At 40.1% G+C, this 121,896-nt stretch overlaps 2 protein-coding genes across 3 annotated transcripts; both read left to right on the top strand.

The window, feature by feature from the left end:
* Positions 1 to 5,206: 5,206 nt before the first annotated feature.
* Positions 5,207 to 78,166, top strand: LOC128741599 (photoreceptor-specific nuclear receptor-like). 2 transcript variants are annotated; one of them, XM_053837531.1, is made up of 12 exons: positions 5,207 to 6,411; positions 18,085 to 18,228; positions 18,296 to 18,533; positions 43,164 to 43,267; positions 51,252 to 51,311; positions 54,088 to 54,202; positions 62,295 to 62,851; positions 76,139 to 76,239; positions 76,300 to 76,410; positions 76,478 to 76,627; positions 76,695 to 76,859; positions 76,926 to 78,166. In XM_053837531.1, exons 1-12 carry the CDS (start codon positions 6,357 to 6,359, stop codon positions 77,106 to 77,108), a joined length of 1,983 nt encoding a protein of 660 aa, XP_053693506.1. In that variant the 5' UTR covers positions 5,207 to 6,356; the 3' UTR covers positions 77,109 to 78,166. The 2 variants fall into 2 exon arrangements, with proteins under 2 accessions (XP_053693506.1, XP_053693507.1); XM_053837532.1 differs by lacking the exon at positions 51,252 to 51,311.
* Positions 78,167 to 111,877: 33,711 nt separating this feature from the next.
* LOC128742779 (flexible cuticle protein 12-like) lies at positions 111,878 to 112,265 on the top strand. The gene is made up of 2 exons (XM_053839232.1): positions 111,878 to 112,005; positions 112,076 to 112,265. Exons 1-2 carry the CDS (start codon positions 111,878 to 111,880, stop codon positions 112,263 to 112,265), a joined length of 318 nt encoding a protein of 105 aa, XP_053695207.1.
* The last annotated feature ends 9,631 nt before the right edge of the window (positions 112,266 to 121,896 follow it).

Genomic DNA, 121,896 nt, shown 5'->3' with positions numbered 1-121,896 from the left:
TCGTGGAAGCGCTTCCAATAAGCAGCACGAATCCATTTATCTAGCTTCACATTTGCTCTGCTGCTGCTACTTTGTTGCCATTTGCCATTTTGCTACTGCTGCATAGCAAACCACCACCCATAATCGTGAGTGGGTGGTGGGTTGGTGGCAGCAACATGCACATAACACCCACAGCTCTCCAGTCAAAGTCAGAAGCTTATGTACCAAATGTCTCTTTTCTCTCACATTTGCCTTCGTCCGAACGGGGATGTTTCACAAAAAGTTTATAAGCGGCTTCTAAAGCGTGCTGTCAGCCAACGCACTAAAGTCCAACTGATACCGGCCATGGAAACGAATGGCGTGTATGAAACACGTAAAGTAAACTAAGAGAAGTTTTTATTCTGTAATGAGTAAAGTACAGAAATTATTTCACTGACGGAGATTGGCGCGAGTGAGTTGTGACAGTGAGCACATATCAATTAAATGGTGGTTAAAATTGCTTCGAAAAATTAGAATTTAAAATCAATAATGAATCTCAGTGATTAGTTTTGTTATCTGGTTGACCTGAATTTTAAACATTGCATTGATGGATTAAAAAAATCCACAACCCTGGAGTATATTCTGGCGGCGTCACAGCAGTCAGTTTTCCAACCATTTTATTAAGACGAGTCACTGATTCCCTTCAAATTCAAACCAGTTTTTCAGGGAGAAGCAATATTGGTCCGACATTTGTTACCTCGACCTCGACCTTTATAGATCCATTGCTTGAAACTCGTGTTGTTTTGAAGAAAATTTTAACAAATCAGAGGGTTTGTGTGCAAAACACGACTGCAAGAGAAAAGGCATGCTAAATTCGAACCATCGATTGCTCAGATAAGACTAACTAAAACTGCAGCTGTTGCACCATTTTTTCACGTTTATGTACTGAGACATATTATTAAAAAATATTTCATTCATAGATTCTCAACAATAGGGCTTTTGCTACACACGCATGCAAGACGTCTGTTAGGCACACATTGCATCTTTTCCTATTCGATGCAGCAAAAACGCATTGGATAAAATGATCATTTTTTCTGAAACTATTTATCCATTCAAAACAATTAATGTTTAAATCAACCAAAAAATGTACCCCGATATCCATGTTTACATTTAGCAACTAATATTTCAGTAAATTAGCATTAAATCGGTGACCCAAAAATACGGCTTTCGGATGCAGCATGCCGCATAGCCCAAGTTCGAAATAACTAAATGTAGCATTGATTTTAGTCTAATTTATTGTTTTCTTGTCCGAAAGTAATCGCTGGCTATCGATATTTGTTCAGTTTTATCCCGCTAACATAGTTAATAGTTTACGCAAAAACCATCATAAACAAAAATCCTGCCTCCAAAACCCCTCATATGCCAAATTTGGTTCCATTTGCTTGATTAGTTCTCGGGTTATTAGGAAATTTGTAGTTCATTTGTATGGGAGCTTCCCCTCTTATAGAGGTCATAATTCTCCTCCTAAAGAGGAGAGGGACTCAATGCACCATAGAAAAAAAATTGCCTCCCAAAACACCCACATGCCAAATTTTGTTTCATTTGCTTGATTAGTTCTGGAGTTATGAGGAAATTTGTATTTCATTTGTATGGAAGCCCCCCCTCCTAAAATTAGGAGGGGTCGTAATTCATCATAAAAAAAATTGACCTCCAAAAACCCCCACATGCCAAATTTGGTTCCTTTTGCTTGATTAGTTCTCGAATTATGAGGAAATTTGTATTGCATTTGTATAGGAGCACCCCCTCCTAAAAAGGGGAGGGGTCCTAATTCACCATAGAAAAAATTCTTGCCTTCAAAACCTTCATATGCCAAATTTGGTTCCATTTGCTTGATTAGTTCTCGAGTTATGAGGAAATTTGTACTTCATTTGTATGGGAGCCTCCCCTTTTAGTGGGGGGAGGGGTCTCTAACCATCATAAGAACCTTCCTTGGCCCCAAAAACCCCTACATACAAACTTTCACGCCGATCGGTTTAGTCATTTTCGATTCTATAGGGAACATACAGGCAGACAGATAGAAATCCATTTTCATAAGTATAGATTTGTACGGGAGCCCCACCTCTTAGTAAGGGGAGGGGCTCTTACCATCATAAGGACCTTCCCTGGCCCCAAAAACCCCTACATGCAAATTTTCACGCCGTTCGGCTCAGTAGTTTTCAATTCTATAAGGAACATACGGACAGACAGACAGAAATCCATTTTTATAGATATAGATTGCAGGTTGCAGTGAAACGATTAAATGGACAACAACTGCAGGGAAACAGAATCGCCAAAGATCTTGCAATCAGTGTTGCTATCTTAATGGAACCGCAGTACTTCATAATAGAGAATACTCTCAGTCGTTTTTCTTCTTCAAACTATCAATCAAATTGTTTCTATGCTATTTTCTATTTTTAGAATATTTTTAACAAAAATTTTGTGATAAAATCCAAAAACTTCACATGTTATATTGGAAGCTTGTTTGTTACATTAATGCAATTTTTTATTCCAAAGTTTTTCGAAACTTTAGCAACACTGGATACGAGCGCAGCAGCCCTGATAGCTTTAGATAAACAAACATAGGTCACTTTGCACTATTATATTGAATTATTTGCAGCTGCTTATTTCGAAATAACCGTCAAACGATCCCGAAACGTTTCTATTATCTCACTTTTCTTCTGCATCTACTGTTTGGTAATCAGCAATTTTACGACTCGCAAAGATTTGACATGAATAAGTGACAGCTCGCTGCTGGGATTTTACTTGCATTCTGTCTGCAAGTTCCTTGTATTTCGCGTTTTGGATGCAATTTGCAATATTAGCATTAGTAAACTTGAGTATAATTTCAACATTTATTCCTTGAAGTACAACGTTCCTTCTTCGTTACTTCGTAATTAGTTTATCCAGGTTTAGAGAAATTACGTGATTTTTTGTTTATTTAATACTTTAAATGGAAGTCGCAGACTTTAAATTTGTTACATTGAATTATCTACAAATTACGCTAGACCATTACACGATTAGTAGAGCAAAGTAAATCTTTTAATTTTTATATAAGAGTGTTTAATTGTTTTATAAGTTTGATGAAAATATTAGGAATTCATGCTTTCTTTGGTAGCAGATCGACTTGAATGTTCGACAATACAACATCTTAAGCAATGATGTTTCCATTCAGAAGTTTGTTCAACTGCCTTTCGTTACGGATGTCCAGCTGCAAATGACATAATGTCTTCTTGATAACACACGAGTGAGCAGTTTCAAAATTTCAGCACCCAAATTTATCACAAAGTAGAAGGGCACTTGCACCAAAGCGTTCAGCGTAAATTTCCTCGCAATTTCGCATGACCTACCGAAAATTGCTGACCAGCACGACTTGCTGTAACGAGCCAACCGGGAAGCCTCAGCAGCTATGTGATCCAAAATATCATAGACAGAGCTGGTAATGACGCTCATGTCATGAGTCATGATGAAATACCGGTATCCGCACCGCGTAATTTTTCTATCGACGTACTTTCTTCTAGGAAAAATTTTACGAACGTTTTCAGTGGCCATTCCGACGGTTTGCGTCCGCTGTTGTTTGCTCCGCAGCAACTGGTAGCACTGCACTGGGGAGAATTAGCCATTGTTTTATTCCAACACATATCAGGTACAATTTTAGTCCGTCCCATTTTTCAAGTAGTGCCATTTCATTACTTTCATAGCCAAAACTTTATATCGATTGTTGCTCTGGTATATGGCGACATCCATTTAGTACGTCACGCAAATTTTGACCAAAATCAACCCCCCCTCCCCCCCTCGTCACACATTCGGTGACCCCCCTGAGAAAGTACGTCACGTCACGGCAACCCCCCCCCTTCACAACAAAAAAAATTAGATATTCATTTCAACCTTTTTATTTACAGCTATCAAATGAATTCCAGCAAATAAAAAAAAGGAAAATTTTCGAGCTTATAAGTCATCGATTCGCGGATTTTGAAGATGATCAGAAGTCGCTGATATGACGTCGATTAATGTTTCGCGCATATCCACGTCCTTTACATCCATCCACTCAAATTCGTCTGATCTAGTTGAAAGAATCAGAACTTCCTGCTGACGTCTTGCAGCAACACGCCTAGAACTTTTCTGACGGATTTTGTCATGTTGTGTATTAATTTAATCGTGCAATCATTCAACACTATCTTAGATGCGAAATTTAGTCCGCAAGGTGCATAAACTCTATTCTTCAGAGAGCTTTTGTGTGAGGGGCAGCATAAATTATACCGAAAAACCTTAAAAGCAGGCGTGGAACTTCGGTATGAGTTTATGTTAATCGTTTGAGTTCAGCACGAATATCAAGGGAAAACATTGCCATGGGTCTCTGGTAGCACCCCGTAGCCCCTCAGGAGTTTGTGCGACTGCTATTTGCGATTGCAAAAATCTTTCAGGCAGGACGGTACTCAAGCAGCTCTTCAGCGGTGTACTGCATATTCTGTAAAGCCGTAATGGAGAGTTCATACTACATAGAAGAATAAATGAGTCCTGTTCACACATATGTTGAAAAAAAGTTTTCATTCAAAAAATTTAACTATTTGTTTTAAAATCCATCAGAACTTTGATTTTATAGAAGCCTTCAATAAATAAATTTTCCATTTGTTTTTTTTTTGTCATGTGACGTCACATAACTTCATACCCCCCCCTCCCCCTATGTCACAAATCGTCACGATTAGGTCTACCCCCCTCCCCCTATAAGCGTGACGTACTTTATGGATGCCGCCTATAGCGGGAAGTAGATCGGTAGACGGCACGAGTTTGATGTTATTTCGATTAGCAATTCCTAATGACGATTCCATTTAAATTGCAACTTATTTAACTTGTCTGGACATGTAAACTTGGTATCTTATCAGTGCAGGAAATATGTTGCAAAGTAGAAAACCTTTTCATTTCATCTAATTTGTCATTTTTCTATCTAGTATTGTACAACTATTTTTGACCTTTTTTACAGGTTGTGCAAACGTACCTACTGTGCCTGCGTACATGTATCGCTCCGGATCTACACTCTCTAAAATTACTCTCTTGTATTCTCTGTGTTCATCGGTCGAATACGACGGTCGTATTTTCCAACCAAATGGGAAATGCAGACATGGATTGGGTGAAACTGCACGCTTCTTTCAACCTCCCGACTTTTCCACTCTCATCCCGGTACCAAGAAAACCCAACTACAACTCGCAGCAAATGTGTTTTTCGTTACGTTCTGACCATCCGGCTGTGACTTTGTTCTCTCCGGCGGAGCTCCGGATTGTGTGTGGTGTATGTCGTCGTGGTCGTCGTTGTCGGCGTCGTCGTTGGTGGCAGCAAAAATACGATATGGTGGAATTATAATGCCACTTGGTATATAGCATATACCAGAAGAGCGAACCTGCATGATAGCAAAGTGGGAACTCTGATGCCATACAGTCACTCGTGTCGGAACGGGACGGGTGTATCCGGTGAGATGAGACAGTATTACGCCTGCCAACGACAGGGAGGAGGAGTTTGTGCCGTGGCTTACGGCAAACGTAAAAAATGTGGAATTTCGAAATCAAGTAGGACGAATCATAAATTCTCCATTGCATGCACTTTCCGCGCGTGTTCTGATCTCCGGGAGATGATGATGGTGATGTAGCAACAGGAGCAGCAGCAGTAGCAGCAACAGAGTGGCAGACAGGATTCAAGGGCTACGGTCTTACCACGATGTCGACGTTGGCAGTGTGGTTGTTGTTATCGAATTAACGGAGTGATTTTTAGTCGCTGATCGGATCGCGACGGACGCGTATGGAATTCTTCTGCAGCTCTGGCAGGACAAGCACCGTACTATCGATTCACAGTTGGGTGCTTTGGTCAATTGTCTTCGGCCGGATCTAGGTTCGCTTTGCGTCGGAAGTCCAAATCTGCCGGAAAACTTGTATTGCAGAAAAAGTACGGTCGTTCGGTTAAGTTTTTCGGGAAAAAAATGCAACTGCATCGTTTCATGTAGATACTATCCTCAATCGGGACAGGCAACGTCAACGACGTCAGTTAATTGGATTCTTTCGGTGCATCGTTCAGTGAAACGCATTTCGCGTCAGTGTTTTTTGTGATTTAAACCGAGGCTTTGGTTGAAGCGCAGTGAAGCTAGACTCGAGCACCGAGGTTCGAAACTAATGAGCGGAATTGAAAAGGATTAACGTGTGACGGTTGCAACCAGTGAGTCAAGTGAGCTTTTAAAAAGCACATTTACGAGTGGCAGAATCTCGTCAATCGTGGCACAGTTAGAGATCAAATGGAATAATTTTGATCGTCGCAGGTGAAGTGAACTAGGGTGAAAATAAACAAGTCGTGCTGCATTTTGCGGTTGAAGCGAGTGAATGTTTTGCTTTCGTAATATGGAAAGCACGACGGTTTTGCAGGAAAACAAAACAGGTGGGCGAGAGTAATTTGAATGATGAGACTGAATGTAGCGTAAATTTGAAATTTTCAAACTTAACATGTCCAACAAAATTGATAAATAATGTCATGTGTTGACTTATTACGAATAAGTAAAGCCTTTGAAATATTTTCTATACACTTCATTCATATTGTAATAGGTTATCTGCTGGATACACTTTTTATACTATTCAATTTGTTACCATAAAATACTGTGGAGGATATTTCAATTTAGATGACCGAATGTCACTAAGGTCAGTTTACCCTGAAGTTGATGATTCTATAATTTATAAGGTATGAGAAATAAATCACCATACCATTAGTCCAAGGTAACTCTTCAAGATCAATTTCAGATGTAAAATTGATTTACGAAATCCACAATCTTGATAATTTCGGATTCTTCAAACATTCTTATAGTCATTTTCTACCGAATCTTAGACTTTAAGAAACATTGTACTTAGGATATAGAAATATGTACTTAACTCTTAAACGTCTAGTGATTTCCTTAAGCTTTATGTTCATTAAGGGCTGTTTATGTGGCTAACGAAGCTCTTTTCAAGTTAATCAATCAACAATTTCTATGATAGTTTCAATTCAATATTTAGAATGCAAAATAGTTTTGTGAAACTTTTAGAATCTCTTGATCAGAGTTTTACTGAGGTTCAAACATACAATGACTGGCCAGCGTCATACCACCAAGGCAACTGAGAGACTTTATTAAACTTCTACATTACTTAAATTAGTGGAGAAAGACGAAACTTGTTCTTTTAATTCTACTGTCTTTGAATATTTTGACATTTATTCTCAGATTTCAGTCGTCAACGTTTGTTTAGAGGAAATTTTATAAAATTTGAATGAAGCCTTACTTAAAGCTTTTCGACATGGAGACATAAATAGAGATTTGGTTTTGGAAAAACCATGTGTTTGTATTGCATTAAAAAAATGGAAAAGTATCGGATGGAGATGAAAAAAAAATTACAAAACAAATTTAATGAAACAAAATTTCCTTAAATCCTATGTTTATTAAGGATGTAAAGAAAAGATTTGATAGCGTTATCTGTTGATTTGGCAAGGCAAGGCGAAATACGTCAAGCGACTACGCTCGATGCTTTGTTCGTACTACCAACTCCACCTCGGAGCTTGGTGTGGGAGATATATTTGACGTCACCGCTTACTTCCTTTGCAGAGAACGTAAAGTACCTTATCCCCTCCCTCTGCCAGTTTTTTCGCGTTCGGCATCGAGTATGACTCGTCATCCATTATGACCACGACATCGCGCTTCGTCGGAAAAATACATATTTTGCACTAGCACTTTCAGTCGCTCCTTCTGGCTGATTGCCTGATGCTCAGACACACCCGGCCTCGACCGACGCTTCCGCATAAAAATGTCCATTTTGGTCCATTACACAGTACTTCATCATTGTTTGGCTGACTACTCCAATCTCCTGGGCCAAGACGCAGAACGAAGAGGTCATCTTACTCTTGATTTTCCTCTACAGCTTCTGTTGCACCTTATGGTCGCACAGCGCCGTCGGGCGGATGGAACTAGGCTTCCTTTCGACGTTTTCGCCTTTCTTCAGAAGAGAGAATGTTGTACGTGCTGCGTCGGCTATGCCCAGTGGGCGCAAAGTGCCTCACGATGTCCAACTTTTTTACTCCGTAGTGGAACTGGCAGTGCGAACAAAGCATCGAGCGTAGTTGTTTGATTGATTTCGTCAAAGCTGGTGCAAATCAATTGATAACATTGCTAACACAACAGTGTTGCCATGACTGGCGACGCGATGCTGGTGGATTCACCAGCAGGTGTTAGGCTAATCGCATGAAAATCGTTAAAATCAGACACTTTCATGTTTCATTTCATGAATGAATTCTAAATTTAAATCCAATTCAAATACCATTTTCAAATAAAATTTAAAGTTTTATTTTAAGCTCCACATGTCCGAGTCCCATAGTCATATTCCAAGTCGAATTTCAAGTCCATTTTCAAAACCTATTTCAAGTTTCTTTCAAAGTCCAAGTTTTAATCCGGTCTCAAGTCCAGTTTTCGGGCTCCCAGTTAAGTACGATGCTGATCTAACAAGCCAGTCATCGTAAGTTCGAACTTCGACTGGGCGGTGCTGCTAGAGAGTCAGTTGGATCGTTGTACTTGTCCCGTAAATGTCATGTACTCTAAATGCAGCGAGCGAAGTCTGCTTTTAGAGGTTTTGCTGCTTTTTCAACTTCAATTTCCAGTTTCAATTGAAGTAAAGCATCAAATTCAAATTAATCTAAATTCAAGCCTTCATCTTCATCTTCAGTCTAATTTTAAGTCCTGTTTCAATGCTGATTTGAAGCTAGTTTCTAGAAAAATTTCAAGTTTTATTTAAAAATCAATTTATTTGATCTTTACCTTTCAACTTTTGACAATTAAATGTAAATTGGTATTTTAACTTCCGGATTGGTGGTTGCTTTTAAATGATGTTTATTCCGCTTTTTGATTTTACACCTTCGATTTTGAACATTCAACGTTTGATTTTGGGTTTTTACTTCTAAGTAAAATTTTGACTTTTAGCTCATGATTTTTAAATTCTGACCTTCAAATTTTGGCTTATAAATATTGATATTTGACTTTGGAGTTATGAATCTTGACACATTACTTTAAATTCTGAGTTTTACTTTTAATTTTAGACTTTGTTCTTTCGGTTTGGCTTTGATTCTAAACTTTTACCTTTTGAGATGATTGTTGACTTTTTATTTTTTATTTCTGACTTTAGACGTTTAACTTTTAACTTTTGTCTTACGAGTTTTGACCTTTGATATTTGTTTTTAAGTTCTGATTTCTGAGTTTTAATTTCTGGTTTTTGAATTCTCAGTTTTGGTTGTAAGTCTTCAACTTTTGACTTTCATCTATGCTTTTTGAGGTTTGAGTAAAATATGGACTTGACTTTTGATTGTGGCTTTCGATCTTTACATTTTAACTTTTTTTACTTTTGCTTTTTGTCTTTTGAATTTTGCCTTTTAATTTTTGATATTTTTTCACTTTTATTTTTATGCTCATTAGGCTTTTGACGTTCGTTTTTTTCAATGTTGAGTTCCAAATTTAAACTTCTAACTTTGAAATGTCCCAATTTGAAATTTGAGTTCAAATTTATTATTTTTAACCTTTGGCTTTTGACGTTTTACTTGTGACTTTTGGCTTTTTACCTTTATTTTTTGACTTACTTTTATTTTTTGACTTTCACAACAAAAATTCTGACTTTTGTGATTTCGACTATCGATTTTTGATTTTGAAGTCCAGTTTTAACTTTGATTGTGTGGTAAGTTTTAATTCTAATTTCGATTCTATTTTATGTTCTTTTTCCTTATATGACCAATTCCTTTCCTAGTTTAAGTCCTATTTCATGTTTAATATAATTCTGGTGCCTAAGTTTTTACCTTTGTTATACTAAATAACAAAGGTTTAGAAATTGGTCGAAAAACACGAAATTGATCCGAGGCCCGTAGGGCCGAATCACATATACCAATCGATAGAGCTCAACGAACTGAGCAATGTCTGTGTGTGTGTATGTGTGTATGTGTGTATGTGCAGCTCATTTTCTATCGCCTGTTTGTCGAAGATGGCTGAACCTATTTGATCGCTTTTACTTTTGTTTGAAAGGTATTATTGTCTAGTATATCACTATTGAATTGCTTTGCGGTCCGACGTTTCGTTTAAAAGTTATAAGCAAAAATGTGAAAACTACGTGACACGCGTTTCTCCTTAACTACGTAACCAATTTTAACGATCTTAGTACCAAACGAAAGCTCTTGGTGTTACTAAACTTTTTACCAAGTTTTATTGAAAACGGACAAGCAGTTTAAAAGTTAGCCTTAAAAAACCATTTTTGATAAGGTTCAAATGATCGCCTGTTTCTCAGAGATGGCCAAGCCGATTTATGCGCTATTAGTTTTATTTGGCAGGTAATATAGCCGGGTAGATCACTATTGAATGGTTTTTGGATTGGACGTTTAATTTGAAAGTTATGAGCAATCGTATACACCACACCAAAATTAACAATAATTTACAATGATTTTAACCAAGATAATTTACCTAATTTCAATTATTTTAATATCAAACGAGAAGTTTTGACACTACGAATATATATGCAAAATTTCAGAAGAATTGGTTTTACCGGTCAAAAGATATCAATCCTCAAACGCTCGCGCCAACTTTTGCAACACAGTTACTCGCGCGCACAATAACCCAAAACCAAAGAAAACGTGCGCACTAGAGTTTTGACTAGGAAAACTTGTTTTTAAGTTTATCGAACCTTTGGAAGAGTTTCTTGAAATTGAATGCTCTATCATCTGGTGCAATTTAAATTTGGATTAATCCCCCTAAAAGTGAAAAAAAATTTTTTTCAGTTTCAATATAACACATTGATATGTTCTGCAAAGTTTTAGAGCCTATTATTACAAGAAATTTTGCTGAAGACTGTAACCTGAGATAGAAGCGAAGACAGAGAAAGATTCATTTATTGATTTATTGTTTCTGTATTTGTAAAATCAGTTTTTCTGTTTTAGCTCTTTTTGTAATTGTTGTATGACTTTTTCATGTGTTACAAAGTTATACAAATAGTAAAAATACACAACTTTGCTGAAAATAGTATACCTCTATGTTTGCTTGTTTAGGAACTGTAGAAGTTTGATTATACGACTACCAACTGACGGATACATTTTAAACATTTTACATTTGCTGATAGTTTTGCTACATACAGACATCATTTTTCCATATGAAGTAACGTGAAAAAATTCCAGTTTGGGGCCAATAGCGGTACACCCACGGTTGCCAGTATGCCAGATAAATCTGGATTTTGCCAGATTTTTGATTGCGCGCCAGACCAACAGACAAAGCTTAAAACCTTCCAGATATTTGGCACTGTGCCAGATTTTCGATTATCCGTCTTGCAAAAAGGTCATCACTTCTAATTTTGGACAAAATTTTGCATCTACGGGGAGCAAAACGAGCAAGATTTTTTCAGGAAAACGCCTCCCCGTCGGACTAATTTACCACCAGATTTTTGCCAGACACTTTTATTCGTGTTCGCCAGATTTTTGGGAAAACCAGGCAACCTTGGGTACACCTCACATGCTGCTTGCTTCGTTTCTGTGCTCTCGGTTTATGCTGATCTATTTTCCTAACAATTTAAAGTATTATTGCATTGAATAATTCAGACATTTTGCTGAACATTTTTTTGAAGAATATACGTTAGTTGAACTCCGATTGGTAAATATGGCATTCAAAAACCTACACATGTTATTCAGTATACAACAGCGTGAGTAACCGAAGGTTAATAAAAATTGATGAAATTTTTTCAAGAAAACCTTATTGATGCATAGTTATGCATAGTTCAAAAACCTATAAACTAGACCTTTACTACGCAATGTATATGTTAAAGAATAATATTTCTTCTTACAACTTACTTTTACTTGCACTTACCCACATTAGTAACAACTTACTCAGCAATTTCATAAGAAAAAGAACTATCAAAATTTGTAAGTGCTACTATTTTGTTCAAATTTTGTAAGCTTATTCAATTTCCAAAATTTTTATGTAAACCAACGCACAATGCAACGTTAACTAATAGATGAATTATGTTCCGAAGACGTGTCGATTTCTATCTCAAATAGTAAGTAAGACCGTATAACAAAGGTTCCTTTCACCAATAGGTGGATTAAATCAGGTTTTTCTTAATTTTCATGATTTTTCAACACGAAAAAATGCTTCAAATTAACGTAATATAACAAACTAAGTATTTAAATAGATAGATTAGACAATAATTAGAAGGTATGAGTAAATATTAATGCAGTAATACCTCGATTCAAAGCAACTTCGATATAACGTTACTCGATATAAGATAACTTTTACCTCGATATAATGTAATTTTTTAAAATAATAAAAACAACTGTATTAACTTTCATTGTGGTGTGATCTCGCATTGCTACTGTGCGAAAATTATTTCTATTTTTTAAATGTTGTAAGTTACCTATAATACATTGTCGTTATTTAGATTTTCAATTATCAAAATCCTTAGACACTCTTCGCTTCTTCGCATTTCTTAAAGAATCTTTCAAAATACAAGACCAAACATCGCCGGTTTGAAAGGCTTCCCTCTCATTTGCAATGAATTTCGTTCGAACAAGAATAAATTTCATTTTTGCTTCAATATAACGTAACGTAAATAAAAATGAAGTTGCTTTATATAGAGGTATTACTGTATACAAAAATGGACTATCAGGGATTTATAGAGATTAAATTAGAAATACCCCTAACCCATCAAAATGCGGCCGTGGGCACCAGAGGATTAATTTCCAGTTAAATTTTGTATTCATTTTCAAATAAAACGTCAAGTTTAAGTTCTAAGTTTAAATTTAAGTCCTCAAGTTTACAGGGTGATTAGTAATAACTGTCACAAAAATAACACGCTTGCATAATTTTTAATTTTGAGTGATTTCATGTTAAGTAGATTCATAACATTTGTCCTAAATTAGTCCAATTTAAATCTTTCTCTTTTGGCTATAATTACCTGTCGCAATCTTTGTTTAAAAACGCTTTACAGCTGGCACGCACAATATTCTGACGCATTTCATTCCAAATCTTCTACAAACGTTGCTTGAAAGCATCCACAGTCAATCCTTTGTTGTTCCCCAATTTGCCTAGCAAGTAACTCCATGCATGGCAGTTGAGAGGATTCAAATCAGATGAAGAGCAAAATTGTCCTCACATCAGCTTTTGCCTGGTGAGACGGTACAGAATTTTGTTGGAAGCAGCGCACAGTGGGCCCATTCTGGAAAAAGACGGTCAAAAGTCTTTTCTTGCTTTTCCTGACGTTTTAGAGCTTAGGTGTTTTCAGAGAAGTTCCTTGATAAAAATATTCTGCATCTGTTGACATTTTCATGCAATTAGATATTAAGGGGATAACACCTTTGGAAAAATTAACTTTTAATAGGAATTAGATAGCATGTTCATGTGTGTGGCAAAGTTTTAGATCTTTGAATTCCATTGAACTTTGCCGAAGATAATAAGTATCTGCATCATTTGGTTTGCGAGATATAATTGACTCTCTGTCGTGACCCCCTAAAATCAGTTTATTAAACTTTTTATACACAAAGCCTCATCTAACAGGTTTGACATATTCTACAAACTTTTTAATACTATCACAATATGTAACTTTCTAAAAGAATTAAATATGTTGCTTTATTTACTTTAAAAATTGATTTGAAGCATAAATTTTACCCTTTTTACAAGTATTTTTTCCGTTAAAAGTCACCTACTGGCAGCTGAAGTTAGCATCGCTTGAACCGCCATAGAATATAGTACAAGTGTGCCAAAAATCACGACCAATTCGATCATTTTGTTGGTTGTAGTGATCCCGTGGCAGGAACATTTTTTCGTCCGAAAACAGAATTTCACACTCATCGTGCTGCTTAAGCAGCTGCCGACATCTTCCGACTCTTGTAACCTTCTGCTTCTCAGTCAAACCGTGCACAACCTGTGTTTCTTGTATGGAATCAATCGAAGCTCACCTTTCAAAATATTCTTTGCGGTTGACTGCGAAATTCTCAGTTCCTTGGCCACGTCCGGACTGATCTGATTTCCGTTCTCTTCTCGTTTGATGGCTTCCGGTGTCCTCACAATGGGTTTATGGCCAGGTTTGGGGAGTTCCGTGAACTCCCGTTCGTTTGATCGTTTTTAATCTGAACACGTTTTAATTGGCTTTTTACACAGCGGGGTTGTTTTGCACGACCTACAAATTAAAAATGATTCAAATTCGGAGTAATTATTACACCAACAGCCTTAAAAAGACTGATAATATCCTTGGCAACTTCTGCTTTAATCGTTAGAATTCTTTAAAACAATTTTTAGTGATGGGCAATAGAGTTAAACACTTCAAAACAAAAGACATTTTGCAGTTTAGCCCCTTTCATTGTTATGAAGTAACAGGCTTATTTGCAAATCGTTTTGTAAATAGGCGATAGTAAAGAGCGAAACTGCGTTGTTTTCAAAACACAGGCACATTGTAAACAGGCGAAACTAAATAAAAAAAATCAAAACAAGGCGAAACAGGGCTGGCCGAATCTCATTGTCAAAATGCTTTGAGGCTCATTCCAAGGGGTTCAACTATAAAACTTAGATTTTGAGCTTGAATGCACAAACTTTATGCAGTATTGTTGTGAAATTATAAGATTGATTTTTTCTACACCAATTTATGTCTTTAAACTTGATTTTTGTAACATTTAATTAAATTATGACTTGAAAATGTACTTGCAAATTAACACAGTGATATTCCTCATTGTTTACAGTTTGCTAGTTGCGAATCACTCCGGAATTGTTTGAAAAAAGGTTTTTAGTGATGGGCGATGGAAGTGTTTAATCAAAACAAAACACAATTCGCAGTTGAGTCCTTTTCATTGTTATGAAGTACCAGGCTTATTTGCAAATCGTTTTGTAAACAGGTGATAGTAAAGAGAAACTACGTTGTTTTCAGAACACAGGCGCATGTAAACAGGCGAAACTGAAAAAAAAACAAGGCGAAGCAGCACTGGGCGAATCTCATTGTCAAAATGCTTTGAGGCTCATTTCAAGGGGCTCAACTAGAAAACATGGATTTTGAGCATGAATGCACAGATTTAATGCAGTATTGTTGGGAAACTATAAAATTGCTTTATTCTACACCAATTTATGAAATACTTTCAAACGAATGAAAATTCAAAACCTACTTGCAAGCTGTGTTGACATTTGTAACCACTCTAAACGAAAAATAAGCAGACATATCTGTGACTATTATTACTCACCCTCGCCCTCACAGTCCTACAACACATAACAAACAGGGTCTTTTTCTAATTCCCGTCGTAATAAGGAAAGCCATTCTAATTTTCATCACTTGCTGGATGGATTTAGTGAATACTCCAAAAGTTCTTGTGCTGATTTGACTGAAACACACTTACCTTCCGATCCGTGATCTTTGAAATCACTGAAAAGCGACTATTAAAGCATATTATTGAAATTACGCAACTGACTTTATTTCTAAAATTCGTCGTACCGTTTTAAAATCCGTCCAACAAAATTTTTCTTCGTCCGAACTAAAAATCACATCAATGTTTACGAAGCTAACGCGCATGTAGTATTTGTGCAGGACGGCATGACAAATGCTATTCTACAAAATTTCTGCAGGTCAGACAAGTTTTTCTGGCTGTAGAATAACGACAATGCCTTGCGTGAATTATTTTCATTTATGAATGACGGAAATTAAAACGATTAGTCGACATTGTCTTCTTCGTCGCACGAAAAAACGTAGGAAATTTGGCTGGTAGGACTTCTTTAATGATAAAAAGCATTTAAATAGATCTCAGCTCACTTTGATTGATTGCGTATGATAGACAACTAACGAAAATATTAGGAAATAACTAGTTTTGCATTGTGTGTCATAAAAATGCTGATATTTTTAATAATTTGTGTTGGATAGGACGGGAATAGGCAATTACGACGATGTAGCAACATACCCTACAAAGAAATCAGAGAATCTATGAAAAGGCGGAATTGTACAGAATTTTTAAAACGACGAGATAGTGTTGTCGTTACCGGACTTAGACTAGGAGACACAAATTTTACACATTCGTACCGTACCGTACCACATTCGTCACGTGATTCTCCTCCAGACTATGAAAATTGTTAGAAGCTATTAACAGTAAGTAGGATACTTGTGGATATTTTCGGCCTATTAAGCGGTAGACGGAACAATGTTCATGAATTACGTTGAAACTGTATTCGAGACAAGATTTTCGTACCAACTGGTTGGATAACATTTCTCGGGTGATTTTTCAAATGGACCTATGTGACAATGAGAGATTCTCTTCGCGTCTCCTCTCCTCCGCTTTTGACGGCTAGATAAATGCATAGAACAGGCAATTTTGAATTATTTACAAATTTAGTCCGTAAGGTTTTCTTAGTATAATGAAAATACCATGTAAATGTTTAATGTTACTATGTAGTTAATTTTATTAATCCACAACCCAATAGTCTTTCGCTGTGCTGTTGACCGACCAAATGAAACAAAAAAAAGTAAAAGTAGTTCATTTAGTCCACATTGCTTTGGACAAAATTTTTTATTGTTTATTGAGCTAAGAGGAATCAAAAACAGATAAAAGGAAAGCCGACCAGATCAAAGAAATGCAAAAACTGTATAATATATTGTGCGAATGATACAAAAGCCATCAAGGAAGGACCACATTTCTTACTTAGCTTCGGCTGTCGAAACGACGAGCCGAGCAATCGAGATGGCGTAAAGTTTACTTTGTAGAAAAATAAAACAACACTTTTCTTAGCTGCATGCTACATGTAGTGATGACTAAAAGCCCAGAAATGGTAGCAAGCTGCTATTGACTCAACTTGATCGAGATGCTTCTTGTTCGGTATAAGACATTAAATACTTCTACTGTTTGCCTTCCAAAGTGTTTGCTAAAGATAAACAACGTATGCCGTACTTTGTTGCAGGTTAATTGTGCTAGACGGGGGAAAGAACTAGCTCTTGTTTAGCATGTTAGATAGATTTTGAATAGAAAGTATACAGATACCTATACATACTGTCACCTGATTGTTTTCCCAAAAGTATAATTCCATCTATTTGACGTGGTTATCGACTGTATTCAATAATTCTTTAGACTTGGGTTTTATCGGCTCATCAGTCATCAGTGATGAGCCGATAAAACCCAAGTCTAAAGAGATATAATTCCATCTTAATTTTCGAGGATCATTCTCAATATTCTATAACAATTGGTAATGATCTAATGAGTTTAATTAGTTCGAGTTAATAATTTTGTTTTTCTCCTGCAAGTGGTTTTGGCTTGTATAAATGTACATATTTGATTAGTTTAAAGGTGCTCTACGACACCTACCATATCTCGACCAACATGTCAAAAGGTCCAATGTTCAAATGAGAGATTGGAATTTAGAACATGCCCAATTGGGCCAATTTCAGCGGATCTGGAATGTATGCTCAGACAACAAAATAATAAATTATAAATTCATAACTGATCATTAATTAGTTGTTTTTTCTTGTGTTTTTCATCCTACTCATATAATTGACGCATTTCTTATTTCTTAACAATCGCTTATTAGCAGATTAAATTTTTGCTTATCACTTACCCGTGCACCTCCAGGGGACAAATTTATTCAACTGAAGTGAGATTAAATTTACATCAACAACTTTGGAAGAACCTAAACCTACGGTAGCCCGCGCGGTAGACGTAGTAATAACTAAGTTGCAAGTAATATGCAAAGTCCAGGATCGTTGCGTTTTCAGCCATGTTTCAAACGGGGCCACCAGCATCAGTGGGACGTGATGTAAATATCGAATGAAGATTTATGCAAATTCGGCTTTTCGCAACACCATTAAAAGGCAGCTACTCTTTGCGAGAAACGTGCTGGGACAGTTTGTCATAAGCACATTAGCGCAGGCATGATTTAATGACTTCGAGGGTTGGAGGGTTCGGAACCGTCCGGGACCGAAGTTTAAGATGTTGTAACGCCTATAATGCTTTACCGTAGATCTAATTGAACAACTGTATAATCTAGTTGCTAGTTGTAACTTGCCAATATTCAACAATCCAATAACCATATTCTATTGATTTATGTTGATTTGCTTGTGTTAGGTTTCAACAAGGCCTCCATTGCAGACTTCTATGATAAGCTAGAGAAGGACGAAAACGGTATACAAGCTGGTCGAGGATTCAGCATTGATGATGCAACGCACGGAGCTCTGGCTAGGTCTGAGAATGGACTACCCGGAAAATCCGGTAAGCAAACTTAATAATATATTTAAAAGTTTAGTCTAAGTTTAGCTATTTATTTCCCAATTTTCAGAGCATCGCGGATCACCGATATCTTGCTATTCCCCGCAAAACCGACTTCTCTCATGGCCTTCCCAACACTTAACACCGGCTAGCGAGGGTGGCAGTCTTAGTGCCCGGAAAGCGCAAAACTTGGGGCTGATATGCGTGGTCTGTGGCGACACTAGCTCCGGTAAACACTACGGGATTCTGGCGTGCAACGGTTGTTCCGGTTTCTTCAAACGAAGTGTTCGACGAAAATTAATCTACAGGTATGTAGAAAATAAATCTATTGTGGTAAAAAAAAGACAAATCACCCTCCCTGACAGTCCAAACTATCTAACTCGATTGTTTACATATTTATGCTTCATTATCATAAGTTATATTTGATTTACAAACATACCATACACGCTCCCGAGCCTCATGTCGGATCACAACGGGAAAGTCATCGTACAGGATAACCTCTCAATGTTGTTACAAGTAAATCCGTCCACCCATCTGCTGCGCTCGATTGGACTGGTCGAGTCACATTTGGCCAAGTGTATCCTCGGCATAATTCCGATCGATCCCTTGGGATAAACAACGAGCCAGCCAACTCGTGGCGCACCGTTACTATCCCCTGTGTCGATCCCGTCTCGTCTAAACTGGGTTTTCGATTCGAAATATTTTTCTGTTCGTTCGTTTACTATGCACAAAGAGTGTTTTCGACGAAGGGAAAAGCCGCTGATTTCGAATTATGTGCAGCAATTGATGGTCAACTGTTTGCTGGCTGGAATGTCCGGGATGAGTTCACAATTAATGCACTTTTTGGATGATTAAGAGGGAAGTATATGTACGTTGAAGTGATGTCAGCCCTAAAATCTAACAAGAATTACTTTCGATGATAGATAAATTTATGCCTATTTTGTAGTTGACGTGCCCATAAACAATTTTTATTGAAAAATATATTGAACAATTTTTTATTTCAACCAACATCGTGTTGTAGGTTTACAAACTTCGCTATCCAGGAAAATATTTTGGATCTTGAGCGGCTTATGGCCAAGCTAGATGGTGTCCACGGTAAAATTGCAGCACACTCAAATTGCTCTAACTTTTGTCAGGGGTGAGAAATAAACGTCAAATCACATGTGTCTGCGGTGTAACCTTTTTTCGCCTGACGTTTTGGTCCGCCTGACATTACGGATCAACGAAACAAATCTGTTTGCTGCAAAAATATCCAGATTGCTCAGACAATTGTAAATGAAGCAACGCATTTTTGCAACCATTTACTATGTTACTACTGCACGTTTTCAGCCTTTTCAATGTCTTCAATTTTTCACGTTTGCAAACGAAATATTCGTGATGTTAATAAACAAATGACGCCATATATGCTTGTGATGTTGGTTACATTAATCTCCTTCTCTTTGATACTTGTGATTTTTGTACCGTTGCGTTGGGTAAAATTAAATGAAATTTTGCACGGAGAAATCTCGAAGTGCATCGTTTACACTGTATGAGTCTTTTCATTAGATGCACAAATATATGCAAAATGGCGTTGAAAGAAAAGCTCGTTTGCGAAAAAAGGCTGCGCAAGTACATCTAAAATAAGAATCTGTCACATCATATTATCGGTAAAAAGTTGAGAATGCCGAGTTCTACAGTTTCTTGTGTCATAAAACGGTTTTAAGAACATCTGACTTGTCGACATGACTGTCAATCGTAACCCAAGATGTGGAGGAAACAGTCGTCCGTATAGTGTTGATGATTTAAAGCGCGTAGTTGGGGTCTTCGAACGGAAACCAATCTCCTCCGTTCGAAATGTAGGAAAAACACAGAATCTGAGTAAGAGTTTCGTGCTAAAGGTCAAAATTCAAGCTAGATTACGCACGTTCAGGGCTCAGAAGGTCTCAAACCGTGACGAAAACCAGAATAGCCGTACCCGAAAGTTGAGGAAACGACATTGCTGCGTTTGGACGACAAGACCTACATGAAAGCGGACTTCAGTCAAATTCCGGGGAACAACTAATTAACTTCCAAGGATAATTTTGGTGTTCCAGAGTACCTCCGGAAACAGAAGGCACCGAAGATTTCCAAGAAATTCTTGATTTGACGAGCAATTTGTGCATGCGGAAAGTGGAATACACCCTTCGTGACCACAGATACTATGAATGGACAGGTGGATTTGAAAGAGTGTCTCGAAGAGCGACACATCTGGAGGAATCCAAATGGAGATTCTAGCTCTCAAATCAATCATGCCATACTTGACAGTCGACGCTCTTTTCTGGGACCAGATATCGCGTCGTGTGCAAAATTCGCGCAGGGTTGTCGAACGCGGCACTGGATAATTTCAAGGATTTGAAGGGAGGAGAAACTACCGGAGGAGTGGATGCAAGGTGAGATCTATCTCATTACCGCGTAATTACCGCGGTATCACGCTGGTCAACAACGCCTTGTAGTCGATTTTGTTACGTCGTCTATCCCCAATAGCAAGAGAATTCGTAGGGCAGTATAAAGCGGGCTTTATGGGGGCCCGCGCTACTACGGATCAAATTTTTACTCTCCGACAAAGCCTCCAGAAATGTCGGAAGTACAATGTGCCCGCGCATAATAGTTTTGTGGATTTCAGATCAACATACGATACAGTTGAACGCGAACATCTATGGTAGATAATGCACGAGTACGGTTTTCCGGACAAACTGACGCAGTTGATCAAAGTTACCCTGGATCGAGTGATGTGCTACGTGCGCGTTTCGAGGGCACTCTCAACTCCTTTCAAAATGCGCAGAGGGTTGCGGCAAGGAGATGCACTGTCCTGTATGTTATTCAGTATCAGGCATCGAAACGAGAGGAACGATCTTCACCAAACGTAGCCAACTCATAGCTTTTGCTGATGACCTCGACATCATTACTAGAAACCTTGGGTCGGCGGAGGTAATCTACTTTAGACTTAAAACGGAGGTCATGAGGATTGGGTTACAAATCAATGCGTCTATAACCAAATATATAGGAAGAGGCTCCAGAGAAAGCGATGTTTGCCTCCCACGGACAGTGACTATTGATGATGTTGAACTGGAAGTGGTTGATGAGTTCGAATATTTGGGATCTCTAGTCACCGCCGACAATAATACGAGTAAGGAGCCACAACGACGCATTCAACTGGACTGGACCCACCTTTCCCTCTGAAAAACGCTTCGATTAAGCAGCAATCGCCGCCGCACAAAGCTGACGATGTATAAAACGCTAATCAAATAGGTGGTTTCCCACGGACTAGATACAGTAACTTTGCTTACGGAAGACATACATGAATTTACCGTATTTGAACACAAGGGATACGAACTATTTTTAGCGGAGTACAAACGAACAGCGGAGAGTGGTGTAGGTCTATGAACCACGAATTGCAGGCACCTTAAGGAAAGATTCCCATCGGCGAAAATTGGGAGACTACGGTGGGCCGGCCACGTTGCAAGGATGTCGGACGATTGTGCAGTGAAATCTGTTCTCTTCAAAAACCCCACTGGCACCCGGAATAGAGTGGCCCAACGAGCTAGATGGGTCGACCAGGTTAAAGCCGAACTGCGTGTGTTGAGACGCGCAACTAATTGGCGATGATTAGCCCTGAACTGAGGACAGGGAAAGCATGTGCTCGCCGGCGCACAGGAGCGATTCGCCAGAAACGACGCACGGAGTTGTTACAAAACGATGAGGTGCAGGACATTTGCCAGGCTTGTGATGTGTAATGATAGTGCAAGCAAGTCTGCACAAGTTCATCGAAAATAGGAATCTATCACATCATGTTATCGGTAGAACCTACTTTTACCTCTGCAAGATGCTTCGATCAAGGAGCATACGCTGCTGCACAAAGCTGACGATGTACAAAACGATTATCAGACCGGTAGTTCTCTATGGACTTGAGACAGAAACTTTGCTTACGGAGGATATACGTGCACTTGAGTATTTGAATGAAAAGTGTTGCGGACTATTTTTGGAGGAGTAGAAACGGATAGCGAAAAGTGGCGTAGGTGTATGAACCATGAATTGCCGGCACTACTTGGAGAGATTCCCATCATACAGCTGACACAAGTATGCCGGACGACTGTGCAGTGAAATTCGTTCTCTTCAAGAACCCCACCGGGACTGGGAACCGGGCCCAACGTGCTAGGTGGCTCGACCAGGTTGAAACCGACTTGCGTGTGTCTAGATGCGCAACAAATTGGCGACGAGTAGCCCAGGAGAACAATGGAGAGGAATTTGTGATACGGCAAACCGGCAAGAGGCACCCGGCTCTCGGATGGTAGAACTGAACTGTCGAACGCGTCGAAGGCTCGCACTAAGACGTTGCGTTTCAACATCCAGCAGTTGACGGCAGATAGCACGGCAACACAATACGCCAGAAAGCTTGATCAACGAATCGCAACACAGCAGATAGAAAAGTAAGAAGATAAAAGTGGGCTATGGAGGAACCTTTGAACATTGAAACAACTGTGAGAGAGCTGGTAGGTACGACGCGTGAAGGACAGCGTAAGAGCTGGTTTGATGCTGAATGCCAGAGTGACACATGAGAAGAATCAGGCCAGGTGTCGTATTCTTACTGCGGCTGAACGTCAGAGCAGGGAAAGGTATAAAGAGACTAAAGCCGCGTGTACGAGGAGCATGTGCTCCCTCGCGCACAGGAGCGATTCGCCATCAACGACGCACCGAATTTTTACAAAATGGTGAGGTGCAGAAATTTTGCCAGGCCTGTGATGTGCAATGATAGTGCAAGCAATCTGCTTACTGAAAAAACAGCGGTAGCATCCAGGTGGTAGGAGCACTTCCTGTTGATGGAGAGATCAGCAGGAAAAGGTTATGAATAGGGAGCGGTCGTTAAATTGTGGAGCCACCAACACAGGACACACGAGGTTACGAAGGCAATCAGCGAGCTGAAAAACGATAAGCTGCTGGGAAGGACGGTATCCTGACAGAACTTCTAGAAGAGGGGAGCGGGCGGCTATACGAAGCAATCCACCGGACCATTGTTAGCATCTGGAATGACCATTGGCAGCATCTGAAATGGCGGAGGAGTGGTTGGATGGCCTCATTTGCCGTATTTTTAGACAAGGACATAGACTCGAGTAAAAAATCTATCGAGGCATGACATTGCTCAATTTTGCCTGTAATTCTGTTCTACATGGTTGTTCTGAAAACTGAGACCGTTAGCGTAGTCCTTCGTCGGCGAGTAGCAAGGTGGTTTCCGTGAGGGTCGCTCCACGACGGATCAGATGTTTACCCTCCATCAGTTACTAGACAAATTCCGGGAATACAACGTGCAGACGCATCATCTGTTTGTGGACTTTAGAGCAGCATATGATTCAGTCAAACGGAATTAGATGTGATAAATAACGCTCGAACATGATTTTCCGACGCTGGATGGATCAAAATTATGCGTCAGAATAGTCAGTCGTTTTCGTGACGTTAGATGGATTGAGCGAGGCGATGCACTCTCTAACCTGATATTCAACATTATCGTGGAAGATGCAATAGGAAGAGTAAACATGGAAAGGAACAGAACCATCATCAAGAAATCTCCCTTGCTTCTTGGTTTTGCCGATGACGCCGGCGATAACGGAAAACAACATCAGATTGAAAGGAACACTTTTAAAACTTTCAGACACTGTCAAATATCTTGGAGTATTTCTTGACAGAAAACTCAGTAGGAGCACACACCTAGAGCAAGCAGTAAACAAAGCAACAAATGCTCTATGATATGTAAACGAACTGTTGGTAAGCAATGAAGACTGAAACCGAAGATGATCCATTGGATTTATTTGGCTGTTGTGCGATCCAGGATTACCTGTGCTTCGAAGATCTGATGGCCAAAAATGAAAGAGAAAGCTACCCAAAAAAAGCCAAAAACATTTCAAAGGCTAGCCTCTCTGTACAACAGGTGCAATGAGAAGTACACCATCGAAGGCATTGCATGCTTTACTCTATATACTTCCATTGCATAAGTTTATACAATTAGAAGATGAAAAGAGTGCTCTGAGGATCAAAAGATCAATGAACCTCTTTGAAGGTGATCTAACAGGTCATCTCAGTATTCTAAAAACCCGAATTAATCCACCTAGCGGTGTGACCTAGCCTTTCTACTGCCGCAATAATTATTTTTTAATTTCCTAGGAACATCTATAATTAACTTGACTCTATTTTTAAATATCCGTTCCTCAGAGGTGGGCACCGCTAATCAGCTAACCGCTAACCTTTTAGCCAGCGAGTAGTGCGTTCGCTAGGTTTCAAATCTGTTAGCGCTTTCATTAGCTTCCAATAAGTTAAAGTGCCACTAAATAAACTACTAGCCGCTAATTTTTGAAAATAATAATAAAAATAAGTGTGCGGTTTCTTACAAATTGATAAAATTGCTCGTTGCTGTTCGCGACGCGAGCAAATATAGTTCATTCATGGCTAGTTGAACTATTTCCAAAAATTATTTTCAAAAATTAGTGGCTGGTAGTTTATTTAGTAGTACTTATGTTTATCGAAAGGTAATAGAAGCGCTAGCACATTTAAAACCTAGCGAACGTGCTACTCGCTAGCTAAAATGTTAGCAGTTAGCTGATTAGCGGTGCCCACCTCTGCCGTTCCTTATTATTCAAAATTCTTATATCTGAAAAAAGGTAATATCTGCATCTGAAAAAATAACTGAGTAGAGCATTAGATACGAAAAACGAAAAAGTGAAATTGGACTTTTTCTTAGTTGGCGCTCTTTCAATTAATTATTTTTGCATGAAAATCGAAACTAGAGCTTCTTTTGAATAAACTTTAATGAAAAAATAGTCATTAGTTTGAACGTATCGTTTATATGATACTAGCTGACCCGACAAACTTCGTATTGCCACAAATTAACCTGTGTTGTACATAAATCATGAATCTCGGATGATCTTTATCACTTCTCGAGTTTTGCAAGTCCCCCAGTGGGCGGCGCTTCCGACGGCGGGTCACCGGCAACACTCGCGACCGGCTCGTCCTGAATGATCTAGTGTTACTATAGATAGTTTTTGTGGTCTTGTTATTGATTAATGTTTTATGGAAGAGTCTCGAATTTTTCGAGTTGGATTAGTTTTTGAGTTTCGCCAAAATTTCTGTTTTATTTGTATGAGAGTCCATATCCCCCTACCACAGGGGTGAGAGGTCTCTAACTATCATAAAATAAATTCAAGACTCAAAAATCTCCTACATGCTAAATTTGGTTCCAGCCCACCCTCTTAAAAGGGAAAGGGGTCGTAATACACCACAGAAAAAAAATTCTGCCATTTAAAACTCTCACATGCCAAATTTGGTTCCATTTACTTGATTAGTTCTAAAGTTATGAGCAAATTTGTATTTCGTTTGAATGGGAGCCCCCCCCCTCCTAAAAAGGTAAGAAGTCCTAATTCATCATGGGAAAAATGGTTGCCTCCAAAAACACCCACATGCCAAATGTTGTTATATTTGCTTGATTAGTTCTCGAGTTAGGAGGAAATTTGTATTTCATTTGTACAGGAGCCCTCCCTCTTAGAGTGGGGAGGGGTCCTAATTCACCGTAGAAAATTTTCTTGCCCTCGAAAACCTTCACATGCCAAAGTTGGTTCCATTTGCTTGATTAGTTCTCGAGTTATGGGGAAATTTGTCTTTCATTTGTATGGGAGCCCCCCCTCCTAATGTGGGAAGAGGTCCTAATTCATCACAGAAAAAATTCTTGCCTCCAAAAAAACCTACATGCCAAATTTGGTTCCATTTGCTGGATTAGTTCTCGAGTTATGAGGAAATTTGTATCTCGTTTGTACAGGACCCCCCCTCCTAAAGTGGGGAGGGGTCCCAATTCATCATTGAAAAAAAAATTGTATCCAAAAACACACACATGCCAAATTTGGTTCAATTCGCTTGATTAGTTCTCGAGTTATGAGGAAATTGGTATTTCATTTGTACAGGAGCCCCTCCTCTTAAAGTGGGGAGGGGTCCTAATTCACCATAGAAAATTTTCTTGCTCTCGAAAACCTTCACATGCCAAATTTGGTTGCATTTGCTTGATTAGTTCTCGAGTTATGAGGAAATTTGTATGGAAGTCCCCCCTCTTAAAGGGGAGAGGAGTTATAATTCCTCTTATAAAGAGGGGAGGGGTCTCAATTCACCATAGAATAAATTCTTGTCACCAAAAAAAACACCCACATGCCAAATGTTGTTCTATTTGCTTGATTAGTTCTCGAGTTAGGAGGAAATTTGTATTTCATTTGTACAGGAGCCCCCCCTCTTAGAGTGGGGAGGGGTCCTAATTCACCGTAGAAAATTTTCTTGCCCTCGAAAACCTTCACATGCCAAAGTTGGTTCCATTTGCTTGATTAGTTCTCGAGTTATGAGGAAATTTGTATGGCAGCCCCCCCTCTTAAAGGAGAGAGGAGTTACAATTCCTCTTATAAAGAGGGAGGGGTCTCAATTTACCATAGAATAAATTCTTGTCACCGAAAACACCCACATGCCAAATTTGGTTCTATTTGCTTGATTAGTTCTCGAGTTATGAGGAAATTTGTATTTCATTTGTATAGGAGCCTCCCCTCCTAAAGTGGGGAGAGGTTCTTATTCATCATAGAAAACATTCTTGCCTCCAAAAACACCTACATGCCAAATTTGGTTCCATTTGCTGGATTAGCTCTCGAGTTATAAGGAAATTTGTATTTCGTTTGTATAGGAGCCCCCCCCCCCCTCTTAAAGTGGGGAGGGGTCCCAATTCATCATAGAAAAAAATTTTGTCTTCAAAAACACACACATGCCAAATTTGGTTCCATTTGCTTGATTAGTTCTCGAGTTATGAGGAAATTGGTATTTCATTTGTACAGGAGCCCCCCCTCTTAAAGTGAGGAGGGGTCCTAATTCAACATAGAAAATTTTCTTGCCCTCGAAAACCTTCACATGCCAAATTTGGTTCCATTTGCTTGATTAGTTCTCGAGTTATGAGGAAATTGGTATGGAAACCCCCCCTCTTAAAGGAGAGAGGAGTTATAATTCCCCTTATAAAGAGGGGAGGGGTCTCAAATTACCCTAGAATAAATTCTTGTCACCGAAAACACCCACATGCTAAATTTGGTTCTATTTGCTTAATTAGTTCTCGAATTATGCAGAAATTTGTGTTTCATTTGTATGGGAGCCCCCCCTCTTAGTGGGGAGAGGGGTCTCTAACCATCACTAAAACCTTTCCTGGCCCTAAAAACCTCTACATGCAAATTTTCACGCCGATTGGTTCAGTAGTTTTTGATTCTATAAGGAACACAAAACAGACAGACAGACAGACAGACAGACAGACAGACAGACAGACAGACAGAAATCCTTCTTTATAGGTATAGATTGCCCTTTAGATGTTTTAGGAAACGATGAGATCAAAGAAACAAAAGCAGCGCCATAAACATGCTTGAGGATGGCCATATGATCGACATAATTTTCGGCGCTTGTTATTTTTCCTGATATGAGTGGACCCATATTAATTTATGTATTAAAATATGACATACATGACATATGATATTGTCTTTTAAAGTGTCACTAGCGAAAACAAATTGTACAGAATTATTAGTATTTCTTCCTCTTTTTCATATAAAATTTCTAAGCTCTAGCATCTATTGATTGTAAAAGCATCTATTAATGCGCAAAATTTGTTTGAAATTGGTACAAATTTATTTGGGAAAATCAACTCATTAGTATTTTAAATACTATACACCACTATACCTATATGATTAAATCAAATACTTTTCTTCGCTTTTTGCTTTGCTCGTCCGATTGCGAGTAACAGCAAGTAAAAAAAATGACAATTGAAATGTTTCTCACTCTTCTTGTATTTCTATGCAAATTTTAAAATTGCAAATCGCATATACATACATACACACATACACGCATACATACATACATACATACATACACGCATACATACATACATACATACATACATACATACATACATACATACATACATACATACACGCATGCATACATACATACACATACATAACGCATACATTGAATACAATCGACCCTTGATTAATTTATTTCGATTTTATTCATTTTAACGGTTTAATATACGGCGTAGAAGTGTTAAAGTTTGAATAACTTTTGAATCAATCGTCCGATTTTCAGTAACTTGGTTTCGTTTTATAGATCTCAACAGTAACTTTCAAATGATAATAAATTGTAGGAAGTTTCCTATTGAATTAATGCTTATATGCAACAAAAAGCAGTTTTAAATACATTTTTTTCACATTTCTTTATGTAACTTTCAAACCACAAGCCCATTTGTCATGAAATCTTGAAGTTAAGGTTTTAAAAGACTCCCATTTCATATGCAATCAATTTTATTCAAATCGGTTAACGGACCTATGAGATAATGAAGTCCCATATTTTTCATATTTTTATACATAACTTTTGAACTAAAAGTCCGATCAGTATGAAATTAAATAGCGAACAATGGGACACCTAGACCTTTCATTTGACACTAAGATCATTAAAATCGGTCCAGCCATCTTCGAGAAATGTTGGCTCAATCAAAAGCGTTCCACACACACACACACACACACACACACACACACACACACACACACACACACACACACACACACACACACACACACACACACACACACACACACACACACACACACACACACACACACACACACACACACACACACACACACACACACACGCACACACACACACACACACACATACACACACAGAAAATGCTCAGTTTTCGAAACTGAGTCGAATGGTATATGACATTCATCCCACTAGGCTTTCTTTCAATTTTCGGTTTTTGGAGTGATTCCTATACCTTTATACTATATTTTCATATAGTAGAAAGGCAAAACTGTTAGTATTAATTCTCTTTTAATCAATAATGAATATTGGATGGAGAAAAAATACAACTTTAATCGGATATTTCGTGTATTTGAGTCTAGACGTGATTCTTGGGAAGATGGTGGTCCCGATCTTCGTCCAGGCTCGATAGTTTTCTATACAGATGGTTCTAAAATGGACAATCAAGTGGGAGCAGGAGTAACTGGCCCAGGAATTGACGTGTCAATTCCTATGGGCAGACGGCCAACTGTATTCCAAGTTGAAATACAAGCAATTCTAATATGTACGACTGTGTGCTTGCGCAGGAACTATAGACATTCAAATAGATGCATCATGTCCGACAGTCAAGCAGCTCTAAATGCTCTAATGTCGGCACATAAAAACTTGTCTGGGAATGTATTCAATCACTCTAAAAACTATCTTGTCGTAGCCAAGCCAACTTGAACTAGGTCCCAGGTCACTTTGGAATCGATGCAAAAGAAAGAACTGATGCGCTTGCAAGCCTCGGATCATCTCATGAATTTCTACGACCTGAGCCCTTCTGTGACTTATTTGTTTTCTTTTTAAAAATGGAGCTATAAGCATGGAAATGTACGAAAGTGGAATCAAATTAGAATATTATTCCAAGAATAACACTTTCAATGCTAGGCAGTCGAAACGGTTTATTTCTCCAAACGTCTCAATGACTCGCAAAATCCTGGAGCTTTCGATGAAAGATTTAAGTATTTACACTGGTTTTATAACAGGATATTGTCCGAGTCGCTATCATCTGAAGCTAATGGGAAAACTTCAAAATGATATATGTCGCTTCTGTGGCATAGAAAAAGAACACTCGGAACACCTGTTATGCCGATGCCCGTCAATTTTGAATAAAAGATTAAGGTTCTTCGTAAGAGGGCTGTTAGAACCCTCTGATATTTGGAGAACAACTCCCAGCGCAGTAGTGCACTTCATCCGAAGTGCATCACCCTGGACAAATGCTATTAGTCAAACAATGACAATCGCTTCTAATAGTGGTGTGTTATCCTGACAACATAGCTTTAATAAAACGGGGGATATATCTCAATAGATCAAATAAATGGTCACAGTGATAAAAATACTCAACATGAACATGAACATCAACAACAACATGAAATAGGCCTTTTAAATGGGAAACAGCGAGATTGGGATTTACCATTGACACACGCAAAACGAAGCCCATGGTCGGCCGCAGGTAACGTGGGAGTCCAAATGATGTTGGCGTCGAGCTGGAGCTGGATGGGGAACGATTTGAAGTAGTGGAGGAATGCATATACCTTGATACGCTTGTGACATATGATAACGATGTAAACCGCGAAGTAATACAACGAGTTGCAGCTGAGAATCGTGCTTTCTGCGGATTGTGTAGTTAGATGAAGTCCCATATTTTGCGAATTCGTACAAATCTGGCGCCCTGCGGAACATTAATCTTACTAACTCACTAATTTGTGATCTACACCTAGTGGTAAAATGGAAAATGGACACGCATGAACTACGTGCTAACGAATGAGTTGTCAAAACTATTTTCAGCAAAGAACCAGGAAGACCAGAACTTCGGGGTAGATCCCGCACCCGATGGATGTGCGCTGTCGAGAACGATGGTTCAGCTGGTGTTCGAGGGGATTAGAGAACGGAAACCCAGGACCGACAGTATTGGAGGACGTTCGTTCGGCGCAGGATCGATAACGAACCGTGCGTCGCCACTAAAGTAAGCAAAGTAAGAAATCAGAAATGCTCATTTCCTTGCAGTCAAAACAATGATTATCTCATGATACGTTGCTCAGTTCGTCAAACCCTATTGATTGGCATATAGGATTCAATGGATGGATTTATGCCGATGACATCAAACTACATACGGAAAATACAACTCAACAAGTATCATCATATGAATGGGTTTCCCCGAGAAATTCAAGCCGCAACTGATCTTTGTTCTTTTAAATATGTAATACATTACGTTCTGCAACATGCATTTTTCGAGAAGCTGGTTCAAAGCAAAAATCCATACTCATTAACCGACAGAATGCGCTCTGGCAAGGAATGTCACGCCGTCTACACGGAATAATTTTCCATGAACCGATATCACTTTCGCACACCGTTTTGCCATGGGGACTTTCAACGACGCGTAACAATTTACTTCCACGTGAAAGGTTCATTTGTACGCTCCACCTGCCAGTCGAGGAGGCATTTTATCCCTTTACACACACGGTCATACCCGTACGGTTCATCGGATTTATCTTTCATGTACCTTTCCATTCATTGATGGTAACCCCATTATGACGGTGGCAGTTGAGAAGAAAAATGAAAAATAAAATAACTTTGATATCCACCCTCGAAAGGCCCAGTATAGCTCGGAATCGTACTGAAGCGTCGCCCCTCTGTCCCGACCAGCTTTTCCGGACAGACTGGGTCGCGCCGGTCAAATATGGCTGAAGCTGAGTAATGGTACCCACGGGAGAACGATGGCAGGTCGGTGTATATCCTCCAGTCTACCATCGCCATTGTCTGCCGATGGAGCAGGAAACAGCTCAAACGACACAGTCGATACGCTGGACAAAAACGACGGTGCTCTGATGCTTGCTGATGGTGGCCATGGCCATACACGGCACATCAATTTGCACATCCAATTGGGTTCGAGTTGGAAACAGCCGACCAAGAGCGAGAGGTAGAGCGCAGAGTCGGCAGTAATCCATATAACTTTTCCACTTGGCCAAGCCCAAACAACAAGCGAAGCAATCCTCGAATCGTACATATTGATATAGGAACGCAGGACCACAGCACAAATATCAAAATATTGAATCAAAATTTATGTATACAGGCAGGATTAGGTGGGATTACATTCTTATGATTTATGGGATTTCTTGTTTCTGCCATTCTGCCACCGATTGTGCTCGTTGACGATGATGATGCGATCCAGCTGGCTACGGCTCGAAGCCCGCGTCGGATGTTGGAAGTTGTGTGGATTGTGTGACAGTGGCTGCAGCACCGCCTGCTCTCGGAATGGTACCGGGGCCAGTTCACTTGAGCTCTCTGGTACTGGGTACTGGGAGGAACGGCAGCGGATTATATATTTGATGGAAGTCTCGTTTCGGGCGGCTCTCAATATTTGCACTGGGGAATGACAAATTCAAGTTAGTTTTTATGGTTGGACATAAATCACTGTGTAGCTGTGATTTCGGGCGTTTGCAGAAGTGTCCCATCCGATGGCGAATGTCGAATGGTTTCTGGAAAGCATTTCCGTGAGACAGAGGCTCGCACGTGGCATGGGATATTTCTGCCCAAAAGCAGCAGGTGAGATTGCGGATATTATTTGCATTTAAGTGCCTATGTTATCATTTTGAAAATGAATTTTTATGAGATTTGTTTTTGTGTACTTTTATTGCTTCATAATGTCGATTTGTTCTATGAAGATTTTTGATAAATGATTTACACTGCATTTAAATTTTGATTTGGCAATAAATTTGGATAATAACAATTATTACTTGAAAACAGGACAGTTTGTTGGTATATAGGAAAAATAATATTGGACAAACAGTATAGCCTTGAGGTACTCCCGAAGAAACTAAAACTGAAACAAATGTTGACTGCAGTTGTGGTCAGGGATTCAGGGGGTGGAACTCTTAGAATAACAAAAATATACTAAAAATGTGAAGAAATCAAAAAGAATGATTTTATAATATCAAAAACCATAAATCATTAATAAAATCTTGAGGACTATCATCTTTTCCGAATATCAAAACAATATTTACAGAACGTTTACAAGTTAGTGTCAATATTTACCAATCATTACCCCAATATTTGGTATCAGCGTAAGGATCAAAATAAAAGCAATTTTTTGGCATCGGCCTAGCCGCCGCACGACGATGGCAATGGAAGGGAAAAGCGTACAAGTGGTACGAACAATATTTGGCTAAAGCTCACCCGGCACACAGTATCTACAACTTAATCCCCGGTATCAATTTAACGAAACACAATCGATAACACAACTGAAAGGAAATGTTTCCCTTCGCCGGTCGAAAAGATGCTACGGCCGACCGTGACTGCTGACTGTGATTCCCAGTACCGGCCGGCCGGTCCACATACTGTTTAGGAGGGGGAAAAGCACTGAGGCTGTCTGATCCGAGACGGGGTGACACGGACCGGTGCTAGCTAGAGTGCCACTCAATAAATTAAATTCTAATTAATCAGCGATTCCGGAATGGACTGATTCTTTTTGCTTTGCGTCCCTTCCTTCGGTGTGAATAACTGTCGTCGGGGGTGATGGCGTGCGGTGGGCATAAGGTGATAGATTAGGGTCAAAATTTATCAGATGTCGCTATTCAATTGTTCGTCGACCAGAGTTAATGCACTTTGCTGGGCTTACCTCCGCGCGGCCGACGTGAAATGTGAAGGGTAAATACTAAGGGATGGCAGTTGGTGTTTTTTATTCACCGGATTCAGGAAGCATGAATACAAATTTGATTCAGTTGTCTGTATGAATGAATATGTTGCCTTTTAGCAGAATGTTACATCCGATGTTTACTTGCAAGTGCCGTGTGATGAGTGTACAAGTGGAATTTGAGGGTTCCGCTTTGCATAGGCAACCGAAGGTCGGAGATGTGCAACACGGTTTAGCTGCAGAGATTACAGCGGTAGATGAATGGTGTTATGATAAATTGATATTTTATGGCGTGTAATTTTTCTATTTTGGTCCTGGTAATCCGGTGAAAAATTTGCCCATATGTTTAATTGCGTAGATTGAGGGAGTTGGTTAGCGCACAGTGCAGCGTGCATTTCACGGTTAGTCCTCCGACATGGTTGCATGTTTATAGGAGTGAACTGTAAGGTTTCCCAATATGCTATGAAAAGTGATTTTTAATAGTTATGTACTTGTTATATAGTTAACTTTGTCAATTTTGTAAAAATTAGCTTAGAATTAGAATCAAAATGAATTATAAATTAACAAAATAATTAATTGGAAATATCCCCAAAATGTTTTTGGCGCCCAAATATAAAACAAACCAGCCAGCATTTTCCTATTCCACTAAAACGCTCATAAAAACTATGGTAAGAAATGGTATGGTAAACTCTTTTTTTAATTAAATTTCCACAGGGTGCACTAAATAGTTCCACTTGCTCCGGAGTACCTTAAATGAATCATTTAAATTATTGCCCATCGCTGGCTACAACTTTTTCTATCTTTTTTTAATTCATGACGTTTTGAATACATCAGGTAACGCAGTTTCTTAGCAATATGGTAGGTTTGATAAGACTTCATATTTGAGTGTTGACAAGTAGGATTTAACAGGTTTGGTAACGTGAGACCGAGCGTTGTCCTGCTGTAAAATCACTTTTTCGTACTTCTGCTCTTAATGTGGCCGCTTTTTGTATAATGTTCAATTCAATCGCATTAGTAGAATCCGGATCTATTTCTCAATAATCGGTCTTAACAGTTCATAATAGATAACACTAAACTGATATATCCTACTAAATATACAGCATTACCATCAAAATTTAAATATTTGACCAACCCGACGACGTAGAAGCGTAACCGGTAATGGCGGTCCTCGTAACCTGGTTTTATTTGGGTTGCTGTAATGAATCAATTTGTCACGACAAGTTGTGATGCGATAAACAGAGCCCTTCCTTTTGGCCGCTGTAGCAGCTGTTCATGGACAAAAAACGAAAGACGAAGAAACCGAAGATCTTCGCTTTTGAATCTTCCTCAGTTCTACGATGGTTCGGAAATGGGCAGGGCTAGAAAGTTCTAATGTTGATGGTAAACTCGTCTTGTGTCTGACTCGGTTCCTCATCGAACAATGCTTCCTATTTAACGTCCTCGAAAGTTTTTGGCTTTTCTTCACGTGGCCACTTGCCTGGGGGTTCCCAAGAATACTGAACATATTCCAGGTCCAGATATGACCAATGTGACCCTAGGCAGTTGATCTGGTTTCCATTGATCTGGTTTTTAGATTCTGGTGGAGTTTTAGCTGCCGCATTCGCATGATCAGTTTGTGTTCATGCAATTTACCTCGGCAGCAACTTAATCCTGAACATTTCCGGACTATCCCAACAGAGCTCAAAACTTCTAAAATGGTTGCTAAATAGGCATGTGTTACAAAAAATTAATACCAGGTGCAGTTTATATTCATTTTGTCAGTGTCATTGTACATTTTCGTGTAATTTATATGAGTAATCTGCACTTTAAAACTTCAAAAATAACTTAAAAATTTGTTCTGCGATTGTTTAAAATTTTACTATGATGGCAATACAAACCAACTAGCACTTACCGTTTCGATGCAGGAGCAACGTACAGATCGTAACCATCTTTACAGAAGACATACGTGCACTTACCGTATTCTAATAAAAAGTTTCGCGGACTATTTTCGACAGAGTACAAACGAAAAGCGGAGAGTGGCCTAGGCCTATGAACCACGAGCGGCAGGCACTTCTTGGAGAGATGCCCTTCGTAGTTCTGGTGAAAGTCTTGAGGTTGCGGTAGGTTGGCCATGTCGCGAGGTTGCCGGACCAGAAATGGAGGGGTTAAACGATCAAAACGAAGCTGACTTGTGGGTGTCGAGATGCTCAAGGAATTAGAGGCAAGCAGTTTAGGAGCAAGTAGAGTAGAGACAAGTTCTTGACTCTACTTTTATTTAAGATTATTTTAGATTTTTGACCTTTCTTTCGTCTTTATTCGTCGTAGGAGTCACATTCGAACGCTTTAAAAGATCCAGTTCGTCATGATATAGTTCGCTAGAATTTATTCTCCTTGAGTGTCTTTTTGTCGAAAAATATTGGAATAAGTGACTAAAGTTTATGGAGTGTCTTAGTAGAATACCAAACCTAGAATTAAATATACAAGAAAACTTTTCCAATTAAATTCTACTGTTCATATTTATTCGCGACAGATACGTATTTCGATTTGCATTCGACTTGCAAGTCGTAGGCGAAATACCTATCTGTAACGAATAAATATAAATAGCAGAATTTAATTGGAAAGGTTTACTTTGTTATTTAATTTCAGATTAGAATAATGAAAAAAGCTACAAAAACGCGTTAAAAGACGACAACACTTGATGTGGACGACGAAAGACACCAAAAGAGATAAAAACAACAACTAATTTAACCAAAAAAAGACGACAAAAACGAAAGAAGACGCCAAAAGAGCGATAAACAAAATGATAGAAAAATTACGAAAGACGACAACAATGCGATAAAATACGAAGTCGAAATGACAACGCAAATACATAAAAAAGACGGCGATAGAACGACGAAAAAACAACAAAACGACGCCGAAAAGGTTCGAAAAGACTATGCAAATACGATAAAAAACGCTAAAATTGTAACGAAAAAGCCAATAGAGACAAGAAAAATAAAGCAGTAAATACGACAACTAAAAGCAACCAAAAACGTCTTTTTCGAAAAATTTTGTAAAAAAGCGATAAAAAATGCTTGAAAACAGGGATGGTTTGAACACTTTGACTCAATTGTGATTCATTTGACAGTACCATCTCAGCCGTGCAAAATTTGACAAAGTTACATATGGGAGCTAACCCTGCTTCAAAATACGATTAAAAAAAAGAAAGAAAACGAAAAATGAGAGAAAGAATTCAAAAAAACTTCGAAAGAATTTTACTAGGAGAGACGATAAAACATAACAACGATAATAATACAACAAAAAGACACCAAAATAGTGACGAAAAGGTCTAGAAAGATAATGAAGATAGCAAAGAAAACCAAAAAGACGCGAAAAAAAAGCATCAAAAACACCAAACAAGACGCTATAATCGGCCACCAAACAACCGGCGATGTAAAGACGTCAACCGACGTTGAAAAGAGGACAATAATAGGCAAAAAATACGGCAAAAGATGCCATTTAAAGTTACCAAAAATGCCATTTTATCGAAAAACGTATTAAAAATCTAAAAAAGCGACAGAAAGCGTTTCAAAAGACGATAAAAGTGACAAAAAGATGCTCGAAAGACATCTACATTATATCGAAAAACAATGACTAAATAACACTAAAATCTAAGGACAGAAAGGGAAAAAAGCTTAAAAAAATAATTAAACCGACAAAAAAATTAAAAAAACATCAAAAAGATGACGAAGGCTGTAAATACGTTCTTCTCTTCTGCTGGGTACTCTTACCACTGCGTCCATTATTTTGAACTATTGTGGTATGCCCCGTTTTATTATTTTACTATACGCTTCAAGCTTACCTATTACTTATGAAGGAAGTGACAGGCTGGTAGCTGGAACGAGGCATGTACCAATCAGAGATGACTAGGTTTATGAACCTAGTACCCTGATCGGCGACGCCAACCAGATCTTCCCTTTTTGGGATACTGCAGTCTGCTTACTATTTGCGCTCCATGATTGCAGAGCAAGTGTTCCGAGGTTAAATATCATCTTTTACGAAACTGACATTCCGAAGATGATATTTACTCGGACAATGTCCTGTCGCAAGACCGGTAAGCTTGCTGAGATCTCTCTTATTGAGACTCAGCAACTTTTGAGTAACCCAGGGGTGAATACTCGATGTTATATATTTTTAGATTTTTTGAGCGATTGTACAGCCATCCTACTGGCCATAACTGTTCGGCTTTCCTTTTGTTTCAGCCCACCCTCTAGCACACTGCCAGAGATCAGGCAGAGTGAATTTTGACCCGTGAGTAGAGAGTTGGAGCCACATCTTCGTTTGTCGACTCACAACGAGTCGGCGTGTAGAGGATAGACGAGGATCAGGACTGAACCTCAGCTAGCGCATCGTTCAAGTCCTGTTCCTCTCCTACTCTCCTCTCAACCTCATTCGTTTCTTTGTTTTTCGGCAGAGAGAGCTTGCACGGTAAGAAATCGTCCACTGCATCAGTGACCGGCTTGATGCAGCAAGGACAAATTGCTGTGGAGGGCGCCCTGGTACTCCACATTCATCCCTCGGCACGGGTCGCGTCATACCTTGGATTAGGGTAGGCTGACCAGACGTCCCGGATTCGGATGACTTGTCCCGGATTACTAAGCGTCCCGGAAAGTGTCCCGAATTGATTAATTTTTTAATCGAAACAGTATCTAAGGATGAAACATAGGAAATTATGTTACATTGCATGAAAACACCTACTGCTGACACCGCTTGTCAGTTGGTGCACACCCTCCCCAGTCAGGGACACGGCCAGCCGGCACCTTGAACTCCTCAACTGACCAATGTCACTGGCGACTGTTCTTTTCATCTTCAGTTTTCGCTTCATTATCCCCCCGTGTTTCAATACTGGACAAACTCGGGGACAATTTGATGCACTCAGTTCTTTTGAGATGAACTGAAGTCCATTGTCCATTGTAGCATGTATGCTGACTGTGGCAGGCTATCATGGGACTTAATGAAGAGCAAAATCCGCCTGGTGAGGCATCTACCCCTGTGTATCTCCAAATTCCTATCCGTCACAAAACACTGGTTTTCACACGCATGCCAAAGAAACAGATCCCTTGCCAAGTCATGACCTTTTATCATGAACCCACCCCCAAAACTAATCTCGAATCTGCTACAAACCCTACCGCGACTCAGAGCACCCCTGGATTTGGCTGAAATCGGCTTTCTCTGAAGCTTATTCACCATCGAGTCGGACGTATGCATCGCGTTTCGTCACAACTCGGCCACACAGCCCACGAGACCGCATTCTAGCCTTTGTTTATTGTTTGAGGCTTATGTTGGGCTCCCCATTTGCTCGTTGACGCTTGTAGCCATTCCGAGTCGGATTCGCCGTACAGTACAGCGGTCAGTATTCAGTTTTGTCGCCAAAGCGCTATGCCGTAATGCTGAGATCATCCTTGACTTTCCGAATGACCCTCGACCGCAGTTGATGATCAAGAGTTCAACTCCAACGTTTGCCCTGTACCTTGCGGACAGTCCTGAGAGTTTCCTTGCACCCCTCAATTACTCACATCACAGATCTTTTAGGATAATCCGTCAGTCTCGCCAGCTCCCGAGCAACGCTGATGGATTCTGCAGGTGACCGCACACAATTATTTTCATTTCTCCTCTTGCGCGATGAATATCTCCAAACCACATTACCTTTATACTGCGAAAAAATTATACTGAGCAGAACCGTTTACAAATAACACAAAGCTACCAAAAGCTAGCATCCATAACCACTGGGAGCGCCGCTATCGCCAAAATGAAGTGCCCAATTTCTAAATGACCCCATCTTTACTACTGAATTAATTTAGCAAATAAGCCATTCAATATGTCCCGCATTCATCCAAAAAAAAATCTGGTCACTTTAGATTAGGGGTTTATCCATTCAAGCTTTTACATAATAGCCATGGATAATAGGTTTTTAATAGCTGCTATGAAGTGTTTGATTTTAATGTGTCTCGTGAAAACAATAAGCTTTGTTTTAAAAGATGTTTGTGCTAGGTTAGTTCATATATGTTTTAAATAGATATTTGTCATTAGGATTATACTTTATCTGTTGACTATAATAAATGTAAATGTAAATGTAGAGGCTTTGGACCCTCTGATTTGGTTCCTGGGAGTCAAGAGAACCGTCCTGCAGGCGGAGAGTTTACACTTCAGCCTTCGCATGAGTGCCCCCTTCTCTATCCGCATACGACCCTAGCTTCCACCGGTTGTCCGATTTCCACTAAGGAATGTATCCCGGATGGTACCACGAGGAGGTAGAGATAGGAGTTGCTGAATAAGAGGCTGTGGAACCCCATGGTGATTCTGGAGCGCATTACTCAACCATTTACTATCCTGCCCTACTATACTATCCTGAGGTCAACCAAAAAAGACACAGAAAGCACAAAAAACATAGCCAAAATGGCATAAAAAGCGGAAAAAAATGCCGCAAGAGCAGCAAAAAAATGCCAAAAAGACGATAAAAACGGCAAATAGACAACGTAAAACACGTCAAAATATGATAAAAAGATGACAGAGACGATAAAAAGACGCCATTAAAGGTCAAAAAGACTTTATGTCGAAAAACATTAAAAAGTTTAAAAAAAGTTACAAAAACGCTTCAAAATACGATACAAAAGACAAAAACGAAAACGAAAAGTCGGCATAAAACTGCCAGAAGGATAAAAATTGACGAGTAAATAGCGCTAAAAAACCAAAATAAACGACGGAATGAGAAAAAGACGGCGAACAAACAAGAACAAAAAAGATGAAAAAAACGATAAGAAGACTTCGAAAACACCTAATCTTAGAAGAATATTACAAGGAGCAACAGAAGCGTTAAATTAGCGAGAAAAAATAACAAAAAGACAAAAAAATACCACAAAAGGATACTACAACAGCGACAAAAGACATAAAAGACAATAAAAATAGCAAAATAGGCTGAAAAGACGACGGAAAATGCCAAAAAGTAACAAAAAACCAAAACAAGATGTTGAAAAAGGCGAAAAGACGAAATGTAGACGTCAAAAGAGAATAAAAGAAAACAGTAAAACACCAAAAGGACGATAAAAAATGGCAGAAAAGACGTTGAAAAAAACAGGTGATATAAAGACATGAAAAGGTGTCGACGAAACAACGAAAAAATATGATGCAATGTGTAAAATACGTGGAAAACGCAATGAAAAGATGTAAAAAGAACGCTGAAAAGAGTTCAAAAGGATCATATTAAAAAAATTACCAAAAATACCAAATACCAAAAATATCTTTGTGCAAAAATTAAATAAGTGCAAAAAAGGGATAAAAACGTTGAACACAGACCAAAACAGATGAAAAAGACAGATTCCAAAAAGATGACTGAAAAGCAAAAAAGTCGTTGGAAAAACCTCCGAAACAGCATTAAAAACACTAAAAAAGTATGGAGGTCTGTACCTAAGGAAACGAACGAAGGGTTCATGTAGGACTACGAAGGCGGGTACAGTTTGACAATGCTTGACAATTTGAAACTGTTCAGAAGTTTGTTACGCAAATTTTCAATTTACTGTATTAACTGCCCATTTATATACATTTGTTAGAAACCGGTCGACTGTCTCTAACTTGATGAGATTCGTAACTAATATTTCAAAACGCATAGAGAAACGGCAACAAATATTTGCACAATACATAGATTTTTCCAAGGCTTTCGACAAGCAATCGAGAAAATGAAGCGCACTGATTGTGTGAATCTAATCGGAACCAAAGCGTACTGTTTTGACAAACTTTCTGGGGGCCCTCAAGGTAGCGTTTTAAGACCATTCCTTTTTGCACTTTCTGTAAACAACTCTGTGGTAGCTTGGAATCAGAAAAACTATTGTATGGAGATGACCTGAAAATCCTCCGCCCTATTACCGCTCCTACCGACTGCGATACTCTACAATGCGATGCGAATGAAATGAGCTGTGGCGGTTTATGCTTGAACATGGTTTTCCCGCAAAACTGACTAGGCTGATACGTGCTACCCTTGATGGTTCAAAATCAAACGTCAGAATTAGCGGGCGAGACATTGGACTCGTTTGTAACGTTAGATGGTTTGTAGCAGGTTTGAAGTTGGGTACCGTTTAACGGATTAAACTCGCAGAACAGGGACTATAAACTACAACAATAAAAATTATAAAACTATAAAAACTATTTAAAAAAATCATTCAGTTAGGATTTTAGTGAATGTGGTAATTGTCAAAGTCACGAAATCCAATTCTAGAAATATATACCAACTCAATCAACCAGGTTTGTAACCAGCAAGGATCCACCCCGAGTAGAAGAGACACCATTTGAGTGCTGTTTAATGTTCAATCGCAGTAAATAAGCGCAAGCATCCTATTGTTCAGAAAGCCGTCGCGTCGTCATGGTTGGCGATGTGATGCGATTTGATTTTATTCCTGTCGCTGAATCGATTTTGTCGATTGCCCATCCTATCACCTACCAACACCGGCGTTGGATTGGATCTTTTTGCGCATTCAAAGTAGTGCCACATTCTCTGTCTCTCTGTGGAATGTTTTATGCTTTATACAATTTGACTGAAAATGGTGTCGCTTTTGCTTTCGCCTGTGGAAACACGATGGCTGCCGATCATTTCCTCCCTTCCATTCATTGGTTCCCCTCAGCTTCGGCATGGCTACGGCAGCACAGGATAGGCGTTTGGTGGAGTCAATTCGATTCAATCCACACGATAAGGCTGTGACAGTGCTGATTGGGAGGTAGGTTGGAAGATGCTAGAAGGGTGGATTTGAACTTGTAGCATTTGGATGATGCTCTCTGTTTTCCCGTCCAAAGTTCAGTACGTGGCTTGGCACACCAGTCGAAAACCGTTCGATGTTCCGACGTTGCCAAATGCCATTCACTTCAATTCCAATTAAAGTAGTCCTGTCGAATGTTCGGCCCCGGTTCGGTTCTTGTGCGAGATGTCGGTATCCTTCTGCGCTTTTTATCGTTCACCTCGTTCTCGCTTTGATGGGATTTAGTTCTTGAAGGTTTACCGGTCCGGACCGCGGGGACCGGGTACCAAAGGGCAGATTCGGCGTACGTCACCCTATCTGCCAAAAACGACTGTCATCAGCGCAAAGTCATCAGAGGAAAAAGGCAAAAGTACAGAAACGAGACAGAGAAAATTAAGCCAGAATGCAGAAGGATGATCCGGTATTAAAAATCTATTCAATTGAGCACCCGGCGGTATTTGGTTCTGTTCGCTCGAATATCGTCCGTCGGTGCGCGGTGGTTCAAGTGCTTGAAGCACTTGTCCTGCCAGTGGTCCGTCGGGTGATGTCGATGTACTGTGCCGGCGGGTTCTATTGTGTAAATGAGAGATAATGCAGTTTACCGTCGGCCGTGGAAGGAAAATCCCATTTGTGTTGATTCACCGAGTGAATCCGTGGTGCTGAATGGTACATATGGCCAGATATTTTAACTTCTGTCACATTGATTACTTTGTGGTTGAGTATTAAAAGGTTTACCGAAAATACCATCTAATTTTGGCGATTTAGGCGTAAGCTTATGCAGTGTAGGCTGTATCCTTTGGGTTAGTATGTAGGTTAAATTAAACTTTCATACTGTTTATAGGTACAGACGTTACAGCATGAGTTAAAATTAGTCACAAAAAATAACTTGAGATTCATTACGCCTAAAATATCATCCGTTTGATCTAAAATCTTTACAGGTGTCAAGCAGGCACGGGAAACTGTACTGTGGATAAGGCGCATCGAAATCAGTGTCAGGCCTGTCGGTTGAAGAAATGTCTGAACATGGGAATGAATAAGGACGGTAAGTATTTAAACTCACATACATTCATAAAAGCAAGTGAAATAAAATTCATTTTATTTAGCAATAATAATTGAAACTATCATATCGATTAAAAGTACAAACATCGGTCTAAAAATGCCAAATAGAAATTATATAAAGTTGGAGTCAAATCGACGAATTGAGCAATATTCATGTACGTTCTCCCGTTGTCAACCTGATATCTATTATTTATTATTAGAAAAAGGCAGTAAAATGCATATGACTTTAGTTTTGGACCTCTATTTCCTCACACAGACAAATTTTAAGCGAAAAAAATCACTCAAAAACTATTATTTAAACTTTTACAGACTGGCATCCGACCCGGTTGTAAAACAGTTAAGTTATCCAGTAATGAAAAATCCAGAAAATCTATCATTCAATACTTTAATAATCACAAACAGTTGCAACACACTTTTCAGGTACATGAGAAAGAAATCCGCATATTTCAGATCTCGAACTTCCTGTTTTTACATGCATTGATTACAATTCAGCTTTGTATGATTAAATTAAGAAGTTGATAGATTACATTGCATTTAAGGTGTTTTCCGTTAATAAATGAATGTAGTATATTATTTTCATTTCATATTTCTTTATTTTTTTCTTTATTTTTATTATCTTTTATGGATTTTCCGAAGTTTTTTACAACCAGGACACTTTTTTTTGGTTAAAAAATACTGTATCACCCAATTTTGCTATAACTTTTTTGATTCAAACGAAAAATATAGGATGTCTTTAGCAAAAAGGTACGTAAGTTTTATATCTTTCAAATGCTTTGAAAGAATCGAAATTAAATAATCTGATCAAAAGCTATGACCAAAAAACAAAACCTGTTTCACAACCGGGGACATTCCCCTACACTAAACGAAGCGAAGGTGTGCGTACTATCGAGGTATGCCTGTATTAGCACGATAAAACTGATTGACTGCGACACATCACACATAAACTTACTGTAAGTGGAGCACAGCAATACAATATGGCGCACCAATCAAAGTTGATTCTATTACGGTTGCAGTAAAAATGTTAGTCTTATAGAGCTATTAAAACCAATCAGATTTATTGCTGCTGATATGTTGAAATTTAACACTAAAATCATTTTTTATGCTAGGCCATATTGCCATAATTGACTATTATTTTTAGCTCGCAAACAAAACTTTATCATAGCAAAGTGTGTAATAGAAAGAAAATTATTATCAATCGACTTTTGTGTCAAATATTACATATTTATATATTTATTTTATTAAAATAAGGCCATTGAAAATCATTTTAAAACTTTGTCACCCCCCCCCCCCCCCTTGGAAATTGGCTTGAAAAATCGGGGGGCAAAAAAATTTGTAAGATATGAGTTGAATTGTTTTATAAAATCAATTGTCTGTGGGCTCTACAGCCTGAAAAACTTTTAAAATGAGTGTACGAGTTGAGTTAACGCTTCTAGCATGAAATAGAAATGGAAATTCAAACAGCGGAATTTCCGAAAATCAGCCAAAAAAAATTTCTTTCGTTTTTGTATTTTTTCGTAGATTTTTGCATGGAAATTAACAACGTATATATTAAAAGCAAGAATAGATTTGGTTTTCACGTTTAAACTTAAAATAAAAATGCCTAAAATTCATTTTTTTTTGCTCGATAAAAAATTCTCTTTGTTTTTTTTCGCCCCCTTTTCAGTGGTCCAACACCGAAGGGACAAAAACTTTTTAAAATATTTGTAATGGCCTAACTAGTTACCAAAAAATGCAAAATTTCGTTGGCGTGTTGATTTTATCTACCTACCATAACAATATATACGATAAAATTTAATACGCATATGATGCACAACTACGAAAACTGCTGAAAATTTATTATTTAGTCTATTGGATATTCTATGATTCTATGATCACTATAAACTAAATCGATCAGGATGATCTAACTTTTAACTTTTCTACTTAACTTTACTACTCACGGATGTATTATAAAGTTAGCAAAGCTGACTGATTTAATTTTTTACCAGAGCAAGCTGTATGCTTTATAGCTTGGTATCGAAAAGCTTCATTAAATTATAGCGGTAGCTGTCAAGCATCGAAAAGCATGATCGGTTTTATTGCTAATTTCTGCAGAGCGTGACAAGACTACTTTGGCTTATAACTTATTCTTCAAGAGGTTATAAAATCCTTCCGAAGAGTGGACCCTTAGTCGGAAGTTTTGGTGGAGCTCATAGTTTAACTAGCAGTTTTATGAAATTGGTCAAGAAAACCACCAGACGAATGTAATAAAATTTAGAGTTCACTTGGGAAGCATGACTATGCTAAGCAGGAGGTAACGATAGCTGTTCGAGCTGTTCGCCATGGGACATCAAGATCGTCATCGCCCAAGTAACAATTCTAAAGCCGATTGGTTTTACTTGAATTTTATAAAGGTTTTATTGCGGTATTAAGCAATGCCAAGAGGATACGAGTCAAAACACACTCACAGCTTGCTAGAAAACCATGATAAAACTGTCAATAAAACAAATTTATTATGGTTGCTTATATTACCACGATAAAACTAGTTGGCTGCACCACGTGTGGTGTAGCAACACAAAATCTATTTATATAAGAGGCTTATGTCTGTACCGAAAACTAGGTCTCTGACAGGTCGCCATAAGCGGCTTATCGGTAACTAAAAACAGGTCCCTGACAGGACGTTATGCTTTCGTAGCGATGCACTATGGGCAAAAACGAGCAGAAGAACGGACGCAATTAAGATACGGCCTGCAGGCAGAAAAAAATTGGTAAATATTGTCATCGAAAAGTGCCCCACTTCTTGATGACAAACTCAAGACAAAAATCAAGAAGTGGGCACTTCTTGATGACAAACAGGAAAGGGGTCGGCACCACGCGATTCTTCGGAAAATTTTACATATCACCTATATTTAATCAACCTGTAGGCCGTATCTTAATTGCGTCCGTTTTTCTACTCGTTTTTGCCCATAGTGCGATGGGCTGCATTCTCAGTCACCTCACTGGCCGACTGCTGGACTGCTCGATTGCTCAACTGCTCAACTGCCTTGATTAGACAGCTCGACTTAACTACTCGATTCAACCGCTCGACTGGACTACTTGATTGAACTGCTCGACTTAACTGTTTGACTTGACTGCTCGGCTGAACCGCTTGACCCGACTGCTTGGCTAAATTGTTCGATTCGAGTGCTCGACGAGACTACTCGATTCAATTACTCGACTGGACTACTCGATTAAACTCCCTGACTGGACAGCTCGATTAAACTGCTCTACTCAACTGCTTGACTTCTGTTTGATTCGACAGCTCGACTCGACTGCTCGACTCAGCTGCTCAACTGGACTACTCAACTAAACTACTCGAATAAACTGTTCGACTGGACTACTCGACTCAACTGCTCGAATAAACTGTTCGACTGGACTATTCGACTTAACTACTCGACTCGACTACTCGAATGAACTGCTCAACTCAACTGTTCGACTTAACCGCTTAACCCGACTGCTTGACTAAACTATTCTATTCGACTGCTCGACTCAAGTGCTCCAATAGACTACTCGATTCAACTGCTCGACTGAACTACTCGACTTAACTGCTTGATTAAACTGCTCGACGGGACTTCTCGATTTAACTGCTCGACTAGACTACTCGATTCAACTGCTCGACTCGACTGCTAGATTCAACTGCTCGACCGGACTGCTTGACTGAACAGCTTGATGTAACTGCTCGATTTGACTGCTCGACTTGCCTGTTCGACTCGACTGCTCGACCCAACTGCTTGACTCGATTGCTTGATTCGACTGCTCGACTCGCCTGCTCAACTCGATTGCTTGTCGCGATATCATATGGTCGGTATTAAATCAGACTGGACCAAGTCGCAAAATTTTAAAAAATGAGTTAATGATAGCAAACGATCACGAATTTTTTGAGCAACATTTTACTCTAATCAGATTACATAAACGTTGCAAACACCCAGATGTTTTTATTCAGTCAAATAAATTCCAATACGACCATAAAAAAATTGTTTCAGTTTCCGGCTATGATTCTTTTATGCTGCAAACGTCCTAAGATTGCTAAAAGTTAATTATTTATTTTATGGGATTATGATCGTTATAAACCAAACCGATCAGAATGATCTGACAGTAAAGCTTTAACTTATCTGTTTACGGATGTATTTTCAAGTTGACAAAGCTGACGATTTAGCTTTTTACCAGAGTGAAGAGCTAACAGCTTTATTAAGTTATAGCGGTGGCTGTCAAGCAGCGAAAGCTTAATCAATTTTGTTTATTTGAGAAGGGAAAAGCCCGCTGTGCTGAAGGGGAACTGCTTTGACATTCCTTCTCCAGTAGGCACAAAGCCTCCTATCTTTTTGTACCAATAGTTTACACCAAATGATACATAGCAACAGTTAACACTTAAACTGGGAATATATTGCATTAATTTACTAATTGTATAAAAAGTTTGAGCTTAGGACTAACAATTTATTAATAACATGATGAACAATACCTACATTTATTTCAGAGAACGCCGATTTTTTTCTTTTAAAACGGCACGAGATAAATTAAAATCGAACACATTATAATATTGATTAAAAACACGGCATATGCTACTGAGAGGTTCGTTTATACCGCTAGTTGGTACGTGAGACAGGCAGATAGAGAAAAGCCTGGGATCGAAGAGTTCTACGGCGGTTTTTTATGTTCAGCAGTTGTAGAATGTCGAAGCAGTCAATATATGCTTTATTAGATGAAGAGGCCTTGAGTGCACGAAATGATTGCTTTCCGGGGTATGCCAACAAGCGATGGAGACGAAAAAAGATCTTCGAAAAGCTATCTAAGCATTGCCACGAGGGAGAATTCGTCCAAGCATCGATAGGCGCGGAACGAATTGACCCCGATTCTGTGGACGAAAAAGCGTCAGAAGGAGGATGGAGATCATGAAGAGCTAGAACAACTCTTCCGGGTTAATGAAACGCGCAAGTTATATAAGATAGTGAACCTATCTCGTAAGGATTGAAGCCTAATATGTTTAGGTATGTGTAGGGAAACATGGTCACAAACATACGCGAGATTCTCGACAGGTAGAAGCAGTTCTTAGATGAGCATCTCAATGGCGATATAACAGAAGGAGACGGAACGAAAGTTAATCTAGAAGCTGAAGAATAATAGAGCCGTCGGCAAGGACGGGCTCCCGGTCGAACTTTACAAAAGTGGCAAAGAACCACTAGCAACGGTACTTCACTGGATAAACTCCAAGTTTTGGGAGGAGGGAAAACTACCGAAGGAGTGATCGGCTTGAGTGCTGTAATCCCTGTTTTGTTACGTCGTCTATCCCCAATAGCAAGAGAATTTGTTGGGCATTATCAGGCGGGATTTACTAAGGATCAAATTTACACCGTCTGTCAAATCTTCTAGAAATGTCGGGAATACAACGTAGCCATGCATCATATTTTCGAGTGAAGTGCTTCGTGCTTGTTTCAGGGGCACTCTCAAGTCTCTTCGCATCACGTAGAAGGCTGCGTCAAGGGAATGGACTGTTTTGTATGTTGTTAAACGTCGCTAAATATCAAAGGTGTGAATCGGCGAACGGGCATCGAAACAAGAGGAACGATCTTCAGCCAGAATAGCTTACTCCTAATTCCTAACCTTCGTCGACGACCTCGACATCATTACTAGAAACCTCGGGACGGCGGAGGCGACCTAGTATATCAAAGCCTTGGACTTAGACGTCTTTCTAAGAGTTGGCCCTTCTTTATCGACAGACTTCGCAGCCTGTAAAAGTATATGACAATTAAGTCTCTATCTACTGTGTTACCTAACTCATAACGAACCCCTATTTCCGAAATTCTAAAATTTTTCATGGTTTTATTTTTGGAATAAACATGTAATTTCTTATGTTATGTAGTTGATATTTGTATGCTCTATTCGAATTTATGTTCAATTAAACGAAAAACCGCGAAGTTTGTGAGTTACGAGACCCTCCTCCGTATATAACGTATATTCGTTATGAGTCAGGTAACACAGTAGCAGTATTGCCCAGCCGAGATTCGAACACATGACAACTGGTTTGTTAAACTAGCATCTTACCTCATAGCTAACTGGGCGGAAGCGATCTAAGTCAAACTAAAATTGGAGACTTGGAGGGTCTGGTTACAATTACGCTGAAATCCAAATATATGATCGGAAGGGGCTCCAGACCAAACAACGTTCGCCACCCTTCAACAGTGATAATTGACTGCGATGAACTGGAAGTAGTTTATAAGTTGAAATTTTTGGGATCTCTGGTCACCGCCTACAATAATACGAGTAAAGTAACTCAACGATGCCTTCAAGTTGCCAGTTGAGCCTTCCTTTTGCTCCGCAAGATGCTTCGATCAAGTAGTATACGCCGCCTCACAAAGCTAATCAGACCGGTATTTTCCTATGTACTTAAGACAGTAACTTGACATATGAAAGACACACGTGTAATTGCCGTTTATGAACGCAAGGTGTTGCGGAAAATGGAGAGTGGCGTAAGGGTATGAACCACGAGTTGCAGGAAGAGATTCCCATGGCGACAATTGGGAGACTACGGTGGGCCGGCCACGTCGCAAGAATGTTGGACCACTATGCAGTGAAATCCGTTCTCTTCAAGAATTCCACCGGCTATTCCTGGTGCCGGTGGAATTCTTGAAGACCAAATGAGGCCAAAGGGGCCAAATGAGCTAGATGGCTCGACCAAGTTGAAGTCGAACTTGCATGTGTCGAGGCGCTCAACGATTTGGCGACGAGTAACCCAGGACCGAGTACAGCCGAGAGGAATTCTTGATACGGCAAGAATCACCCTCTCTCTCTCTCTCTCTCTCTCTCTCTCTCTCTCTCTCTCTCTCTGTTGGCTGTTACATTCTTTGACAAGCCGCCAGATTGTTTTCTTCTTTACTGGTTTGCTCTGCTCAAGATTAAGCGTCAGTTTTGCTTAGTGTTCTGAATTGAGAGACTGGCCATGGCAACTCAGTAGCTCGCGAGAACTTGTCATCATTAAACCAGCGACACACGTTTCACTTAATCAGTGAGTGTCGATGCGAGTTTTTGAGTGATATGGCCAGTCTCTCAATTCAGAACTCTAGTTTTGCTCCATCTTTCTTTTCTTACCGGAGCATTATTGAATGAATGCTCTTAACGGCGCGGAGCAAATCGTTTCAGCCCATATAACTCTCTGCCCGATGCCGATGTTCTCTTTGGCATGCGGTGCAAAATGTAGTGTCCAGTATCCAGTGTGTGAAAAAAGAGATTAGCTCTGTTTAGTTCTGCTCTTTCTGAGCAAAATAAGCGATTGTAACAGAAAACAATACCCATGCATCTTCCGAAGCAGCTCAAGTAACATTGCGGGTTTATTACACTCTTATTGCGGTTTTCACAATCAATTTTAGTCAGAAAGGCTATCATAAGAGTCTAATAAAACCCAAATTGTTATTTGGAAGGGAAAACGGGCCAACAGAAAACAAAAGCACTGAGGGAGACAGATGTCACGGTCTCTTTATAGTTAAGTTAAGCAAAAACAAGCCGGCTGTTCATATATTATCGAAATTATTTAAACAGTAAGCTTATAAAGCCATCTTTATTATTGGAATTCGAGTTTTATTTCGCTTTTCTAGCAGATTTTATAATCTGTTCGGGTCGCTAGAACCATGCCACGCCACACGTCTTTTAGAGTGACCATCTTTTATATTGATGGTGCAGTTAACTCTGCGCACAAAAGATAAATAAACATTAGCAAAAAATCAAAATCTTTTGTCATTTGTCTTACAATATAAACCTTTTTGTTTTTTTACAACATGACCCTCATAGCGTCGGAATTCTTGCCTTAGTCGTAGCACAGCCTTGTTACAATCTATGCAATTCATCTAAGCGATACCTACTCGATTATTTACTGTTCGATTTTTTCTTTACACATTTAAATTTAATATATCCAACTATCTTTTAACTAAATGCTGAAATAGACCTTTTTGGATCAATTTCAGCAATTTCACAACCAAAGGCTGGAACTGGCAAGGCAATGAATTCTTTTCTACACTATGCAGGTACTGTTCTATAAAGTTACTAGCAAGCTTATAAATTTGAATTTTGTGAAATGAATTTTTTGTTAATACTTAAAACAATAAAAACATAATTTTTGCCCATTGGAATTCGATGGTTGTAAATAGTTTGAAGTTTTTCATTCAATTGATGGTTTAGAAGAATAGTATTCATTAAACAAACTATCATAGGCACTTGTTAACATGAAAAGTTGATCAAGTTATTATTTCGCAAAACTAAATAAAACCATATTATTGCTAGTTGCTTGAATTTCCACTCCAGTGGGAGTACATATACTCGTATACACAATTTTTAAAAAAATTCAAGCTACATTAGTGCACCGAGGTGAAACAGGACAAAAAAAAGCTTGATTCGCTTTCGGCGATTCGGTTTTTGCGATGCCTTACTCGTTACGCCGCCGCCGGGCCACCCTTCCGGAGCTGTTCGGTGGTGTATGCAAAATTGTAACCAAGAACAATTTGCTACAGACCAGCAGATCCCGTTAGGGAAAAACAGTGAAACAAACAGACCGTTTCACACACTGCTGTCATCACTCCAGGTGGCATAGTGCACCCGTGTGACACTTTTTCCCGCAATTTTCCCCTTTCCTCGGGCGGGTGTCCTCACAGCGGAAACCCAGCCAACCGGCCTTCTTCTGTCTGTTTTAGCCACAAAATAGAAAATGTAATTTCCCGCGGCACGTGTTTTGTTTGTCTGTTTTATGCTCTGACCGGCTACGGGGTGGAGTTCCTTCCACTCAACCGGGTGGTTTTTTTCTGTACAACGTGACTCTGCCCGGCCCACTATTGTTCTGAGTTCGAAGCTGTTTACCATTTTTAGGTTAAACTTTGTTTTCGCGAACCGAACAGTGAGTTTATTTGATGAAGAAACACAGATTTGAATGCGTTACTGCTATTGTGGTATGTGAAAACAAATTCTGGCCTTTGTTTGCTATAGTTGATAGACGTATGAATTAAAACATTCATAATTTTCGCCGAACTTTATGTTGCTTTTCGCTCACTGTGAGAGAAAATTTTTTGTGGGCGAACGATTTAAATCAGCTCAAAATCGGAGCACTCATCATCAAACAAAATATGTTTTCGACTTTGCCTGCCGTGACGGGTCGTAAAGGCTCATGCTCTCATGCAGAGGCAGTTGGGTGGGAGGTCCAGAATGTGTGTTTGAAATAAAATGTTACTTGCCCAGAATGACGAAGCGTATGAGAAGGAGAAGTAGGAGGAGGATATGGCCAAACCCAACAGTGAAATGCGGAAGGATGAACCCTGGGAAATGAGGTGACAAGAACAAGAGCAGCGCGGCCGTTCGTTCGGACGATGATTTCGAGCTGGTTGTAGAATTACATTTTTCCATAGCAAGGTACCTCCGGTTTTTCGCAACCTTACATGCAATCGAATGGAGCCAGACAAGTTGCGACTCGTTAGCTGGGCTATGCTCGGGTGCCGCTACTGGCTGTGAAAATGCCTTCAGGTTAGGAAAACAAGCGCGCTCTCGTTGTTTCGCTTGATGGGTTCGACTGATCGTGATGTGGGAAATTTGAAGATAATGATGTTGCGACAAGCTGCTTTGTGCTGCTGCTTCTGATGCTTCTTCTGCCTGCGGGATCCGATTTTTATCATTATTCAAGTAAGCAGCCAGCAAGGGAGAAAGAATATCGTAATCAAATTTGAAGTACTTAAGTTCTTACTGTCGCCCACGGGCTTACGGGTGGAAGCGAACGAAAGACAATTGATTTAAAGAGTGCGATAATCGGTACTTTTCACTGATTTGAAAATTGTGCTGTAAATAGAATATCAGAAACATGATTACTGTTAACATGGTGGAACCGAAACTGAATTTGAATGCAGTCTAGATATTCGAAATGTACAAACCATCGATTCATATGTTGACCCAATTTTCCACCAAACGCGCCGGTTTTCTCTAGGTTAAAACAACATCGCCGAACGTACACACATAATATGCTTTCCAGATACTATCGAGCGTTAGAGCATCACTTTGTTGTTTATTCAAATGATCTCCTCGGCCAAACTGTACTGCTACCGAAGCGTCAATAACAACCGGAACGATGCGACGTGTTTGGTTCTTGGAGGCACTTTGTAGACACGCGTCAACCCCTGGCCAGACTACAAAGCCACTAATTATTCTACGGATAGCTTCGTCACAAGCAAATTGGCGCATGTGGTTTGGGAACATCATCGTCGCACTACCTTCTAACTCTGCATCGCCATGTAAAGGGTACTAATTGTTTGAATTCGACGATATATGGAGCAACCGGGAGCTTGCTCGGAATGTTTGATTAATCTGCTTTGAAGATTCATACAATTTCGACTTACATTTCATATTGTCGTTATAGTACGCCAGTTGATTTCATGAAAATGGTAATAACTTTACACCTAACATTTGCATGTAGCGCAAAAATAGGAGATTCTCTACTAATCGTGCTAATTGAGACATTTACCGTATGTCCCTGGTACATTTAGCGACTAACCCTTTTCGCGGCACGTGCCCGCTGTTGCATCGCTGTCAAAACCCTTGAAACGAGTGTGTTAATCTTTACCCAAACGCACGCGTACTTGGTACACGAGTCAGGGGGTAAATCACATCATCAGAGAAAATTAATTATGCATAAAAATGTCGCTCATCTCTCACACGCATGCAGCAGGCACTGATTCGCCACTGATTGAAGCACTTTTCCTTTTGTCTTTTTTTCTGTCTTTGCATGTCGCCGAAAACCGCACAAATAATGATGTTAACGACACAAAGCGGTCCAAAATGAGCGACAACCACGTAACACGGCAACAATCAGGCCGGAAGCACTGCGGGATATGGAGCAGGGACGTGCCCTGCGGGAGGCTGCGGTCGCGGTCGGCGTTTTCGGGTAAGTTTGTTTCTGTTTTTTTTTCGCTCGCACAGAACAGCATGATTTTCACACCTACCTAGATTTCCCTGCGGGAAAATATAAATACGATGGGAAATTTGTGTTCCGATCGACGGGGAAAAGACAGTTTGTCGATGGCGGAAGTTTTAGTAAAAATATAAATTTTCTCTGAGCTTTTGATTTGAATTTTACTCTTAAAAATATTGTTTAGACAGAAATAAGTAGAACAGTTGCGGAGACCAAAATACTTGTGAAAGATTATGGTGTTCAGTAAGTTCGAATACACTTTAAAAATGTGTTCAAAAAATGAAAATACAAGATATTCTTTTCTGAGTCAATTTTTATTGAAGCAGTGTTTATTGAGAACCTTTACGACATATTTAGTGGAAGCACCCTCACCCCCTTTGCGCTTTATGACGAGCTTGAGACGTTTCTCAAAAGAATCACACGCGGCACGCACCTGATCCATGGGTATCTCGTCCCAGATCTTGGAAATAAGTTGCTTTAATTGGTTCATTTTTTTTTCCTGTATGGACTCATCACTGCGACCAGTATGATTAGATCTATTGTGATATCGCCCGGGTGTTTGTTGTATAACCCGCACTGCATTTATTTTGGCTATAGTCGCTATTGAGTGAGCGATATGCTTATTGAATTTTTATGCGTGCTTGTGTGTAATTGGGGACCCTTCTTTCAATGCTTCACTCTACTTTACCCACCTCGTTCCATATGACAGCGCGCAGTGTTTTGTTTATGCTTGCCCAATTTTGCTAAAAATGGCGTCGAAACTAGAAGCATTTCGGGAGTGCGTTGTACACTTCTACGAACTGCAACAGAAATCTCGGCAAAAAGTATGCGGAACAACATTCAAAAAGCAGCTATGTTGTGGTTTCGACTGTTTACCATTATCCTTAGATGCCCAACAACTATTTGCAAGCAAGGTAGTAGAAGACCAGCCAAAATTATGGACGCAGAAGGACATCGTTCTCTTTCTCGTTTCTTCAACAAGTCCTCTAGTTTGGCTATCAATTAAGATGCACCAGACGAATGTTTGAAGAAAATTTTGATCCCGTTTCTACAAAAACATCATGCAGATGTACAATATATGTTTTGGCTGGATCTTTATCGCATTTTGCCAAAAAAAACACAATCGTTCCGTTTCGTTTTTTTTTCAACAATGGATAATGTATCTTTAATTTCGGTGAATCAGATCTTCTTTATGTATCTTTGTCTTTTTTGGCAGTTTGAAAAAAAAGTTCCAAAATTTTTGTTGCCACCCGTTATTTGGGAATGTTCGAGGTTGCTAAATCACTTCTTGATAGTAGAAAACCATTCACTACTGAATTCGTAGTAACTGTTTCGTCGTCCGTTTGTTAAAAACACTAAATAGTAGGCAAGCAGACATATCTTGCATCTCAACCGATCCGATCAGTATTTTGCTTGAAAATACATTTCTATAACTTTAGTACAGTTCACATCATATTATAGGTACAGGGTCTGACATTCTAGGGTTGTGCTTGATTTCGCGAAATTTCGTTTTTACTGAAATCTAACGACACTGGGTGAAATTTACCAAAGAGTTAATTGTAGTTTAATGGTGACGTGCCATAAAATCTAGCGTAAATGTCGTAAGATTTCGTTTAATGCCGGTAAACATGAAATTTTGTCTTATTGAATTCGATGTGTAACCTATTCAATAGGCCATACATTTGGTTTTGAAAATGACTTTATTTATTTCAAAGTATAAAATGTGTGAAAATAATCAAAAATTCAGAATCAATTCGCTTTAACTCGATATGACCATCTTTAGCCTTGATTATGGTACTGAGATGGTCAAAGCACGAATCGCAAGATGGCCGAATATAACTTGCATGCCTTTAGGATCGCAAACAATGGCTTTTTTTAGAGTCTTAAGACAGATGTATGTATCATTTAGCTTGAACTTTGCTCTCCAAAATAACCCACAGAGTGCTCTCCAAAATGGCACATGAATGCAACGGAACGTTGTTTTTCGCCATTGTTGGGTAACTTCCGCAGCTTGACGAAACCCACTCGCGAAAACCTTTTTCGTCGCTGGTTTTCCATGGTCTTCTGTAGTCAATGGTATCATATGCAACTTTAAAGTCATCATACAAGTGTTGCGCGGGAACTCTTTATTTACGACTGGATGATCTGCCGCAGCGTAAATATTTGATCCGTCTTTGACTGTCCTCGAAAAAATCCGGTTTAGTAAATTTCCACAAATATGTTTGCAGCTGGTGAAATTTGGCGAATTATCATTTGGGACAGCACTTTGGTGGTGGCATTGAAAACAGTGGTCGTATGATAGTCCAGCTTGTCGTATTTGTTGAAAATCAAAAATCCCAGAAGATTGGGTCATAACCTCCAGTTAACCTAGGAGTGACCGTGGAAAATTATAATATCCCAATACCTGATCTCCAAGAAATCAATCGAGAAATCGGGTTGCTGAAGACCAAAGTCGCTGGTGAGAACCACCTACCGGCAGTGACCAATTTTGGTCTTAAATGCCATCATAAGAGTGTAATAAAACCCAAATTGTTTCTTGGGTGCTTTATAAACATGGCCGGAAACGCTGAAAGGAATGGTTTGTCCCATCTACAAAAAGCGTGATCTGCAACTATCTCGCCATAACGGTGGTAAACTCCGCGTACAAGGTACTTTCCCAGATTCTTTTACGCCGGTTGTCATCGATAGTACAAGGTTTGGTAGGAAATTGCCAGGCTCGCGCAGCTGCAGACCAAAATTTTACTATCCGACAGATTTGGCAGAAATGTTGGGAGTACAATGTACCCACTCATCACATCATCATTGATTTCGAAGCAGCATATGATACAGTCGATCGAAACCAGCTATGACCGATAGTTCGTGAACACGGTTTTCCGGATAAACTGACGCGACTGATCAGAGCTTCATTGGATCGAATGATGTGGTGAGGGTCGAGACAAGGTGACGACTTATCATGCATGCTGTTCAATATCGCTCTTGAGAGAGTGATCCGATCAGCGGGCATCGAAACGAGAGGAACGATTTTCATCAAGGGTGGCCAACTTGCCAAACAGGCTTTGCAGATGACTTTGATAGCCAGAAGATCATGGCCAGGAGAATTGTGACGGCGGAGCCAGTCTACGCCAGAAGGAAAGCGGAGTCTAGGACAATTGGGCTAAAAATAAATGCATCCAAGACCAAATACATGAACGGAAAAGGTTCTAAGAAAGCAGACGTGTGCCTTCCACGGACCGTTGATGACGACGAAGTAGAAATGGTTCTTGTATTTCGGACTTCTGGTGACAGCGGACAATAATAGTAAGCAGATCCAGCGGCGCATTCAAGTGGGGATCAGGCCTACTTTGCACCTATGCTACGATCGCTACGATCAAGAAGAATACGCTGCCGGACGAAGGTGGCAATGCACAAAACATTCATTAGACCGGTAGTTCTTTATGGACCTGAGATCGTGACGCTACTAACGGAGGATATACGCGCTCTTTTCATGTTCGAGCGAAAGTTTCTGCGTCCGTGATATTTGACGGAGTACAAACTGAAAGCGGAGAGTGGCGAAGGCGTATGAATCACGAGCTACGGACACTGTTCGGAAAGATTCCCATCGTACAACTGGCGAAAGACGGTAGGCTATGGTGGGTCAAACACGACTTAAGAATGCTGATCGACAGTGCGACGAAAACATTTCTCTTTAATAACCCTATCGACACCAGAAACGTGCAAGATAGCTTGACCAGATCGAAAGTGATTTGCGACTCCTTTTTTAACTTCTCCGGTATCTGTTCTGTATCCTAAATTCTCACAGTCAAATCGAGAGAATGGGTTGGATTCCTGGTGAGCCCAGAGGCACATGTGGCCCTGAAAAAATGGGAATCGATAAACGATAAAAAAAATCGAAGCCAGATTTAGAACACGACATAGAAACCTCACTACAATCCAGTGTTATACGTCAATTGATCTTACCAACATGCAGGAAACAGGGATTCTGGACATCCAGTTGAACAGTGAAATTGTATAACAGTATAACAGTGTACTGTTAACATGGTCATTGGTGGATTGCTTTTTCGCCATAGATCGGCCCAAATACAAAAAGGTTACGTGGGTTTCCTGCGACGGTCGAATATAAAAACAAATTGACTACACCTACCACCTTGTTTTCGCTGAGAAACGCTTGCGTGTTGCACGTGGCCGTAGACGGGAGGAAAAAGATGGGTTTCGTTACGACGTGCGCCGATTGGTGAATCCAGAGGTAGAACGACTTTTGCTAAACAACTTGAACAGAGAGCGTCGGAGTTTCTACCTGGTGGAACTGTCGAAGAGCAATGGACCGACATCGAGAACGCCTCCAACACGATCAGTGAGGACATTTTCGGCAAAGTGCGCAGGGGACGGAGGGTGTGGATTTCGAATGAAACTTGGAGGACAATCAATCAGTGGACCCAAACTGGAGAGGGCTGTTAGGTAAGTTTGTTTAAGGCAGGGTATATTGGCCAAAGTCCCTAAGAATGAGACCTTACTACTATTTACTTCAGTAATACTTAACCGGATCCAGAAGAATATCGACGAAACTCTCCGGTGGCATCAAGGCCACATGTATAGGCCACATTCCAACGCTCGGCATTATATTGGAGCAGATTAACGAATTCCAGGACGACTGATGTTCGTTGATTTCGAAAAAGCGTTTGTCCGACTCAACCACGAAAACAGCTGGGACGCACTTAGGCATAGAGGAGTTCCAGATATGCTAGTCCATCTCGTCGAGGCTCTCTCGCGCAAGTTTTTGCACAACGACATCTTGTCCGACCCTATAAGGGTTATTGCTGGTATTAGACAGCGCTGCATTTTATCACCGCTGCTGTATGTCATCATTATGGATGAGATATTAGTTGGAGCGATTGACAGTAGACCACATCGAGGATTGTGTTTGAATCCTCGAAGATGGGTACGATGGAGCAGCTAAATGACCTGGACCTAGCTTATGTCATTGTCTTACTCGCACAATGCCCAAATGATATACAGAGCAAGTTAGATGACCTCTCCGAGAGCTCCTAGGCAGCAGTTCTCATAGTCAATGCAGCGAAAACTAAGTCTACGGTAGTGAACACTGGCAATCTCACCTGCTTCACTGTAGCGGGACAAGTTATAAGCTATGCAGGAACAGGAAGACGATGTGAGGATGTGCGTGCGAGAGTATGTAGGTAGCAGAATGTCTACACACAGCAACGGTGGCTATTTATTTTACGCTTGCGTGTGCGGCATAAGCGTTGAATGCTATGCTTCTCATACTGGCTCGCGTGAGAGTAAACAACGTTAGCTTCTCGCTCGATTTGCAACATTGGCCATGGGTGCCTTGGCAGGTCTGCGAAACAATTGGCGCTTAAACCAGATCATTCTACGTACATGAACCGGAATTTTCAACTCAACCGTAAAATCTGTACTGCGGTGTGTCTGCGAAACCTGGTGCGTCTCAGCAAAGAAAACGCGAAAGCTGCTGGTATTTATTAATCCCTTCTTGCAATATATCATTCGTGTCTGCTGGCCTGATAACTGGATGTCCATCGTCGATATCATCAACGACCTATAGCAAAACTTCATGAACGTAAGTGGAAGTGGATCGGACACACCTTGCCGAAAGCTGCGAACGAGATCTGAAGAGAAACACTCTCTCGAATCCGCAAGAACAATATAGAAGGGGCAGACCCAGAGGCTCATGGTGACGAAACTAAGCCAATGACACCTAGGTTGGTGACGAGAACTTTTTCTGGTGACAGGTGAAATACATAGCAGGTAGCCGCCGGCAGTGGAGACCTCTGATTTCATACCTTTGTTCTGCTGGACCGGCTCCGGCTGACACCGACCAATAAGTAATTAATTTATAACCCCCTAAATCGCTCCCCTCCCGTGTGCACACGGATAGTAATTCAATCTCCAAAATGCACAAAATGACTTTTGATTTCAGGAATTTAGTTTATGTTTTATGATAATACACTATGAGTAATAATCATGATATCACGAACTTTTTGCGATAGAACAAGATCATGTATTATAATTCAGTCACCTTATATGACAGTTTCGTCATGATTGCACAGCAATTCAAACTTTATGATTTCATGATTTTATTCATGGTATTGGAATCGGATTTCGTTCCGTGCATCAGTTTACTTGTTGAAGTGGATTGCATATATCACCTAATGTCCAAATTGCAAAGCTTGGGTTACAACTTTCTTGCTCAAATAAGTGAATGGTACTATGAAGAATAAAAAGTTGGAGGAACTGTAAAATATAGTGTATAGACTACGAAAAATATTGACTAGGTAGATAGAATGACTGAAACACATTCGTGATTGCCGGTCAAATGCATTTCCAATTACACCACCGTACAAGTAACTGGAAAAATAATAGAAATTAAATTTTCAGACTTGATTTTTCGGCTACGCAGTCTTAAGTTAGCAGCTAAAACGATGATTTGCTGATATATCTCACGTTTCGGTGGTTTTATTCGGTTCGATTTAGAAGAAAAACATCGTTTTAGCTGCTAAGAGTGCATAAAACGAATTTCATACCAACCCGACCAGAGGTTGGCATGACCCTCTCAAAATTCAATGAAACTTTGTTGTGTAAAGAGTTCGTGTAAAGAAGTAACTTTGTATACTTAGTTTTTCAAAATTGGTCTAGGCTAACTTTTGGAAAGGGTTCCTTTTTTCAAAAAAGTATAACTCGAAAACTATAGGACCTACGAAAATGAACGACTTTTAGAAAACATTCTGAATTCTCTTAAAAAATTAGAAAAAAAATGAATAAAAATTATTTTCTACACTGAAAAAAAAAGCATTTTAAAAACCAAACATCGATTTTCCAAAAAAGACCATCTTAGTAGTTAATGAATTTTTTTCTGAAGATAGATAATTATATGGCCTACAAGTCTTCCATACATTGAAGAATGGTTAAATTTAAGTAAAAAAAAGTTTTCTTTGAATTCTGAGAAACAGAGAGAGAGAGCTTTCTATCCCATCGACGAGTTGGCGTGAAATCCGTCATAATCACGGTCATAGCTGAAAAACCAATCATGAAAATTATAGAACCAAGCATTGAACGTATTACAGTTGAGAGGCATAAATTCTAGTAGAAATTAATTGTTTTACTAATTTTCCTTTCTTGAGTGTAGCATTATAGAAGATGAAATTTTTCTTGTTGATACTAATATTTAGTTATTCTGACAAACCCACTTACAACAAAAAATATTTACATCTACATTGTGTGACAGACTTGAGAAAGTATGCAGCAACTTCATGGAAAAGCACTACATAGAGAGTATAATGTTTTATTTTTGAGATATCAATTTTAATGAAATAAATGGATGGAAATGCATGATGTTTAACCTGTAAGAAAATGAATATTTCTGGTATAATAACGGATATTTCTGAAGCCGAAATAAACGGAATTTTCTACAGGAAAAAAACGTTACACCATTCATCTCAATTGCATTATCCCAACTTTATATTTCTAAAAACTAGCCTCAAAAAGAACAATCTTTGAGTTTTTGGCGTGTCATGTAAAAACTCTCAAAACAGAATAGAACAGTAAAATATATAAAAATTGGGATCTTTTTGGTTCTCAAAGCAAGAAAAAACAAAAAACAAAATCTCTGCTGGTATTGTAAGTTGAAAAAAAACTGAGCTTTTGAAAAAAGTTAGCTGAAATAATTTTTATTTTAATTCAAAAATGGTTTATAGTTTTAGTTTCAAAAGACATAAATTTTCCTCGAAAGATCTGCAAGCACAAAATTTGATTTAATGATGTTTTATCAGTTAGCCTTAACTCAGAAGGAGCGATCCTAAACGCCCAATGAAAGAGTACTTCCGTGTCTAAAATTTTCTGATAGGGAACACGTGAATAAGTTTTGACCAAAATCGGAGCTCTTTTCACATTTTGATACTACTCTTTTTCATGGAATTGCTTGAACTGTTGAATAACCGTACTGTGGAATAAATGTTATTCAATACGTGTTGAATACTGTTGAACTGTTGAATATTTTATGCAGAAATACTTTAACTTGCTATTTTATTTACAGACCTCCGGTTTCGTTGGCCCTACTTTCACCGTCCCGTTACGGACCCAGCATTCTACCAGGCCCGGGTCTACCAACAAGTCAATTTCTACACCACCACAGTCAAGTTTCCTCACTGGTGAACAGTCTTCCTCATCATCATCCTCATCACCCGCACCACGCAATGCATGGTCTTGCAAACGGCCTATCACTGGGCCTGAACGGAGTCAACGTAGCTAGTCACAATGCGTCGGCAGTTGCGGCCATGACGGCCGTCAACAGCATCGGTAGCAGTCTTAACAATAACAACAACAGTCCACTAGTAAGCAACAATAATCTCAGCTCGTCGGCGGAAAATCCAAACAACAACACGCAATCTTCGAATCATTCCAACAACAGCGAACAGCACTCTCCCGTCGGTGGAACGTCGCCGGTGCATCAGAACTCGAATGGTGCTGGCTCCGGTGGTCTCAATGCGACCGCTCAGGAAAGCTCCTCGATTAAGCAGCACGCCCACAGCAGTTCATCCTGTGGTTCGGCGAGTCCGATTCTGCAGGACGACACCGGCAACGACAACGACGGTAAGTGATTCAATCAAACTGATGGAAATTTTATTGCACTTTCCTAGCTAGCTCGGTTCGAAGTGAATCACAATCCGCAGTTTCTTTGCGATGCGGTACGAGAACAGTTACCATAAAATAATAATCATAATTTGATGTAGCCTCGACAACGCTCCGGGACGCTCGGAAAATCTCAGCGTCCGATGAAACGAAAGGGAAACCTAATTTGACTAATGAAGTTTGCTGAGTTGCAGCAAAGGGTGACTGTGGGATAAAGCCGGGGCTTTAACCCTGCACCGCCACCGAGCGAGCGGAGGAACATAAAATAACTATTTGTCACTTTTCGGTATGTTAATACCGCATAAATAATTGCCGGTTGAAGGGTAAAATGCTCTGGCAGTCGAGGGGAATGGATATGTCTATGATATAGTGGGATTTTATGATGATATGGATATTGGTAGCCCTTCCGGAAGGGTGGGTTGTTACATCAAGTCCAGAAAAAAGGCTATCCTGCAAGCTTGTTGTCTATAGACTATGTATTTGGAAATAACATGGACTTCGTGCTAAGTAAATGTTTTCATTCAAGTAAGCGATCATCATTCGTGATTCATGTGATGTATCTGGATGAGACATTATTCCAATATAATATTTCCCGATTAACAATGTCGAAATTAATAAATCATCAGACTATGCATTGTAGTAAACGTCTCTTTAACTCAATTTCATTTTCAGAATTTCTATTTATGAAATGCATTAATTTTCTGCTAATTTCCAAAAATTTGTTTATTGATGTTTTTACATAACACATTTAAAAATCAGGAAGCAAAAATATCCCCAGTAACATTTTAAGATTTATTGTACTCTTATGACTAATAATAGTTGCAAATATCATTATAAGGGTAAATAGTTGAGCTATACTTTTTCGCAAGCGGTTACGTTTTTCGAACAGGTGCATCTAGTTGCATAATAGTGCATGTATTCCGCCCCGTAGAAACTGTTTCAATGCAACATTTCCAATAACCGCTTCCAAGGTGGTACATTTTTTCCGACCAACCTTACCCTTTCCCCGTATCAACTAATTTGCATACAAATCCTTCTGCGTTGGTAGAGTCGTGCGTCTGCAGCAAACCCGTCGTAACTTTTCCACTCTTAAAATCATTTATTTTTTATATCCTTTCCACCCCCGAAGCTGAATCGATACCGTCCTCTAAATGTCACCCGGTTAAAAGTGCGACAGTTAAAAGGCGTCTTCTTTCCTATGGCCAGATGCCAGAACCCGGGTAGGTGTTTTCGGTTCGGCCATCGAGGCCAACGGGAAAGAGGCAAAAATAAAAATTCAATCAAACAAAAAGCCTTCGGAAAGGGATTTTGCATCAAACGATTGCTTTTTCGCTGTGACTGTATTTGCATCTTTGGTAGGAAATCTTCGCGGCTGCGATGCAGTCTCTCTGGGGACAGTTTGCGCGTGGCTTCCACGGTTGGTATGGTTTTTTTCGATTGCACAATTCCTTAGGGTGGCACACCGTAAGCTCACACCACGTGACTCCCGACCGTGAAAGAAACAAAAAAAAAAACGCCTCCGAGCTTAGCTGCACAATCGGAGTTTTCTCGGGAGCGTAGAAGATTTTCTGGCTTTACGTCACGTTTATCTTCATAGATTACGGCAATAATAATTGTTTCACTGCCGCACTTTTCCGATACCTGACGTCCCATCTGGTGCGTCGTCGTTTCAAACAGGTCACGGACATAGGGCGCCTTTCAACTTTCTACTCGAAACTTTTCCAATTGAACGTAAAGCACAACGATGGTGGAAACGAGTTTTTCATTGAAATTTTATAGCCATTTAACAGCCGTTTAGCCTCGGTTTCGTGACAAAACTAAACGGTTTTCTACCACGGACTAGGGGAGAGGGTCCGTCGCAGTAGAGTTCGTAAAGGAAGAGAGCAATCGAAAGACCAGACCTGGTCGTTCGTGTACAACACTGTTACATTTATGTTTTCGTTCACATTCAGTACCTGAATGTAACAAGTTAAACCGACAGCGTCACTGTTTGTGTTTGAAAACAATTATTGTTTGCAGATTGTGGTGATTTCCGGCGGGAGTATTTTGAATTACTTGAGGGGTGACGAATATGTTTAATTCGGCGGATGCAATTTGCTGTCACTAACTGCTGAATGATTCTATGTGATTAATTGCATATTAAGCCTGTCGAGGATTGCGATTGCACGTCGGGGACTTTAGCGAAAAATCAAACCTGCTATTATGTTTAGTCTCAATTCAAGTTTCTGTTGCATAAGTCCGTTGTGTCGATTTACTCACCATAAGGAAAAAAGTTATGGTAAGAAATACTCTATAGGACGGCAAAAATAAAGAGCATCTCCATTTGTGCTGACAAGTTATCTGATTGACTTAAACATTCTCCTGTTAAAATAATTATGCATTACTATGGGCTGCCGGATAATCAACAGGGCTCAATCCTGCCTGCTTTTGCGAACATGCATGAATTTGGTTATAAACAAAGACGCAGTCATCACATGGGTCATTCCTCATGAAGCGACTGATTAAAACGTGTAATCTACTTTTTCGGATTTGAAATTTTGGGAGGTTGTGATTTTAGATCAAAAAATAAAAATTGTAAGTTTGATGCCGATTGAACCATTTTTCGAGTGATACCTCGCCAATTAGGCGCCTCACCAGGCAGTAATGTAGGACCATTATGGTTTCTCATATTTTTAATGATGCCAGAAAATCTTTTCTGAAAAGTGGGAAACATCTATGTATATGCCGAAACAACTTTGTAATTTTTTGGCTTATTAACATTTCTACTGACTGTTGCTATAAAGAGTCATGAACAAGTTTCAGGATTGATGCAAACGTAATCTTATCGTGATTAACGTAGCGAATGCTCAGTAATTAAGGAAAGGCCGAAGGAAAACAATTTTTTTCCACTGATTAAAAACAAACGTTTGGAAAAGTTTCGATCTGACGCAGGCTGCAATACACCAGCGCAAAATATGAAAGGTGCAAATTGAGAATATTCCTTACCGAAACATACCGCAGATTGAAGATAATATGGTTTTGTTAGCTACTGCTGTGCTAATTTCATGGATTCGAGTTTCGCACTTTTGCCCCGCTAGTGGGGTAAAAGTGTGAATCGGCCCTTGATCAGAAGAATGAAGAATTTATTTTGCATAACACTATTATTCCAGATGATTTATAATTGAATGTGAAGACATTGGGTTACTGCATCGCTATAAAATATATTTTGTTGTTGTCCTTCTTTATATCTCACGAAAATTGATGACAACTTCAAACATCGCACAGAAAACAAACGTTGTACATAATCTTGGCGTTGGAGCTTAACATTGCACTTTTGGGAGCATTATAACCACTTGCATGTCCAAAAGTGGGGCACCACTATTTCAAACCATTCCTGGCATCAGAAAAATGAACATTTTTGTTAGTGTTATATTCAGTATGCGTTTTTTAGAAGAAACACGTATATTTGCATCTAAATATTTGAGGTTTTGTAAGGCCCAACAAGTTTTGTACAATGGGTGCCCCACCTCTGGCTACACCAGTGACTATAACTAGAAATACATATACCGTCATCCGGGGCGAGATTGTGCCAAAAAGCATATGTTTTTGTTCATTAGCTCAGTATACACACAATTTAGGAAGTTGAAAGTTTAGAAAGTTGATTACAAACCTGTCAATATATACTGAATTGTTCAATTAACAACTACCGTAGAGATGGTTTAGTTACAATGAAACCTAATTTTACTGGAAGTGCATAAACTTTGGTACAATCTCACCCCTTCTAGGGGGTGACATTGTGCCAAAAACTTAAAGTTAAGCTAAAAACCTAAACAGTGAGCATTAGCATGTTTATAAACAATACACATAAATATCAGTATAAAGTAGTTCATATGGGGCCGTCCATGAACTAAGTGGACTATTACGGGCAGGGGGTCGACTTAAAACAACGCATCATACAAAAAGTATGAACGAAAATAACCCGGGAAGGTCTGAAATAACTAAAAATGAGTTCGTAGTCAATGAACAGCCTTTATATAGCCTGTAGCGTTTCTAGGGTTAACAATGGGGAGATATATGAAGGGGTGTATCCTAAGGGGGCATACCTATTTGATCATTTAAAAAAGAACCCGCGGCTGCAGAACCTCCCCCCCCGCTCCCCCACTCCGCTCCCCCTCCTTAAAACTGGCAGTTTATACACGGTATAATATATTCGTCTCATTTTAGAGTGTTTATTCAAAGTATCTGAAATTTCTAGAGAAAAAGTAAAAATTAGTTTAAATTATTTAGCAGACCTACGATGCTGTTTGCTCCAAAATGGATGATGCAATCTAATCTGTCAAAATATTGTGCTCAATAGTAAAGAATGTGAGTGTACTGGTGTATATTGACGTATTTTTGTTGTGTATGTGAAATCCACAACTTGGATCGATCATTATGGCTTGGCACAATCTCACCCCCGTGAAGCTCGAAAAGTACAAAGTTTCGAAAAATATTATTTTCGTAATCAAAACTTATCCAACGCATAATAACCTTTCAATACATTGTAAATGATTAGTTTATATACCTTCAAAATAGCAAGTTGATGCGATTTCTTGTTTGGGTTGGTTTATGCGGGACATTTTTTACAAGCGCTATTTCCGAGTATTTTTGATCGCGAACTTTGAAACCCCGTTTAAGCTAAATAGTTTGTTAATATTATCTGTGTTCAATTCTAAGTTATAAATAAATATGTTATGTTCATCATCATTTTGAATTTGGGTCACAAGTTTCTATAGATATAATAAAATTTCACAAATAAACATTTTTGGTTTTTGGCACAATCTCACCCCCGTGGCACAATCTCACCCCGGATGGCGATACATTAAAAAAATGAACTAATTTCGAATGGCTTACTTACTTACTTACTTACTTACTTACTTACTTACTTATTGGTCCATATCCGTCACTCCGGCAGAAAAAAGGATGAAATCAGAGATCTTTATTGCGACGGTCATCCGCCATGGCTTTCACCTGTTGCCAGGACAGATTGTCGTCAATAGCCTGGATGTCTTTGGCTAAGCTGCGTCGCTATGAACTTTCGAATTTCTGTTGCTATCGATCTGATCCGCTGTTGCTACATTATAAAAGATTCGACGTCTTGCTGATGGGAGCTTTATAACAGTTTGGCGGATTCTTAACTTCATGAATCTTCTTAAGCTCTTTTGTGGCCTTAGTGATGAGATGTGAAGTAGCAGAGTAGATCCTCCATTTGATCCACTTGGCGTAATGGGTCAGGTCAGGCCAAAAGACTACATCCTCATTCACGTGATTCGTATTGTATATTTCCCCGTTCGCCTCAAGCACCGAAGGAAGGAATAGCGGCTGCTGTGGGGGACGTAACGTATCCGTCTGCTAGTCGTTGCCATCTAGGGTCAAGTAGGTCTTATCATCCATTATGATTACGATGTAACACATCTTCAACCGCTCCTTTTGGGGGATAGCGTGCTGCTTAGACACAGGAGGCTTCGACTGATGTTTCTGCATAAAACAACCCGTGATGCGGTCACCTTGTTCTAGATCTTGCTCTTCGGCTTGTTCACGGTCGCGCAGAAACGTCAGGCAGCCCGAACTAGCTTCCCTCAGGCGCTGTTGTCTGTCTCCAGCAGGGAGAGACTGTTGTAAATACTGGATTGGTCATATCCGGCGGACACGAAGTGTCTCACGATGACCAAGTTCTTCGCTTCGAAGTGGATCTAGTAGTACGAACAAAGCATCGAGCGTATTTAGATGCTAGACTATTTGGGACTACTGAAAATCAATTGATAACGCTGTCAATTTTTTCTCTACATAACAAGGTCGATACTATTGGCGATACACAGGTAGATTCACCGCCAGGTGACATGGTAATCACATGAAAAATCGCTTACGTCATTACCAAAGCTCGACGAAATCTTAGATTCTTTTTTTTATGTTTCAGTGGAACTCTGCGATTCATACTGCCTGTGCGCTTTGCACTTTAACTTTGTTGGGCCTAGTTTGGAATCAGCAGCTATTGTATTGAGCTCGTTTCGTAGCATTTGGACCATTAGCAATGAATAGGTTCAATCAAGGTTTACATAACATGCCTGAAGGTTTTTCACATTTGACATTTCCATTTCTGTCAACTCACGGTCGTTCGTCAAAATACAGTTTGGCTTGCGGCACAAAACTTTTGCAAGAAGCGTTCAATTTCTGGTAGAACTTTTGGATCCAGAGAAAGATAAAACTAATTTAACTCCGCATACACCTGCGCTTCCAGGTAGGGCTTCTTCTTTCTGAAGATTTGGATTCGCTGCATCTACACTGAAGTCGCTTTTTACGCGGTATGTTTTTTACGCGAATTTCGGAATTTACGCGGTTTTTTACGAGAATTTCGGAATTTGCGCGGGTTTTTTTACGCGATTTTCGGAATTTACGCGGATGTGCTCAAAACGTCTATTTTTTCGCGTAGTGTTGAAAGCCTCAAAGTTTTTTTACGCAAAATTTTGGTTTTTTTATGCGAATTTTGGAATTTACGCGGTTTTTTTTACGCAGTTTTGATTTACGCGGGACGTATTCTTCGCTTAAAAAGCGATTTGAGTGTACTTTTGTTGGAGTCTTTCCACATTCTGACGAGTGGCACCCTGGCATCGTTCTCCTCATCCGTCCATCACGTGATTTCGTTGAACGAAGTCGATGATGCTCACTGTTACACTTTTAATAACTGTTTTGATGGTGTTCCAATAGCCCTCGAGAGGGAATCCGTCAAGCTGATCCCCTTGGGGTGGTGCAGCTTCGAGTGAATGTGCATAGTTTTCGACGACGTCAAACTGCTTCAGCTGCACGAGATTTAAACGAGGCTGGTATCAGTACTGAATATCGTTGACAACGCAATTCTGCCCTTCCAGCGCTCCTCCTGCAGCAGAACAACGTAGAACCTGCCCTTGGAGTCCTTGCACTTCTTGGAATTTCAGAGAACGACAGTTCCGACAGTTTCCAACCCATAGTCTATTCCCATTGTTCCAGTTAGATTTTTCTTGTTCTTCGGGCATCGTGTATTGACTTTTCACCATTGCACATAAGAAGGACTCCATATAAAGTAGCGGCCAAAATTGCCGAATGTGAAATTTCACATTTTGGCACATGCTTAAACGCGGTTTTGTAGTAAATTGTCTATATTTTTATGATTCGCGAATAAAATTTTGATAGAAAAAAAATATCATGTAGAAATAAGCTGTCAAAGTTGCCCATTTCAAAAGTTTAAAAAATAGGTCATTTTAAAAAAGTCAAAAAATTAAATACTTATCGCGGGTGTAAATATTATTCTTATATATCATTTTAAAACTGATACCTTAGCCTATCAAAAAATGAAATGAAAACAAATTTAAACTCAATGAGGTGCGCGATAGGCTACTTATAATAAAAATGAAATTCTCATAAACTTTAATCAAAAAAACAACTCTTGTCGCCTCTTGTCGCCGCAGTTTCTAACAGTGCGTCTGAAAGCTCGAAGTATGTTGTATCAAAACATGAATTGAAAGTTTGCTATAATTTGACGTTTTCCGAAAAAAAATAATTTTAAAATTGTCACATTTTTAGCAAGTCTTTAAAATTTTAGTACTCTTTCAACAAATTTGATTATCTCTGTTACTAAATTTATTTAGTACCTGAAGAGAGTTTCAATGAGAAAATGGGAGAGTCCCTGCGAGAAAAAAAAATTTTTTGTCAAACAAATATTTGAATCGTTTGTTTGAGAAACCCCACAAGTCCACTCGACACTATTGTTGGAAAACAACAAAAAACTGATTTTCTCAAAATTTTGAACCAACCCCTATATTTTTTGGTATGAGGTTCTATGCTAATATCTAAAATACATTATGTAGACTTATCTTTTGATCAAAACAATGATTCTAACTAAAATTAGAAGGCTTTACATTTAATGGATATTTGGGGTTTCTCAAACAAACGAGAAATTGATGGTGCACTTACATAGTTTTAGGCCGTTTCTAGTCAGACTTATGATCTTTTCATGATCATAGTATGTAATTTGTTACCATATATCACTGTGGCTGTTAAAAAAGTACGTACCGCTAAGAAGAAGAAGAGGGGAGGGGCGCTAAATATTATTTATAAAAAAAATTGAAGTAGAATAATACAAGTTTTAGAAAAAGTTTTATATTTTTTTAATAGAAATTTTTATCATGGTTTTCATTTACCTATTAAAAAATAAAAGGTAAATGGAATAACAGCGGTTTTTGAATTGCATAAATGGACCAGAGTAACACGAATTCACATCGAATAGAATACCTAGATACTTTGCTAGTAGTAATTAAAGATATAACCAGAAAATAAAATAATCTCGGAGAACAACCGTACTATAATTATGGAACAAAATCTGAGAACAAGGGTCTGTTCTCAAATTACGTTATACCAAAAGGAAATGGAGATACGTGAACAGCACCTTAAATACTTCGAACGGATAAACTATTGATTTTACAGTTACTCGGGAGTGCTCGACGGTTTACTCACATTAGGAAAAGCAACGAGTTAACAAAAAAGATTAACTATTATTAACATTGTATAGTAAATGGAGGGTTACTGCTTTTGTGAGAAACGCATGGATAGTTTAGTCTGTCGATTTCTGGAACGCGATTGCAACAGTTTTTACTGTATCTAGATTACAAGAACGGTTTATTTACGTTTATCTTGTCGACCAACTAATCCAAGATTATCTGCATTTGCAATCAGCTCTAACTTTTACAGTTAAAACATCCTTTTCTTTTCGATTTTATACGCCGTTCTTATACGAAAGGCGAAAGTTATCGCCTTGTATTCTGTAGTCCGCCGAACACTATCTTTCTTCTTTTTGACAATCTCCAACTCGTAATTTGTCGATTCCGAAGACATTTTTATACTATTAAATTGTGTTGCGAATACTACTTACAACATTGCACGTAGATATTGAATGATAATTTTATACCTATCGCAGCGCCGCTCTAGGTGATTATCGGAAACATGGATATTTGGGGTTTCTCAAACAAACGGATATTCGCAACCCCAATTAAAAGGGGTTCGTGGAACTAACTTTGTCTGGAAATTTGAGGGAAGGTGTAGATATCCTCAAGGATTCGAAAACTGTTAAAAAGTCAATTTTCCTAAAAATGGCGTTTGTGGGGTTTCTCAAACAAACGATTCATTTATATCGGACACATTTGATAATTTTTCCCCAAATCACCCTAAATATGAGTTCTTATAAGTTTAAATCATTTCTTTTGTAACAAATATAACCTAGAATAAATTTGAAACTAAAAAATAATTTTGGCCAAAAATTGCAATTTTCCGACTATTGTGCATTGATTTCAACCGGTTGGTTACTCGATCTTCGCGGAGGTTGCTCGGTTCCCTGTTTGTACTACCAAGAGGTAGTCCATACAGGGTTTGCTGGATAAGAGTCTAAGAAACAATGAGGGGTCTATTTTATTCCTCTACCTGCCCAAAATTCACCCTAGTGTCAAAGTGGATGCAGTGACTGGTTTAGTTAAGGTGTGTCTACAGTGCAATAGACCGTTCAAGGTCATTCGCTTTACCTTGTCTGCAATAAACTTCATTTTGTTTGAAATCGGGATGGATATAAAATTACGAGACTCCGCACTGAATATGAAAACCTGATCACAAGGTCACATATTGGTCTATATTTCACCGAAAAAATCAAGAAACTCACATTATAAAGTGAACGGTGACTAAATCAAACAATATTGATCACAAGGTCTTCTCGTTAGAGAACTTGCGGTTGCCGTCTCAAAAAACTAGTGGGCTTCATCAAAAACTCTTTCACTTGACTCTTTCACTTGACTTTTTTGTGAGAATATTTCTCACCGAAAAAGTCATCAAGAGTAACAAATAGAATTTAACGGTGACAAACCCCAACAATACTCTTTCATTGTCTATCAGTCCAAGAATCCCACTAACTCCTACGACAACTTCGGATTCAGTAGTTCCAAGATCTTCGGGCATGTAGTGGTTTCTGACTCTCAAAGCACCATTACCACTCCACTATCGGCCATACGGATGCTGGGACCCGCAGTATTTCCAGCGAATAGCAGCCGTTTCGGACTTGTGTGCAGTTGTACGGAACGAAGCCTCCGAACCGTAAAACCTGACCCGCTTGATGTAACTTACTACTCTAGGCAGCTCGCCGCGTCTCTATTAACATTGGAGGCTGTACCGGGATACAATGATTTCGGTATTATAGTAGTCCTCGATCTCTCCACAGCAGTCGAGTTATTTCTGCTAGTAAACAACAGTCGTCGAGGGCCTGCGTGTGGTTGTATGGAACGGGATGCCCAAAATTTCACACCGGATAAGTGCAACAACTCCTATAACAATTCGTTCGATGAAGCAGTCCCCGTTTACAGCTCTGGGGCTGGGCAGAACACTTCCCATCCTCCAACACTGATTTACTACTAGAACGTGCGCTGACTTCGAACCAAAATCGTTGACTTTCTTATTGTTGTAGTTGAGTCGAACTTTGATATATTCCTTTCAACGGAAACACTCGCAACAGTTATTCGGGAGCGCATTCTCCGTCTTTAGATGCAAAAGTAACCAACAAAACAGCAGCAAATTTCGGTGCCGGTGGTATGTTGATCGCGATCTCTAATAAGCTTGGTTGCTCCATCGACTGGTCCCCAATTTACGAAACACGTGAGCGGCTATGGGTGAAGGTCCTAGTAGCCAATCCAGTTTAGTTTGGAATGTTCCTGTAAACGGTTGTCCTAGCATCCACTACCAACGCTCTCACGTTTCCGCAGCTTGAACCGCGCTTTTTGATGATTCCTGTTTCAGTCTGTCTGTAGACCTGTTTCTGGACGAGCGTAAAGCTAACGTAGCTCGTGATAAATGCAACCTCTTTGCTACACAGTTCAAGCAGACTTTTAATCGTTTTCCTGCTATCTTGGAATAAATTCCCTCTGCTGTAAGAAACACACCTAACGAAGTCATGAACCTCAACTTTTTTCGTTTAACAGAGGAGATTGTCGAAGCTTACAGATTCGTTTCAATATTCGTTAGTAGCCGGACGGTATTCCATCTTGCATCTTGATAAAGTGTTCAATTATTGTCGGTGCTTCAGCTCTAAAGTGCTCGAAATAATCGTGAACGACGATTTGTTCGCAAGCTGTCAACACAACATTTTTGACTGAAGTTTTTGGAGCGTCTTAGTAGAATACGAAACCTAAAATTAAAAAAGAAGAAAATTTATCCAATTTAATTCTACTATCTATGTATTTTTTTTTTAATTTTTTAATTTTAGACAACATTTTTTTCAAAAAGTTCAGCCTCCACGAATTTCGTCAATGTCGTCTCGCTCTATCTGCGCAACATGAATGAAGGAGTGCACATTGATGCTGTGTACGTGGACCTGAAGGCAGCGTTTGATCGGGTAGATTGTGGTATGCTTTTTACTAGGCTTGAGAAGTTGGGAACTTCCTCACAGTTCTGCAAGTGGCTAAGGCTTGTTCGCGACAAAATCTGGACACTTCAATTTTGCAATAAAACAAATTTGCTAGAAGTTTAATCCATGAAACAATTTTATATCATTTATGTGTGCATCGTTAATAATTATCAAATAAATTAACATTACTTATTTGGTCTGCATGAAAAATTGGCGAACTTTGGAGTTTACCCTTGCCATGAGGGTCAGTGCCTGGGTCAGTTGTTGGCAACCTATAGTTGTTGCTTGTTGTTTGTGCTGGGATAGCTCTCTCTTCACCAAAGCCCAATACCGCTCGATGGGGCGTAACTCTGGACAGTTAGGTGGATTCGCTTCTTTCGATACAATATGGACTCCATTAGCATCATACCATTCCAAAACATCTTTGGTGTAGTGACAGGATGCCAAATCAGGCCAAAACAGCGAGGGTACATCATGGCTGTGTAGGAACGGTAACAATCGTTTCTGTAGGCATTCTTCACGGTATATTTCCTTGTTAACTGTTTCCGTAGTGATGTAACTTTTGCTTGCTCGACCACAGCTGCATATAGCCTGCCATACTAAATATTTTTTGGGGAGGAAATCCAAGCTTTTTGGCAAGTTTTCTTAACGAGAGATCCGGATTTTTATTGCGACCGCACACAATTGCTCTTCGCACCTGCTCTTCGCACCTGCTCTTCTTTCGACGCCGTTTTTCGCTGAGCGCCTGTAATATAAGCAAGTGTTATATTTTCGGAAAGAACAGACATACGTCTACCACTCTATAAAATATTTCACTCATTGTTAATGTATTTCCGAAGGTGTGTGTGTTTAGGGGTGTCCAAATTTTGTAGCGAACAAGCCTTACACTCGTACCGAATACAACGTAGGCTGAGTGTGAAGAACGGACACGAGTTTTCCAACTCGTTCTGCGATGTTCTCTGGCGTACCATAGGGATGCATTTTTAGACCACTTTTCTTTTGTCTTTTTGTAAATGGACTGTCAGCTCTCCTGCCGCCTAGCTGTCAGTTTTTATACCGACGACGTAAAATTTTTTAAAGTACGTAAAGTGGATTCCGATTGAATGGGACTGTAACGCCCAGTGGCGCCCAGGTAACCATAATCTTTTATTCATGGAAACTTCACGTTCCACACTCCACATTCCACTCCATTATTTGTTGGGAATATAAAAAGTATGTTAAACGTACATTATGGCTATCGTACCTTATGGCTTTCGTCCATTATGGCAAACATACATTATCAATCCAATCGTCTATTGTCTGGTTACCAACAGTGACTGACAGTGTCAGATAAATTTGCAAGATATCGTAATATCGATTTTTTCTGTCGATAAACAAAACTACACAGTTTTAATACAAATCATTAAAATTAATATTTCAAGTTATACAGTCATGCATGACTCTCACTGTAGTTTGTCCCTTATACAGTCATTGTATCCTAGTGCCTTGCACCCTGGGCTAATAAGCTCATGTCCTTTTAGAATCTATCATTTATTTATATACAGTCCAATTAATTTGGACTAAAAATAATTGACAATGTCATAATAGCAGAAATCACTTAGAGTTCAAGATACACCTAATTTTAAAAGCAACTTCTCTAGCATACTATCCGCATCAAACATCTGTTTGAATATGGTGAAATTTTTATTATACGGATTTGAGGGTTTAACATCCATTCTATAGAAATTTCTAAAGCTACAAAATAAAATCCATTTAAATGATCTCAGTTATTATTTTTGGAAACATGCACCTAATATACAACTATATATGAAATTTTGCAGATGATTCCATTGATGTCACCAACGATGAAGATACGGAACCTGTTCAGAGCAATACCGTCATTCCGAGTCTGGTAAATCATCCACTGTACGGCCAAAGTCCGGTACGAAAGCATCCTTTAGTATTTGTTTAATAGATGTTACGTTTATTGTTACGTTTTCAGATGTTCAATTTCCAGGAAACAATATACGAAACCAGCGCTCGGCTTTTGTTCATGGCCGTGAAGTGGGCGAAGAATTTGCCCAGTTTTGCTAGTTTAACTTTCCGAGACCAGGTAATGCATTCATTATTCAATTTAGCATTTAAAGGAGAAATTCATATTGACTGTTCACCTAATTAAGGTCATTCTGTTGGAGGAATCGTGGGCGGAATTGTTCCTCCTGAACGCCATCCAGTGGTGCATGCCAATCGATACGTCGGCCTGCACTTTATTCTCGCTGAACGAACATTGTTCCAGTGTGAACAACTCCGGTGTCTTCAAGCCTGGTCAAGTAAGTTGGACATTTTGAAGCAATTGTGTTGAATTTATTTTCTAATCTTTATTATATCCGGTTGCAGCTGGCACAAGACCTACGAGTTCTAAACGATACTCTTTGTCGATTCAAATCGGTCATGGTGGATCCAGCGGAGTTTGCTTGCATGAAGGCGATTGTGCTCTTTCGGTCAGAGGCCCGTGGTCTCAAAGACCCCGTTCAGATTGAAAACCTACAGGATCAGGCGCAGGTAGTTTATTGAAAACTGTTCCACATGATAATCGGTATCACATATTTCATTGAATTTTGATTTTAGGTTATGTTGGCGCAACACTCGCGAACTCAGTTTCCCGGTCAAATCGCTCGCTTCGGAAGACTACTGCTGATGGTTCCGTTGCTAAGGATTATCAACTCGCACAAAATCGAATCTATCTACTTCCAGAAAACGATCGGTAACACCCCGATGGAGAAGGTTCTTTGTGATATGTACAAAAATTAGCGGCCATACATTGCTTCGCAGCTTCAACGCTACCCGAATATGTGAATATAGAATTAGACTAGTATAAAAATTTCCAATAGACACATGTCGGTTAAATTGCACATGCATAAATCCACTGAATCCGGCAGGCTTCAAATACTGGCTGGAACGAGCTGTTTGCCAATTTTCCGAACGCAGTGGACAGGTTCGACAGTTGCGGTGAAAAGAAACTTATTCAATTTTGAACCATTTGCGTAATTATTAGCATCGAATGTAGTTTTTTTTTGTGCAAAAATTTCTTTTCCTGTTTCAATTTGCTCGCCATGCTGACTAATCGAACAACACCGATATGCGATGATGGTGTGGCCGCCAGGAGGATAAACTACCGCGCCAACCATCTTCCGGTGCCACCTGCCAAGCTAAACACCAAACCAGGCAGATTTCACATTTGCGGATTCGTGCGTAAATTATTATGCGGTCACATTTCACGTCACGTGTTTGCAGCGGATATTGGCGAATAGCTGAATAGTCGTTGTTATTTTTTTTTGCTTCAGTCTGGTTCAGTGCTTATTGGGCAAATGCTTTCCTACCGAGCAATCACTGCATCGGACAGTTTATTTGATTGCACAGCCGTTTTGCTGCCATCTCGTGGCCCTGCATCCTGGCAACAACCTGGTGATAGTTTCACCGGTGATTATTTATTCATTTACAGCTGGGAGTTGTGGATGATTATTAGAGGATAAGAATGGGATGATCACATATAATCGGAATTTAGTTTTGAGGCACTATTTGTTACCATATACAGACAGAGAAGCAACATTAATACGGTGCACCATAGAATGTTATGCATAGGAAATAATGGTTCTAAGCTGGTACAATATGCAAACCAAGCCATTAAAAGCACCATGTATAATGACGCGAAAGATGTGCAATGAATGAATGTTAGTTCATAATTATATATATCGAATATTGTAAATAGTTTCAATGCAAACAAACGCTAATCGTACGGTAACTACAAGAGCTCTAAGTAAATTAACTGGCTCGTCAATGTATGACGCAATGACTATTTTGAAGTGTGATTGACTCTGATTGTAGAATTTGAGAAATATATGATATTTGAACTGTAGTTATTTGAATTCACTGTGTTTTTATGGGGGCATCTAGGTTTTCATACATCGAAAAGATTATTTGTCTTGATTGCATAGTTTTAAGCGGTCAGAAATCGAGCGAAACATATTAAATATCTGGATGCTAAATGAGAACAACAATTACACAATACGCGAAGAAGCATATGAAATGCACTTATTTGGCATTTCGCCAAACTAGGAGATCCGCGGTCTAGAACGGGATCATAACTTGAGCCGATTAACGGGAAATGAGCAATCATTAAATTTTCGACGGAAAGCCCAACTTCGGAAGCAGTTTTTGGGCCCAAAATAGGGCTATGTTTTTAGAAATGTATTTACTGCATTCTTTTTGCCAATCTCAACACAGAGAATACATTTTCATGAACAGAATTTTTGTTTCAAACAAAAAAATTGCTTTGGAAATTTACAGAATCAATGACGCCTCATTTCACCTTAATACCAAACAAGTCTTGCAGTTGACTACTAGGTATGATGCTGGTCTTACAAGTACGGTATGTGGCTCCTAGGCTCTGATTAGGCTCTCTTGATTATACTCTGGGAAAAAGAGATTAAGTCTTAGTGCTTTTTTTATTTCATGAAGTAATTAATATCTATTAACCAGCAATAGTAATAATTTTTCCTCTAGAATATAGAAAATAGAGGGAAGAAGTAAGAAACACTTTAATATTTACGAAACCCCACTGTTAGAAGACCAGATATTGCCAAGTTTTCCAAGAACTTCATAGTTTGACAAGCGATGTGCTCATGCGGAAAACGGAGCATCCCTTTCGTGATTACTGTAATTATCAACGATCAAGTGTACAAGCGGGCAAGTAATCAAAGACGGGTTTCTCCATTTCTAAGGCCACACAGTGTTTCAATGATTTTCTAACCGGATTTAGCTTCACGTTAATACTCGAAGGGCGTACTAAAAGATTTCAATCCTCCAAACACATCAGAACTGCGACCGATTGGGAAACTTTTATGAGATATGAACTTTGTAAACATACCTACATTGTCGGGTTCAATCTGGTCGAGCCATCTAGCATGTTGGGCCCTTCTATTCCTGGTGCCGGTGGGGTTCGTGAAGAGAACGGATTTCACTGCACAGTCGTCTGGCATCCTTGCGACGTGGCCGGCCCACCGTTATCTTCCAACTTTCACCAGGTGTACGATGGGAATTTCTCCAAGCAGTGCCTGTAGCTTCTCATTCATACAGCTTCGCAACTCTCCGCTTTCTGTTTGTACTCCGTCAAAAATAGTCCGCAACACCTTACATTCAAATACGACTAGTGCACGTATGTCTTCCGTAAGCAAAGTTACTGTCTCAAGTTCGTAGAGGACTACCGGTATGATTAGCGTTTTATTCATCGTCAGCTTTGTGCGGCAGCGTATGCTCCTAGATCGAAGCGCCTTGCGGAGGGAAAAGTAGGCTCGATTTTCAGTTTGAATGCGTCGTTGGATCTCCTTACTCGTATTATTGTCGGCAGAGATCCCAAATATACGAACTCATCAATCACTTCCAGTTCATCGCCGTCCATAGTCACTGTCCTTGGGAGGCAAACGTTGTTTTCTCTGGAGCCTCTTTCTACCCTATATTTGGTGTTCTACACATTGATTTGTAACCCTGTCCTCCATTTTGGTCTAGCGTAGTTTGCCTCCGCCGTCCCAGATTTCTAGTAATGATTTCGAGGTCGGCTGCGAAGGCTAGAAGTTGGCTACTCTTGCTGAGGATAATTCCTCTCGTTTCTATGCCCGCTCGCCGGATCTTCAATAGCGATATAGAATAACATACTGGACAGTTCATCCCCTTGCACGCGATTTGAAAGGACTCGAGAGTGTCCCCAAAAGGCGCACGTAGCATATCACTCGCTCTAGAGTAGCTTCGATCAACCACGTAAGTATGTCCGGAAAACCGTACTCGTGCATTATCTGCCATAACTGTTCTCGTTCAACTGTATCATATGCTGCCCTGAATTCCACGAAAATATGATGCGCGGGCACGTTGTGCTCTCGATATTTCTGGAGGATTTGTCGGAGAGTAAAAATTTGATCCGTAGTAGCACGGGCCCCCATAAAGCCCGCCTGCTACTGCCCTACGAATGCTCTTGCTATTGGGGATAGACAACGCAACAAAATCTGGGAAAGCACCTTGTAGGTGACGTTGACTAACGTGATGCCGCCCTAATTACAGCAATCTAGCCGGTAGCCCTTTTTGTAGATGAGACAGACTACACCTTCCATCCACTCCTCCGGTAGTTTTTCCTCCTCCCAAATCCTAGAAATTATCACATGAAGTGCCATTACTAACGGTTTTTGGCCATTTTTGTAGAGCTCTGCCGAGATTCAGTCTTTTTCGACAGTTCTATTACTCTTCAGCTGACGAATTTCTCGCCGGATCTCTTCAAGATCAGGAGCCGACACGTTGTTGTCGTTTGTAGGCACTCCGAGGTTAACTTTCATTGCGTTTCCTGCTGCTATATCGCCGTTGAGGTGCTCATAGAAATACAGCTTCCACCTGTCGACCACCTCGCGCTCGTTTGTGATTAGATCCCCTCCCTCGTCCCTACACATGTCAGGTTTAGGTGTGTAGCCCTTAGGAGTTTGGTTCACGAGCTCTGTCCTCCTTCTGGCCTTCCTCCTCAGGATCGCGATCAACTCGTTCCGCGCTCGTCGATACTTGGGCAAATTCTTTCTCGTGGATATGCTTAGATAGTTTTTCCAAGCTCTTTTTCCCTCTCTATCGCTTGTTGGCATTCCCTGTCAAATCAATCATTTCATGCTCTCGCGGTTTCCATTCCTAGCACCGCGGTTGCGATCTCGTTGACAGCCGAGTGTATTATACTGCATCCGTTTTCGAGGGTCGAAGCATCTAGTTCCACAGATGAAGGCAGAGCTTCATCCAGTACGCGCGTGAAGTTTTCAGCAACTGGCGGGTTCTTTACCTGCCGAAGCGTTTACAGTATCTTGCTTCTAAGATGACTAGCCACTTCGGTTCTCCATCGTTGTTTAGGTGGCCTAATGTCTATTCGGGCTCGTGTTCATTCGGCCTTGCGTCCATTCGGCCTCACGTCGATTATACCTTTTGGCATTGTACCTTACATCTATTATGTCTCACATCCATTATGCTTGATGTGTGTATGCGTTGTGTCTCGTCCCCCTATGAGAAGATGTACCAATTTTGTGTTGGTTAACTTCGAATCCTGTCATGTGTAGGGATATGTGAGGCGATTCACAGGCTAACAATGGGTACTAATTGTGTCCCGTAACGCTGGAATGTGTCATTTGTCATTTAAAATACAAATGTTTATAGCGATTCCTTGAAAAAGCTTTAAAAATAAATTTGTTACGATTTTGGTTTGACTACATACGCCATTTCCCAAAAAGTTACAAACAATAAATAGTCGACACCATACTTTGCGAACACTTTACAGTCTCCATTTGATTTGTTCAGTCACCCAGGGTACCTTAGTCAGAATCGCTAATTGCGCTTTCACCTAAAAAAATTAAGTAACGTGGCTGTGAGAATAGTGCCCCTGATCACAAATGAACGTTAGGTGGTCGACAAGTGGTAGCATTTCTTCAACGAACATCTCAATGGCGATGTTGATAAGATAAGACGGAGCGGAAGTTAATCTAGGAGTGCACACGGAATATAGTTGTATCCCATATATCCAAGAGGTTAAACCACAGAGAACAGACTACCAGGTAATCGACAAAAAGTGTGTAAAAGGTTTTCATGTAATCTACGAGTAATCCTTTAATAGAGCATCCCTCGAGCAGTAAGTGGCAAACTAAATGTTGATCTTGCGGCATCGAGAAAACGCTGCCTTCAAAGCATCAAGTGAAGCATAAGGCAGCTCAAACGCCACAGCGGACCAAATTTTCAGCATCCTGTAGATTCTACAGAATTGTCGGCATTACAACCAAATATCATATTGTGGGGCTCCATCGTCCTCAGCGGACGATTGAATGATTAAGAATTGAGAGAACGCTACTTAATTTACCACGACCAGTCTGCTGACGGTCGGAAATGAGAAGAGGACAAGGCTACTTTTCGAAGTTGTCTGACAGGCGGGATACCATAAGTATAAACTCAACCTCAAAGAAGAGATCTTGCCCATACCCCACAATATTGATCGATTTTAAAGCAGCATACGATACAATCGATCGAGACCAGCCATTCAGGTAATGTAAGAATTCCTAAAAAAACATGCCGATTAAACATTCTAGATTAGTACAAACCAGGGCTGGCGCTAGCCAATTTGTCACTCCACGCAAATTCTCAAAATGGCACCCCCAGAATAAACGAAAAACAGCCGGCATGCTGTGTGCACATTTTACTACCTACGCACTCAAAAACGCACAGGCTCGTAGCGTCTTTCTGCATAACCATTCACGAGGCAAACAACTCGTGAGCAGCCAGCTGCCAGTGAGGGTTAGTGGCACACTGCACAGTGGTCCAGGAGATAATTTTAGGCGGAAATTAAGGTTTCTAGCCTAAAATTGACCTTCCAGACAAAACTTGTGTCCAACAAAGTTGTTGCATGTAGAAAAGCGCTCATTTGTGTGCTATCAAATTCTAGGGTGGTTCTTATTTTCAAACAAATCGAAAATCTAACTTTTTTAGTTCGAAAAATAGAAGTAAACATTGTTCGACAAAGTCGTAGAGCTGTTAATTTTATGCAATTTAAAAAAAAATTTGTTGTATCTCTTAAATTGACTGATTCGAAGCCTTTTTTCTGAATCGATTTAGGGTGACTCTTAAAAAAACGGTTTTTTCGTTGTAACTTTTTAATAGCGAAATTCTCGCAAATGTTGTCTTCAGATGACTTTTAGAACTCTTTAAGACAAAAATTTTGCAGCATAGAGCGTGCTTATTCATTGAGCCAATCATGAGTAATTAGTATTTTTCTTTTTAAAATACGCCCTTTTCAAATGTTGATATCTTTAGTGGGGGCAAACCAAAAAAATATTTTTTGATGGCATTTTAAAGGGCATACTTTGCTCTTTACTATATATACGACTTAAAGATATGTTATTTTTTTATCTCGAATAAATTAAATTTGAAAACATCAAGTTTTACATATAATTCAACGCTTTTGAATCTATATTTGCACGCAAGCATGAACTAGCAAGTACTAAATCGCATAAAGATGGGTTTTTTGGTTCAAACATTATTCCAGTGTGACAAAAAATTACCTTTCTGCACTATTTCTTTTATTGAAAACATCTGCAATGCTTCGTTTTTTGGCAACTAGTCTAGGCATCTATGTTTCGTGACTTTTTTTAACAGCGTGATTTTTTACAGAAATACCCATAAAAAATTACAAAATTATCAGAATTATCAAACACTTTTATTGATTTATTTATCTGCTTTAATTGTGGCCTGATTATTATATGCGGTTGTTTATGCACTTATTTACTTGAAACGTGTTAAAGACGTCAAATACCGCGGAGAAACCATTCGTTCAGGCCTTACAGAGAAATTGGGGATCAAGTTTTGTCTGGAAGGTCAATTTTAGGCTAGAAACCTTAATTTCCGCCTAAAATTGTCTCCTGGACCACTGTGCACTGGGATACAGATTTTGCATTACTTTTTGCTTTCTTCTTCATCTTACGCCCTCGATTCTAGACGCGGGTGGGAGTGCGAGTCCTCGCGAATGATCAATATCAGTTGCTCAGGCTGCAATGACGTGCGAGAGCGACGACCTTAGCTGTTAGCTAAATACATACTCGCAAAAGTCGTTGCAGTGCAAGAATAAACAAGAGCGGGAGTCCGATAGAGATGCTTATGCCGGCGTGTTCATTAGTATGAGTACGCATGTGTGAGAAAATTAGCCCACACAAGTGCGGGCTTCGCAACACAGGTCACAGTCAACCGCCATTTCTTTTGAATAATTGTCGGTTTCTTGAAATCCATTATTAGAATCATGAACCTTCAAAAACGAAAAAGTTCCTGTTACTTCAGAAACTTCGTCCTCATACCGTGCTACTTCATCGAAGATGAACCTGATGATTGCGGATTCTGAACAAATTCGAAAATCTATCTCGAAAAATTTCTAAATAATTTAATATCATAAACTCCACCAGGCTTGCCATTTCCTCGCTCATTGTGCAAAAAGTGTAACTTTTTTCATTCAACACAATGAGCAGAACTGCTGGCACAAATGAAAAATACATCCACGCAATGAGAAACAGACCAAAAATAAAGAGAAATATAAACAAACTTCAGATTCTCATTCTGCGCTCGTACTGCAGCAAGCAACGGCACGGGAATTACATTGTTGCCATATCTATCATCTACCATCGTCATATGTAACATTTTTTGCACTGTTGCCGCTGTGAGAAGTCTAAACAGTTTTTTTTGTGCCATATCACGGGCAGCCAAAAAGTGTATTAACACTTTGTTGCTCAGTTTATTCCTCAATGAGAAGAACAATGAGCAGGTTGCTGAGCAATCGCGATCAGTAAAAAAGAGAAAAGTTCAAACAAAACGGAGCAACATAAATCGCGACTGAGTTAAGTGTGAATTTTTCTCTTCTCTTTTTTTATTCTGAGGAGGAATCATCCCTAAACGCCACTTTCGCACCACGTTTATCTGAGTGTTTTGATTGTTGTGTTTTGTTGCGAATAGATTTTCATCAGGAGGAGGTGGAGCGCAAATAGAAAGCGAAGAATGGCGTAGGCGTATGAACCATGCACTGCAGGCACTACTTGGAATGATTCTCAAAGTACACTTGTCGAAAGTTGGTAGAGTACGATGGGTCGATCTCGGTCACGTCACAAGAATACCGGATGACCGTGCAGTGAATCTGTTCTCTTCTAGACCTCCATCGGCCTTAAGGGCCTCATACACGTACGCATATCTTGGGTTGGAAACGAATAAACTGTTGGCGGGTCATTCTGGTCGAGCGGCAAACCCAACATCTTCTTTTGCTAGCTTGGTTCGTGGCGCTCATACACAGGCGAGAGTGTTAACCGAACATGAATTCACCAACATTTTCGGCCAACATGTACGTGTATGAGGGCCTTTAGGAATAAAGAGACCCAACTTACTAGATGGCTCGACCAGGTTGAAGCCGATTTTCTTGTGTCGAGCTGCTCAACGAATTGGCGGCAAATAACCCAGGACCCAATACAACGGAGAGTAACTCTTGATACATCACTTGCCATCCCGGCTTTATGCTGCTAAAGGAGAAGAAAGAAAGTTTTATATTACCCATTTATTTATTTAATGCTACAGTTTTTTTTTAATGTGGGCGAAATGACGACCTCTAGAAGTGGCGCTCCAAGTAGCTGCGTGTTTTGCTTAAGGAAAGCGCCGGCCCTGGTACAAACAACTCATGTTTATGTGCATTGTCTGCAAAAACAAATGATGTCATGTTGAGAATGACATTTGAATCATTTTTAATTCGCACGTCGTGCAAACCAGTGGGGTTCACATTAAAAAATGTTCAGATTAAAAACTGTCAATCGAACGGGGGTTCACGGTACTCAGGCAAAGTGTGTATAAAGTTTTTTTTATTGTTCTTTATTCTAAAAGTGTTTGATCCCCCGTGATGCCACCTTACAGACCAAGCTTTGTGAAACACTGTGTGTATAAAGCTTCACATTGATTAACTTGAAAGATATATCGCTCTATCAGGCCGTATGATTAAAACAGTTTACTTTGCTTTTCCCGTGTAAATCTTATGGGAGAGTTTGCTCTAACTCTTTTATTCATACGGTCTATTGTGCAAAACTGATGTCAACAAAATAGAAGTGGATCATGTTGAAAACAATCAAGTGACACTGCTACAGCATTTTGTTCTACAGCAAGTGCTGGCAGGTTTTATACACTGTTGCCAAATTATTAGCTTTAGACTCCGCGTATCTTTGGTACTATGAGTATTTCCAGTATAAACGGTAAAAACTGAGAAATTTGAACTAAATTTCTTATAATATAATTTCAGTTCTAATCTAAGGCATTACGCATAAAAGCTGGTTTTTATTTCAACCAAAAGCAAGCTTTTATGCATAACGGTATTGTGTTCAATCTTGCATACAAATAGTGACACAAAAAGCGCATACTTGTACAGTAGTCGCTTTTGTTGAAGCACAAAGCACAACATACAAGCTAAAAGCTTACGATGAAGGCACAGTTTGTCATATTCTCAGCTTTGTATAAAGCTATTAACAGTATCCTTCTGGTATCTAGCTTTTATCGTTTAAAGCATATTCTAGTCTGGATAATTAGATATTCGTCGAACAGGAAGATTGTCGTTCAACATTTAAGGATGTACAATAAGAATAGTCGAAAAAAGGACAATTTTAAGTTATAAGCAATTTTTGTATTTGAACGTACAATAAGGTAACACAGGGTACACATTGCAAATCTTAAACAAGTAGGATGCTGAATCGGTTCGTCTATGACGGGCCTTAGAAAGGAAAGAACAGCAGTAAGGGGAAATGAGCAGTCATTAACCTTTCGTCGAAAAGCTCTATTTCGGAAGCAGTTTTTGGGTTCAAAACAGGGATTCTGTGTTTAGAAATGTATTCACTGCATTCTTCTTGCCAATCTGAACACAGAAAATATATGTTCATGACCAGAATTTTTGTATCAAACTAAAAAATTGCTTTTAAAACTTACATAATCAGCGAAGACTTATTTCTCCTTAAAACCAACTTTGATGCGAATTACGTTCCAATTATTACTTGGGATTATTATTTATGGATTGTCATTTTGTTATCGACGAAAAGATAATCCAAGAAAACCGCTATTTTCCACCATATTTCAAAAAATAAAAGTTCCATTGGTTTTCCTATCTATTTTGAACATGACGAAGAGAATCTGCTAATCACTCGGAGTAAATACTTGAAAATTTGAGCTGTGATTTAAATTATTTCCATATTTTTTGTGGAACTTGGATCGCTCGTGCTCGACTCGATGAATACATAAACACATTTTTGTAAATGTTTGCTGTTTGTCTATGGTAGGCGAAAGAAATCCTGCATACGACGAAGTGCAGTTTCCGTATGATGAACTCCCGCTGGAACATAAAAATTTGTTTCACTAAGAAATGTAACATCCCAATATTTTATCTGTCTGAATGTGTGTGTACCAACTGTTGAAATGGTTGAAAAGCGAAGTTTGCTGATCCTGAAAAATCATTCGAAGTGGTGGCTCTGTTGAAGTTATTTCTTTTAAAGTTATAGACGATAAAAGATTTAAGCTTTTTTCCAAACAGCTAAAAATCAATCAAACCCTTCACATTTTATGGCTCATTGAAATTAAAATCTGCAAATATTTGAAGACATTCCATCACCAACTGGTTCTACCGGGTGCCTTCCACTCGAATTCCGGTACCCTCTTCCAACGGAACACTTGAAAGTGGTAAATTCTACCATAAGCATCCATCGCAATTTAATTCGTCCTGCAAATACAATAAAACATCCCTTCCCGCTCTGCGAAACCGCCGCCGCTTCGGTACGATGTGCCAATGCATGTTGCGTGTTTGAACGTAACGAAATGGGTTCGTGGATTGAATGAATCAAATCCCAAACGAGAGCATGACGAACAAAAGAATGCGAAACAAACGCCTATCGAGTGGGTGACTGTTCCCAGGATGAGGAAGGAGGCATGTCGAATTCGAGAAAAACAAGGAAGGACCTCCCGGTTTGACGCGTGCCAGAGAGTGTGTGCTAATGGGCTGCAATGCAATGGGCTGTAGTACAGATCGGAAGGGTGATTTACATCGGTAGATCGGCAGCCAAAAACTGAGTGTGTACAACTTCAAATGTCAATATTTCGAGAACGTTTCGCCACACGTCCCTGGGTTCATTGATGAAATGAAACAGAAACTTTCCGTTTGCGGCTGAAGTGTCCTCGCAATCGAATCAATCCAAGACAAAACGAGGCAGTTCCGTAACATTATGACGTGTGTACCCTTCTTGGGATTTCATCGATTCGTTTCTCTTGGCAGAGCAAATTGGCGCGGCGGCAGCGGCTACGGCGGCTGTGGACCGGTTCCTTTGTTCGGTCACATTTAACTCCCGGTTTTGGCAGCTGAGACCGTAAATTGACGATATGAAGTACTTGTGCTAGAAATGAATCGAATCCAATTGGCAGCATACTCTCATTTATTTCAATTTATATGCTACTGATGGGTTAATGAAAGGAGATTTGGTACGTGCAAACAAATGTGGCGTGCTTTTCGCCTGAAATGTTTGCTTAGTTGGCTGTACCTAGAACTGATTAATTTGATTTTGTGTGAAAGAAGGCAACAAGACTTTTGAAACAGTAGTGAAAAGACAAAACATCCACCGTTGACAAGTTAACTTTAATTATCTTTGAGTTGGGCGTCGCTAATAGTCTAATACTGTAAATAGGAATTAGTGCTTATTTCTGACACCATCAGATGAATACGATCAAATCTGTAACTGATGTTGATACTGTCACTTCATGCTGTATCGTTTTTTGAAACGAAAGTTTTTCAATTTTCAAGCTTGTCTTTTCTTACTGTTTTCAAGCAAGAAAAACACAAAACATCATTACCGAATAACTTTCTGGGTTTTGCCACCGACCGCGTTACCGCGGCGGAAGTCGTCACTCAACGGGCGGGAAATCTGTGGTTGTGAACGAAGATTTTTCAAACAAAATTAAAGAGTTGGGTTGGAAAGATCTATAAAAGCGGCTTCCGATGTACGGATGCATCCAGAAACTCGGAGAGCTTCCAGTGATAGTCATTTTGCGACTACTGTGAAGTGACTCATACCCAAGAAAAAAGTTGTAAAACTCAAATACAGACAGGAAAACTGAAAGAGAAAGAAAGTAGAGTGGGAGAGTTGCAGCACCACAGCAGGACGGTCGTTGCGACACGTTGATAGTGAAAGGAAGATCATTACGATGATTGCTGTTATTATGATGAATAGCAGAGAAATTAGGTACCAAGTTACACCTTTCATCACTGGCAAGCCGCAGCAGAGCATCCCGGTTGGGGTCCTTGTGCTAGGTAGAAAGAAACACCGCAATTATGCTCTTTTCATATTATTGCAACTTGAGCACCGCTTAGGGGTGGAAAATTGTCGAAGATTGCCGGCCACAAGGGCTTGCGTTTGGGTTTGAAAGATGTTTGATGGTTTGAAGTGATTATCGATAAGCTTGTCTCGAGGGTTTCATTCACAACTCAAGAACAGTGATAAGGGGCATGTTCGCTAATAGCTTACTTTGTAGCGAAGGAATAAACAGGTGCTAATTGCGGGGAGCATATGACTTATGCGCACAGGTGGCAGATAAGTTCTGTTTTACTCTATACAATGGACTCTCGAAAAAGTTAATCGATTGGGGAATGGGGCGATTAACTTTTCCGAAATATTAACTTTTCTGAGTAGTCCTAAGAGTCATTGAAAATGATAAATACAAAAGCGAAAAACATATTCTCGGATACAGGATGCACATTTTTAGGTATCTGGAAGTTGTAATGTAAAGAAATATGTAGCAAGATAATATGAAACAATACTAAGTTCCTTTCAGTAAATTTAAAATAGTCGGTTATACTAGTTTACTTTTGATTTTTCGTAGTCTACGACAACGGTTTGACAATGTTCGCGCTTATATTTTGTTCCCTGCTGTTCCTTCTTTTGCAATTAAAAATTAACCAAAAATTAACTTTTTAGAATGTTGCATGAGAGCTAATATTCGCTTAACTTTTCTGAACAATTAACTTTTCAGAGAGTTAACTTTTCCGAGAGTCCACTATACTACTATCGATCAATCAATAAACACTACTATTCTCGTAATATTTAGTATTTATTATTAAGAAAATGCTTAAAGTAATGAATCATATTATTTGATAATATAAATATTTTATAAAGTTTTTGTCCTCCAGGTGTTGGGCCACTGAAGGGGGGTGGGCGAAAGGAAAACAGAGTGAATTTTTTAATCGAGCAAAAAAATATAGGTTTTAAGCATTTTTATTTAAAGTTTAAACTTAAAATCCAAATCTATTCTAGCTTTTAATATGTACGTTATTATTTTCCGTGCAAAAATCTACGAAAAACCCGAATTAATCCACCTAGCGGTGTGACCTGGCCTTCCTACTAGATCATTTTATATTTCTTTGTATCTGAATATGTATCTATAATTCAGTTATTCCAATTTACTGCGAGCAACTATTGTATTTTCTTTACTAGACTCCAGAATGAATATATGTAGTAAATCAATAATTCACAAACCAAAGTGCCACAAACATTTTTGATTGTGGGTAACAGTAAGAGAAGAAAATTACGATTGAAATATTTCAGAACAATTCCTGCTTAGAAGGCTGGAAAAAGAGCCATTTTTGTTTCGATTATTTTTTATTGAAAAGAAATTTTGCTGATGTGTTGGATGCCACGTAAGGATTCATTTGCTATGAAACTTAGTTTTTTTCGTCAAGCGTAACTGTTCAAAAGGGCTAATTTTGAAATGAAGTAAATATTTAATATATTTAATATATTCACAGAAATGAAATTTTTGTTAAACCCTCTTATTTTATTTTGCTTAATCTCCGGAAATATTTGGTTTAAGAAAAAATCATCTTCACATTTCCAAAGAAAATTGATCAAGAAATCCCAAAAACTATTATTTTTTTAACGGCAGTGCTACCAAATACTGCACTAATATGTTGGAGCTCAAATCGATGTGTATCTCGCATATAGAGGACAAGAAGCAAGTTGATGTTATCTATACTGACTTGAAGGCTTTCGATCGAATTGACCATGCAATACTATTACGGAAACTATCTCGACTTGGTGTCTCCTAAAAGCTGGTTGACTGGCTGGACTCTTACCTCAGTTAGTGGTAGGAAGCGTTGTATGAAACTGGGAAGCAGTGTTTCATCAGTGTTTACCAATAAGTCTGGAGGTCCTCAAGGAAGCAACATGGGACCTCTGCTCTTCTTGCCTTGGTTCCTACGGATTGAGCATTTGCAACGGCGAATCGTCCGACTAGCATTGCGACACCAACGTTGGCAACATTCTGATAGCTTGCTTGCTTACGTTAATAGATGCCGTTTCTTGACTTGGACAGCGTAGAACACAGTCGCAAGAAGCAACAAGCAATATTTGAAGCTAAAACTATCGATGGCGAAATTCTTTCCATGATTAATTTTCGCGCATCACAACATGATGTTGATACCGGGTATGAAATGGGGAAGGCAAATGAGGAGCGTCCAATACAGCTCTTGCTATCCCAAGCCTCTACCTAGTGCCTCCACGTAGACATACCTGGTAATGCTCTATTGAGTAGCCAAGTTAGGAGGTGCGATGCTGGGTGGTTCCCGGCTGCCTGTTCTCAAAACCGCGGTTTTGGACTGACGACGGAGCCACACGGCCTTGCCAATAGCCTAGTATAAGTTATTTTAATTATTTTTTTCGTTTTAGTTTATGAAGCATCTCCTGATATATAGTAAAAGTTTTGACCTAGACAAGTTTTAATACTGCACATGGATACCAGATTGAAAAAAATAAATTAATTATTAAAAGCACTTATGGAACCTCAAAGGACACAAATCTATTCCATACGAAAGACTGCTGGTGAGATTGTTCTAGTTTTGCCCATATATACCACATTTCATCTTAATATCATATTATTAATATAGTATTATTTTGATATCATAAATGTGGAAGGCCGGATGACGGAGTGGATTATCAACCTGAATCCTTAAGGTCTGAAGCAAATATGGCACTTCTCAATTCAAAACAAATAAATCAGCACGTGGGTTAAAGTTGGTATAGCAAAATTGATTATTACATGGAAGGATTGTAATGCTGGAAGGCGACTCTTATAACCCCAGAATGCGCACAAGTGCCTCTGCTTGAGGGTCCGCCCAATCCCTTTTGGCCCTTTTGTAACAGCATTAGTGTGAAATTCATTTGATAATCAAACTTAGATCTACTGTAATTCTACCTACATACATTGGCAAGTCCTTGAAGTGATGGTGGCTTTCCCCTACTACTACTACTACTACTACTACTACTACTACTACTACTACTACTACTACTACTACTACTACTACTACTACTACTACTACTACTACTACTACTACTACTACTACTACTACTACTACTACTACTACTACTACTACTACTACTACTACTACTACTACTACTACTACTACTACTACTACTACTACTACTACTACTACTACTACTACTACTACTACTACTACTACTACTACTACTACTACTACTACTACTACTACTACTACTACTACTACTACTACTACTACTACTACTACTACTACTACTACTACTACTACTACTACTACTACTACTACTACTACTACTACTACTACTACTACTACTACTACTACTACTACTACTACTACTACTACTACTACTACTACTACTACTACTACTACTACTACTACTACTACTACTACTACTACTACTACTACTACTACTACTACTACTACTACTACTACTACTACTACTACTACTACTACTACTACTACTACTACTACTACTACTACTACTACTACTACTACTACTACTACTACTACTACTACTACTACTACTACTACTACTACTACTACTACTACTACTACTACTACTACTACTACTACTACTACTACTACTACTACTACTACTACTACTACTACTACTACTACTACTACTACTACTACTACTACTACTACTACTACTACTACTACTACTACTACTACTACTACTACTACTACTACTACTACTACTACTACTACTACTACTACTACTACTACTACTACTACTACTACTACTACTACTACTACTACTACTACTACTACTACTACTACTACTACTACTACTACTACTACTACTACTACTACTACTACTACTACTACTACTACTACTACTACTACTACTACTACTACTACTACTACTACTACTACTACTACTACTACTACTACTACTACTACTACTACTACTACTACTACTACTACTACGTACTCTTTCTTTCGGACCCTCGCTCTTATTTATTCATGCACTGCAACGAATTTTTGCGAGTGTGTGTTTAGCTAACAGCTATGGTCATCGCTCTCGTTCGTCGTTGAAGCCCGAGCTGCTGATACAAATTACTCGCGAGGGTTCGCACTCCCGCCCATGAATAGAATTGAGGGCGAAGATGACGAAGAAAAGAAAAAGTAATGCAAAATTTGTATCACAGTTCTTCATTAACTTCACAGGCAACTGATTGCTCGTGAGTTTTTCGACTCGCGAATAAGCTACGCAGAAAGACGATGTGAGACTGCGATATGCGTTCGCCAGTGTGTGGGTAGCCGAATGTCTGCACACAGCAACGGCGGCTGTTTCTTTTACGTGAGCGATGTAACCGTTGAATACTATGTTTCTCATACTCTCTCGCGTGTGAGTAAGCATCGTTGACTTTTCGTTCGATTCGCAACATTGCTTTTGGTTTTATTAAATCCCAAGAATACTCAAGAATGAGTCACACATCAATAGTAATTTAACTGCTGTTATTAATTGTTATGTAAACTTTATTTGAAAACTAGCCTCGCTCTAACCTAGCCTATAAATACTGAAACAAAAGACTGCCGCTTATTCAGTTTGACAGTCGCAAAAAGCGGCTTTGCCGCTTTATATTTTACAAAAGTTAAATCGATGCGAGGACTAGGGAAAACTAACTGGTGGTCAGAAGACCTAGGAAAACGAATAGACCTAAACAGATGTCATTTCTGAGGGGGGGCTGCCCCCCCCACAGTGGCCGGCGCTTCCGACGGCGGGTCACCGGCGAACACTCGCCGTTGCCTACGGTCGGCTCGCCCTGAATCATCTAGGAAACGCTTGCTACTAGTATGGTAAAAAGGTCCCATATCTTATGATAAGCCTAACTCATATCTCGCTTAACCAAAATCAAAGATTTAAAAATTTCTGAGCTCGAAAATTAGCTAACTCTAGTCAAGCGATTGAAATCTTTCAGTGTAATAACGACAAAGCAGAAATAATTCGTCACTATATTGAATTAATATCAATTTAATTTTAATTATTGTAAACACCGCTTGTTGAGTGTAAAAGCCAAAAAAGCGCTTTCGCCACTTTTTATTTTATAAAAAAAGCAAAGCCTTGGATTTATACCGTCTTTAGACATTATCCTTCTTTCCATTATTCTTCGACAGACTTCGCAGCTATTAGAATACAGGAAAATTACGGGGCCAGTGCAACGATTCTACTGACTCTATCTAGCAAGCACCGACTAGGCGAGATTCGAACATACGACGACTGGCTTGTTAGACCGTACCTCGAAGCTAACTGGGCTTTATTTTAGAAAGGTAACTTGATGCGAGGACTAGGGAAAAATAACTAGAGGTCTGCTAGATCTAGGAAAACGAATAGCCCTAGACAGATGTGATTTGTATGGGGCCCCCCGTTTTCTAGTGTTACATTCGGGCTAGTGTGACATTCGGGCTAGTGTTACATTCGGGCAAGTGTTACATTCGGGTCAATGTTACATTCGGGCTTGCGACATTCGGGCTACTGTTACATTCGGGCTAGTGCCCTTCGGGCATGTGGTATTTGGGCTTTTGGTATTCGGGCTAGTGTTATAAAACAAGCCGCGTCATCCTTTCCCGTAAGAAGAATTACATCTCTACATCTCAACATGGATCCGTGCCGGGTCGCTTTGTTTATACTGTATTTACTGGAGGTTTCTTCATCATGTATCTTGATCGTTTCATCGTATTGATCACGGAATACTAACATGAAAAATTTCACGACTTGGAACTTCTTATCGTTTTGCTGAATGACTATGTTCATACCTACACGGAACAATCTTACACATTAATTTCGGTGTATGTATATCTTTGCAGCTTATCAATAATTCAGGAGTACCGCAATACAGCAATATGGGCCCGTTATTATTCATGCTCTTCTTCAACGAAGCCATTCCATGGCTACCATCTGGGTGCAAATTAGAATATGCTGATGATCTAAAATTGTATTTGGAAGCTCGAAACATGGAAGACTGTCGTGGTCTGAAAACAAAACTTACTAAAGACTTTTGTTGGCGGAGTTTCGGGGGAACAAAAATCTATAAGAATTAGTTTAAAATTCTATGTAGTTTTTTTATGCAGACCTGTGATCATTGCATGAACCCACCGTCGTCTGCAGTACGACCTTTGAAATAACTGATGAAATTTTCGATTTTAATTAAACAACACTGTACGTACGTACTGTACGAGTTGAGTTAACGCTTCTAACACGAAATAGAAATGGAAGTTCAAACAGTGGAATTTCCGAAACTCGGCCAAAAAAATTTTCTTTCGTTTTTGCCATTTTGTTCGTAGATTTTTGCATGAAAAATAACAACGTATTTATTAAGAGCAAGAATAGATTTGGTTTTCATGTTTAAACTTTAAGTAAAAATGCCTAAAATCCATATTTTTTTTTGCTCGATTAAAAAATTCTCTTTGTTTTTTTTCGCCCTCCTTCAGTGGCCCAACACCGGAGGGACAAACACTTTTTTAAATATTCGTAATGGCCTAAGTAAAAAATAATACTAGCTCATAGGTGTCTTCAACTGAAAGTGTAACTTGAAAAAAGAATCGTAAAATCATCACCTTGCTTACGGGACAAAACCGCCCTGATGGGTTTTAATGGCAAAAATTGAACAGTTCGTAAAATGTTACTGCTAGTGAAGTTCAGCATGTGTTTCCACCAATTTAAACAATTACGTTGAGGTAATCAATATGTTTTCCAACCCTTGGGTACTGGAGAAAAACAGTTTTATCCGATTACAGCCGCTTTGTTTCAATTTAAAATAAAAATTTAATTAATCCAATGAAAATACACGAATGCGCGTTAGGGTGGCTTCCCCAGAGTAGTTATCTAAAAGTTGGATAAGACGGTTGAGTGGCTTTAAATACGTTAAACGGTTGTAACACCGAACCAAAATTTTTAGATCGACTAATTTTAAAAAATATCATCTACAAAATTATGTCATTTCAAGAAAATTGGTAATGTTTACATACATGATAAGTCATACTGCAGACACGCGCGGGAGCGGCCCCGGCGGCTACACCCTGCCATGCCGGCGAGGTTCACCACATGACGCTGGGGGTAAATTAAAGCCAGATAATTGCTACATTGATTCCGATCCTGTTTCCGTTTTTTTTCTCGCTCACATGTTTCACGCAGTTCGACCACATTCAAAGAATGATGAGGGCTCACAATGAAAACAATTGCCAGAGTATGCGTCCAATCAATTTCCATTGGTGGGTACCTACATTTTGTTATTATTTTAACCGTCCCGGGCGTCTAACGTGTTGCGACGACCGGTGATGGTGTGCAGTCCGAAACGATACCAATTAATATCAATTGCAGTGACATGACAACGACACATGAAATAAAAATTAATTAGATTTTTTTCGTGTACATCATCACGCATGTTGAATCACAATAGATTCCGTCAATTCAATAGGATCCGATTTATGTACCCTACATTTACAAGCTATGTTTGAGTTTCCGCAAAAGAGCCACTCAGTGGGTGGGACAGCAATTAAAATTCTCTGCAATAGTTCAATGGGCAATGGGTTGTTTTACAGATATCCGAGTGTAAAGTTAAAAATCGAGAGTTTTGGATACTTTCAAAATCAGTTCCCTATAATTAAAACTGTTCATTATTATTTATTTTGTAACATCATAAGGTCGCACATGTTGCCGTTAGTATCGTCTAGTTTTTTTTGTCGAACATTTGTCACTGCAATGACATTGAAATCGAATCCATATCTACAAGGAAAAAATCCTCGAGCTTCGCACGTCGTTGGTCTTTTCTTTGTTCAGCCGTGTAACTCATTTTCATTTCATTGACATTTAACGTGTGCGATAGTCGCCGGCAAATCAGAAACCACTTCCAAAAGACCATCTCGAAACCGTGCGTTAGGTGCGCTATCTCGAAAAATCCTCTTTATTATGCATTCATCCATCCCACAACCGCAAAGGTCCAGTGATAATACTAGTTCAAGGTCGCCGAGCTCCGAACCCACCCGCTCTGCCGATCGGCGCGGCGCGGCGGCGTCTTGATTTGAACCGGCGGCGGCGGAGGTGAACTGGGTGAGACTGTTGTCATCTTCCACCAAACGGTCTAGCGCCAACGTGTGTTGTGGAGGCACATGGAAGCGAAAATTTGCCAAACCGGTTGGACAGTTTGGTTGCTTGTTCTTTTTTCTTTTTTGGAAGTAGAGATGAAATGGAAACCCGCCATAAAAAATAACACCAATCGAAACTGAATTCCTTTGCATTCATTTGAACCGGTGAACGTCGAACGATGTTACTGGATCATCTCAAATCAAAGGTGAGCTGCATAACCTAGCTCTACGGGTCATTAGGGTGGCTGGAGTCTCTAGCTCACTATTCGACACTTATAGTCTCACCAAAGAGACTAATTGTTTAATTCACTTTTGAACTTATCGAAAATAAAACTTTAGAAGTATGATTGCAACGTGGACATCCCATTCCCGGCCAAGTAGTCCTAGACGTATGCTATTTCTTTTACGGCAGTAGCATAAATCAAAACCTGAATGAGCAATGAGTTCGAAAAATGGTCCAAGGCATTAAGTGTAATCTTAATGTGCTTACTTACTTATTTACTTAGTTGGCCTTACGTCTTAAGGCAAGGCCTGCGTAGCACAATTTCTCTATCTAATTCGGTCCATGGCAGTTGGTCTCCAGTTCCGCGGGCACCCAGTGCTTGCCAGATCTCGCTCCACTTGGTCTTGCCTCGAGGCTCCACTTGGTCTTTCCTCGAGGATTCAAAACTGTCAAAAACTCATAAAAATTGACCCATGTCAAATGGCGCTTGTGGGGTTTCTCAAACAAACGATTCATTTATCTTCAACCCAATATTCTCTGCTTTGCGTTTTAGTCTAGTGTACTGATTTTCCACTGCCTCAAATGTTTTGGTGACAGCATACACGTGTCGTCAGCAAAGCAGATAAGTTAATTAATTAACCATTGAAAATCGTGCCCCGCAATCGATCGTCGCTCATCTTATAACATACATCTTCAAGCGTAATGCTGTATAGCAGGCAAGAAAGCCCAACTCCTTGTCGTAGTCCCCTGCGAGATTCGAATGGGTTCGACAACCCACCCGAGATTCTCACACAGCACTGGATCCATCGTAGCCATGATAAGTCTTGCAAGCTCACCTGGAAACCCGTTTTCGTTCAGAATTATCCATAGCTCTTGTTGGTTTACTCTATCATACACGGCTTTGAAATCAATGAACAGGTGATGCGTGTTCGAGCTCGTAATTCGCGGCACTTCTGGAAGATCTGCCGTGGTGAAGATTTGGTCCATTGTAGACCTACTCTCTATGAAGCCGGTCTCATAAGAGCCGCCTGCCACCTTTAAAGTAATGCCACCTTCAAAGTAATTCCTAAAATCGTCTTCCCCTGACCCTCACTAACTGCAAACATATTTGTTGGAAGTTGTTGGGTCGACTTCTTTGAAAGATGATCAATGACGAACCTAAGCTTTACACTGGGCCAATCTTTTAAAAGGGCCGTGAAGACAGAATTTTCGCACAACATGTATTCATCGATTGTAAAGATGCAGATGATTCTATTGACCGCAAAGTGCCACGGAAAATCATGGACGGGAACGGATTTCCCGAGAAGCTGAATAGGCCGATTAAGACTATGATGGACGGTACGCAGTGGTGTGTGTAGATTTAGCGTGGATTGTTGAGTCCATTCGAATCCCACAAGGGACTTGTCAATATAATGGTCTTTCTTGTCTGTTGTCCAACTTAGAGATGACTCAGGCAGATATCAACGCGCGGGGCATGATCTTCAACTTCAATAAATCTTGCCAGTATGTATGCTTTGTCGATGTAATGTCCAGAATATTGTCAACAAAACTCTGCAGCGGTGGCTGAACAGTACAAGGGGAGAAAAGCGAAGCAGAGAATATTGGGTTGAAGATAAATTCATCCAAAACGAAGTTCAAGCTGGCCAGTAGAACCGAAGCCTACTGATGTCGCTTAGGCAGTACCCTAACGATTGACGGTAATGAGTAGAAAATAGTAAATGGTTTTATCTACTTTGGCTTCACAAGTAGTTACGGTCCAAAACCAAGCGTCTTTATACAACGCTCATTAAACCGTTTGTTCTCTACGGGCATGAAATGGAGTCTCTAGGAGGACCTCCGAGGGTGCGGAATTTTTAAAAGACGAATGCTAAAAACGATCTACGGTGGAGCGTAGGAGAACAGAGTATGGTAGCGAAGGATAAACCATGTACTAGTGCGACTCTATGGCGAAAAATCAACGGAGGGGGCGGTAGAAGAAATTAATGAAATAAAGGTGTTTACAGCATCCAAGCAAAGTGCGACAATACATGAAAGGAAAAGAGCAAAAAATTAGGGAATGGAGGGTCATTGAAGCAACGCTTAAAAAGTATGTGTTCCGTTTCTCTTTACCCATGCTGGAGGATCGAATCAAGCTATAACCGAAGCAAATTATAATCGGTTTCGAATTCAATTTCTCCTATTGCTGAACCTTTGAATCACTGGGACTGGATTCCACTAGACTGGATTCGTCCACTACTTCATATCGTACCCCATCCTGCTCCACCTAGGCACCAACACCGTTTGAACTCCCACGTTCCCTGCCAACAACCATAAGTTCTTTATTGTAGCAGTGTGAATAGTGAGTCCCATTCTCGCTTCTAATTCCAAAGGAATAAACGTTTGCGAAATACTAGAATATGGCAATCTGGCCTCGAGTAAAAAATAATTTCGGTATTGTACTCTAAAATTCTTCATAATAGCAGCAATAAATGCGTTTGGTCAGGGTGTTACCGTTTTAGTAGCTCTAAAACAGATTTATTGCGGTTTGACAAGCTCCCATAATAAGATCAATTTTGATTGGTACGCCATTTTGTATTACTACGCCACACATGCCGTGTACCCCTCAGCTGGGCAATACTCCCCAGTTCGTATTCCTACAATATCATAAATTAAAATGCAAAACTAACGAAAAACCTTAAAATTCGACGAAATCAGCCTACTATGGTAGTTTGACAGTTGCTACTGGCTGTCAAACCAAAAGAAAATTAAAATTGTTTTCTAACAGTTTTAAATGTAATTTTTTGCGTCGTTTCCGTAAGTTTTTTTGTAGTTGAAATCTGTTAATATCTGGTTATTGTGATTCGATTGCATGGTAAAACATGATCTCAGACGATAAACCGGTGAGAAACGCTTAATTTTCAGCACAAAAACTAACATACAGGTATTCGTAGTTGTTACGTTAATCTTGGGAAGCCCGTTTGAGATATAGCCATCTGTTCTTAAGGGGGGCACATTATACTACAAGATATCGGAAGGCGTTCACCTGCTCAACCTGTTGTCTCGCTACTATGAAGTTGATGGGATTGTCTTTTCACCACCATAGACTAAGTTTTTGCTACATTCGTACTGAGCCTCGATGAGATTGACTAGCTTACATGGAACTGCTCTACGCCTGAGTGCTTCAGAGATATTTTTATGCCTGTGCCGGTCAAACACTTTCGAAGTTAACGAACCTACTCCAATATAACACGGAGCGTTGAGATATGGTCTACACTCGATCGGCCAGTATGGAATCCAGCTTGCTGCCACCGGAGAGTAGCGTCGATCATCTTCTGGATCCAGTTGAGGGTTACCTTACAGAGTACTTTGAGAGTAATACAGAGCAACGTGATGCTACGCCAGTTACCGCATTCAGTTAGGTTTACTTTTTTAGGGACTTTGACCAATATGCCCTGCATCCAGTCCGTCGGAAAAGTTGCGGTTTCCCATGTATTGCTGAAAAGCTTGTTTCCATTTGTCTCCCCCTTTTAGAGGGGAAAGGGGTCTCGAAACATCATAGGAAAAATTTCTGCCTCCAAAAATCTCCACGTGCCAAATTTTGTTCCATTTGCTTCATTAGTTCTCGAGTTGTATGTATGTATGTATGTATGTATGTATGGGGGTAGCCACCATCACCTCAAGGGTTTCCCATTGTATGCAAGTAGAATTACTGCAGAATCGAATTTATCTACCCAGCAACTTTCATGTTAATGCTGTTCGTAAAGGACCAAAATGGGGATTGGGTGGATCTATAAGCAATGTCGCTTATATGTTTCCACGGGAATATAAGACACTCCTTCCAGCATAGACCTCCGGTTTCTAGATACATAACTTCGCCGTGCAAACTTATCTTGCGTGATGATTTGTGTGCTAGAAGGGCGCGTCAAAATCCTCTCCGACCTTATATGACTTGGGCTGGTTACCACATCCCTCATCCAGTCTTCGATTCATTCGATACCCTGATGCTCCCTCCCCTCCCTTTTAATGATGTATATGTAAATGTATTAAATAATGAGTAAAATGAATATACAATATATGTAAATATCTATTATAGTGGCAATGATTCTACACTTGTTTATGTATCGCAGTCATATACTAATTAATAAACTATATTTTAAAAGTGCATTCAATTGTTTAAAACTCTACACTGTATTATTAACCGAATCAGCCACCCGATGGGCCATCAGTCTGCGACTGTGTAAAGTTCAAAACGGACAGCACAAAAGAAAGACATCGCCACACATCAGTCTTTAGCCTAAAAAAACAAACAGTCAAACCACTACTTATCTAAGCACTCGTCGGATCGGAACGTCCTGTCCACTCTAGACTACACATTAGACCATACACATATGGAGCATGGTACCCGTACACACTAACTGTATGATGGTCTCTTATTCCCACCACTAACAAGCAAAAACACGAAAAGACGAACGGCGATGATCCGGTTTATTCGTCAGCGGCTTCAACGCAAGTAGCACAGCGACATGCACACACGGAAAGCACGAAACTATGTGCCAGCAAAAAAAAAAAAAAAAAATTACCAAGCCCGAACTGCTTCACTAACACACATGCGCTTTGCATTCGAAACACATTATTTTATTACACGAACTGCCGAAACGGAAATTTTCTTGCGCTCTATAAAGACGCACATAACTGAGCGGGCAATGTCATTGCTTGAATACACAGCCATGCATAACCGACAAAGGAAAAAGCTGAAATAGCTTGCTTCGGAATCGCACTTTTCATCACAATTAGCCCAAAAACATCACTCTTTCCGATCCGCGGAGTATAAACTCATCGTTAATCACTCTTGAATATACGAATTCCAACAAAAGGCACTCGCTTACATTAAATTACAGCGAAAACTACTGATCTTTCGATTCTGCGTCTCGCGAAAACGCACAAGCATCCGATCTCTCTGCTTTCCCATACCGAACTGAGCTTCATTAGTTCTCGAGTTATGCAGAAATTTCTGTTTCATTTGTATGAGAGCCACCCACGAGCGGTTTCAAACCATCATAAGAACCTTTCCCGGCCCCAAAAATACCTGCATGCAAATTTTCATGCCGTTTTGTTCAGTAGTTTTCGAGTCTATAAGGTTGATACAGATAGACAACCAGATTACTATCTGAAAGCAATACCTGCATTCACAATAACAACAATATATCCCAATCCGCAATTTTAATTAATAGTTCTCATTTGATCCACAATTTTCAATAATAATCCGCATTTGATAATTCTTTGGGTGAAATAGCAACCTTCTTCAGCGCTGTTATCGAGCTGCTAAATTTGTGCACGTGGTGCCTCCCGAAAGCTCGGTTGCTGTTTGAACAGCGCGTTTAGCAACGACCGCTACGGTACGGAGTGATGACAGAGAGCTGCTAAATTGGGTTCAGTAGCGCGCCGTTACGGACGCCCTAATTGCTTTCTCAACTTCCTCCTGTGTTGGTGGCTCCAGAGCTTCTTCGTTTTTACTTCTCCATTCATCAGCGACTGGAAGTGCTCAGTAACGTCTTCACCATTTTATAGAAACTCTCTGCGTCGTTGTTGGTGAATTGCTTTTCTACGCCGGCCGACGAGCGCACTCTCTGCGTACTCGCACACTTTTATATGGTGAGTTCTTTTTTCCACAGCTCTTCCAGCTCCTATACGTTTCTCTGTTCTCTTACGTTGCAGTGAGCATTAAACTCCTAGTCTGGTTCTTCTCATCCGTCAGCGTCACTTTCCGGCATTTCACATCAAACCAGCTATCAGTTTCACGTGTCGTGCCTACCACATCTTTCGTAGTTGCTTTAACCGTTATGTGTGCGACAGGGTACCCGGGTACCTTTTCAGTTTTAAAATAGTTATAACTCATTCAATTTAAAACATACGTCATTGAAATTTTGCGACATCGTAAAACTCGTTGATCTTAAGTAATTGAGGTTTTTTTGGTGCATATCCATAAAGGGGATTAGCAATGAGAGGCACTTGAATTTTTTTATTACGTAGGAGGGCGACAAGGGTACCCGGGTACCCATGATTTGCTATCTTCATAACTTTAGTTATGTTGAACCGATTTGGATGAAACCAGTGGCATTTGATTCGTACATTTATCTAGTTTTGATTAGATAAAGCATTTGGCCATCAAATGACAAGTAGTTCCCGGGAATCGGTAATTCCGGAGCAACATCCGGTAAAACGTGGGAAGCCGCATGTTTTGAAAGAATATCAGCTTTCAGTAAACATATTAGCTTTGAACTTGACACTGTGGACCCTTTTTTCATCTAATTATATAAATTGGTGACTTTAGATCGCATTGGCCACTCCAGAATTTGGTTCCTGTAGGGATACAGATGGCGAGTTGAGTACCTAATCCAATATTAGAATTGGTTTAGCGGATCTTTTAGATGTTTTGAACTGAAATAGTCAGTTTAGTACTGATTGATAATTTCGGAACTGGTTCCAAATGTATAACGGATGGTTCTACGTTTTGAACGGTTCTGATAATGCTAAGCATTATCTTGAATCCTGCGGTATTATCTGTGACCCCGTAGAAACCATTTTCGAAATAACCAATCAAAATACATCGAAATGTAAAAAATATCACCTACCGAACTAATTCCAAGAACTTTGATACCCATATTGCTAGGTTTTACCTCCAATCCTGGACTGGCCACCCATGACCCCACAGGAACCTACTCCGGAATGGCCAACCTGATTCATCTCATTATATGAAATAGTACATTGTATGAATTTTTAGAGTTTTTATATCCGCATGACTGATTTTCCTGCAACACAATCATTTCTCTTCCTCACAGCGGACACTCTGTCGGAATTCCGGATTTTCGGGCCCCGTATGTCTTTTAGTGGCCAAATGGCCAAATGATTCAAAACTAGATAAATTAACGAATCAAATGACACATATTTCGTCAAAATCGGTTTAAAATTGTTGATGTTATAACAATATCAATTTTGGGTACCCGGGTACCCTTGTCGCCCTGCTAAAGGTGTTTTTTTGTCGCACACATAACGGTTAATGGCACCACGAATGTTCCTCTTTGGTCTGTATGTTGTTCTGCGATTCGTTGATCAAGTTTTTTTGGCATATTCCACTGCCATGCTATCTGCCGTTAGCCACTAGATACTGAAATGCAGCGTCCTCGCAGTATGAGCCTTCGCTGTATTCGGCAACTTTCCGCGAGTTTTATACTCGACGAAAGACTGGTCAGAATCGATATTTGGTCTTTGAAAAGACCGCACATCCAAACAAACATTTTTGTTGAATAACAGCTTATTAAGCGCTTGTTATCCGGTAATTGGCTGTACAATGGTTGAACAAGCTACTATTCCACAAAAATGTTTGCTGGAATAGATGGCATCGAAAAAATGTCCGTGAAATGATATAAAAGATCCATAACTCAGACATGACAGCAATTGTTCGGATAGGACGGAACAGAATGTAACAGCATCGAACGACGAGCTTGGTCTATAAGTTCGTTACCAGTGCAGACAAACGTAAGCATAATGAAAAATTATTTCAATTTTCTAGAAGATTTGCTTGAAATTTGACAAAAGGTCTTTTGAAAAGTTGCATCAAGTTTTCTTTGGAGTTATTTGCTTCATATTTTCTCAACTTCCTATACACAGATGATAAATGTTTACACGGACTAGCTCAGCTTATTCACACTGGGCTATGAATCAATTTTGTTGGCAAAGAGTGGACATGCTCAAATGTACCATCTTTGTCCACTAACTACCCAATCAAAGATTGCAGCATCATCAGGGGTGTAGATATTTTAGGCTAACAATCTACTGTACCCGAAAACTTACCAAGTTACAGAAAATGAAAGTAGAAATCGATCTGGAATATTGGCGATGATCTTTAGCATGAAAACATAGACACGAATCGAAGCATGGAATATAGTGACCCAGCAGGGTAAGTCGGCTCAATTTGCTAGGGAAGCCTAAAATTCTGGGGCTGTGCAAGGTCCGTTGACCAAATACTGGCGAACACAAGACTTCATCGAGGTAAGTCTTGCTTTACTCTGGTATGCAAGGTGAAAATGCCTCTCGAGATCGAGAGAGAGAGAGAGAGAGAGAGAGAGAGAGAGAAGTTGGATTCCTACTGAGTTCAAGGGCACATGCCAGAGCCGCAAATGGGAAGTGGGAACCTATAAGCGAAAGTGTTCGAGCAGTTGTCAACAACTCGAATAAGGAGATACGAACGCCCCTTGCCAGTATACGGCAGTGATGACAGATCAACACAGTTCGCGATCGTTAAATGTGTGCGTTAGCGATTAATGTTGGTATATACTTCCGCCGGATCGAACATTCAGAAAGCTTCGAGAAGGTTCCTACTCCTATAAAAACCGTACTCTGAGAAGCAACGAGTTAAAGTTATAAGAGACATTGTAGTGTGAAGACGTATAAGGTGATAACTAAAGTAAATCAGTAAATGTATCATTAAATATAATAAATGTTTTAAAGTGATAATCGTAATAAGTGACAATGTGTGTTCGCTAAAACTTCCGAAATTCCCAAGTGAAAGTGTACAGTCCTTTGTCCTCACAGAAAGAATAATCTTGCTTAGATTTATGTAGATCACGGGTTTTTTTTCCTGTATGGACTCATCACTGCGAACAGTATCGTTGATCTAATATGATGTCGCCCGGGTGTTTGCTGTATGACCCGCACTGCATTTCTTTGCTATAATCGCTATTGAGTGAGCGATATGCTTATTGAATTTTATGCGTGCTTGTGTGTAACTGGGTTTTACCTTTCCTTCAATGCTTTTTCTACTTTACCCACCTCGTTCCACATGATAGCGTCATCCCCAATCATAGCCATCCCTGGGCACAACTAACCAGTGCATTTAACTATATTGGTCATTTTTTCACTGCCATTAGGCCATATCGGGATAATATAGAATTCAGCATGAAGGAAGTGTGATGAGGGACCTGAGAATAAACCCATGCTAAAGTCACTTTGACATCGAATGGCCTGATTATATGTAGAATCGAACCCACGACCATTCACTTGTCAAAGCAGACTCGGTAACCTTGCAGTTACACAGACCCCCCCCCCCCCCCCGGTTAGAAACCTTACTGCAATCCAGTGCTATGCGCCAACAGATGCGGTCGAGCTGCAGCAGAAAGAGAGTTTGGACTTCGGCGACTGAAGATTGGCTCAAACAATGCGGACCTTGAACGCCTCATGAAACGCCATGGTAGAGGTCTAGTAGAGACCCGTTTCACTGGTAGCTAATTACAAAGTTTTGTGGTAATAACAATATGGTCGTTGGTGGATCACTTTTCTCTCATAGACCAGTACATAACGTGGGTTTCCTGTGACGGCTGAACAGCAAATCAAATTGACCCAGTCTGCATCAATCGAAAGTGGAGAAGGAGTCTTCTTGATGCACGCAAGAAACGCAAGAACCATTACCTTGTTGTCGCTGAGACACGCTTGCGTGTCGCACGTGTCAAACGATAAATGCAGAAAGTTGGGTTTCGTTATGACGTCCGCTGTTTGGAGGAGCCGTCTGGTGGAGCTGTTGGAGAACAATGGACCGACGTCAAGAACGCCTTCATCACGACCAATAATGAAATCCTCGCCGAAGTGCGCAGCGGACAGAGGGAGTGGATTTCGGATGAATCTTGTAGAAAGATGAACGAGCGGAGAAATTACAGATGCGCCGAGACACTCAAAAACCGCTAAATTTTGAAACAAAACGGAGAGTACCATCATAAATAAAGGTAACTCTCCGCTTTCGTTCAAAATTTAGCGGTTTTTGAATGTCTCGGCGCCTCTGTAATCTATAGTCTCTGTAAGAGAAATATGCTGCTAAGGCAGCGGCCCGTCAACGATACGCTGAACTGGCGTAGGCTGTCAAACAAGCTTGTAGACGGAACAAGAGAGCCTGGGTTAGTTTTCTATTCGAGGAGAGAGAACCCGTCTCCGCCAATGGTGATGTCCATTTGTTTTAGCGTATTTGTCTCGGTCGTAGTGGTGCCAGAATGAATACTAAGATGCCAATAAAGAACAGGGCTGGTTAAATACTTTCTGATCGTACAGAATAGTTTAAACGATAAATAGAAGATTTTTGAACAACTCTTCGGAATTTCAAATATCAGATCCCAACAAAATCAGCAACGCATGACGCATGGCCAATAGCTCGTCGCATTAATCGCAACACCTCTGATTCACCATCACTGGATTTAATTCAAAAAGCAATAAAAGTATGAAATCCAAGTGGGTACCAGGGATAGACTAACCCATTTTAGTTAGCCCAGATGATTATTCAATTATTCAGTAATATATGACAGACCACAACTTTTCTGGATTGCTGTTTGTGTATGGTACTACTTACTTACTTAGGTGGCTTGCCGTCCTAAGACAAAGCCTGTTGAACAAAATTTCTCCATGTAACTCGGTTGAGGGCTACCGCTCTCCAATTCCTCGGACACCGAGTACTTTTCGCCAGATCTCGCTCCACCTGGTCTAACCATCTTTCTCGCTGCGCTCCTGGTCGTCTTGTTCCTACCGGATTTGAGGCGAACACCATCTTTGCAGGGTAGTTGTCCGGCATTCTTGCAACATGCCCTGCCCATCGTATTCGTCCAGCTTTAGCTACCTTCTGGATACTGGATTCGCCATAGAGCTGTGCGAGTTCATGGTTCATCCTTCGCCTCCATACTCCGTTCTCCTGTACGCCGCCGAAGATCGTTCTTAGCACTCGTCGTTCGAAGACTCCGAGCACTCTCAGGTCCTCCTCGAGCATTGTCCATGTTTCATGCCCGTAGAGAACAACCGGTCTAATAAGCGTCTTGTACAGGGTGCACTTGGCACGACTTCCGCTGATAATACGCCTCCGAATCTCACGGCTGGCATCATTGTCCGCCGTTACCAGTGAGCCAAGCTAGACAAATTCATCGACTACCTCAAACTCATCGCCGTCGATCAATATACTACTGCCCAAGCGGTGTCGTTCGGCCTCGGTTCCGCAGGCCAGCATGTACTTTGTTTTAGACGTATTTACCTTTAACCCAATCTTTTCTGCTTCGCGCTTTAGTCTGGTGTACTGCTCAGCCACCGCCACAGATGTTCTGCCCATAATATCCATGTCATCGGCAAAGTAGACGAATTGACTAGATTTGTTGAATATCGTGCCCCGCGTGTTGATATCCGCTCGGTTCATAACACCTTGTAGCGCTATGTTGAACAGCAGACATGAAAGACCATCACCTTGACGAAGCCCTCTGTGTGATTCGAATGAACTTGACAATCCACCCGAAATCCGAACACAGCACTGTGTACCATCCATCGTAGATTTAATCAGTTTGATGAGCTTCCTGGGTAAGCTGTTCTCGTCCATGATTTTCCATAGCTCTTTCCGGTCGATGGTATCATATGCGGCTTTGAAGTCAACGGATAAATGATGCGTGGGAACTCTGTATTCACGGCCCTTTTGGAGGACTTGCCGCAGTGTAAATATTTGATGCGTTGTAGACCGACCTTCCACGAAGCCGGCTTGATAAGTTCCCACAAATCTGTTTGCAATTGGTGATAATCGGCGGAAAATGATTTGGGACAGCACTTTATAAGCGGCGTTGAGAACGGTGATCGCTTGATAGTTCTCACAGTCCAACTTGTCGCCCTTTTTGTAGATCGGGCAGATAACTCCATCTTTCCACTCCTCCGGTAGCTGTTCCGTATCCCAAATTCTAACAATTAGTCGGTGCAGACAAACGGCCAGCTTTTCTGGTCCCATTTTAATAAGCTCCGCTCCGATGCCATCTTTTCCAGCTTACTTGTTGTTCTTTAGCTGCATGATGGCCTCCTTAACTTCGCCTATCGTTGGGGATGGCACCTCTTCCCCGTTTGCTGCACCGTCGAAATCGCTTTCCCCGCCGCCATGGTTTTCCGCCTGGGCGCCATTCAGGTGTTCGTCGAAGTGCTGCTTCCACCTATCCGTCACCTCACGATCGTCCGTCAGAATACTGCCAGTCTTATCCCGACACATTTCGGCTCGCGGCATAAAGCCTTTGCGGGATCCGTTCAGTTTCTGGTAGAACTTCCGCGTTTCCTGAGAACGATGCAGCCGCTCCAACTCTGCATATTGTTTCTCTTCCAGGTAGCGCTTTTTCTCCCGAAAGATTTGGTTTCGCTGCATCTTCTTCTGTTTGTCTTTCCACGTTCTGACGTGTGGCACTGCGCATCTTGGCCGCCCGCGCAGCGTTGTCCTCATCCATCACCCTCCTACATTCATCGTCAAACCAATCGTTCCGCTGATTCCGGGCCACATGCCCGATGGAGCTCTCCGCTACACTGCTGATGGCTGTTTTGATAGTGTTCCAACAGTCCTCGAGATGGTCTTCGTCCAGCTCGTCCTCCTCCGGCAGCGCAGCTTCGAGTGAATGCGCGTAGTTTGCGGCGACGTCTGGCTGCTTCAGCCGCGCGAGGTCTAACCGAGGCTGGCGTCGGTACCGAATGTTGTTCACAACGGAGAGTATTGGTCGCATCTTAACCATCATTAGGTAGTGGTCCGAGTCAACGTTAGCGCTTCGATAGAATCTGACGTCGATAATGTCTGAGAAGTGCCGACTGTCGATCAAAACGTGGTCGATCTGTGATTCTGTCTGATTTGGTGACCTCCAGGTGTACTTATGGTGGATTCTGTGCTGGAAAAAGGTACTACGTACGGCCATATTCTTGGAGGCGGCAAAGTCAATAAGTCTTCGGCCCATTTCATTGGTTCGCTGGTGTGCACTGAACCTTCCAATCACCGGTTTGTATTCCTCCTCCTGGCCGACCTGAGCATTGAAATCCCCGATGACGATCTTGATATCATGTTTTGGGCAGCGGTTGTATTCACTCTCCAACTGCGCGTAGAATTCATACTTGTCGTCATCGGTACTTCTGAGGTGAGGGCTGTGCATGTTGATGATGCTTATGTTGAAGAATCGGCCCTTGATCCAGTTCCAGTTCCAGTAAGAATATATTTGTTCTTCGTTCCGTGCTTTGGTATTTTTCGTGGTGACGGCTTGCAAAGCCTGCTGTAATGTGTTTGTGTATGGTAAATGAAAGCAAATCCTAATTATGACGAAGTGCGATTTCCGTATGACAAACTGCCTATGTGATTGAGCTAAACGTCAGTTATTGAACATTTAATTGCTGAATAAGATGCTTGTGTCAGCATATTAAATTGTTTCATTATACCTACCTAGAATAGGACACTGCCTCTAGTTTCTGTTAATAAATAACAGGAGTTGGCGCTAGTGTTTCATCATGCGCCATGCGTGAGAGTATGCTTAAAACTATCAATGTTTCCCTGTCGAATACAACAGATGTCGTTACTTTGTAACGCATATTGCACATTTCGAAAACAGCTCAATTTTGCGCGACAATAAATTTCCTCAACGCAACAACATTACGCTCTCATGCATCTCAGTTTTTTCGCGTTTATCGCTAATCGCAATATAACGTTTGACACCTTAACCAATAAATAGTTGGTATACATTGTTTTTATCAATTGCGTTCATGTTGCGAAATTTAATTTGAGTACGGTATCAAACCACTTTTCCGGGCTCTCGGATGAATGGTAGTAAGATGCTATGGAGAGGTATAGGAACAGCTTGGTTTTTTTATCAAAATTAGGCAGAAGTCATGAAAATTAAGTAAACCAATCAACGGTTGAAAGCCCCATCAAATAGTAAATAAATAAATAAGTATAACAGTGTAACTGTACCATAAATAAAATATGATTGTGATTGTTTTTCAGGTAGGTAAACATAGATAAGTGAGAAATTTTGATTTTATTAACACTAGAAAAGCGCCATTTCTTGAAAAGCAACGGTTCGCATGGTGTTCTATTATACCCTATCAGGGTTTTGTTCATGACGGCGGCTTATTGGAGCATTAAGTTGAGTAGAGCATTCTCGCTCGCACCTTTTGTAATTGTGAGCCAATCATCGGCTAATTATCTGTGCAATTGTAATTAACTCAAAAATTTTGCACACAATTTAAGTCGCTAATTTTCAGCCACACTATGCCACCTACTGCGATGTGACCTAACCTTTTCCCCAATAACACGCGACATAAGGTTCGTTCGTTCGAGTGCATCACACCGACAACACGATTGACGATGGACTCAAATTTAAATTCACACAATCGTACCACAGATCGCAGACGGCTCTAAGAAGGGGCATTCATCTCTGGGGCACCAGGTAATATAAATAATGAAAGCGGCATCGTCATCGGCTCAGTTGGGCGTGAAAAACAGCTGCCAAAATTTGTGTGCCACAGTGACTGACTGCATAGTGCCATAAACAACAAACGATGAAATTTACTATCGCCTTCGCTGCCATTCTGGCCGTTGCCCTGGCCGCTCCTGCGAACGAAGATCGGGATGCTCAGATTGTTAAATACGAAAATGATAACTTAGGTCTTCAGGGTTACCGATTCCAGTGAGTATGATTGCGAAGCAAGTTGGAAACAGCGAGCAACAAGTTGATTATTGTGGTGATAAATTTGCAGATACGATACCAGCAATCGGCTCCAGCGGCAAGAGGAAGCTCAGCTGAAGAACTTTGGAGAGGATGTTAGCGCACTGGTGGTTCGAGGATCGTACTCCTACACCGGTGACGACGGTCAGGTGTACACGGTGAACTATATTGCCGACGAAAATGGATTCCAGCCAGAAGCCGCCCATCTCCCAAGAGCGTAAACGGTGTTTAATGTGTTTTTAGTCAAGGCTATCACGTTATGTTCTTGTGAGTGATATTATTTAATAAAACATCATTAGTTGTAGGATATTTCCAATGCAGATTTGGTTATTCGAAAGATTATAAAACAGTCACCACTGAAGGCAGTCAATTCGTTGAAATACTGATTGTGTTTAGCATTTTTTTATATTCCTCCATTTCATATGCATGCCCGAAGTGATGAAACACACCTGAATCGGTATTGCAATGAATGATGGAGAGAACTGGTATCCATTTTCCTGGTTTTACTTTACCTCGTCCAGGAATTAGGTTTAAATACATTTTAAAAAAGTTGTTTGCGGAAGTCTGACACGATAGTTTGATTTTCGATAAAACCGAGGCACTTTTCGAGCTGGAAATATTCCCTATTAGGCTGGCATTTTTTTATATTTATCTAAGAATACGAAGAATGTGGCAAAAAGCTATACCAAAGTTATTCAAGGATAGTTAAACGTGACCATCATATATATCCATGCCCCAAAATGCCGGATATTGATAAAGGTTTTAAATTGATGAAAACTTGCTCTTTTGAAAATATCGAATTAAAAAAAATGATATTTTCAAAACAAGGTTATGAAGTTTTCAAGTCAAAATTTGGAAACTGAAACCGAATTAAAGAGTATTTTATCCCACCATATTGTACCTGTCATGTTATTACCCTGAAAAATTCCGCAACGTTAAGAACCAGCGTAACTAGCGATATACGTTAACGCTTATTTAATTATTTAATTAAAATGTATATTGACATAGAGAATATAAAGTTAAATGAAATGACGAAGCTCTCTAAATTATTGAATTTTAATTTCAGTAACTACTGGTCTCTATAGAAAAACTCTCAATTAAACTCCTATTATGCTTTAAACATACTACTGAAGTGCTGGAATAATTAAATGATATAAATACATATCATTTGCTGTAACGTCGACCAACAATTTTATGAAACCGATTTTAAATACTTAATCACTATCCGTGGAAAGCTTCTAGCTACAATACGGCAAAAGTTTTCACCATTATAGTCAACAAAGAATAATAGTTTTCAAATCCATGAATAAATCATGGCTCCCATTAATAGCAGCGTGAAACAAATTTCCCCCTTTCCTGCCATCACGATGTAAAACCTTCCGCTATGCGGTATGCTACGGTACGATTCACTTTCTCCAGAAAATTCGTAATTTATATTTTACCAACATCATAACAAGCGACAGAGCAGAAGGGTAGGGGGGCAATCCTTGTAAAACCATGACACTCCAAACACTATATTTTAAAATTTATGAAACTACAATCAGCGTCAGTCGGCTGCTGCGGCAGCTCCGAAGTCAGCGGGCCAAAGCATGGCGTGTCTGTCCCGGAGATGAAAAGCTGGCCCACTTCAATTGTCGTCCCGTGCGATTTCATGCACAACAATGTCCCCTCTTTAGCATGGATTTTTTTCTTCTTTGTCGCTCCCTGCCACGGCGGATGGGATGCTACACTCCGTCGAGGACAATGACAATGTGAAGGATAACGATTTTACGGGGGTGCCGCTGCACGTTCATCGGTTACTATGCGGTGGCAAAAGTCACCGAACGGAAATGCGGGGGTGGTCGTAGAGCTCGAAAAACAGCCATTTCGAAGGAGTCATAACGCAAAAACAAACGGCTTGATTTATGAACAATTTTTCATGTGCGTGTTTTGTCCTCCGCCCTCCCAGACGCGTTGTTCTGCGGCGGTGAATTCCAATGCGTAAGTAATTGAAAACCCCCGCAGTGTTAGGGAGATTTACCCGACCGGGAACCGAGGACAACGGGTTCTTGGAGCGTTAAAGGGCTTTTGTCATTTCTGCGAACATTGCATCTTTTGACTTTTCATCTCAATACCGGGGACTTTACTACTTCTCTTTCTCAATCGGCATTGATACAGCGCGTTTTCGATCTGACGATAAAAATTTTATTTCCAAACTACCAACTGTGATTGCATGAATAAACTTTTGCCAACTATAACGTTTAGTCAGTTTCGCTCCGGGGTTTAAAACTTAAAATCTTATGCCTAGAATCTGCCAGAGCTAGGGAAACAAGCATTCTATAAAGCAATTATTTCCACTTGAAGAACAACTCAGACGAAGGAATACGCATCTTTCGGTTTTACAAGTTCGTCGTTGGTTTCGTCGACATCATGGTTGTCGCCGTGCTTCGGTTTCGGTTTCGTTGGCACAGGAACTGTGAAAAACGTCAGCTCAAATCTTTCGCTTGAACTCCCGGATGGTTTTATGATGCTGCGGAAACTATAGAAATCCCTACCAGTTCGGAATACGATACGGTTGGGCTGGAACTACGATGAAGATGATGACAAGGATGAAAATGGCAGTGGTGGATTACTTCCTATCATCCGCGGAGACGCACCAGCACAACTGTAAGGATTTGTGAAAAAATGTGATTCATTTTGCGTCAATGTCGATTTGGCTAATTCTTTCATGTTAGACTGGTGGGTTGTTAAAACGTAAGTCGAATAGGCAATAATTCGTTTAATAGAAAGATTTAAGAGAAATCCACAAACTGAATAAATTGAAGCGTTTTGATAACAATTTTGGCTATGATGAGATTAGTAAAGAATGAATTTTTCACTATCTAATGAAGATTTTCACAGCAATTTGATATGATTAAAAGAGTGTGCTATAAAATTTGTTATAAATTTATTACAACTGTTGTTATTTAAGTGAATATACCAATTTAACATACTTTGATGCTTTAATGACTGGACGGGACAAAAATTAATTCCAAGTCACAGTCAGTCCACAATCATGGGTCGCACACAATTATGGGTCATTTTAAGTTTTACTGCCGATTAATTCATGAATGATAGACTAATTGATTGAGTGGTTTGCGATAAAATAACTCTTGTTATGAAGTGAAGCGTTTTATGCCAATTCGTAAATTGATCTGAATCGAACTTATTCGATTACATGATTGACAAAATTATAAGATTATTCACTGTGATCAAAGCTGTAGTTAAAAACTACCTAGATACCGAGGAAAAATAGCTAGATTTTTTTGCATTATGGGATTTACCGGAACGAAGACAGATACATAAGTGGCTGGGACCCAATTGGGGGTGCCATGGGCAAGTTCGGGCACTCAGCTAGTGTATTTCAAACATTCGCTGGGGCCTACTGCTGGTATGGTCCGAGGAGGAACTACCGGCGATCCGGTACTTTCCACGCATATGCCGCAATCCGTCAACAATATGCCCTCAGGAGCCAACTCGAAAGTAGGGAATATCGAGAAATACCCATCCTCAACTTGGTGTACACAATTCTCTCCTATATCTTAAATTTCTAACGCGGCGCTCTTACTAACTTTTTCGGCGACAATCCGCTTATTGAATCCATGCCGAATTCAGGAGCCGTCTCCACATTACTCGGTCTTGGGCTGCCACTCTCTAGTCGCCCCTAATACTTGCTGTTCTAGCATCCTCGTCAACAGCGCTCATCCAACGGGTACGGGGTCTGCCTCGAAGTTGTCGGCCCCTGTCGGGTTCTCTGCTAAATATTGTTTTTGTTTCGGTCTCTCATCCGGCATCCTTGCTACATGGCCAGCCCATTGTAGCCTGCCGTATTTTAGTCGCTTCACAATATCCGCATCTTTGTACACTTGATATATTTCATGATTCATGCGCCTGCGCCACACTCTTTTGTCTAATATTCCGCCAAGAATTGATCACAGAATCTTACGCTCGAAAACGCCAAGAACTCGTTGGTCGCTCTCTTTCAACGTCCACGCTTCGTGGCCGTAGAGTACCACCGGAAGAATTAACGTATTATAGAGCGCGAGTTTTGTACGGAGTTGTAGGCTACGGGATTTCAGCTGGTTACGTAATCCGTTGAAGGCCCTGTTGGCAGCCGCTATCCGCCTTTTTACTTCACGGTTCACATCGTTGTCACATGTCACTAACGTACCAAGGTAAACAAATTCGTCGACCACTTCAAAAGTATCTCCATCTATCATCATCGCAGTTTCAACACCCGGAGGCCTACCACGCTCTTTACCAGCCACCATATACTTTGTTTTGGTAGAATTTATGATAAGCCCTATCCTCGCAGCTTCTTCTTTAAGATGCGTGTACGCTTCTTCCACAGCTCTACGGTTAATACCGATAATATCGATATCGTCCGCGAACCCTAGGAGCATGTGAGATTTCGTGATGATGGTACCGCTTCTCTGCATGCCGGCCCTTCGCATAGTATCTTCCAATGCAATGTTGAACAGCAAGTTCGATAGTCCATCACCTTGCTTCAAACCATCTAACGTCACAAACGAGTCCGATGTCTCTCCTGCTATCCTGACGCTTGATTTTGAACCATCAAGGGTAGCACGTATCAGCCTAATCAGTTTTGTTGGTAAACCATGTTCAAACATAATCTTCCACAGCTCATTTTGTTTAACTGAATCGTACGCCGCCTTGAAGTCTATAAACAAATGATGAGTCTGCAAGTTGAATTCCCGGAATTCATCGAGGATCTGTCGCAAGGTGAACATTTGGTCCGTCGCGGAGCGTCCCTTTCGCAAACCGCACTGGTATTCGCTAACAAAGGTTTCCTGCAACGGCCTCAGAGACGCTCAACGAGACGCTCTACAACGGATCAAATGTTTGCCTTCTGACAGTTAGTCGACAAATTTTGAGAATTCAACTAGCAGATGCTCCATCTGCTCAAAAAGTTTCCAGGACTATGATTGAACATGGTTTCGCTTGTGACGTTAGTTGTTTTGAACCATAGTGATGGGCTGTCAATCTACTATTGTACATGGCATTGGAATTTGCTATTCGAGGCAGCTGACAGAAAGTGTGGTAGCCCCGCGGGTGTTGCTGCTGCGGTAGTGATGGACGGAGACACATTTGACGTCGTCAACGAGGTTGTTTACCTTTGTGTTCTAGTTACATGTTATAATAATGTTACTTAACTTACTTACATGTTATAAACTTACTTACTTACTTATTCAGCCGAGAGCCGGGGTCGCTCTTGCCGTATCAAGAAGTCCTTTCCATTCTCTTCGGTCCTGGGTTACTCGTCGTCAATCCGTTGCGCGTCTCGACACACGCAAGTTGGCTTCAACCTGGTCGAGCCATTTAGCACGTTGAGCCCCTCTATTCCTGGTGCCGGTGAGGTTCCTGAAGAGAACGGATTTCACTACACAGTCGTCCGGCATCCTTGCGACATGGGCGGCCCACCGTAGTCTCCCAGCTTTCGCCAGGTGTACAATGGGAATCTCTACAAGTAGTGCCTGTAGCTTCATACGTCTCCGCCACTCTCCGCTTTCCGTTTGTGCTCCGCCGAAAAGAGTCCGCAACACCTTTCGTTCAAAAACGGCAAGTGCACGTATGTCCTCCGTAAGCAAAGTTACTGTCTCAAGTCCGTAGAGGTCTTATTAGCGTTTTGTACATCGTTAGCTTTGTGCGGCGGCGTATGCTCCTAGATCGAAACGTCTTGCGGAGCTTTCCAGCTTGAATGCGTCATTGGATCTCCTTACTCGTATTATTGTCGGCGGTGACCAGAGATCCCAAATATACGAACTCATCAACCATTTCCAGTTCATCGCCGTCAATAGTTACTGTCCGTGGAAGGCAAAGGTTTTTTTTTGGGAGCCTTTTCCTACCACATATTTGGTTTTCGACGCATTAATTTATAACCCTATCCTCCTAGCCTCCGTTTTTAGAGTGGCGTAGATTGCCTCCGCCGTCCCGCGGTTTCTAGTAATGATGTCGAGGTCGTCTGCAAAGGCTAGGAGTTGGCTACTCTTGCTGAAGATCGTTCCTCTCGTTTCGATGCCCACTCGCCGGATCACACCTTCAATAGCGATATTGAATAACATACAGGACAGTCCATTCCCTTGCCTTAACCCTCTGCGCGATTCGAAAGGACTTGAGAGTGTCCCCGAAACGCGCACGTAGCACATCACTCGTTCCAGAGTAGCTTTGATCAGCCGCGGCAGTTTGTCCGGAAAACCATACTCGTGCTTTATCTGCCATAGCTGTTCGCGTTCAACGGTATCGTATGGTGCTCTGATATCCACGAAAATAGGATGCGTGGGCACGTTGTACTTTCGACATTTCTGGAGGATTTGTCGGAGAGTAAAAATTTGATCCGTTGTAGCACGGGACCCCATAAAGCCCACCTGATACTGCCCTACGAAATCTCTTGCTATTGGGGATAGACGACGCAACAGCACCTTGTAGGCGGCGTTGACCAGCGTAATGCAGCGGTTGTTATAGCAGTCTAGCCGGTCGCCCTTTTTGTAGATGGGACAGACTACGCCTTTCATCCACTCCTCCGGTAGTTTCTCTTCTTTCCAAATCCTTGAAATCAGTCAATGATGTGCCGTTGCTAGCGGTTCTTGGCCATTTTTGTAGAGTTCTGCCGGGAGTCGATCCTTTCCGGCGGCTCTATTCTTCAGCAGACCGATTTCTATTCTTCAGCAGACCGATTTCTCGCCGGATCTTTCCGGCGAGAAATGAGTTGAGATAAGTTGAGATCGGTAGCCGGTACGCTGTTGTCGTTTGTAGGTACTCCGAAGTTAACTTTCATTGCGTATCGCCGTTGAGGTGCTTATCGAACAATTGCTTCCACCTATCGACCATCTTGCGCTCGTTTGTGATAAGATCCCCTCCCTCGTCCCTATACATGTCAGGTTTTGGTGTGCGAGACTTACGAGTTTGGTTCACCTTCTCGTGAAACTTGCGGGTGACATTAGGCCGGAAGAGTTGTTCTAGCTCCTCACGATCTCTGTCCTCCTTCTGGCGCTTTTTCCTCCTCAGGATCGTGGTCAACTCATTCCTTTTGTAGAGTTCTTCCGGGAGTCGATTCGTTCAGGTGGCTCTATTGGCCTTTAGCTGATCGATTTTTTATCGGATCTCTTCGAGATCGGGATATCAGGTGCCAGGGCACTGCATTCGATTGTAGGTACTCCTAAGTTAACTTCGGTTTCGTCTCCTTCTGTTGTATCGCCATTGAGATGCCCAGTAAAGAACTGCTTCCACCTGTTTACCACCTCGCACTCGTTTATGATCTAGTTTCCCTTCTCGTTCCTATCATATTTCAGGCTTAGGTGTGTGTTCTTCACGAAATTGGTTCACCTCCTCATGGAACTTCTGTCTGTTATTAGCCCGGAATATTTGTTCTAGCTATTCACGATCTCTGTCCTCCTTCTGGCACTTTTTCCTTCTCAGGATAGTTGTCAACTCATATCAGACTCTTCGATACTTCGTCCAATCCTACCTCGTGGCAATGCTCAAATAGTTTCTTCAAGCTCTTTTTACCTTTGTTATACAATATAACAAAGGTTTAGGAATTGGTCGAAAAACACGAAGTGGATCTGAGGCCCGGAGGGTCGTGTCACATATACCAATCGATCAGATTCGACGAATGAGCAATGTCTGTGTGTGTGTGTGTGTGTGTGTGTGTGTGTGTGTGTGTGTGTGTGTGTGTGTGTGTGTGTGTGTGTGTGTGTGTGTGTGTGTGTGTGTGTGTGTGTGTGTGTGTGTGTGTGTGTGTGTGTGTGTGTGTGTGTGTGTGTGTGTGTGTGTGTGTGTGTGTGTGTGTGTGTGTGTGTGTGTGTGTGTGTGTGTGTGTGTGTGTGTGTGTGTGTGTGTGTGTGTGTGTGTGTGTGTGTGTGTGTGTGTGTGTGTGTGTGTGTGTGTGTGTGTGTGTGTGTGTGTGTGTGTGTGTGTGTGTGTGTGTGTGTGTGTGTGTGTGTGTGTGTGTGTGTGTGTGTGTGTGTGTGTGTGTGTGTGTGTGTGTGTGTGTGTGTGTGTGTGAGTGTGTGTGTGTGTGTGTGTGTGTGTGTGTGTGTGTGTGTGTGTGTGTGTGTGTGTGTGTGTGTGTGTGTGTGTGTGTGTGTGTGTGTGTGTGTGTGTGTGTGTGTGTGTGTATGTGTGTATGTGTGCGCGCTTCAATTTTCAATCGCCTATTTCTCGGAGATGGCTGAACCGATTCATCTGCTATAACTTTTATTTGAAAGGTATTTTTACCTAGTATATCGCTATTAAATGGTTTCGTGGTCTGACTGTTAGTTTAAAAGTTATAAGCAAAAAGGTGAAAATTACGTGACACGATTTTCTGCGGAACCACATAACCGATTTCATCGATCTTAGCACCAAATGAAAGCTCTTACTATTGCTAAACTTCACGCCAATTTTTACTGAAAACAAACAAGTAGTTTAAAAGTTATGCTTAAAAAACCAGTTTTGACAAGGTTCAAATGATCGCCTGTTTCTCAGAGATGGCCAAACCGATTTACGTGCTATTAGTTTCATTTGGCAAGTAATATAGCCGGATAGATCACTACTGAATGGTTTTTTGATTGGAAGTTTAATTTGAAAGTTATGAGTAATTCAATACACCACACCAAAATTAACAATAATTTATAATGATTTTAACCAAGAAAAATAACCTAATTTCAATTATTTTAATATCAAACGAGAGGTTTTCACACTACGAATATATATGCAAAATTTCATAAGAATTGGTTTTACCGGTCAAAAGATATTAACCCTCGAACACTCGCGCCAACTTTTATATCACAGTTACTCGCGCGCACAATAGCCCAAAACCAAAGAAAACGTGCGCAGTAGAGTTTTGACTAGGAAAACTTGGTTTTAAGTTTATCGAACCTTTGGAAGAGTTTCTTGAAATTGAAAGCTCTATCGTCTGGTAGAATTTGAATTTTGATTAATTCCCCTAAAAGTGAAATAAAAAAATTATTTTCCTTCAGTTTCAATATAACACATTGATGTGTTCTGCAAACTTTTAGAGCATATTATTACAAGAAATTTTGCTGAAAACAGTAACCTTCTATCTCTTCAACGAAGAGATCTTATTTATTGTATATGAATTTGTAAAATCAGTTTTTCTATTCTAACTCTTCTTGTAATTGTTGTATGACTTTTTCATGTATTACAAAGTTGTACAAATAATAAAAATACACAACTCTGCTGAATTTAGTATACCTCTATGTTTGCTTGTTTAGAAACTGTAGAACTTTAATTGTAAAAACAGCCTGATTCTGACCCCGAATTACTCGATTACCAACAGACGGATACATCTTAAACATTTTACATTTGCTGGTAGTTTTGCTGCACACAGACACCATTTTTCCATATGAAGAAACGAAAGAAAATTCCAGTTGGGGCCAATTGCGGTATACCTCACATGCTACTTGCTTCGTTTCTGTGATGGCGGTTTATGCTAATCTATTTTCCTAACAATTTAAAGTGATAATGCATTGAATAATTCTGACATTTTGCTCATAACAAGTTTATTGAAGAATATACGTTAGTATATACGTAATATACGATTTGTAACTATATAACAATATGGCATTCAAAAACCTACATATGGTGTACAAAATACAACAACGTGAGTAACCGAAGGTTCATAAAAATTGATGAAATTTATTCAAGAAAACTTTATTGTTGTGAATCAAACAGAATGGTGTTACAGGAAATTATGCATAGTTCAAAAACCTATTAACTAGACCTTTACTACGCAATGTATATGTTAAAGAATAATATTTCATCTTACAACTTACTTTTACTTGCACCTACCCTCATTAGTAACAACTTACT

The sequence above is a fragment of the Sabethes cyaneus genome, chromosome 3 (genome assembly GCF_943734655.1).
Source record: "Sabethes cyaneus chromosome 3, idSabCyanKW18_F2, whole genome shotgun sequence".
Lineage (NCBI taxonomy): Eukaryota > Metazoa > Arthropoda > Insecta > Diptera > Culicidae > Sabethes > Sabethes cyaneus.
The sequence above is the reverse complement of the archived record's forward strand: the minus strand, read 5'-3'. Positions and strand labels throughout refer to the sequence as shown.

Excerpts from the sequence above, each read along its gene's own strand:
- LOC128741599 (XM_053837531.1), top strand. The coding sequence starts at position 6,357 with ATGTTTTGCTTTCGTAATATGGAAAGCACGACGGTTTTGCAGGAAAAC. Across the intron at positions 18,534-43,163 it reads CGACGAAAATTAATCTACAG|GTGTCAAGCAGGCACGGGAA; the intron begins GTATGTAGAAAA and ends AAATCTTTACAG. Across the intron at positions 76,411-76,477 it reads GTTTAACTTTCCGAGACCAG|GTCATTCTGTTGGAGGAATC; the intron begins GTAATGCATTCA and ends CACCTAATTAAG.
- LOC128742779 (XM_053839232.1), top strand. The coding sequence starts at position 111,878 with ATGAAATTTACTATCGCCTTCGCTGCCATTCTGGCCGTTGCCCTGGCC. Across the intron at positions 112,006-112,075 it reads CTTCAGGGTTACCGATTCCA|ATACGATACCAGCAATCGGC; the intron begins GTGAGTATGATT and ends ATAAATTTGCAG.